At 41.4% G+C, this 112,268-nt stretch overlaps 1 protein-coding gene and 1 non-coding gene across 2 annotated transcripts; one reads left to right on the top strand and one right to left on the bottom strand.

Annotated features, from left to right (window-relative positions):
- Nucleotides 1–7,217: 7,217 nt before the first annotated feature.
- On the top strand, nt 7,218–90,809 carry LOC124596285 (esterase FE4-like). Its single transcript, XM_047135377.1, has 11 exons — nt 7,218–7,310; nt 14,247–14,384; nt 30,679–30,810; nt 30,960–31,110; nt 31,326–31,511; nt 44,212–44,411; nt 47,465–47,630; nt 57,893–58,074; nt 68,528–68,660; nt 79,036–79,159; nt 90,129–90,809. The coding sequence occupies exons 1-11, from the start codon at nt 7,242–7,244 to the stop codon at nt 90,283–90,285; spliced, it is 1,638 nt and encodes a 545-aa protein (XP_046991333.1). The 5' UTR covers nt 7,218–7,241; the 3' UTR covers nt 90,286–90,809.
- On the bottom strand, nt 19,865–19,939 carry Trnal-caa. The gene has a single exon. It is a non-coding gene; the product is annotated as a tRNA-Leu (tRNA).
- Nucleotides 90,810–112,268: the final 21,459 nt, after the last annotated feature.

Here is a 112,268-nt window from a genome sequence, read left to right on the forward strand (position 1 = left end):
GATGTTACTTGGTAAAATAACAGTAAGAGGTCTTATTTCTTATCTGTATATAGAAAAATATGAAATAAATTAGTCTTCTGTTAAAAGAGTACAAAAATTCTGTAACAGTTCCGGTGACAAGTGGGGAAAGAAGTAATCATACATACAAAAGGAAACTACAATATCCATGTATATAATGACACTGTTGGCATTTTGTAGGCATTCCTCTTTTTGAACGGCTTTGGCATGAAATGAACCAGTTTTGTTGTAGACATTGTTTGAAACCAGTCTTTCTTCATTTTTCATGTTTTATGACCATTCTTTCAAGCTTACTCCAAAGATATTGAATGGGCTTAGGTCTGATCTCTGTGCTGAAAATTAAAGAATATGAGCAGTGTAGGAGAACAACCACAGACGAACAATTACCGTTGTACACTAGGGGCAATTGTGTTGTTGAAAGTAGTAATCTCTATCTAAGCCCCAAGCTTTTAACACATGAAAGATTTTACTTTAGAATAGTTAGATACTGATATCTGTCCATGTCACCTTCAACGAAAACAAGTTGTCCAGCACCAGATGTAGTCGAACCGCCCCATACCATAATTCCTTCGTCACCGCGCTATACTTGGCTTGAATGTGTATCTGGTCGTCTCCACACCGAAATTCTGCCATCACACACAAATATATTGAATTTACTTTCATCTGTGATCAGTACCTTGTCCCAGAAACTTGTCTTCTTGTTTATTTGCTCTCGGCAAAATTAAATCACAATTTCATGTTCTTCTTGCTGATGTAAGATTTTCTTCTAGGTTCTCTATCTCCATAACATGCACTACTTAAAATATAGTGAACAGCCCTTGGTGTGGTTTCCTTTCCAAACGGACCGTTAACATGTGCAGACAATGCTGAAGTTGTCATTATAGGATCTTTTTTGACCATTCATATTAACATATTCCTTTACCTTTGCATTAGTTTTATTGGCTGCACAGTTGTTCGGCTTCTTCCACTAACAGCAGCTATTTCTGAAAATGATTTTCCCGTCGACATTATAGGAGATAATTATTTGCTTTTCCTCTACAGCTGTTCCCTTCTCTTTGTATCTCTTTTTGCTGTTGCACGGGCATTCACCGCTTATTAAAACCAACATACGCAAGGTGCGGCCTACCACGCAAGCCGTTCCTTGCTGCAAGTGGTTTGTTAGCAGTTTCTATGTTAACATTTCTAATTGTGTATGAATAGTTTCTTCCCCACTGTGTGAAGCGAAGTGGTACAAAGCTGTTACTTACTTCTTGCAGAAGGCTAATTTAGTTCATTCTTTTATACAGGGTGCGCTAAAATTCCCGTTACAAACTTCTAGGACTTATGGAGAGGATTGAATAGACAATATTTTGAATGGGAACCCAGCCGTTTGAATACATGTTTGCTAGGTAGGTATGAAACAGGGTAGTCATAATTGGTGGGGGGGGGGGGGTGTTTACGTCCGATCGGCTGATGTCATTTGACGTCTATGCTATGCCTCTCAGCTGATTCGAGTCTCATTCACGTGTCTGTGAGAGTTAAAGCATAAAATGAGGACACATTGACAGAACACACCGACATGGCCCCGTACGGCCAAGCTCAAGGTAGTGGAAGAGCTGTTCATCTCTTTTTATCAAGACCGTTCTTCATAAAGTACGGCGGCATCGCGCACCCTATTCGTCACGTTTACCCAACGACCACTACGAAGGGGAACCTTCATCGTCAGCAGGTGTGACTGTGGTTTTCCAGAGAGACGCCTCACAACTAAATTAACTGTAAACAACAGTGTTTGTGAAAAGTGATAAAGTTTCGCTTTCATTTCTTTGGAAATGCTTGTAAAGCAGCTGTTTTACCACCTTGTTTTCACACGGTTGCAGCACGGATGCGGTACGTTTGCGGGCATGGGTTCCAGTTGAAATTATTATCCACTCAACCGCTTCTACAAGTCCTAGAAGGCTGTAAGAAGCATTTTAGAGTGCCCTGTACGTACAGATTTGGAAGGGAACCCCATATTGTTAGTTTACCAAGTAACACTTCAAGTTGTGATATTTAGTGTTAATAAACATAATTATTATTAATGAAAGGCGATGTATGAATACTTTTTTCCATGACTGTATGTGGACATGACTGGATGTGGATGTTGATGTACTTGAAAAAACTAAAGGCAACAGGAGGTGCTCCAAGAACCAGGACGAAAGACGCATCGACGCTGGAAAAGCAGCGATAGCAAACTTCTGTAGTCAGCAAAATAATACATCTCATTATGCAAACAAGATATCTGAAGGACATAAAACCTGAGGTACCGAATATCAGTATTAGTAACACTGCGTCATTCTATGATTAGATTGGTACCAGACTCATATTCTGCGTTTTTGTTCCGGTTTTTAATGTTCCTTGCATATGTTTATGATTTCGAGTCTGTTCGGTCGACTTAAAAATCTACACAGTCATTGCTGCATATTTTGTGCATATCTACATTCCAAACTTGTTTGTATTACTGTAAGGGTTTTGTTTCGTACAGAAAATTGTAGGTTTGGTTGTATTTTGTATGTCACGCGACAAAGTAAAGCTTCAATAGGATCTGAGTAAAAGTGGGCAACATCACTGTCAAAAATGTTGCCCTGCGTGAGGCTGTTAGTAGAACGTTTGCTTTGTGAGTGGAATGCAGTCTTGGAGAGAGAGAGAGAGAGAGAGAGAGAGAGAGAGAGAGAGAAGAGTCGATTTGTTTCTTATAATGGAGTAAGATGTGTTTAGGCCGTGCTGCGCTCTGGCAATAACTTTCTTATATTATTTATGGACAGATATTTTGTAAATTCATTCAGAAGACTTCAAAACGTACTGTAATAGCGCATTTACCGAGACAAGCAAGAGTAGTAATTAATTTGGTCAGGGATTTAGAAACGGAGATTCTTGAGAATTTTACGATAGCATAACAAAATCTGATTTACCAACTTTTCTTCAAAGATGGGTAGCATAGGTCTTTGTATGAAAGTAAAAAAAAGAAATTATTGTTCAGGTTTTTCCACTATTGATGTAATGTGAATTTTTAATATTTCAAGTGTTAAATTACTATATGTTAGTGATGCTAGGTTTTGTTAATACCGTTACCTTATTCTTTTTCCATCAGTCAGCATTCGTCTCTTTATTTCAAGTTTCACATATATACTTTTACTTTGGCGAACTTTTAAGTAACAGAACTTTAATTGACAATGATCATTGCAGTAACGAGATTTATTAGCACAGAAGCTTCGTGAATGTTTCTGTAATTTAAAGCATGAATTGCAGGTCGTGTTGCTAGTAGTTTGAATTTTTATTTTTTAACCTGCGTAGCAGCAGCAGCCGCAGTAGTTTGGAGATAGCATCAGCACAGCATTTATTCATTGCGCAAACAGGTAGGCAATGTGTAATTTACCTGTGACAAAATTAACATTTTAACACTGAAATACTTTTCAGAAGGGCACTTTTGGCAGTTATTTATATTTAACATTTTTCTCGCAGTCATCCATTGCTTGTATAATTGCTAACAGGACAGTTCTCATAAATTTGAAAGAACAGACTGTACTCTAGCCACGAGCGTTGCAGTAAACAGTTTAACGTTGCATTTCCGATTAACTTTAGCATTGCTGATCACTTTTCAAGAACAGACTGTACTCCGACCACGAGCGTTGCAGTACACAGTTTAATGATGCATTTCTGATTAACTTTTGCACTGCTGGCCACTTTTCAAGAATTATGACATTTTTCATGAACTTAAATACGAGCTTAACTGTGCCTGTAATCACGAGTTCAACTTCACCTTACCGAAAAGACAAAATACCAGTAAATGTAACTGTATATTACAACAAAAAGTAATTAGCCACTTTCATTACATTAGATTTTTATCTTTTCAAGTATCTAGATAGCTGATAGCGTTATGTGAAATCAGTGAAGTTAAATACAGTACTGGCCATTATAATTGCTACACCAAGAAGAAATGCAGATGATAAACGGGTATTCCTTGGAATTATATTATACTAGAACTGACATGTGATTACAATTTCACGCAATTTGGGTGCATAGATCCTGAGAAATCAGTGCCCAGAACAACCACCTCTGGCCGTAAAAACGGCCTTGATACGCCTGGGCATTGAGTCAAACAGAGCTTGGATGGCGTGTACAGGTACAGGTGCCCATGCAGCTTCAACACAGTACCACAGTTCATCAAGAGTAGTGACTGGCGTATTGTGACGAGCCATTTGCTCGGCCACCATTGACCAGACGTTTTCAGTTGGTGAGAGATCTGGAGAATGTGCTGGCCAGGGCAGCAGTCGAACATTTTCTGTATCCAGAATGGCCCGTACAGGACCTGCAACATGCAGTTGTGCATTATCCTGCTGAAATGTAGGGTTTCGCAGGGATCGAATGAAGAGTGGAGCCACGGGTTGTAACGCATCTGAAATGTAACGTCCACTGTTCAAAGTGCCGACAATGCGAACAAGAGGTGACCGAGACGTGTAACCAATGGCACCCCACACCATCACGCCGGGTGATACGCCAGTATGGCGATGACGAATACACGCTTCCAATGTGCGTTCACCGCGATGTCGCCAAACACGGATGCGACCATCATGATGCTGTAAACAGAACCTGGATTCATCCGAAAAAATGACGTTTTGCCATTCGTGCACCCAGGTTCGTCGTTGAGTATACTATCGCAGGCGCTCCTGTCTTTGATGCAGCGTCGAGTGTAACCGCAATCATGGTCTCCGAACAGATAGTCGATGGTGCTGCAAACGTCGTCGAACTGTTCGTGCAGATGGTTGTTGTCTTGCAAATGTCCTCATCCGTTGACTCAGGGATCGAGACGTGGCTGCACGATCCGTTACAGCCATGCGGATAAGGTGCCTGTCATCTCGACTGCTAGTGATACGAGGCCGTTGGGATCCAGCACGGCGGTCCGTATTACCCTCCTGAACCCACCGATTCCATATTCTGCTAACAGTCATTGGATCTAGACCAACGCGAGCAGCAGTGTCGCGATACGATAAACCGCAATCGCGATAGGCTACAATCAGATCTTTCAAATGGTTCAAACGGCCCTGAGCACTATGGGACTTAACATCTGTGGTCATCAGTCCCCTAGAACTTAGAACTACTTAAACTTAACTAACCTAAGGACATCACACACATCCATGCCCGAGGCAGGATTCGAACCTGCGACCGTAGCAGTCACGCGGTTCCGGACTGAGCGCCTAGAACCGCTAGACCACCGCGGCCGGCAATCAGATCTTTATCAAAGTCGGAAACGTGATGGTACGCATTTCTTCTCCTTAGACGTGGCATCACAACAACGTTTCACCAGGCAACGCCGGTCAACTGCTGTTTGTGTATCAGAAATCGGTTTGAAACTTTCCTCATGTCAGCACGTTGTAGGTGTCGCCACCGGCGCCAACTTTGTGTGAATGCTCTGAAAAGCTAATCATTTGAATATCACAGCATCCTCTTCTTGTCGGTTAAATTTCGCGTCTGTAGCACCTCATCTTCGTGGTGTAGCAATTTTAATGGCCAGTAGTGTAAATGTTTATTATGAGGCAGTGCATAGGAAGTAGTAGTCTAGTTGAACAAGAGAAACATAATGTGCTCTGTGTCTTTTAACGGAGCTGTTTTTCATCTTATATACACAGCATGTTTAATAAAACGTTGCTCATATTGATAAATGAGGTAGTAATTCTGAAAGGCATAAAAAATTCCATAAACGTGTCGGGAAACAAATTCTAATTGACACGTGAGCTATTCTATTCTACGATGGCTGTCTGTCTTGATGAATAGAGGAGGTGCTGAACATCCGATTTGGCCGCATGAATGGGAGAAACGCTCCTATAACGTGAAATGGATTAAGGTCAGGAGAAAGTAAAGGCCATCCTCCTGTATTCAGCAACAAATCCAGCGCTGCTTGAAAGTCTGTGTATGGTGTCGCGGCAGAAAATAAGGCAGTGAACCATCATTCATCTTTTTTGCCTTTATGGGAGCGAAACATTTTCCGAGAGAGGGGACAATTTATCGCACAAAAGTTGGTGATAAACAGCACTTGTTAATTAGTCTGAGAAAGTTTATGCGCCTATGTTTCTGCCACACACAATTCCTGACCATACAACATTCCTTGGTTCCACGATCGCTCAAAGGACGAGATCAGCCCATACATGGTTATTGCAGTAAATAAGTATTCCACTCAGTGTTAATTTTTTTTAAACTTGAATCAACTTTATTCATTTGAATACGCACCATAAAATTTCAGTAAGATCGTTTTATAACAGCTGCTCGCAGTTTATAGTGTTTCACGTTTTCCAGGCGGCGAAATCGTTTCCTAAATCATCGGGTTACACTGTGGTGGAAATAACTTTTGTTTCACGGATTTCGTAATGAAACGAAAGGCGGAATGCTGACAGTCTACGTCTGGCTGCTAGGTTATCCGTCAGTGTACTGAGACGACTAGAAACGTCTCACTTTCATATTCCCGATATCAACAAATGTATAGGGTTACATGAAACGACATATCAGCACATGTATCCAAAGGACACAATTATATACCTCGAATGTGAAGCTAAGTTGGAAAAGAACAATCACAACAACTTCTACTAGCGTTTCTTCTCGAAAGCGCTGCCTTCACGTTCGCTAACATACTCCACTAAATGAGGTGAGCAGAAGTTTGTTCAGTTGCACGAATATTTCGATTCCTCTGAGCTGCTAGACTTCGTGTAGAGAGAAATCATCAGGCACACTACAAAATGAGACTGAAATACAACAAGTGGCATTTTGCATGGGAAAAACTGATTGACGAGGGACAGTAATATCCTTAATTTCTTAAACTTGTGTTTAGTCACTATTCATTTGAACGTACTTCCCAAACTCATTATTTCAGTCTATAAACAGAACAAAAATTTGTTACATATGAATAACTTTAATGATTGTTTCTCTGTATTTTTCCATGATATTTTCTCAGTTCCTCTTTGTTACATAATGGTTGATAGTTTCTCCCATGTGAATGAAAGAGTCTTAGCTTTTTCTGGTTCTACATAATGCGAAACGGATGAGTAAATCTTTAATTCACAATTCTTGTTACTTTGTACAGCAGTTCGATAAGGCTGAAGATATGGTTGATTGCGCTGTTGAGTATTTGATTCATGATAAGAGTATTTATCTGTAAGCGCTAATGTTAAGCACAGCTGTCCACAGTTAGCGTAGAGCGACAGCAACTCTTGAACAACATGGGTGTTCTCACGGCTCTTCACCTACCAACCATAGTTCAACTATCTTTGTTACCGGTCTTCATATTTGTAAGTAAATAAAATCACGCAAAGCATGGCGCATATTTTGTTTTGTAATACATTTTGTGTGTTAATCTAGGGAACCTATGTGTCTTGCACCGCAGTTTAAGTGCCACAGAAATAGCTGTGATGTTAGCTAATAGTATGAGGTAAAATACTGTTAGGGCATAAATTATATTTGAGGAGTTTTATCTCTGTATGTACTGAGAAGTTAACGTTTGTACAACAGACTCTGAAAATAGCCTCATTACTTAAACTTTTCTAAGAGAGTGAACAAGTGTACCTTCTCTCAGCATTTCAGCCTACATCAGGAACATATTGCCAGTTGGCCAGTGATTAAAGCGTTGTATCATCGCTCTGCCGTGGATCACGCGACCATCGCGAGGCTGCATATTATTTGGTTCACGTTTCAGTTTTGTGATGTTTGTAACGTTTCTTTTTTGGTTGATGATTCCAGATTTTTTATGGATTTTAGGAACATCTATACAAACGCATCAGGATCATTATTACTCTTTTTAGAGAAATTCGGTATGTTTATTGTTGTAATACAAGTCAGGTCAACACTGGAAATCACGTGAATTAGTCCTGAAGACCACACATCGCCGTGTATTGATAAGAGTATTTGTTGGTGCAGTCCACACGCACTCAAAACAATGCAGCATTGAGACAAAGGATTGAAGGCTGCAGTCGGTTCGGTTTCTACTACAGGAGACTGACCAAACTGACTGACATCTTACTGCATGGAGAAATGTGTGGGTGGCTCGGTGGCTAGGCGGGCAGGTACCAGACTACAAATCTAAAGGTTCGGTGAGCACTCCCCAGTCGTTACTAAGACTTTTATTTACCGCTTCTTTGACATCTGAAAGTGTGTCTTCTGTGCAGACCATGCCATATTGCACAGTGCGGTGTTCCTCTTTCATAATTGTTTTTTATGAACTACTTATGTCATAGCTTTGTTAGTCTCGATGTCAAAATTTGAACACATGGTGATGCTTGGGAACTTGGGGCGATGCTTTTCTTTTACTGCTCTTAATATCAGGAGCATCTTCCTTTCCCGTTAGTAGGTCTTGACACTCTCGTTGCATGACACGGAAGCGTTGTTATGTATTTTCGAATGCCTGAGGGTAGATCAGAACAGTTCATTTCCGTCAGAACGTAGCAATACCAACCTCCAAATTTACACTCAAACATCCCAGTTTGCGCTCCACAGTTGGCCAATAAAACAGCATGTCGCATATACTGAGCCATTTCCTGTGTGACTCGAATGGCTAGCCGAGCTGTGCCTCTCCTCACCCTCCCCCCCCCCCAACACCCCAACCCTCCCAACACCACGTTACAGGAAACGAGGGACTGTCCTCAAAGGACACCCAGACGCTAGTTTTTAGACTCACTTTTCCTGCAGCCTCCGATGTGTCAGTATGACTTCCCTAGGAACACGGTTTGGGTATAATTCAGGTTGCTTTGTGTCAATTAGAGTTTCATTATACGAGTATATGTGATAAAAAAGTATTTGCACTTTCATATTCAGTTGATGATTAAAAACGCTTTTTCAATAGTGTTCGCGTTTGGACACCAACAGATTCATGCATAACTTGAGGTTTTGTTGTGTTACATTCAGTAGTATCTATCCATACCGCCATATCGCGCTATCTGGTCATAAGATCCGTGTGATCGATTGTGAGACAATCTACTGGTTCACTTTCTTCATCAATTTCGAGCATCCTGTCCCACGTTTCTTCCGATAGGTGGTCTTGCTGATCCATTGCATCAGTTTCATAAATGTCTTTTCGGGGCTTTTAAGGGACCATAGTACATGGTGATTCTAAATTAGTTACCAGAAAGTAATATGAAATAACGCAGTAGATTTACTTACTTGAAATAATTTATTATTAGTTCAGAATCTCAAAGAACATGAAGTTCGTTTTAGCAATGATACCTGTAGCTTCCTCTTGTCACACGGTACGTATCCCATCAGATGTCTGCCATCGGTCTCTGTAGCCATGAGGGACCTTGATCTTTCCCTCCATGTGCCACACAACCTGTTTCCGTAGCATGCTTTTATAGTCTTTGCCCGACGGAGAGCAATGTGGTACTCCGTTCAGTAACGTCTTCTTACAATAACTGGTGATTTCTTTCTTGGTACCACAAGCAACCCGTTTCACATGTCTCCATTGTTACCGCGGCCACGCACTATTCGCGCATGACGAGCGACTGGAGCGACATTTGGAGGCGTATGATTGAAACTTGTGATCACGGCGTGTGATGCGAGGAGCTCACGGAGATCAATCGGTATGATCAGTCAATGGTTTGGAAATTATTTGTTGTTACTTTCAAGTAACTACGAGGGTAATGTGACAAGTCTGCTAAAAAAGTAATTAAAAATGTTTGTTTCGTAAATAAACGACCTTTCTTCTCGATATAACCTACTTTGAAGGATATACATTTGGTCCAGCTGTACTTCAGCTTTTTCGCCCCATCGGAAAAATAGAATCCGTCGGACCCTACAAAATACTCGTTCACTGCAACTGTAACTTCCTTATTTGATGCAAATTTCTTCCGAGCAAACCGAAGTATCAATTTAAGGGCAGGAAAAAGTCACTTGGGGCTAGTCTGATGCATGGGTTGGATGAGGAACAAATTCCAAACCCAGTTCATGCAGTTTCGCCATAGTGGTCCCTGATAGGTGGGAGTGGTGCATTAGCATCGTTTAACGAGAAGTTTCTTACTTGAAAACCCCTGGTTTTTTTTCAGCCAACGCAAGTTTCAAACGATCCAATAATGAAACATAATAGGGTCCAGTTGATGTTCTGCTTTTTTTCCAAATGATCTACGCGGATTATTTCTTGGGTATTCCAATTAGCAATGGCCATCATGGTACCACCTGACAAAATGATCTTTGACTTCTTCAGTGCTCTTTCATCAGACTTTGTCCGTTTGCTTTGTGCTGAAATGGAATCTTATGTAATGAATAAGTGGATCTATGGGAGCTTATCTCCAGTTTGGTTCACCCCTTACAGTCACCAAAATACAAATGCATACGAGAGATGCCTTAAATTCCGATATGTGTAAAGCGTCTGTGTTATTAAGGAAGCGACTGTTGCAGAACCCAGAAGCAGGAACCACCGGCAGGTTTCCTATCAAACGGTTGCAGGGGCAACAAAAAATTGATTTTCAATACTTCGCCTAACTCCTGACCGAATTTAAAAACTTAAAATGCTGTCCCAATTTTCCCATTATGAGGTTTAATCTTCTCTTAAAATTTTAACACAATAAGATTCGTAATACACCCAGAAATTGTGTTTTCGCCTTGAGGCAGCGTACTTCGCGGAGCGCATATCACTGCACTTTATTCGTCCAGTATTTAAAAATGAAACCACTTGGCGACTTCCACCAAACTTCACACACAATTTAAAACCTTTACGTAATCTTTATCACTGACTCCCTCCACAAAAGGATGGAAGGAAAAATGTTTATCGCCTACTAAATCTTCGCTATTCACATAGTAAAACTACTGCAACAGGAGTGACGTTTCCATTTATTGTTTCATTACTCTGAAGATATTCGCTAAATTCTCAATACAATGTAGGTACATATATTGCTGAATTTACCTACAAAATTATTTCGTGGCACGACATAAAGGCCGACCGCAGTGGCCGAGCGATTCTAGACGCTACAGTCTGGAGACGCGCGACCGCTTCAGTCGCAGGTTAGAATCCTGCCACGGGCATGGATGTGTGTGATGTCCTTAGGTTAGTTAGGTTTAAGTAGTTCTAAGTCCTAGGGGACTGATCACCACAGAAGTTAAGTCACATAGTGCTCAGAGCCATTTGAACCATTTCTGAACGACATAAAGTTCAAGAGATATGCCGACATATCTCTGCTACCTTCCTCAGTACCCTATTATTGGCAACACCTTACCTATACCATCATTACTTACGACTAACTTACTAATTTAAAAAAATCATCAGTGGCATCATTGTTTCTAATTATATGAACTGTTCTGAAAGCGATCTTTCTGTATGCTGCACTGGATATTGGTGTTCCGTCCAGGCCAAGAAGGACGCTTCTCAAAAGCCTACCATTCGTTTTGTGTTGACAGATTCATAGTTTTGGGTAACAGTTAAGTTACTTTGATAGTTACTTACAGCCTGCCCATTGACAATTCTGTTCTTGCGTTCGTCAAATGTTTCTAAATCATATCGACTCTTTCCCAGAGATACTCCTTATCTTTCAGTATTTCACTAATTGAGTGGAACTTTATGTTGCCAAATATAATTACGAGCCAAGGCAGCATGTTGTATATTCAGTCAAATGAAACTATTAATATTTTGCAATGAAAAAATAACTCTTTTTTTACTATACTCAGGGACTGATGTACACTCAGCATCAAGTCACTAGGTATATATTGCTTGAAAATATTGTCTAATCTGTATAAAACTGTTGAACATTATTGTAAATATCTCTCGCCATTTTATTGGGTCAAGGCACTGCGCTAAAGCTCAAAACCACAACTTTCAGTATACATAGGTACTGAATGTACAGTGTGTGACCTATCAATTTTTGTGACGTATTGGATATTTAACTGCTTTATGACACGCCTTAATATCCTGTACTACACAATTAAAGGCACACGTTTTGAAACCCCGCAATTGTCCGCCACTGCGGCGCAAAAGTTTGAAACTTGCCTCAAAGCTGTCTACAACCTTCCTCGGTGACTGTGCAGAAGCGCGACGCCTTGTGACGTCATCCTCGGTCTCGAAGATACCTCAAACATCAAGTCCGCAGCTCGTGGTCTCGCGGTTGCGTTCTCGTTTGTCGAGCATGGGGTCCTGGGTTCCATTCCCGACGGGGTCAGGGATTTTCACCTGCCTCCAGATGACTGGGTGTCTGTGTTGTCCTCATCATTTCATCATCATTCATGACAATGGCGAGATTGGGCTGAGTAAAGGTTGGGAATTTGTACGGGCGCCGATAACTGCGCAGTTGAGCGCCCCACAAACCAAACATCAACATCATAATCATCAAACAGCAAGGTGTCGACACGTGCGAAGAAATGGCCAGAGCTCAGAAGTCCTGGTGATGTGTAACGTGGGTTACTGATGTCAAATTGGCACTAAATTTCATCTCCTTTCTGCCCCTGCCGCCGTGGACCTGTCTCGCGATGGGAAGGTTGTCACATTCCGTCTTATTTACATATCAACCCTTCTTTTGACTTCTCTTCCACTGAGGTCAAATCCCCGACGCTCAGCGTTGAAATAACTCGGTTTCCTTACGAGTGGCCGAGGAAAACATTTCAGACACACCGCCGCTCAGAATTGACACAAAAAGGTCTCAGGGGGTGACACAAAGGTTGTCAATGAAACGACCCCCTTCCCTGGGGCGTTGATTCCCACATATTTCGCGCTCGGAAACGACAGTTGACATTCCGATGAGCGACAAGACGACGTTCCAGCCAAACTTTATCACTGCTGACACCCCCGAATGTTTCAGCTCTTTCTCTAAGGACACTTTGGGGCTGTATCGCCACTCAGCGTCATCGCACCCCTGTGGAGTGGAGCGATCGCAAAATTTGCTCTCGTGTACATGTTGGTAACACTATAGACTGTTCAGAACCTCTTGCCGAAATTTGAACGTGGTCGAAAGCAGCAAAGTGGGCTTACAATTTTTCAGCCTTCCAGTTTCGCGCCCTCCTGTGGCGTTATTACGGGTGGTTGCAATACTGACACATGCATGAATACAACAGCAAAGATTTTCTCTTAGTTTCTCTAAAGCCAAGCAATCCACCACCCCAGTTCGGCAACACTCTCTTGGCACCCGCCCACGTTTACTGAGAACTTTAAAAATTGGAAGGAGAAACAGCATTGGTCGTATTTGTTTGTTTTATTATTCGCAAAATCGACTTTCGGTCACTTAGTGACCATCCTCACTGCTGTAATATACAATTAAAATTGGTAGGCACTGGTATCAACAAGCTTAGAGCGATCACATAAACTCTCTAAAAGCACATTTTTAAAATTATCGGTAAATGTGGGCAGTTGTAACCGAAAGTATTGCCGAACTGGGGGGCAGGGGGGGGGGGGCGGAAAGGAGTCTTAAGAGGACACAGTCCACCACTCCCTTCCCCCGCTTCTGTGATACCCCCATGGGAGGGCGCAAAATAGGAGGGCTCGAAATACATAAGCACCCATTTCCTACTCTGAATCAAGCCAAAATTGGACGAATGGTTTTTTAAACGTCCGGAGGCGCTAGCAGTGTCAAAGGTTGTCGAGAAAGCCATCCAGCTGCTCTTCGGAACGTGAACTGTCGTTTTAGATCGCCCAGGGGAAGAGAGTGGTTCCATTTACGCCCTTTCTGCCAGTCCATGAGGCCTTTTCGTTTCGATTCTGAGCGGCGGTGGGTCTGAAATGCTTTCCTCAGCAACTCATAAGAAAACGGCGTGATTTCAATGTTGCATGTCACGGTTCCGACATCCGCGACAGAAGCGCCAAAAAAGGGTTGAAATTTGGGACATTGCTATTGTGTAACAGGTTCACCGTGGTGCTGGGCCATATTGTGGTGAAATTTGATGGATATGCGACATCATTTATCAACCTTACACATCAACTAAACTTATCTCTGACCGTTTTTTCTCTGTGTCGACACTTTGCTATTCGAAGGGCAGTCGAACCCGGGGGTGACGTAGCAGTGCGCCACATTTTTGCACGTTTACAGAGAAGGGTTATAGGCACCTATGAGCGAAATTTCAGACTTATGAGTGGTAATGAGAAGCAATTATGGCGGTTTCAAAAGAGCGGTCTTTTAATTGTGTTGCACAATACGTTTATATCTGCAAGTGTAATATTAACACGATACATTGATGTCCTCAAATATATTTATTAATTTCAGTTTTCCCCACGTTCACTCTTCCTTGGAGCGCATTTCTTATGTTCTTTCCGTCTGTTGCAGGCCCAAGAGTACGTAACTGTGGAAACGCAAGAAGGAACCCTGAGGGGTCAGATATCTAAAACATACACAAACATTCCCATGTATATGTTCCAAGGCATTCCATATGCGGAGCCACCAGTTGGAGATCTCCGTTTTCAGGCAAGTTAATTATCTGTTCTTTCATCTCCTGCATAAAAAATGTATCAAAATAGAATAGAAGTTACAGTCTGCATGTCTCTTATGAAATGTATTCACTTAACGTTTAAAGAAATGAGATACCGTAATTTATTAGTTATTTTCCTTGAAAGATAAATTTATCAAGTCTGCATGTGTGTATTGCAGAATATTGTCACATAGCGTTTAAATAAGTGAGGTATCACATTTCACTGGCTAATTTTATTTAACCGCACCCCTCACTAAGTGGTTATTTTGGCCTTTATGAAGACCTTTGGTTTGTAAACGAGGCTGTTGAACGTTTGTGGATTAACCACGTCAGGAAACAGTATACGGAGGGATGGATTTTACTGTATACGATCCTTAATAGTCAAAATCACATTACTATGCTTAAGACGGTGTAAAAAAGCCTCCGGCGTTCAAAACAGCTTCCAGTCGTCTCGCAGTGGGTAAATACACAAGACCTGTATTGTTTTCAAGGTAATGTTGTACCAATCTTCCTGAAAAATATTTTTATATGCAGGTAACGATGATGGAGATGAACAGCGATCGCGCACTGTTCTCTCCGAAGTACACCAGAAAGGCTCAGTGATACTGAGATCCACTGACTGTGTAATTCTTGTACTCACAAAACCAATTGTGGACGTTGCAGACTGTGTGAACAGGGGAACACAACATCACCACTGGAGAGTAAACATTGTACCATGGGATGGAACTGATCAGCGAAATGGTAATATAACCCCTGGCAGAAATGCGATCTTGCAGAGTAACCATGGAGTCTCTGGAATACCACGATATGGCTGTCCAAATCATCACCAAACCCCCTCAGTGTTCCACTCTTTGGACGTAAACTCGGCCAGAAGTTAGAAACGATGTGAAACAAGACTCATCTGACCAAATTACAGTCTTCCACTGCTCCGTAGTACAGGTTTTGTGTCTTCGGCAGCCCGTTCTTCTGTTATGTGTATTTGCATCACTAATGAGAGCGTTTGAAACTCCAGCTCGCCCTGCAATTTCCTGTTTATGGAACTTTCTTCATGTTGTTTTGGTGTTGCAAGGGCTCGCGTGTGCAACATTCAGTTCTGCAGTGACTTTTGCAGCAGACGTCTTCTTATTTTTCGTCACAGTCTTTTCAGTGACTGTCGGCCGGCCGAAGTGGCCGAGCGGTTCTAGGCGCTTAAGTCTGTAACTGCGCGACCGATACGGTCGCAGGTTCGAATCCAGCCTCGGGCATGGATGTGTGTGATGTCCTTACGTTAGTTAGGTTTTAGTAGTTCTAAGTTCTAGGGGACTGATGACCTCAGATGTTAAGTCCCTTAGTGCTCAGAGCCATTTGAACCATTTTTTTTTTTTCAGTGACTGCCCACCACGATCATTCCACACCTTATTTCGTCCACTTTGTGACTTTGCAGATAATGTATTCCCTCTTTCCCTGTATGCGATATGAATCTTCGATACCATGCCTCTTGAAAACCGAAACATTTCTTAAACGGCCTGGAACATCGATAGGGAGTGGAGCGCCGGGTTGTTTACGACTGAAGGCGGCAAGGTTCACACACATCTATTTTTTCATCATTTATTTATTTTTTCCAACTCAAATTTCATTAAAAAGAAAATATTGATGTCCGTGGCGTGTGGTGGCCGCCATACATGACGACCTCCAGAGTTTACAGGAAGTATGGGAAACGGGAGAACACTTACTCTGAAACAGAAATCTGAGTAAGCAACTTGGTCTCACTTAAAGCAAGACCACCACTGGCCGGCGACACTTGAAATCACATCAGTACACTCAGTTGAGCATTGTCATCAAGCTTAATCAGAACAGCATTAAATAAAAGTTCTGTTTTCAGTAAACATTAAACGTGATAGCAACGTGCATAATGGTTCAAAAGCTAACAGTGACCATCAATAAGTTATACGTTTAAGATTTTTCCACGTGCTCACTTAGTAATAAAAGTCACTAGATATGGTAGACATAGTAGCGGCCGCTCTGTTAACTACACCCACACCTCCTAACCTAGATCGCTCACTTATTATCTTTACTGAGCTTAATGTTACTAGAAACTATGCCAGCAGGCACTTATGGTAAACTGTGACTAAAGTAATCGGCAGTAGCCGTAGCTTAAACTAGGCTTTCAGTTTAGGAATGGGACATAACCCCCTTAGAAATAAACAGGCACTAGTCTGATCAAGTAACTAAACAAGCTCTAGTTTGATCAACACTAACAGTAAATCTGAGCCTCGTTCTTTAGAACCAGATAGACTTTGGCTACCTTACACGTGGAAGCACATACCACACGAGCACCAACAATTTGTCCACTATGGAATGCACTTACTTTCCTCACAATTACACAGAACACTGTTCTGTCAACGACTGACGCCTATAAAGGATTCTCGACACAGCACAGGTGCCGTGTGTGGTGCAATAAAACGGTCCAACCTGCAGGCATGGCCAGCATCTGCAGCTATGTTAAAGCACACTTTTCGTGCAATGTTTCCAAATTTTCTTCCACCTCTGGTATATGGTCTACTGGACATCCCGCAATGGTTCATAAAGCCAGTATCTCAGCGAGGTAGGGAGTAGTGTATCATGTCATAAAACCGCCCTCAGACAAGATGTGAATCCGTACGTGAACGTGGATAGTGACGAGTAGACTACTACATTTACCTCTCTACCCCGGAAGCCAGTGCACAGTGCACGCAGGGGTACTATTATCAAAATTATTGATTTATTTTGTCGTATTCTATTTGGGTATAGACCAATAGAAAAATGACTATTCGTGCGCGTCTCGTATGCACTCTTATCTTTCAAGTATTGTTCTCACGATCTTTACACGAGATATTCGATGGTAGCAGAATCTTCCCATAATCTTTCTTACAGTCTATGTGCTCTTTATTTATCCAACAAAGTATATGGAGAACAATACTCTCTTCCAATATTTCTCATTTATGTTCCCTGAACACTTCTACTACGCTTTCGTATGGACTGTACCTACCTATAACGGTCATAGGAGTGCCCCTTTCGATTCACTTAGCATCTGTTATCATGTCTACTTGCTAAGGTCTGCAGTACTATATCACTGGTGACGCTGCTCTCTTGTACACAGTTTTCTCTAGGGTGCTTTGCACTCTCCCAGAATCACATGAACGATTACATGGACATGATCTACGCCCGCAGTACTCTCGAACGGCTATTGTCTACTACGTATGACATTTGAACCATACACACATATTAGTATCGAAGGGCCCGAAGTAGGTGCGTTAAATGTATTAGCTCTTGTCGTAGATGTACAGAGGACAATATAGGTATATCAGTTGATTCAAGTGTATTTAATATCTTAAAAAAGATCATTAAAATATTCCATTCTTCCTCATAGAAAATCTCATTGACTATAGATCCAAGCAAGCAAACAAAGTTAACTATATGCGTGACCAAATGTCTAAGACAGATAGTGAAATTTGAAAAGCAACACGCTGCTACTGATCATGTTCCTATCTTTCTTCGTAGATATCCTCAAAGTTATTATTTCAAATTTCTTTGACTCCATACCTTGTAAATTCATTTCTGTGTAATCAAAGTGAAATTTTTGATGATGCATATGTTTTTTTCTAGACATTTTAACCTTAAGATAGAGTAAAATTTAAAACCTCTTGAGTCCCAATAATATATAAAAAATTAATTTTAAAATATTTCACGAAATTGACCTTTATCATAATAGCAAGCAACTGGCAAAAAGTAAGCTATCAATTGTTTTAAGGTGGTTGTTTCACTTTGGAATATAATGTTAAAATTTTTCAGAAAGTTGACATTTATCAATGCAAGCAATGAATACGAGAAGAAGTTGACAGAAAGGAAACAATCAGTTGTTTTAAGAAGGTAATTTCACTTTGGAACCACTGGGATGTACAGTTTTCCTGTAAGTAATTTCGTATTACTTAGATACAATCCAACATCTCGAAACTTCAATGAACTCATAATGCCGAAAACAAATTGTAACGTCAAATAACATGCGGGAATTGGTCTAAAATTTAACAAATTTATATACGTAGTACGTACTGCCCCAATGCTTTCATTTCGTAACCACACATAAAACAAGCACTGGAAACTTAGATTTTCGTTACAATAACCTTAAATATTCTCACTTTCACTGTCAATGATCTCCTCAACAAGATCATAATATAAAAAAAGCGACAATCTCATGGAATCACTAAGCAAAATCTCGGCGGCGACTTTTGATTTAAACTCTGTGAGTGCAATGCTTGCCGATCTCTAAACAAAAGGAATTCATACCAAACCGACACGTTTTTAACACATCTTTAATACGCCGATGCCATGAAACATCATGTTTTTGAATGTTGTCTCGTTTGTTCCTCGGCCTCCATTTTCGTGTTTGTGCATATACAGGTTGTGTAAGTTATCTGCCGTCTTCAGCAACTATAATAGAAGTCTTATAAAGGCCAGACCCATTTCACTTTATTTTAAATCATCTTCAGTGTTCACTGTAACAATATGGTTTTGTTCTCTTACAATTCCGTTTGTTATGATCATTAACAGTTCACATGATTTGCTTATTACTACAACCAGATTTTATTCTTTTCATTAATCACGGTTTGATATTTTTAATTGCATTCTTCTACGTCTTCCAAGAGTATGTCTTTAGTTTCGCCCATAGCACTTTTCCTGCACTTAAAACATTGACTGTTCTGTGTTGGGGAGTATCACTGTTACCACTATCCTCACAGAATTCGTGTGTTTTCTTTTCTTTTTTTTTATGCTGTGGGATGTTTGTCTTTTGGTTGTTTTGATAGTGGCGGAAGCATCTGTTATCTCCCTGTAAGTGTTCATATTCTCTGGCCTGTGTGTGTGTGTGTGTGTTTTAGGGAGGGAGAGAGAGAAAAGAGAGAGATAGAGAGAGAAGTACTTAGCATTTTAGCAAGTGGGGTGATTAATTGTCTGTTTGTGTGCGTGTGTGTGTGTGTGTGTGTGAGGGAGAGAGAAAGAGAGAGAGAGAGAGAGAGAGAGAGAGAGAGAGAGAGAGGAGATGGAACAAGAGAGAGAAAAAGTGGAAGTAATTTTTTTTGTGTGTTTTTGTTTGTGTGTGTGTGTGTGTGTGTGTGTGAAGGGAGCTAATAGGTCCTTGCTACTATGTGTGTAAGTTACTGCTTTACTATGGTCCATTCTCTGCCTCGTGATGACTGGGTGTTGTGTGTTCTTCATCATCATTTCAACATCATAATTGACTCGCAAGTCGCCGAAGTGGCGTCAACTAAAAAGGACTTGCTAATACGGCGGCCGAACTTCAACGCATGGGGCCTCCCGGCCAACAATTCCATACGGTCATTTCATAGTTGTGGATTATCCAGGGTTGGGATGTTACCTACTTCGTGATATTATTTTGTGGTGTCTACGGGTGTTCTTCTTTCTCAACAATATTTTAATAAACTTCCTGGCAGATTAAAACTGTGTGCCGGACCGAGACTCGAACTCGGGACCTTTGCCTTTTGCGGGCAAGTGCTCTACCAACTGAGCTACCCAAGCACGACTCACGACCCGTCCTCACAGCTTTACTTCTGCCGGTACCTCGTCTCCTACCTTCCAAAAAGGCAAAGGTCCCGAGTTCGAGTCTCGGTCCGGCACACAGATTTAACGTGCCAGGAAGTTTCATATCAGCGCACACTCCGCTGCAGAGTGAAAATCTCATTCTGGGAATATTTTAATAGTTTAAATAGCGAATGGCTGCTAATGTTTGCTCCGTTTTATCATGAGTTTCTTTTGTATTATTGGTTTTTGAATTTGGAAGTTTTCTTGTAGATGTAGGAAATGTTTCTTGTTGCTGAATGTGCCTATTTTCTTGTCTTTTCTGTTGTGTTAGAGTGGTATTTTTCTTGCCGGAAGTGTCCTCCACATGTTGAATGGCTGGTGCCATTATTTCCATGCTTTATTGTGTTCGTTAAACATTATTTCGAAAGTTCTGCCTGTCTGTCCTAGTTGTGGAGCATAACAGCTGTTAATCTGGAATTGGTAAACGCCAGATTTTTGGTGAATGTCCATTTGATCCTCCTTTGTTAGACGTCAAGCTTAAACATGAAGAAACACAGCTATTCAGAAAGGCTTAAATCACATGTAAACACAAAAGTAAATGGAAATTTCGTAGAAAATCTGATCATAGAATCTAAGAATATACTGTCTCAAGAACAGAAGAAAGAAACAAGCACCATGAACGTAAGTCCAACAAGAGAATTATAAGGTAAAGAAATTAAAAACATCATAGATACAAAGATGAACACAATAAAACCAGAGAGAAAACGGCAGAAGCTAAAATATGGAAACTCCTAAGGAAAAATTACGCAGAGACAGCCTAATCATAACGAAGTCAGACAATGCGAATACAGTTGTCTTAGTGAATACACAAGAATACAGTAAGAAGTCGCAAGAATTCATTTTACAGCATAAATTCACAAAATTAAAGTCAGACCCAACAAACAGATCCCACACAAAAATCCACTAAAGACAATTAAACACACACTGTGAGACAGCGAAAGGCTTATATGACAGGCATGAATCCCAATGCCCCAAAACTCCGAGGCCAGCCAAAGGTTCATATAGCAAATACGCCAGTGAGACCTGCTATTAACTATAGGAAAGCACCCATATATTCCCTCATCAGACATTTGCTAAACAGGCTCACACAACAGTACACAACAAAATATAATAGAGCAGTTAAAAATACAGAGGAACTAATAAACCTCATAAAAGACTTAGACATTCCAGGTAGAGCTATCTTGGTCTTATTTTATGTAGAAAACGTGTACTCCACGATCCCCGTCAACGAAACAATCAATGTTATATAACAAGAACTAGATACTTGCAATTAGTTACCACAAGAACACATAACAGTGAGCAGAGAACCCCTACACCTCATTATTGACCAAAATTACTTTGAATTCAACAAAGAATTCTTTCCAAAAGAAGGATTGCCAGTGGGATCCCTAATGTTGGGAAAGTTGTAAAATATCTTCATGAACAAAATAAAAGAAAGAACTTCTAGAAAATAGTACCATCATAATACAATATACTGTATTAAAATTATGAAAAGAAAAGTTGCTATTCACCTTATAGCGGAGATACTGGGTCACAGATAGGCACAACAAAAAGACTGTCACAAAATAGCTTTCGGTCAGTAAGGCCTTTTTGAAGAATAGACGATAGACATCTCTCTCCCTCTCCCTCTCTCTCTCTCTCTCTCTCTCTCTCTCTCTCTCTCTCTCCCAGTCGGAAAATATAAACACCCGCAGAACAATAGGAGATGCTTTCACCACTATCAGAACATAAAAGACGAACACATCCCGCAATAGCAGAACAAAACACTCGAAATGGCAAGAGGATAGTGATAATTCCCATCACATAAATTTGAATGTGGTAAGAGCAGGGAAAGTGCTGTGCGTAAAACCCCAACACATACACGCGGGAGACGAAGAAGAATTCAATAAACAACAACAAACATACGGAATAAAAACCGTTTAAGCAATAACTAAAGGATGCGAAGAGATAATGATCATAATGAACAGAATTGTACGAGAACAAACCATTTTGAAGGTGCTTTAAAATAAAGTGGAACACGTCTGTTCTTGGTTGAAATGGCTCTGAGCACTATGGGACTCAACTGCTGAGGTCATTAGTCCCGTAGAACTTAGAACTAGTTAAACCTAACAAACCTAAGGACATCACAAACATCCATGCCCGAGGCAGGATTCGAACCTGCGACCGTAGCGGTCTTGTGGTTCCAGACTGCAGCGCCTTTAACCGCATGGCCACTTCGCCCGGCTACGTCTGTTCTTGATGAGACTTCTGTCAGAGTTGCTAAAGACGTCAATTAACATATACAACTAGCATATTTTTATTAAATACCTGTTCTAATACAAAAATCACTGAATACTGTACTTTGGCTTGCGAAAGTTGTATTTTAAAGTGGCCTCTGATGACTTCGGGGCGTGACGTAGGAAGCAGGCTTGCATCTCATTGGTTCGCATTTATCAGCTTGTTGAGAAACCTACACGTGCTTTTTTCGGCCGTTCATGTGAAACTCCACATTACGACGGACGCCTCTAAACCTCTCAAGCTACACCTCCCTATTCGCATTCACATCGCATCATCTCATGCGAGCCGGCCGAAGTGGCCGTGCGGTTAAAGGCGCTGCAGTCTGGAGCCGCAAGACCGCTACGGTCGCAGGTTCGAATCCTGCCTCGGGCATGGATGTTTGTGATGTCCTTAGGTTAGTTAGGTTTAACTAGTTCTAAGTTCTAGGGGACTAATGACCTCGGCAGTTGAGTCCCATAGTGCTCCGAGCCATTTGAACCATCTCATGCGAAGACAGCGAAAGCACAAGTTCCGTGAGATTTCAGAGAGCGTTATCTGCAACAGGTTATCACATATTTGAGTTAACTCTTGTAGACTATCATATGGGAAGGTATCTGAAACGACAGTCTGCCTGTTACTGGCGTTGTACTGATCAATCAACAGAATGGACCTAGCATCCCAGGCAAATAAAGTGTGTGAAAATACAACACTGTATTTTGGAACGACTTATAAAGAGAACCTTACACCTTATTCTAGATTATATCAGGACCTGAAATAAATCGACACTATTTCATTATAAAGAATATTCGACTTACCATTTGCCCGGAGTGCTACTCCAAAGAACGACACTGAATACTGCTGCCAGTCATACACTTGACTAGATGAAACTGCACCGTTTTCGTTTTATTTTATTATTTATTTATTTATTTATTTCTGAATTATCAGTCTTCTGATTAATTTGACGCTGTCCGGCACGAACTCCTCTTCTGTGCCAACATTTCAGAGTAGTACTTGGAACATAGCCCTCATTTATTTGCTGGATGTATTCCAGTCTCTGTTTTCCTCTACATTTCTACCTTCTACAACGCCCTCTAGTAGCAATTCTGCGATGTCTTAACAGTTGTCCTACCATCCTTCCACTTCCTCTTGTCGATGTTATCCATATACTCTTTCCCTCGCCGATTCTCTGTAGAACCTCCTGATTCCTTACCTTAACAGTCCACCTAATTTTGAACATTCTTTTGTAGCAGAACACCTCAGATGATTCTGTTCTCTTCTTTCCGGTTTTCCTACAGTCCATGTTTCACCACCATACAGTGGTGTGCTCCAAACTACATTCTCATTAATTTATTCCTCAAATTAACGCCTATGTTAGATACTAGTATAATTCTCTTGGCAAGAACGCATTTTTTGCCAATGCTAGTCTGCTTTTTATGTCCTCCTTGCTCCGTCCATTTTCTGTACTCATTACATTGTCCACTACATTCAGAAGCTCCTGCTATTCTTCTTCATTTTCCCTGAGAATGCCAGTGTCATCAGGGAATCTTATCATCGATATCTTTCACCCTGAACTTCAGTTCCATTCTCGAACTTTTGTTTTATTTCTGTGATTGCTTCTTCTATATGCAGATAGAATAGAAGGGGCGAAAGACTACATCCCTCTCTAGCACCCGGTCTAATTCGAGCACCTCGTTCTTGATCCTCTACTCTTATTGATCCGTCTTCGTTCTTGTACATATTGTACACTACCCTCATTTTCCGTAACTTATTCGTGTTTTTCTCAGAATTTCGAAAATATCGCACCATTTGACATTGCCGAACGGTTTTTCCAGGTCGACAGATCCTATGAACTTGTCTTGAATTTCCTTTACTCTTAGTTCCACTATCAACCGAAATGTAAAAGTTACCTCCTCCGGTGTCTTTACCTTTCCTAAAACCAAGCTAGTCGTCATCTACGGCGTCCTCAAGTTTACATTCCTGTCTTCCGCAAATTATTCTTGTCACCACTTGGCTGTAAGAGCTGTTAAGCTGATTCTGCGATACATCCCGCACTTGGAGACTTTTTCAATTTTCGGAATTGTGTGGATGACGTTTTTCCAAAAGTCAGACTGTATATCGCCAGACTTGTACCTTCTACAAACGAACGTGAGTAGTCGTTCTGTTGTAACTTCCTCGAATGATTTTCGAAATTAGCATGGAATATTATCTATCCGTGGGTTATTTTGCTTCCAAAGCAGCAGGATTCCTTAATTTTATGTTCTTCTTGAACATCAATTTTGATGCTAAGTTTCTCGCTACTCTCATGGCTACTGCTTCAGATTACACTGGTCGTTTTCCGATTTACTCTCAGCTGATATTCTGTACTCATTAGATTGTTCATTCTATTCCACAGAGCCTGTAAATCTTCTTCACTTTCACTGAGGACTGCAAGAACATCAGTGAATCTTATCATTGCTATCCTTTCACCCGGAATTTTAATCCCAACCTTGATCTTTTATTCTATTTTCGTTATTGTTTCTTCTATTTAGAGACTGAACAGTGGGGGCGAAAGGATGCACTCCTGTCTTACATCCTTCTTGAGTTCTTCGTCCGTGGCCATCCAAACTTAGTTTTCCTTCTCGGTTCTTGTAAATACTCATATTTTTCGTAGAATGTCGAACATTTATATCATTTTACACTGCCGAAAGTTTTTCCAGGTCGACAAATCCAAAGAGCTTATTTTGGTTTTCCTCCAGTCTTTCTTCCATCATCAAACGCAACGTCAGAATTACATCTTCTGTGCGTTTACTTTTCCTAAGACAAAATTGATCGTCATTTAACAGTTCCCCAGTTTTCTGTTCCATTCTTCACTATAATATTCTTAGAGCATCGAAATCTACGCATTCTCATTGTTGTGGATTCGCAAGACAGCCAACCCACTATGAGAGGAAGCCGAAAGGCACGCGATTTAGCTCACGCAGGCTGGCGTGAGGTCTGGAACAGGTCAAGGAAAAGAGACTAACAAAAAACGTACGTAGCTGCTGGAATACTTAACTTTAACCCATAATTGGTGAACATCGCTCTTGACGGTACATGTTTTGCAGCATCAATAGTAACTGGTAATGGCGCCTTGCTAGGTCGTAGTAAATGACGTAGCTGAAGGCTATGCTAACTGTCGTCTCGGCAAATGAGAGCGTATTTTGTCAGTGAACCATCGCTAGCAAAGTCGGCTGTACAACTGGGGCGAGTGCTAGACCTGCCGTGTGGCGGCGCTCGGTCTGCAATCACTGATAGCACCGACACGCGGGTCCGACGTATACTAACGAACCGCGGCCGATTTAAAGGCTACCACCTAGCAAGTGTGGTGTCTGGCGGTGACACCACACTCATAGTTTCGCGAATACGCTGTTGGCTAGGCGTAACTTGTATACTTGTCTCCGTAAGGAAAAAATTTGGGCATTATCTTCCAAATTAGTTCTTCTAGGATTGCTTTTTGTGAAGAGACACTAACTCTTCATGGGCTTTATTTCACGAGGGTCATCTTCCCTACAGATAACAGATATGAGTACTTTTTTTCTTTTTTTAAGTACTCTTTGTCGTTGCTTATAAGGGCGCTTCTATTTGTTAACCTTGATTTTGTACTGGTCCTTCCGCTGTTTCAGCAACATCTATCAACTGGAAGCAGTGGGCTGTCAGTTCTGTACAGACAATTTCCTGCGTTTCGTCATGAATCTTCTCTGTGTGACTGGATACATACGTATAAGTGAGACACTAATTCTTCAGTTTTGTTTACTTACGAAAGACATTGCTTTTGGTGGTGACCTGGAAAGCATCAACCCTTTAAGCGCGCACAGACCTCACAGTTTTTTTTCCACATCTCAATGCATTTTTGCATTTCGTTTTTAGTGAAGTTCCATAGTGTCTCTACAATTTTTGCCTTGAGGCTGAGAAAAGACATCTTCAGCAACCTACGAGTGTATTGCTACTTAATTTTTTTGACATTACGTGTGACACAGCAAGAATACAATTTAAAGTCAGGTAACAGTCGCACAATAATACACCACCATAAAATGTTCGCTAGTGGTACGAGCAGTTTTGTTTCCCTTTTGTCAATAAATATACAAGGTGGACAATTTCCTCTGTAAGTATAACTACGGCAATTTGCACTAAGTACAAAACAGGGTATACTGTGTTTCCTATTTGCGCCATAGAATGTCCGTTATCATGTTATAAGTCTGACTACGAAGGCTTTCGCGGCGTAATAATTGATAATACTCTTCTCGGGTGTGCAGCCGGTTCATAACGTCATCTTGACACAATATTTCAGCGGTCCATCTGGCCGCCGTCTTCATGTGAGAGTGCTGGAACACGATCTTGCCGGAACTAACGTATCAGCGCAAGCGGCGGCCCCTATATAGGCCGCAGAAGGCCCACGACGCGTGCGCGAGAAGGTGCCGTGATTTTTTGATAGCGATATCTCAATTTCGCCTGTTTCCCCCACTGGGGTGCTGCATGTTTACTTGTTCTAGAGGGCAGTTACGGTACCTTCTCGCGCACGCTTGTGGGCTTTGTGCGGTCTATATAGGGGCCACTGCATGCGGTGAGAAGTCAGTTCCGGCGAGATCATGTACCAGCACTCTCACTTGAAGATGGCGGTCAGATGGACCGCTGAAAATTGTGTCAAGATGACATTATGAACCGGCTGCACACCCGAGAAGAATATTACGGTATAAGTCTCTAAATAAGATTTCCTCCCCCTCACCTCCCTACCTCTCTCTCTCTCTCTCTCTCTCTCTCTCTCTCTCTCTCTCTCTGTCCACGTCTGCGCTTAGTTTTCCATTCAGTTGTGAGTTGAGAGGGAACTGTAGGAAGTTGATCCTTTCATTTACTTCTTCATATAGCGTACTCCACTCATGAAATGACAAGTGTTTATTTACAAGCGTTTCCCAGCTTACTTGTCGTAATCCAGTAGTATTATCTCTACCACTATTTTGATGCTCTATGAAGTTCATTTAAAGAGAAGCTTTAGTGTGTTAAGGCGCTACCTTTCGAAATCGGTGTCCGTAACCTGTGGGCAGGCGAACCGAAAGAATGGCCGCCACATTCCACTGCAAAAGATGGAGAAGTGATAAGCTGACGTGACGGAAACCTCCGGCCCGCCACCGGAGCAAGCTTGGCTTTCACATGCGGCCCCCTACCACTTGCTACAATGGCTCGAATATTGTCCACGTAGCATGTTGCGAGGGAGGGGCTTCTGCACTGTTGACTTGGATTACACCCTGCCGTGGTCTGGCGCTGCGCTATTTCCGTGGTCAATGTGACCAAAAGTGACCTCTTGCCAGAAGAGAGCTGGGTCAAGGGGCCATCAATACCGCCAACCCCAGCCACGCAGTATCGGTCCCCGACTGCAGCGTTTACCGAGAAGTTTACCATGACGTGTTCGACACACAGGCGGGCATCCTCTCTAAGCTTCAGTGCCTCTGCTAGCCGCGGGTCTACGGGTCGCGCCTGGCCTTGATGCTGCCAGGAGCTGGATTGATCCCTTCCAGCTGGGGACCTAATGCTGGTTACCATCAGCCGTCTCCAGAGTACTGTCCACGGTCCCCAGTTCGTAGTTGGCGGCATCCTGCACGGCTAGCCGGTAGCTGCATTTGCACCTGACAGAGTGGCCGGCCTGCACCGGAGATCGCTGTTAGTGGGTGCCTGATGTCACAGCTTGACACAGCTTCGTACTTGACGAGGCACTGCCTTCGTCCCTTCTCTCGCTGCCCCTCTTGCCTAACGTGTTTCCACTGGTGGTCCAAGGTCGACACGCCCCACTGGGTTGTTGACTCCTTCAGCTGTATTAATTTTGCTAAAAAATCGTGTGTGTCCTGACCCCGTTATACATTTTGAAGTAATTTCACATAGGACTCTGTCTTGTCTTTTTTATTATACATACTCTTCAGATAGTTCAAATGGATCTGAGCACTATGGGACTTAACATATGAGGTCATCAGTCCCCTAGAATTTAGAACTACTTAAACCTAACTAACCTAAGGACATCACACACATCCATGCACGAGGCAGGATTCGAACCTGCGACTGTAGCGGCGCGCGGTTCCAGACTGAAGCGCCCTAGAGTCGCCCGGCCACATCGGCCGGCTACACATACTCTCTAGAATTTCTTGTCGGGCAGACTCGTGCACGACAAGATACTAATTTACCCAACTGTACACTTCTCAGTTTCTCTAGTGCTATGAATTATGTGGAAAATCACTGATGAGAGTAATCACAGAGAAGGTCATCATGTTGTGAGCATTAACAGTCGCTTTTTCTTCATGTATCCTGTCACATATTCGGAAATACATATTGCTACTTGCGAGATTCACATAGATGTTTGTTCTAGCATCCACACGTATTAGAATGCTGAAGACTGAGGTGGAAGATTCATATTTGTAATTCAGAGATCATTTTTTAATATTTGTCTTAAAACTCGTATTATCTGGTTTAAATAGACCAGAATGCTTTCCGTGTACTTACTTTATACTTAATATTAGGTTGGTGCATAAGTTTGCAGCGTTTTTCCGTAAATTTAATTAACGTGACAAATACACATAACAGAACTTTAATAATCAAAAATATGTTCTTCTTCACTACTTAGAATATTATGTCAACGCTGGCGTAACAGTTCGATGTTGCGACCGTAGAAATCATGTGGTTTTGAGGCGAAGTACTCGTCAAGCCATGTTTAGAGCGCATTTTCATCCATAAAGGAAGTTCGTTGAACGTTGTTCAATTGAGGCCGCAAGATATTGCGGAATTGCTTCCCAACCCAACTCCAGTACAGTGTTTTTTGTCAGTCTAGCAGAATCTAGGGAGGCGTTATCATGGAGTAGCATCACTTCATACAATCTTCCTCCTCTGTGTGGATTAGATGACGTCTCCGTTAGCCGCGCGGTCTAGGCGTCTTGTCACGGTCCGCGCGGCTCCACCCGTCAGAGGTTCGAGCCCTCTCTCGGGCATGTGTGTGTGTTATCCATGGCGTAAGTGGGTTTAATTACATTAAGTAGTGTGTAAGCTTAGGGACCGATGACCTAAGCAGTTTGGCCCCACAAGATCTTACGACAATGTCTCCGTTATTGACAATAAATATCTAAAATGATGGTTGCATCTCGGGGAAGCAATTCGTAGCACACCAGAGCCGTCGCTGTTCCACCAGATGCATAACATTACCTTTTGTAATGCGCGCACGTCTTTGTACGGGAAGGTGCTGCTTGATTTGGGCTCAGCCATTCTTTCTTTTCCTTACGTTAGCATAAAGACACTCTTTCTCGCACCAGTGACGATAAGGAATGGGCGGTTATTGTTCTGGAGCCAATTTATGACGAGAAAGTGCACATATGACCCTGCGCTGATTTTTATGATTTTGTCTTACAGAATGCTTTACTCAGATACCCGATTTCTGAACCCTCCCCGTTGCAAGCAAATGTCACATGATAGTGGAACGAACTACCATTGTTCATCACATTTGCCTGTTCTAGAGTACACTCACCTGAATCGTTGTGGATTAATGAGCTTATACGATCTTCATCAAAATGTGAAGGTCTTCCTGCTTTACATGCAGAGTCGCTAACGCCAAAACAATTCTCCTTGAAAAGAGTAAAATATGTTTTTCCGTGGCCTATCCATTAGCATTATCCCCATACACGACGCAAATGTTTCTCGCTGTGCTCACACCCCTGTACTGAACCTGAGCATAAGAGTGTGTCAGGAATATTCAGATTTCTCCACTTGCCACTCTATTTTCTAGCGTCCACAGCTCAACTCATTATCTCCAAATGACAATATATAAACTCAAGTAGCAACAGTGAACTACAAATAAAAATTACATTCGATTAGTACACCCATGGCAACCGGAATACCGACATGCAAAACATAAACGCTACGAACTTATGCACAAAGCTAATAACTGGGCAAATTTAACACCTTCAGTCTTGATAAGGAGTTTTCCACACGCACCAGTGTGTGTGTACGAGTCGTAATCTTGAAAAATTATCGTAATAAGTTAACCTTACAGAGATTTTGCACAAAGTAACTATTATTTCAAACCAAACCTCTGAGAGCCATTTCGTAAGGCGTAAACGTGTAGCAGTTCAAAGAATATTTTTTTAGAGAGCTTGGACGATAATTTCATACTTTAAACCAAGAACAAAATCTTGCCACTTTGCACTTTTATTGATTTGTTTCAGTGTTCAGAATCGTCATAGATACGATCGTCTAGCAAGGACTTTGCTGCCTCGAACATACAAGTGACGATGTAAACGTACTCTTCTGCATTCAACAATTTCATTCCAAGTTTATGTATTCTGTTCACTTATTTTCATTTTCACTGTCTTTATTTAGAAGCTCTTTGTACCGCTTTTAATTCTGGCGCCTTGTGAAAACTTAGTTTCTTCTCAGCCTCCAGTAACCAAAGCAGCTTGGTCCGGTGTTAGAGACGCCCTGGCGGTCGGCTCGCAGTGTCCTCAGATCAGCGGCAGTGGAACGGCTGGGAATGAGGACTGCCTCTTCCTCAATGTTTTTGGCCCACAGGTAGGCAAACTCAGCATAAATAACAAATCTCAGAAACAAATTGAACCTTTAAGAACAATCTCTAAACTAAATGGGATTGAATAAATATTTTTAAGACTTTATTTGCCTTTTCGTCTGACACACTGAAGTGGGTTTATATGGTTTTACAGACGGCCTTACAGCAGGGAACACAGAAAGCTGTTATGGTATTTATCCATGGTGGATGTTTCACATCAGGCTATGGCCAGGGCGCGACACCAAATTACTTCGTGGATGAAGATGTCATACTCGTCAGCATAAACTACCGTCTCGGACTCCTAGGTAAGAAATTGTGTTATCAACAAAGTTACTCGTTGTATAAAGTATCCTGTATACAGTAACTATGTGCTGAAATCTATGTCTGCACCATACAACTGAAAACGCAATATTTACCTGTACGTAGTATGCCTGTAAATACTGCTCTAGTATCATGGTGTTACGTACGCTTGTTCTTAAGACTAGAGTCCACTAATAAGAAAAAAACGAACATTCTTTAGGTTTCCTGAGCACTAGTGATGAAGTCGTCCCCGGAAATATGGGTCTGAAAGATCAGACAGAGGCTCTTCGCTGGGTGCAGAGGAACATTGCAGCATTTGGTGGTGATCCACAAAAAGTGACCATCTTTGGACAAAGCGCTGGCGGTGCATCCATTCATTATCACGTCGTATCGCCACTGAGCACAGGCAAGTCAAACATTTTCAAGTAATCTGCGGGGATAAAACCTGTTAACTGCGGAGGTATCGAACTAACTATTAAGCATTTTACAATAATTAAGAGCACTTAGGAACCAACCATTACAGTTTGTATTTATTAGTCACAGCATGTTTCTGAGTCTTCACGCTCATCCATAGCCAAAAAAACTTGAACATTAACTTGTCAAAATAGATCGCATAAGCAGAACACCGTTCGATGTCCAAAAAGTGTGAAAATTCTCGTGTAGTGGCACAGAATAACATTTACCTCTCATAGAAATTTGTGTCTTTTGAGGTATAATAGCATACATGTGTGCTGATATGTTCCATTTCAGCTGCATATTATATCTGTATCTTACCACTGCGGTTGAATTATAGCCCTATCAACACACACTTAACAGTGCCAAATTTAACAGTCTTTTAGAGTCTAACATATTGTGAAACGAGAACAGATCTTAAATGATGTTAACCATATAATAAGAAAAACAATCTACAGCAGGAAATTAACAATACACAAGTTTTCACCCCCCCCCCTTCCCCATGCACCATTGACCTTGGCGTTACTGGAGGGGGGGGGGGGGGGGAGGGAGGCGGGGGAGCTTGCGTGCCTCAGCGATACAGAAAGCCGTACCGTAGGTGCAACCACAACCGAGGGGTATCTGTTGAGAAGTTGCTGAAGATGGGCAGCAGCCTTTTCAGTAGTTGTAGGGGCACCTACACGGATGCTTGACTGATCTGGCCTTGTAACATTAACCAAAACGGCTTTGCTGTGCTGGTACTGCGAACGGCTGAAAGCAAGCGGAAACTTCAGCCACAATTTTTCCCGAGGGCATGCAGCTTTACTGTATGGTTAGATGATAATAGCGCCCTCTTGCGTAAAATATTCCGGAGGTAAAATAGTCCACCATTAGGATCTCCGAGCGGGTACTAATCAGGAGGACGTCGTTATCAGGAGAAATAAAACTGGCGTTCTACGGATCGGAGCGTGGAATGTCAGATCTCTTAATCGCGTAGGTAGGTTAGAAAATCTAAAAAGAAAAATGGATGGATTAAAGTTAGATATAGTGGGAACAAGACTTCTGGTCAGTTGAATACAGATTTGTAAATACAAAATCAAATAGGGGCAATGCAGGAGTAGGTTTAATAATGAATAAAAAATAGGAGCGCGGCTAAGCTACTACGAACAGCATAGTGAACGCATTACTGTAGCCAAGATAGACACGAAGCCCACGACTACCACAGCAGTACAAGTTTATATGCCAACTAGCTCCGCAGATGACGAAGAAATTGAAGAATTGTATGATGAGATAAAAGAAATTATTCAGATAGTGAAGGGAGACGAAAATTTAATAGTCATGGGGGACTGGAATTCAATAGCAGGAAAAGGAAGAGAAGGAAAAGTAATAGGTGAATATGGAATCGGGGTAAGGAATGAAAGAGGAAGCCGCCTGGTAGAATTTTGCACAGAGCATAACTTCGTTTAACAATCATGAAAGAAGGTTGTATAAGTGGAAGAGGCCTGGAGACACTGGCAGGTTTCAGATAGATTATATAATGGTAAGAGAGATAATTAGGAACTAGTTATTAAATTGTAAGACATTTCCATGGCAGAAGAGGACTCCGACCACAATCTATTGGTTATGAAGAAACGGCAAGAAGGTGAGAATTTAAGGAGATGGGACCTGGATGAACTGAAGAACCAGAGGTAGTAGAGAGTTTCTGTAAGAGCATTAAGGAACGACTAACAAGAACGGGGAAAAGAAATACAGTAGAAGAAGAATGGGTATCTTTGAGAAATGAAATAGTGAAGGCAGCAGAGGATAAAGGGGGGATAAAAAGACGAGGGCTAGTAGAAATCTTTGGATAACAGAAGAGATGTTGAATTTATTTGATGAAAGGAGAAAATATAAAAATGAAGTAAATGAAGCAGGCAAAAAGGAATACAAACGTCTCAAAAATGAGATCGACAGGAAGTGCAAAATGGCTCAGCAGGGATGGCTAGAGGACAAATGTATGGATGTAGAGGCATGTATCACTATGGGCAAGACAGATACCGCCTACAGGAAAATCAAAGAGACCATTGGAGAAAAGAGAACCACTTCTATGAATATCAAGAGCTCAGATGGAAACCCAGTTCTAAGCAAAGAAGGGAAAGCAGAAAGGTGGAAGAAGTATAAAGAGGGTCTATACAAGGGCGATGCACTTGAGGGCAATATTATGGAAATCGAAGAGGACGTAGATGAATATGAAATGTGAGATATGATACTGCGTGAAGAATTTGATAGAGCACTGAAAGGCCTAAGTCGAAACAAGGCCCCGGGAGTAGACAAAATTCCATTAGAACTACTGATAGCCATGGGAGAGCCACCCCTGACAAAACTCTACCATCTGGTAAGCAAGATGTATAAGACAGGCGAAATATCCTCAGACTTCAAGAAGAATATAGTAATTCGAATCCCAAAGAAAGCAGATGTTGAAATATGTGATAATTAGCAAACTATCAGTTTAATAAGTCACGGTTGAAAAATTCTAACACAATTTTTTTTTACAGTAGAATGGGAAAACCGGTAGAAGCCGACCACGGGCAAGATCAGTTTGGATTCTATGGAAATGTTGGAACACGTGAGGCAATACTTACCCTACGACTTATCTTAGAAGATAGATTAAGGAAAGGCAAACCTACGTTTCTAGCACTTCTAGACTTAGTGAAATCTTTTGACACTGTTGCCTGGAATACTCTCTTTCAAATTCTGAAGGTGGCAGGGGAAGAATATATGGAGTGAAAGGCTATTTACAATTTTGACAGAAACCAGATGGCAGTTATAAGAGTCGAGGGCCATGAAAGGGAAGCAGCGGTTGGGAATGGAGTGATACAGGGTTGTGAACTATCGCCGATGCTATACAATCTGTATATTAAGCAAGCAGTAAAGGAAACAAAAGAAAAGTTAGGAGTAGGAATTAAAATCCATGGTGAAGAAATAAAAACTATGAAGTTTGTCGTTGACATTGTAATTATGTCAGAGACAGCAAAGGACCTGGAAGATCAGTTGAACGGAATGGACAGTGTCTTGAAAGGAGGATATAAGATGAACATCAACAAAAGCAAAACGAGGATAATGGAATGTAGTCAAATTAAATCGGGCGATGCTGAGGGGATTAGATTAGGAAATGAGACACTTAAAGTAGTAAAGGAGTTTTGCTATTTGGGGAGCAAAATAACTGATGATGGTCGAAGTAGAAGGGACATAAAATGTGGACTGGCAATGGCAAGGAAAGAGTTTCTGAAGAAGACAAATTAGTTAACATCGAGTATAGATTTAAGTGTCAGAAAGTCTTTTCTGAAGGCATTTGTATGGACTGTAGCCATGTGAGGAAGGGAAACATGGACGATAAATACACTCCTGGAAATGGAAAAAAGAACACATTGACACCGGTGTGTCAGACCCACCATACTTGCTCCGGACACTGCGAGAGGGCTGTACAAGCAATGATCACACGCACGGCACAGCGGACACACCAGGAACCGCGGTGTTGGCCGTCGAATGGCGCTAGCTGCGCAGCATTTGTGCACCGCCGCCGTCAGTGTCAGCCAGTTTGCCGTGGCATACGGAGCTCCATCGCAGTCTTTAACACTGGTAGCATGCCGCGACAGCGTGGACGTGAACCGTATGTGCAGTTGACGGACTTTGAGCGAGGGCGTATAGTGGGCATGCGGGAGGCCGGGTGGACGTACCGCCGAATTGCTCAACACGTGGGGCGTGAGGTCTCCACAGTACATCGATGTTGTCGCCAGTGGTCGGCGGAAGGTGCACGTGCCCGTCGACCTGGGACCGGACCGCAGCGACGCACGGATGCACGCCAAGACCGTAGGATCCTACGCAGTGCCGTAGGGGACCGCACCGCCACTTCCCAGCAAATTAGGGACACTGTTGCTCCTGGGGTATCGGCGAGGACCATTCGCAACCGTCTCCATGAAGCTGGGCTACGGTCCCGCACACCGTTAGGCCGTCTTCCGCTCACGCCCCAACATCGTGCAGCCCGCCTCCAGTGGTGTCGCGACAGGCGTGAATGGAGGGACGAATGGAGACGTGTCGTCTTCAGCGATGAGAGTCGCTTCTGCCTTGGTGCCAATGATGGTCGTATGCGTGTTTGGCGCCGTGCAGGTGAGCGCCACAATCAGGACTGCATACGACCGAGGCACACAGGGCCAACACCCGGCATCATGGTGTGGGGAGCGATCTCCTACACTGGCCGTACGCCACTGGTGATCGTCGAGGGGACACTGAATAGTGCACGGTACATCCAAACCGTCATCGAACCCATCGTTCTACCATTCCTAGACCGGCAAGGGAACTTGCTGTTCCAACAGGACAAAGCACGTCCGCATGTATCCCGTGCCACCCAACGTGCTCTAGAAGGTGTAAGTCAACTACCCTGGCCAGCAAGATCTCCGGATCTGTCCCCCATTGAGCATGTTTGGGACTGGATGAAGCGTCGTCTCACGCGGTCTGCACGTCCAGCACGAACGCTGGTCCAACTGAGGCGCCAGGTGGAAATGGCATGGCAAGCCGTTCCACAGGACTACATCCAGCATCTCTACGATCGTCTCCATGGGAGAATAGCAGCCTGCATTGCTGCGAAAGGTGGATATACACTGTACTAGTGCCGACATTGTGCATGCTCTGTTGCCTGTGTCTATGTGCCTGTGGTTCTGTCAGTGTGATCACGTGATGTATCTGACCCCAGGAATGTGTCAATAAAATTTCCCCTTCCTGGGACAATGAATTCACGGTGTTCTTATTTCAATTTCCAGGAGTGTAGTTTAGACAAGAAGATAATATAAGCTTTCTAATCGTGGTGTTACAGAAGAATGCTGAAGGTTAGATGGTTAGATCATGTGACTAATGAGGACGTACTGAATAGAATTTGGGAGAAGAGGAATTTGTGGCACAACTTGACTATAAGAAGAAATCGGTTGGTAGGACACATTCTGAGACATCAAGGGATCACCAATTTAGTATTGGAGGGCAGCGTGGGGGGTAAAAATCGTAGAGGGAGACCTAGAGATGAATAGACTAAACAGATTCAGAAGGATGTAGGTTGCAGTAGTTTCTTGGAAATAAAGAAGGTTACACAGGATAGAGTAGCATGGAGAGCTGCGTCAAACCAGTCTCTGGACTGAAGACCACAACAACAGTTTTCACACAATGCTTACGACAGTGTATTGCTTGAAACGTATGTAGCTACGAATATATTCATTATCTTTCATGAATTTTTATCATTTTTGTAAATTACATGAGATATGCAGGAACGGGAAATGTGTTTATTAATTAAATTCAGATTCTAATCTGGTCCAACTGTGTGATATTGGTTTAACAAACTCTTGATGAAATTCAGAATGTTTTCTCAGAACTTATTTTTTAAATTTTGTGAGTAGTATAATTAATTTGTAGTTTGAGTTGGCTTAATATTTTAGGGAACTCCCGAGATATTTAATTGAAACGATTTCAGTTGAGTACGCTGAATGGTATGTGTAATAACAATGATTCCTATATATGTCCCCTTTCATTGTTTAAGTGAAGTGCACAGACCTACACACCACATTTTTGGTGAATCCCGTTCCTGTCCGTTTTGTGTAATAATCGTCTAGAAATGCATACATACACTGATGGGCCAAAACATTACGACCGTATATGGTAGTAATGTAATTCATACATAACTACATTTCAGTTTGAATACAAATTCTCCACTTACGCCAGCAACTGAAAAATCTCAGCTCTACCAGTTTGGTTTCAGTAGACATAGATGAAGCTTACAATCACCGTCGGAGTTCTGCTCAGTTGTTTGAACTGCAAACCTACGCGCTTCGAATCACTTCCATCTACTTCCGAGCTTCTTTTTATTTAGCTCAACACCTCTAATGTTGTAGTCAACCATGTACATATGGTAGTAAATTCTATCCGCTGCAGAGTGCTTCAAGGTTTCGAACGTCGTTACCTACTCCTCACCTACCCCTCCTCCCTTCTCTTCAACATGGCTACCGCACCGCCGGAAACAATTAGCATTCACGAAACTTACTTTACAGAACCGTAAGGCGTCCCTAATCCTCACTGATCCTGAACCACTGCGATATCTCTACTAACATACACTGAAGCGCCAAAAGTCATGTGACACCCCTAATATCGTGTCGGACCTCCTTTTGCCCGGCATAGTGCGACAACTCGACGAGGCATGGGATCAACAAGTCGCTGAAAGTCACCTGCAGAAATATTGAGCCATGCTGCCTCTGTAGTCATCCATTATTATGAAAACATTGCCAGTGTAGGATTTTGTGCACGAACTGACCTTACGACTATGTCCCATACATTTTCGGTGGGATGTATGTCGGATGAGCCCGGTGGACAAATCATTCGTTCGAATTGAGCAGAAGGTTCTTGAAATCAGTAGCAAACAGCTGTGACCCGGTGACATGGCGCATTTTCATCCATAAATTCCATTGTTGTTTGGGAACATGAAATCAGCGAATGGCTGTGAATGGTCTCCAAGTAGCACAACATAACAATTTGCAGTCAATGATCGGTTCAGATGATAGGCTAGGGGACCCAGTGCATTCCAAATAAACACATCCTACACCATTACGGAGCCACCACGAGCTTGCAGATTGCCTTGTTGACAGCTTGACACTAACCCTACCCTATATCACATCTCCCTTTTCACTCATATCACATGATCTTCATCAGGGTTCCGATACCAACACTGCTCTTCTTTTCTCCTAATCATTCATAGACCGAGGTGCCTCTACAAGAAGCAATTACCCTGTATTCGTACCATAACAGTTACTGCCATTCTGTTTACTTGATCAAACGCTATAGCCTGTATCCTGATCCACACCTGGGCCTTGCACTGCTGTAAGTATAAACGTACCTCAATTGGTACTATGGATTCATTGTTAATCTTCAGAAGAGAATTCGTAACGGATTTATGTTATATGTTAACAAATCCCTCTTCTTCAGAAAAGCTTTCCTTTCTATAGCGAGTCTGCAATTTGCGTCCTGTCCACTTCGGGTATTTTGAGTTATTTTGCTGCCCAAACAGCAAAACTCATGTACTTCTTTTAGTGTCTCATTTACTAATCTGATTCCTTCAGCATCACTTGATTTAATTCGGCTACATTCTATTATAATTCCATTACTTTTGTTGATTTTCATCTTATAATCTCTTTTCAAAGAACTGTCCATTTCGTTCAACTGCTCTTCCAACTCCTCTGTGGTCCATGACTGAATTACAATGTCGTCGGCAAACAAGTTTCTGTTTTTTGTCCCTGAAATTAGTTCTCTTTCCAAAAACTCTTCTTCACTAATTATTTGTGCTTTCCGACTACCAGTCACACATTTTTATTTAATGTTAATCCTAACATTAACTGCAAAGCATTTTGAGCATGATTTCGTCATCATGGCGCTTTTATACATACAAATGTTCTTAAGGATAAAATGTCTTAGTTTAAATTAACCCTAGAAATGCCAACCACCGGAAAAATTGACCATACACTTTTCTTTTCTTCGAAAATGATACCAAATATCCTAAATTTACGGGCCTTCTTGTATTTGTCTTTCAGCTTCACTATACTGGATATTTATACGGTTTAAAACCTGCAAATAAAAAAATTGCCCTTGGTTGGTACTACTTGTAACCATAATTCAGATTGGAATTACAGTGAAATCTAGACCATTAGCTGCTTACAGGCGTTGATAAATATCAACAGGAACACTTGAAAATATGTGCTCTGACCGGGACCCGAACCCAGGATCTTCTGCTTACATGGCAGACACTCAATCTTTTTTTTTTTTATTCACCAAAAACAGTAACAAAAATGGCTACAATGAAATTATCCGACTGACCATGGCGGACACAGAAGATAATGCGACTGCACGGACTTATCTCTGGTACGCTCCCCGTGAGACCCACATCTCCAACTTACTGTCGACACACTACATTTGTAGTGCCCCTGCCCACTATACTCATTACTCGCGGCAGTCAATCTACCGATTCCCGTAAGAGTTTGAGCAATTTGAGTGCATCCGTACTGAAGAAGATCATTGGCCGGTAAGCTTTATCTATATGAAGATGGTATCTGTTCTTTCGAACATGTCTGAAAGAACAGATACCATCTTCATATATAATTCAGATTGTGTCCACATTTCCTTCGGCGACCTTGGCGTGCAGTAACTTCAGCAATCTGTTCAGAACGGCGTTTCTTCAACTAAACATATTTCTGCTTCTTTATTACTTTTATGTTCTATCTCCACTTGTTTATTCAAATACTCAAACTCCTCCGGATTTCGAGTTTGTCTTCGTCTACGTAAGAGCCATTCAGAATCAATCATTTTCTGTGCAGGAGGTAAATGTCATCCAGAAATGACGCTACGCTCGCCAATACAATCGTGTTTCTTAAAAGTTCTCAGCCTATCATAACATATCTGTACAAAATCTGAGGATTTTCTTAAAGGACAAAAAAGTATTATTCAGTTCTTAGATCAAAGAGTCAAAAGAAATTTTGGATAGCCTGTAAATCCAAGTGCGACTTAATTGTTTCTAGTTCATGCGAACTAAGTTTTGAGCACTGTTGCTTGTTGTACTTTTTATCAGAGAAAAATAGAGAACTATATTAACTTATAAATTTGTTGACACCATATATGTTCCAAACATTACTTTCTTAGTTATAATGTCACTGAGCAGTTTTAAAATGATCTCACTTTGGAAAAACAACACTAACAATAAATACGTATTACAATAGTTATAGCATATTGTAACACTGACGTATTTTGCGTTTAGTTGGTGCTGCAAATAACCTAAAATAACTTGATGCAGCATTCGAAGGAGGGGGGCAGTGTATGGCAAGATATCAATGTCTACTTTTGTCTTCTGCTGGAATGGAGCTGTGCCTCGTTATTGTGATAGATACCACAGCGATTCTGAGAACCCAAGGCTTCGTCTCCATCACTGGTGCACTGGCGGAGCTAATCGCTATGGCAAAGATCACAACAAAGAGGCACAGCTTCACACCAGCAGAAGATTGGCCAAAGATTTCTGGCCACCCACTGCCCTTCTACTCCCCTCAAATTCTCTACTAACCACTCCAGCAGCAGAACAAACGAACAAGATAATTCTACTTGAATTTAGACTAAGACATTTTAGCTATAAGTAACATCTGTATGCATATACACAGTAAAATTCATGTTGAGATCATTTTTTTATCATTGGATCCTGTTCTTTTAAAATTTCGGAGCATTTACAAAGAACTTCTACAATCAAACCATAAGCATTTTCTGTTTATCATATCGATTATTCCACAGCCTCTTTGACTTTTGTCCTCTTCGGGTTTATATTTTAGTGAAGAATCTTTCTTCACTATACCGTTAATGTATTCTATCCATTTTGACCGTTTTCCTGGCTTTTGTTTCCTAACTTATCTTTTGATCACCAGTAACAACATAACATCGTTTCCTTTGTGATTTAAAAGATAATTATTATGTGTCTACAGACAACAATGAGAATGAAGAAATGGTGAGCAACAATAACTAATGAAACAAAGTGACTAACAAGAATTTACTTTTTTTTATATAATCCACTTCTGTAGGTTAGTATATCTTTCCGCCACGTGGAAGGTCTAAGGCCAATCCATGAAAGGATCAAGACATGTCCCCTAAGAAGAGAACTAGGAAGGCACAGGTTCATGAGACAAACAATACAGGGAGCTACTTGGTGACGTGGTGGCACCAAATTCTGCAAGGTGGCTTTAACAGCCAGGAAAGAGATATATCAGATACACGCTCCGTGGTACTGAACGTATAGCGAGGATTCTATCATGTTTCCTGCATTTCAACATCCTTTATACTTCTCTTCTGTATGGCGGTATTTATTCCATTTTATCAAAATGGCACTGATCTTTTTTGTATTTATTCATGTTGGGACATACATTTGATTTTAATTTGATCAACAACCTTCGTTTATTCTTGCGACATGTCTGGACAACAGTAACTGCCTTTGTTCTAATCTTTTAGTTGCATTTTCTTTCACTTCTATAATATTTCTTACTTCTTCGTTTATTTCTTATTTTGACACCTTACGATCTCGTCTAGTATATTTCTAGTGCTTGTAGGGATTTTTTTCAGTACTGTCCAGTCTCCATAATGAGTTCCATATCGATGTTTTTTCTGCACTTCGGAATTAACGGAGAATTTTGTTGGGTCTCCTTTGTTCTATGTCTTTCACGTTCTGCATGTTTTACGACAAAAAATCGAAAGCATTTAAATTTCTTATTTCCTTTAACCTCTGCAACACCAATGGGAAGGGAGGAACGGTACTTTATGCTCACATCTGAAAGTATTGTAATCTACTCAATTATTTTATACTTTAATATATAAATATAAATTTTTAATGAATTCTTCTAGTAGGTTCCATGCATGTTTTAAATTTGTAAGTAAAATGTAACCTTGGAGTTGTCACTTTCCCCAGTGAAGAAAGGATGTCAAATTAAATACCTTTCATCTGCCAAATTTCCACCCTTATTTTATTTGGCAACCAGTTTCAGCGTTTTACTACTCCATCTTCAGGCCCCTGGCCGATGGGTAGGAAGAATCTACCTCGGTTGTGATCAAAACAGGAGCCAGCAATACTGGTATTAGTAGATTTTTGCTACAGTTATCACTTCAACCATCACCGCCGACTTGATCACAACCGAAGAAGATTCTTCCTCTACGTCGGCCAGGGGTCTGAAGATGGCTTAGCAAAACGCTGAAACTTGTTGCACAAATAAAATAAGATTGGAAATTTGACTGTTGAAAGGTGTTTAATTTGACGTCCTCTATCGAACAGCCGAGTCCCGCAACCATCTCTAAAATGATGGAAATACAGAGTTCCCCAATGAATGTTTTATTCAATATTAGCAGGTTCATGGCCGTCCTTATGCATCTCGAACTTCTTCAAAAATATTTTGAGAGTAAATGTGAAAAATAATGAATAAAATTTGCATTTTTAAACTTATTTGTGGTTTTCATAAAGACGGTAGTACGCGTTATTGGACAAGCATTGACACTGCTAGGAGTGTAGTAAAAGTTATTTTTAGGTAGTGGGCCTAATTACACTTCTCTAAAATGTATGTTGTTAATATAATTCAAGAAGAAATAATGAATATGGTTTCTTTTAATGTTACAGAATGGTCATAAAATTTTCGTTCCAGATAAACAGTCTTGCCATAAACACTGTCGTTTTTAACATCTCAGTTTGTGTGGTTTTCGTGAGCAATAAAAAGGGCGTAAAAGATGTTTATGTTGATCTCTATTCCAATTTTATGTACAAGTTCCGGAACTCTCGGAACCGAGTGATGCAAAACTTTTTTTATGTGTGTATTACACAGCACTTAAATTTGTAGAACGCGAATTATTTACAAATACTGCGCAAAATAAAACCTCATGTCTAACAAGAACAAAAACGGTTGAAAAAGGAGTAAACTGTCGGTATCTAGTGCATGTGATTCTAAAATCAGTCTCCAGTCTGAAGTACCGACCAAAAGATTTCCTGCGTCCGTAGGTACACTATCCTACAGACATAAGACTCGCTCCTACAGAAAAATAGTAAAAAAACGGTAGTGTAAGTAATTATCTTTTCAGGTGAACTCCATCACCTCCGTATTGCCTCATCAGTTGAAGCTTCTTTGCTTAAGCTTCTTGTTCGCCCTTCGCACATCTAGAGTGAAATTAAAAAAGATACTCGTACATCCGGACAAGCTTTAAGAAGCAGTCTGTGTTATTATACTAGAGAATATGAAAGTCTTTTTTACAACACAAGTCAGACCTCATCAGGATTACGAGAAATGAAGGACTGAAAGAGGAGTCAGAAAGAACTTTCTGTGTCTTCAAAAACCTTGCAACCGCCCTCGAGGCCTCTTTTTATTACGCAACCAGGGAAACAAAGGCGGAAAATCTAATCTCAACCAACCTTATTTTGCTGATGAGAATGTATTTTTTGCTTCTAAAACAGATAAAAATGCTACCAGGAATAGAAGCATTAATTGGAGCAGTTTTGAAAGTAGGCTTTTACAATAAACCGGTAACAATGTAATCAAAACTGAAAAGCGAGAACTACAAATTAACAGTGAAGTCATACAAACTGTTGATGCGTTTTTCTGTTTAGCGAAGGTGACGACGATAACGCAATAAAAAGTGAAATGAATAATAGAGAGCTTAAAATGTCGTGTGCATTGCTGGTTAAACTGAAGCAAACTTCCGATTCGTCTGGAAAAGGAAGCTCACACTCAGTGTGTATTATCAGTTTCGGCTTATGGCAGTGAGACATCGACATTTAAAGGTGATACCTTCTGTTTTACCTGCTTTGACAGCATTACTTCTCAGAGAGAGGAGCCTGGAAGCGTGTATTAAACTAGTATTTATTTTATACACATAATATTATGTCTATGCCTATATACTACTAGCATTGTTATTATGCGCCAAACAGTATTAAATATTGACTCTGGCGTCTTACAGCTCACATTAGCTATGCACGTACGTTATAAAAATAGAAATGCGGTTTGAAACAGTTTATATACAAACTTTATTAAATGGAAAAGTGTTGTTTTCATGTCTGCCTACTACTTAAATGCATCTACTTATCAGAAAACTTCGTTCCTCGTCAGGTCTATTCAAAAACGCCATAGCAATGAGCGGATCGACATTAAACCCTTGGGCATTCTCTAGAAATGCAACAGACAGGGCGATAAGGTTTGCCCAACACTTGGGATACACAGGGAAAACTTCAAACGATCTCGTAAATTTTCTGAAAAATATAGATCCGTCTACGCTAGTGATGGACCCGTATGTTGCTCTATCGGAAGAGGTATGTATATGTCACTCATTATTTTCTTTAATTCAATGAAAAACTTTTAGTTATATCGCTGCGTTTTACAACACATGAAAAATGTCTTGACAAACCAAAAGCAAATAACAATAATTGTAAGTTACAGAATGCCATAGAATGCCATAATATCCATTTAATAATTTTCATGGAAAATATAGTGCTGTAACTTACTTTCACGTCAGTTACCTGTGATGTATCCCTTAGGTATAATTGTCTGCCTTACTACTGTCATAGTCTCGCCTAATTGTCTTACATCGCATATCCAATAAAAAACTTGTTTTTGTGAATGAACCGAGAGTTCAACAGATTAAAATAGAAAGAACATTCTGAATAGACTAGTAAATAGGCTTTAATAGACACTGGGTTTTGCAGGGGTGTTAACATGTATGTCAGTGATACGTACATTCCTAGAGAAGTAGTGATTTAATTTTTGAACCCAACGCTTCTTTATCCATTGCATCCTGCAGATTTTTTTAATCAACAGGCTTGCCTGTTCCTTAGCACTTACGTTATGTTTCAGAGGAGAAAACTTTCATCCGTTATGTTGTTCTCGGAATGGCATATAAGTTTCTCAGTTCATAAAGTGCAATTTTCATAAACTTCATAACACACAATCATCTGTCAGAGTCATACCAAGTTTCCCCTACGAGTGACAAAAGCGCTGTCCGCAGAGTTACTTCCCTCTGCGATTTAATTAACAAACCCGGCATTTGACGTGAAAACAGCAGTTGCCAGCTTTTATTTCCAATTGTCACGACGTTAGCTACCTCTGGCGCTGGTGGGACGCAGAAATGACGAAAACCATACAGTCATAACTTCTAAAGACTGGGTATTATGTCGCTAATGTGATTTTTGATATTGGTGATATTGAGAAGGGGGATAACATTGGGTGTGTACAGATCACACACTCATAATGCGTTGAGATGGGAGACCATGGCACACAACATGGGTAAACGTATCCATCCTGTCCACTGAGTGCCCTGTACCCAGTGTCATGCCATGTATCCCAGACAATACTTCTGCTGACATAACTACATATTGTGCTGGCCTTCACAACGAATCAACGGAGAGAAATGAGAGACTTGGCACGAATGAAGGAACTCAAAGTGTCTAGCTCGTTGCCTGAATGTTTTCACGTGAGTTTACATATGCACTAGTACACTACTGGCCATTAAAATTGCTACACCAAGAAGAAATGAAGATGATAAACGGGTATTCATTGGACAAATACGTGTGATTACATTTCACGCAAGTTGGGTGCATACATCCTCAGAAATCAGTACCCGGAACAATCACCTCTGGCCGTAAAAACGGCCTTGATACGCCTGGGCATTGAGTCAGACAGAGCTTGGATGGCGCGTACAGGTACAGCTGCCTATGCAGCTTCAACACGATACCATAGTTCATCAAGAGTAGTGACTGGCGTACTGTGACGAGCCAGTTGCTCGGCCACCATTGACCAGACGTTTTCAATTGGTGAGAGATCTGGAGAATGTGCTGGCCAGGGCAGCAGTCGAACATTTTTTGTATCCAGAAAGGCCCGTACAGGACCTGCTACATGCGGTCGTGCATTATCCTGCTGAAATGTAGGGTTTCGCAGGGATCGAATGAGGGGTAGCGCCACGAGTCGTAACACGTCTGAAATGTAACGTCCACTGTTCAAAGTGCCGTCAATGCGAACAAGAAGTGAACGAGACGTGTGACCAATGGCTTCTCATACCATCAATCCGGGTAATATGCCAGTATGGCGATGACGAATAGACGCTTCCAATGTGCGTTCACCGCGATGTCGCCAAACACGTATGGACGATCATCATGCTGTAAACAGAACCTGGATTCATTCTAAAAAATGACGTTTTGCCATTAGTGCACCCAGGTTCGTCGTTGAGTACACCATCGCAGACGCTCCTGTCTGTGATGCAGCGTCAACGGTAACCGCAACCATGGTCTCCGAGCTGATAGTCCATGATGCTGCAAACGTCGTCGAACTGTTCGTGCAGAGGGTTGTTGTCTTGCAAACGTCCCCATCTGTTGACTCAGGGATCGTGACGTGGCTGCACGATCCGTTACAGCCATGCGGATAAGATGCCTGTCATCTCGACTGCTAGTGATACGAGGCCTTTGGGCTCCAGTACGGCCTTCCGTATTACCCTCCTGGACCCACCGATTCCATATTCTGTTAACAGTCATTGGATCTCGACCAACGCGAACAACAATGTCGCGATACAATAAACCGCAATCGCGATAGGCTACAATCCGATCTGTATCTAAGTCGGAAACGTGATGGTACGCATTTCTCCTCCTTACTCTTTCTTCATGTCAGCACGTTGTAGGTGTCGCCACCGGCGCCAACCTTGTGTGAATTCTCTGAAAAGCTAATCATTTTCATATCACAGCATCTTCTTCGTGTCGGTTAAATTTCGTGTCTGTAGCACGTCATCTTCGTGGTGTAACAGTTTCAATGGCCAGTAGTGTAATATTGGTGATATGCTGTGAAAAGGAAACTTCGGAGAAGCACTGAAACCATGCAACAGTGGCCGCCTAACAGGTACCAAGCTGAAAATGATGAATAGCATTTCCAAGTCAGCAGAACTATCTGACGGTTTAAAGAAATATTTCTCTTTTTCGATGACAATGGAAGATAAGTACAGGGTAATAGGGTCTAATGTAAGTAGTGCAGCATCTATCACTATCATAAAAATAAACTTAGGCAAAACACTGTAAACTCAACACATAAAGGATTACGCCATGATTTTGCGATCATTATTCGCATAAACGCTATATGTTGTTCATCAAATGCTACAACCGTAGAATTTAAACGAAATAATGTATTGCTATGTAACTTAGTAAGCTTCATTATTGGTTGGATAACTGCTGATTTCGCTGTATGTAGGAAAAGCGTTCAATATAATTTAAAGAAAAAGCATTAACTTTACTTTATATATTCTTTAGTTGAAGGGAACTTCACACTGAATAGGCTGTCCTTGCTGGAAGTAACAGTAGTAAGTATGTACGAAAATTTTCTGTGGCAGGACAGCATGACGTCGTTCACGTGTATCTGGGTGCCGAGCGCTGAACCGGCGCTCGACGGGGCGTTCTTAGCAGAAGAGCCGTGGACGCTTTTGTCTGAAGGCCGCTTCAATCTGGTTCCTTTCATGGCTGGCAATACTGACCTCGAATTAGTTAGCTACACACAGCGTACGTATAATAAATGTTTTCATTTCTGTTTAATAATTATGGTGTAAAAGCATTTGTATAGTAATCGTCTGCGCTAACTATTGTTTCTCTAGTCTCTCAGAATTCAAAAACTGTACGTTTTATTAATATACAGATAATATCAAACAAATTCTGCTTGCATGTTAGCTGTGATTCGGTATGTACTTTGCATGTTGGTCTAGTAACTTGGAAAGCATTTAACAACACACATGGAGACGCAATATTTACGTGGATCTAGCTGAATGTATAAGTATTACGTGGATTATTGTTATTGCGAGTACTCGTTATATACTGCAAAGCCGACAAATTCTAAAGATGACAGAAAATTACGTCTATGTAGGGTTTAATATCACCTCGACAAGGTCATGATAAACTGTGCGACGTGAATATTATTGTTGTAATAACGAGTGCTACTAGTTTCTTTTACAATACGTAATATACGAGAAAATGAGGTATCTAGTTTACATATACTGAAGAACATTAAGCCTGATCGGGTCAACGAGCAACTGTCCCATTGCCACATATAGGATCTGGGCTGAGTTTTCAGCAGTGACAAGGTATTTCCTATCTGCGAGGCCTCGAAATTAGAGAAGCGAATAATTATGAATTTTCAGTGAATTTGATTCACTTATATATACCTGCATTTGCGATAAACATTAAGTGGAAACAATCATATATTATATCGTTGCTAATCACCATTAATGTCCTACTGCACAGTATGCATTCTGTTAAGTTCACAAACATTTTGCCCTTGTACATATCGTCTCCAAAATGTTCTGAACATTTCACTCTACAGACCTTACAAGGTTATGTATTTATGCTGTGTACGTACAGCCACACCTGTGGACAACACGGTCGCGATTTGTCTCAGAATGAGACTATGGAGAGCATTCAAGGAATTTTAACGGTGTATGATAGTTCCCTCAGAGACTGTTACAGTGGTTTATGTGAAATTTTAGTTCACTATCAGTACGGGCTGTATGTCTCCTTCCCAGTAACCAACAATGAAAGTAGTATTTACATCCGATCTTAGCTCTGTAATTATCAAATTAATATTGTTACTCAAACGTGGTACTTACTGGAAATACAGAGAACGTGGAAGAGAGGACGCACCAATATAACTGTCTTTCCACAGGACTTGTTTATTTAACAACATAGAAACTGTGTTATCAGATAATCGAAACATTTAACGATAAAATGTTCTTTGACAAAATGAACAAATTTGTAAAATTCTTTTGATATTAAACCTCAAGTTGCAAGAGGTTTTATCTTGCAAAACAAATCTGAAGTGCTGTATAGCACAACATGACAATGATTACAAGACGGCTGGACCTGCAGCCCGCCCGTTATCGGGTGAAACGCAGTGTTTGCTACCGCGCTGGACACTGTCTGTCTTATTAAATTCCCTTCTGCAACACATGAAAACGATATAAGCACCATTGATGACATGAGTATTCAATTACTCAAAACAAATGATTAAGCTTTTAATTTGAAATCTGTATGTCGAAAGGTTTGGAGTTAATGTGCTTAAAGGTTAAACAGATTTGCAAACAATATGACAATGATAAGGCTTACTTCAAAGCAACCAACCACTTAATTCCAATCGACAACCAAGGTGCGACTTGTTCCCAACCCGTCCCTTCTGACAATTGACTAAAGCCCTGGTGACAATTGGCTGTTAATATTTCCAAGGTTAAACTGATTGTCAGTTATTAAGACGGCTCTGAAGGATCGTCTTAAAACATCACTTGTGAATATTTACTACAAGAGAACTCACTCGACGGAATCACAAGATCAAGCTAAAATACACCAATAATGACCAGGTCTTTCAAACAACGAACGAACAGCGTAATACAAAAGGTTGTTCAGATTATAACTAATGACTGAGAAATGCAACTACAATCAAAGAACTGTACCGGTTAACAGCTAAATCTAACCACAAGGTCCCTCAATTGTTTAACGACAACCTGTGTCTTAGTACAATTGTTCCGGTTGTATTTACTACAAAGAGCTGATTATTTAGAACATTAATGATCAGGTACAAGCCAGAAAGGAAAGGCCACATAATAGCGGGACAAATTTTCAAACAACTAGTGTCTTAGTAAAATACTACTGCCTATATCTAGGACCAAAGAGCCGACCGAGTAAAACTCTGAGGGGCGGGTACAAACCAGAAAATAATAAGGAGGGCAGGTAGATAATGAAACAAATCACCACGAGGATTACAAAATGTTACTCCCATTTATCACCAAGCAGTTCCATGGATCCATGGTGCGTCGCAGCGGTTTCTGAGTGGTGCCGATAAAGGCAGGTAGAAGAGGGCAGCCAGGACACGAGCGGTCGTCCGACACGAATGTTGCCAACCAACCGACGGAGTGTCGGCCTGCTGCTTGTAGGCAACGCTGACCCCGGTGAAGTACTCCGGTATCTTCGCTCTGCGCACGCCCTCCTTGTGCAGCTCGTGGTTTCGGCCGCTCGGACCTCGTGGCCGCCTCTGTTCGCGACGCTACCGCCAATCCCCAAACTTGGTGCCTCCCTCTTCGGGCCAGCAAACCCCGTATATATATCGGCAAAAGAAAGACCTTTTAAGGATACAACCCACAGATACCAACTCTTCCTCATAGATATTGGCAATGGGGCCGCAAGAGGGATAGTCCATACTACACCTGAGGCAGTGGCGCCAGACAGAACAGTCTGCTAATTCAATGGCACCAAGGCTCAGTTACCAGTTCTTCTTATGTAGCCAATTCGACACAAATAAATCAACGCTACCGTAATCGTTTCATGATCAGTTTGGTCAATTTTATTTTTATAATTTTACAATTGTTTAATTGCAAAGTAAGGTCACGCTACGAATGAATAATTTCTACTGTAACGTATTTGTTTTCATTTGGCGTCTAGAAAACTCTTTGGAGAAAAGTGTTTGGTAGGCTAATCAAAAAGAAGTACAACATCTGTTACAAAATTCGGAGGACTTACTCTCGTTACGATAACATGTAAGAAACATATTTTTTTCTTAAAACAGAGAAAGAACCTGCTTGGTAATTCGTGGAACAAAAAGTACATCGTTAATCTATACTGTCAGCTAAAAGTGCTTTCGAGGTTTACAGACTTTTGTATAACAGAGATAGTAGTTCATAGTACTGGTAAAGAGATGAGTTATTATTGCTAGGGAAGGAGAAAGTGAGCATTACTAATACGCTTACCGGCACTTCATCTACAATTAAATTAATGTTGCACGGTGACAGCCATGCAAACATTTACCAGTATGCTACAATGTGGTGGCCTATAGCCTTTTGGCTTCCAACGGTAGTAACGTTGGAGATTTCAGGACCGTTTTCAGTACAATATTGTTAAGGTTTTCGTGGCCGCCTGTTGACGAACTGCCTGTTGGCTCCTGTCTCGGGTTCTTCGGTCGACGTTCGTCTGATGATTTTCCTGACGATTCGCCAGCACGAGTTGCTGGCCTTGTAACGAAGTTTCACCCTCCATTGCTGCTGCTGGACTTGAGCTGAGCTCGGGGCCGCAGACTATATGTACCTGGCACGCCAACGTCCGAGGGCTTCTCCGCGGTCATTTTCGGTGCGGCTCTCCTCTTGCTACCTGCGACGGTCGTTCGCTGCAGCACGGGAAGCCAGGATCCGTTTACCTTGAGGCTTTCCTCTTTCTTGTCGAATCTGTTCGCGTGTTTTGTATTTCTACAGATTCTCTGAACAAGTGGGTGCGATAGTTCTTCTCAACAGCCATAACTTCCGTGTCGGCGAATTTTACTACGTGGTCAGCCTCACAACAACGCGTGGTCTGCCACAGCCAATTTCTCCACCTGCCACAACCTGCAATGTCGCTTATGTTCTGTGATCCTGGTGCTGATCGATCGTCCAGTCATTCCAACATAAACTTTTCCGCATGAGCATGGTATGCGGTATATTCTTTCCATTGCAAGTGAGTCCCTTTTCTCCTTTGCAAATCTGAGACACTCTCTGATTTTCTTTGTCGATTTGTAAATAGTCTTTACGCCGTGTTTGCACAATATACGGCCGATTCTGTGCGTCAATCTGGGAATGTGTGGCAGAGAGGCCGTACCCGACATTTCTTTTTCTGATTTCTCACTTCGCCGACGTTTTGGCTCTTTCATGCTTCTAATATCACTTGTGGAGCTCCCGTTGCTCCTCAGAACACTCTCCAAGTGTTGTATTTCGCTCCTGAGGTGCTGCGGCTCACTTATTCGTCTTTCCTGCGTTACGAGCGTCTTAATCATGCCTCTTTTATGGCTCGGGTGATGATTTGATAGTTTGTGCAGGTATCGGTCCGTCTGTGTCGGTTTTCGATATACGCTGTGTCCCAGGTTTTCACCATCCCTTGTGAGCAGCACATCTAGAAATGGAAGTTTTTTGTCCTCTACTTCTATATTAAATTTTATGTTGGCATGGAGACTGTTCAGGTGTCTTAGGAAGTCACCGAGCTGTTCTCCACCATGGCTCCACACAATGAAGGTATTATCGACGTATCTGTACCATTCATTAGGTTTACAAGGTGCCAAATCCAGTGCCTCTACTTCGAAGTGCTCCATGAAGAAGTTCGTCACCACTGGAATAAGAGGACTACCCATGATGACGCCTCCCAGCTGTTTGTAGAAGTTGCCATTCAACGTGAAATAGCTCCTGGTGAGACATACATGAAAGATCTTTGTGATGTCTTGCGGGAAGATGGAACAAAAGTGCCACTCAGGGACTCTCTGCAGCACGTCGGTTTCACCTTCCCGCAAGACATCACAAAGCTCTTTCATGCCCCCCAACCCACCGCCACCCCACACCGAATCCAGGGCTATAGTGCGGTTCGGCCCCCAGTGGACCCCCCATCCTCCTCTCCCCCGGGAACATCTCATACCGGACGAGTGTAACCCCAAATGATTGCCTGGTAGAGTAATTGTGGTGTAGACGTACGTGGAGACAGTGTTTGCGCAGCAATCGCCGACATAGTGTAACTGAGGCGGAATAAGGAAAACCACCCCGCATTCGCCGAGGCAGATGGAAAACCGCCTTCAAAACGTGCCAGGAACCGGCACGCCTTCCCGCTCGGGAAGCAGCGCGTTAGACTGCACGGCTAACAGGGCGGGCTGTTATTAGTCTTTACTAAGTTTTTATTATGTTTGCGTTCAGCTAACCAAATCTTTCTGCCAGGCTGTGTTGGATAATATTTTTCAATTTAACCTGGCAACCTTAGTGCAGTAGAATAACAAACTGTGTTATTCTTTATCGCTTCAATCGCATTTTCCATTGCCTCAGGACCCAATGTTTGTTGCTCTAATGTATGAACATATTCTCTAACTTTCTAGGCACCTTGATGTCCTAGTATCTGAAAGAAGAGATGGGGTTAATTCATTCCGAGCCATCACAAATGGATAGAATGGTGGATGACAGCTTTGTATTTAAATAGATTTACAAGTCCATCTGTACTATTATGTGTGATACCAGGTGTTGAAGTATGAAACAGAAATTACACGTCTGTTGTATGAAACTGATAAAAAATATTTTATCCAAAATTATCTCCATTGCTGTTTATACATTTCTTCCACCTCTCCGGCAGGCTACGAATGTCATGCCAAAAACATTTCTTTTGAAGCGAACCCGTCAGCGAACCATTTTGGTACACTTTCATACGAATAAAGCGTTTTTCAGCTAGAGCGTGTCCCATTGTCGTAAACAGATGATAATCGAAAGGAACCAAGTCTAGAGAATAAGCCGCATGCCCTACCATTTCCCAACTGAACGTCTCGATCGTTTCCCTGACCCGTGTTGCTGTGTGTGATGGGGCGTTATCATAGAGAAATATGACTTCGTGTTGCCTTTTTCCATATTCCGGTCATTTTTCGCGTAATGCTCGATTTAAATTGATCATTTGCTGTTGGTACTGATCAGTGTTAACGGTTTCACCAGGTTCTAGAGGCTCATAACAGATGACACCCTACTGATCACACCACACACAGAACATTGTCTTCTTTCCAAAGCGATTTGGTCTTGCAATTGACGTCGATGGTTTGCCTAGACTCACACATGATTTACGATGCTTAAGATCCATTCTCCATCACCTGTCAGTACTTTCTTTTGTATCTGGCGAGCAGCATTTCTCGAGTGGCCTTTCGAGTTGCTTGCTGCCTTTCATTCAGTACATGCGGAACTCACTTTCCCACTATCTGCGCCTTTCCCACAGCTTACAAACGAAGAGATACGGCTTTCTACTTCACATTCAGTTGTTCCTCGAGTTCATGTTGAGTTTGAGTATAATCTTCATCCAATAAGGCCTGTGATTCGTTGCCTCCGAACCTTTTCTGTGGTGTCCCGCGCTCGTCATTTCTCAGGTCAAAATCACCACATTTTAATTTTTTTGAATCACTCGAAACCCTGATTTCGCAAGAGGATGTTCGCCGAAAGTTTCGACAAACATTCGATGTGGTTCTGCAGCAGTTTTCTTCAAATGAACCAAGAAAACCAATGCCGTCCGCAAATCGTAGTTCGTAGGCACAAAACTCAACATGTTTACAGGTTTCAAACAAATATCAGCGTATGGAACTTGAGTTAACGTGTGCTGACATTCTTCGTCAGCCGTTGCAGAAAGCGCATGGAGCTGCGGACGCAGTCCCACGGGCCCTACACTGACGCCTAGCACCATGTAGAGAGAAATTCCGGCTTCATTCTTCTACACCTGGTATATGGAAGTAACTAACTGTCTGTGGTGAAAACAGATCAAAAATGACCTGAAAAAAAACAGTTAGCTCGGCTGCTTTTTCCGATCATTAGTGCCGCTACTTTTCCCGATTGGACGCTATTTCACAGTGAAATTATCAAACCGAAAGAAACAACACGCAACCACATTCATAAGCTATTTAGACATTTATATTGTAAAAGTGTATTACCCTATGTTTAAGTGAGGTAATAAGGTAAATATATATAACATACCTTACATTAGGCAGCTGAAAGTTGCGATTTAGAAAAGCTTTTAATAAAAAACAACGGACTAGGCCTCCTCTGGAAAACTGACTGGCAGCAGCATTGTCCAGGGGCAAAATTATGTATTGGCCACTTTTCCAGCCGTGACCACCTTACCCCATATTCCGCTACTTACAATAATTTTGTAATTCCACCATACAAGTAATATGGAATTTTAGAAAAAAAATATTGATAAGTCTTGTTAATAATAGTTATAATAAAGTTAGGACGCTTTCAGTGGGTTTTAATGTCTTTTTTCTTACACTAGGATTGGTCAAATAATGTGAAAAACCTGTTATTAGCAATTTGTTATCGAAGTATCCTATCAAACTCAACTGTACATCCACTAAAATTTTGTTTTCCTCTAGTACCACAACGTTCACCAGGTGCCCTGTGCTGCCAGTATGTTTATGACGACGGCAGTGCATTTCTCTAATTATGAAGCAAGATGGCGGTGTTCTACTACTTTGGATGATCATATCTTATTTCTAAATAGACATGCGGTTACTTGAACTGGAGCATTAGTTGGTATGGGTCAGACAAACAGTTCTGTTTAGTCTGTCATTGGTGTAGCACGGAGTAGCGGAGTCCAAGGTGGTAACACTCATCGTTATAACGCTGGAAATATTCAACATACACTGATCAGCCAGAACATTATGAGCACTTACCTACTATCGATATAAACCGGTCAAGGCGATAGCGGAGTCACCTGGCGAGGAACGACTGCTAGTCAGACACACGCACGGTGCGTACCAGTGAGCGTGCTGTCCGTGTCTTGAGTGGGGAAGGCGCATGATGTATCTTAGTTTGACGGAGGGCACGTTGTGAGGGCGCGGAGGCTCCGTTGGAGCATTTCGGAAACTGCACGAATTGTATGCTATTTGAGGAATGCTGTGGCGAGTGTCCTCACCATGTGGCGAAATCAAGGTGAAATCATGACCAGAAGTCGTAGGGTTGGGTGGCCGCCCCTCGTTACAGATGTCGGACGTCGTGGGCTGGGCAGACTGGTAAAACACGATAGGCGGCGAACTGTGGCGGAGATGAAATCAGACTTTGATGGTACAGGTGCGTCTGAACACACAGTGCACTGAACACTCCTAACTGTGGGCCTTCCCTGCCAACGACCCAATTTTAACACCACGACATCAGCAAAAGCGCAGGTGACTCCAGTATGCAAGAGAGGTAAAAGAATGGACCCGCAAAATTAGAGACCAATATCCCTAACGTCCGTTTCCTGCAGAATCCTTGAACATATTCTCATTTGGAATATAATAAACTTTCTTGAGATAAGAAGCTTATGTGCAAGAATCAGCATGGTTTTAGAAATCACCGCTCTTGTGAAACTCAGCTTGCCCTTGTCTCACGTGACACAGTGAGAACTACGAATGAACGGCAACAGACAGATTCATATTTCTAAAATTCCGGAAAGCATTCGACACGGGTCTCCACTGCAGGGTGTTAACGAAGGTACGAGCATACGGAATATGTTCAGATATGTGAGTGGCTCGAAGACTCCTTAAATAATAGAAGCCAGTATGTTATTCTCGACGGCGAGTGTTCATCAGAGACAAGGTTATCCTTAGAAGTGTCCGAGCGAAGTGCGGTGGGACCGTTGTTGTTCTCTTTATACATAAGAGTAGCGGACAGGGTGGGATGCAATCCGCAGTTATTTGCTCATGATGCCGTCTTGTGCGATAAGGTGTCGAAGTAGAGTGACTGTAGGAAGATACAACACGACTTAGACAAAATTTGCAGTTGGTGTGATGAATGGCAGCTAGCCCTAAATGTAGAAAAATGTAAATAACATATATGAGTAGGAATAACAGACCTGTAATGTTCGGATATAGTATTACTAGTGTCCTGCTTGACACAGTCAAGACGTTTAAATATCTGGGCGTAACGTTGCAAAGTGATACGCCGTGGTACGAGCATGTGAAAACTGCGGTAGGGAAGGCAGATGGTGGATCCTGGTTTATTGGGAGAATTTTAGGAAAGAATAGTTAACATGTAAAGGAGAACGCATACAGTATGCTGGTGCTATCTATTCTTGAGTATTGCTCGAGTGTTTGGGATCCCTACCAGGTCGGATTGAAGAAAGACATCGAAGCAGTTAAGAGGCGGGCTGCTAGATTTGTTACTGGTAGATTCGAACAACACGTAACTATTACGGGGATGTTTCGGAACTCAAATGGGAACTCTTGGAGGGAACGCGACGCTCTTTTCGAGTAATATTAGTGAGAAAATTTAGAGAAACGGCATTTAAAGGTGACTGCCGAAATATTCTACTGCCGCCAACATACACCGCTCGTAAGGACCACGAAGGTAAGATACGAGACATTAGAGTTCTTACGGAAGCGTACAGATAGCCTGTTTTCTCTAGCTCTATTTGCGACTGGAACAGGAGGAGAAATGGCTCTGAGCACTATGGGACTCAACGTCTGAGGTCATCAGTCCGCTAGAACTTAGAACTACTTAAACCTAACTAACCTAAGGACATCACACACATCCATGCCCGAGGCAGGATTCGAACCTGCGACCGTAGCGGTCGCGCGGTTCCAGACTGTAGCGCCTAGAACCGCTTGGCCACCCAGGCCGGCAACAGGAGGAGAAATGACAAATAGTGGTACAAGGTACTCTTCGCCAAGCACCATACGGTGACTTGCGGAGTATCTAGTAGATGTAGACGAAACCAATCCCGACTGTCGCTAGCCGTATCTCCACAATATCCTTTCTTCCAGGAGTGTTACCCCCGCACGCTACACAGGAGAACTTCTGTTAGGTACTAGCGCAAGTAAATCTGTGAGAACGGATCGTTAATCGATCTCGGGTAGTTCAGTATGTAGCACTTGACTTGGAAAGGCAAAGGTTCCTGGATCGAGTCCCCGTCAAGCACGCGGTTTTAATCTGCCAGGAAGTTTCATACCAGTGCACGTTCCTCTAGAGAGTGAAAATTCATTCTGGAAGGTAGAACTGGAGAATGCCATTTAATTGTTTCTTATGTATTTGGATAATAAGCCGGCCGCGGTGGCCGAGCGGTTCTAGGCGCTTCAGTCTGGAGCCGCGCGACTGCTACGGTCGCAGGTTCGAATCCTGCCTCGGGCATGGATGTGTGTGATGTCCTTAGGTTAGTTCGGTTTAATTAGTTCTGAGTTCTAGGCGACTGATGACCTCAGAAGTTAAGTCGCATAGTGCTCGGAGCCATTTGAATTTTTTTATTTGGATAATAAATGTAAGAAATTTTCTATTTTCTGACGACAGCTGGCGGTGGATTTTCAACAGAGGACAAAATAGAGTACCTGAATAATTATTTCGACGAAATAGTAGGCTGTGACTTACGTCTACCGACGAAGGAGGAACGGCTACAAGGCGCTGAGTCTGTCAAGCAATTCTACTACAACGGCAACGACATCACGCTGAAGGACAACTACACCACTGCTCTGGTGAGTCACAGGCACGTGTATATGAAAAGAAAACTGCTCTGACTTCTCCACTCTGTCGAGCTTCATATTCGATTCCGTTGAATATTGAACTTTGGGCTGAGGGTTCTACCGGGTGCGATGGACACTGTTTTCACATTCTGTAAAATGGCTGCTTTGCAACTCATAATAATTTCTGTATACTAAATAGTTGTCTTTTCAGATAATAGGGTTATAAACTCTACATTAGTCGGAAAATGAACACCTCCAGGGATATAATGTGGAAATACTGTGTTACCTTGCAGCAATGATAAACTAAGCCCCGTCCGAACAGGCCTCGGAAGGCCCAACGGTACCGACCGACTGCCGTGTCATCCTCAGAAGAGAGACGTCACTGGATGCGTATATGGTTAGCAAGTGATCAGTACGCCGCTCTCCCGGCCGTTTTCAGTTTTCGTGACCGGAGCCGCTACTTCACAGTCAACTAGCATTTTACTTGCTCTCTGAAGCGCTGAGTACACCCACCTAGCCAATAGCCCTCTGCAGACCCTGACAGTCCACCATCCTAGTGCTAGCAAAGTCCGACAGCGCTTAACTTCGGTGATCTGACGGGAACCGGTATTGCCACTGCGGTGCGGCAAGACTGTTGACTGCAGCTCTGATAAACTGTGATAAAATCAAAGATCTGCTCTTAAAATTAATATTCCTCGCTATATCTACCTGTTGCCACATTTCGTTAAGGAATCTTGCTCGTAATGACGAGCAAAACAATTGTTGAATCTTCATCTGCTGTAAATGCTACATGCAGATATATCTAATGACCCTTCTGACTATGGGACTTGATGACTATCTACATATCCATCTGCATCTACGTCTTTATCTGTACTCGGAAAGCCACCTACTGATATGCAGTGGAAGGTAAATATGGTACCAATCGCCTTTGAAACGCAGATCATCATACGTAACGCGAGACATACTCAGTTTCCTCCTTGATCATCATATGAGCCTGACATTGAAGTAATGCCTTTACATTTGGTAGGGTCGTTTTCTCAATATACACTGGCGGAATAATAAATCCCATCACCAAGAAGTTCGTAGGGGTATTTCTACATCTATTCCGATTTCACGCCAGTCGCATTCCTCCACTATGAAGATGCAAATCTGGTTTGCTTTAAAATCACGCTGTAATCCTCGTGAGCGCCAGTTAACTTTGAGATTGGACGTGGTGAGCTGATGTTAGTAATGCCTTTAATGCAAGAAAGACGTCATTATCAACACTTCACTGAGTTTGAACGAGGGCGTGTAATAGGGCTACGAGAAGTTGGATGTTCCTTCTGCGATGTTGCGGAACGACTTGGCAGGAATGTAGCTAGCCACTGTTCATGATTACTGGCAGCTGTGGTCACGGGAATGTACACCCGCAAACGGACCGGGCTCCGCTCGGCCACTAGGTACTACAGGAAGGGAAGACCATGGTGTTCGGTGTATGGCTGTGGTGCAGCGGCTGAATCTGCACCTGCAATTTGAGCACCAGCTGGCACCACAGTAACACAGCGAACTATTGCAAATCTTGGTTCGTACTACACTGTCGACTTTCCTATCAACATTTTCACAATCATTTCTTGTAACATTCTCATCTACATCTGGTATATCAACAGCCCTTTAGTTCCTTGAGAACATGGTTTCTGTAACTGTTTGCAGCTGAATTTTACATCTCTGTATATATATACATGCCCAGTCCCACGAAAATTAAACGTAAAACTACGTTTGAAGAAATGAGGTCTTTTTGAAAATTTGGTGATATTTGGAACAGAGTGGCATACTTAGATTACCAGGCGTACCCAAAAATGGAAAAGTCTGATGCTAAATCTCCAAAAGGATATATCTGCAGTCATCAGAACAAAACACATGCCTTTTGGAGATTTAGCATCAGATTTTTCCATTTTTGGGTGCACCTGGTAATCTAAATATGCCATTCTATTCCAATCATCACCAAATTTTCAAAACGACCTTATTTCTTCAAACGTAGTTTTTCGTTAAACTTTCGAGGGACCACTTCGATTCAGAGTTTGTTGCGGCCACAACAGCTTTATTGCTCGATGCTTTTGGTAGGTATTCAGCAGAGCAGAGTCAAGAACTTCCATCTCATTAACTATTCAGTTTTGCCGTTCAGCAACTCCATTCTGCTGAGGAGTGTATTGGGCAATAAGCGAATTTTTCGCTCCAGACTTACGGACATCGTTATTACGGAACTTCAAATGGTTGAAATGGCTCTAAGCACTATGGGACTTAACATCTGAGGTCATCAGTTCCCTAGACTTAGAACTACTTAAACATAACTAACCTAAGCACATCGCGCATATCCATGCTCAGGGCAGGATTCTAACCTGCGACCGTAGCAGGCGCGTGGTTCCGAACTACATCTACATCTACATTTGTACTCCGCAAGCCACCCAACGGTGTGTGGCGGAGGGCACTTTGCGTGCCACTGTCATTACCTCCCTTTTCTGTTCCAGTCGCGTATGGTTCGCGGGAAGAACGACTGTCTGAAAGCCTCCGTGCTCGCTCTAATCTCTCTAATTTTACATTCGTGATCTCTCCGGGAGGCATAAGTAGGGGGAAAAATATATTCGATACCTCATCCAGAAACGCACCCTTTCGAAACCTGGCGAGCAAGCTACACCGCGATGCAGAGCGCCTCTCTTGCAGAGTCTGCCACTTGAGTTTGCTAAACATCTCCGTAACGCTATCACGGTTACCAAGCAACCCTGTGACGAAACGCGCCGCTATTCTTTGGATCTTCTCTATCTCCTCCGTCAACCCGATCTGGTACGGATCCCACACTGATGAGCAATACTCAAGTATAGGTCGAATGAGTGTTTTGTAAGCCACCTCCTTTGTTGATGGACTACATTTTCTAAGGACTCTCCCAATGAATCTCAACCTGGTACCCGCCTTACCAAAAATTAATTTTATATGATCATTCCACTTCAAATCGTTCCGCACGCATACTCCCGGATATTTTACAGAAGTAACTGCTACCAGTGTTTGTTCCGCTATCATATAATCATACAATAAAGGATCCTTCTTTCAATGTATTTGCAATACATTACATTTGTCTACGTTAAGGGTCAGTTGCCACTCCCTGCACCAAGTGCCTATCCGCTACACATCTTCCTGCATTTCGCTACAATTTTCTAATGCTGCAACTTGTCTGTATACTACAGCATCATCCGCGAAAAGCCGCATGGCAGCGCTTAGAAACGCTTAGCCACAGAGGCTGGCTATTACGGAACTCTGTGTCATCCTCTGAACGTAATTCTTTCACAGCAACAGCAACATGAGTTTTTATCATTTTAATGAATGGTGGTTATTTTACTTAAATGTTATCTTTGCAACGTAAAATTTTCGTTATTCTAAAACAGGATAAATCATCCTTAAAAACAGCGAAGTATCTATGACCCTGCAAACCATTTTCTTTCATATGTCCGCAAAAATCTGCATAAACTTATCATCCGGGTTTAGTGGATTTACACACTCTTTCACCAAACGCCAGCCGATGAGGTTTACCATAGACACAGCCCTCACAAGAACTGCTATCAATCTTTGTCTCTATATAACGATCCTTCAAAAACTGCTTCGCATCGCGTTTATTTTGATGAATCATGTTTTCATTCCATTTCTATATGTGTTGTTAGTCTCAGCAACGACACAAGATATGTGTTGACGAACAACCTTCGCAGCTGAACTATGAAGCTAATTTTCACCACTGGATTTCCTTTAGAAAAAAATCACTATATGCCACCTACGAAGTTGGCTCGAAGAGAGGCATCTGACTTACACAGGCAGAGCTGTTCTGTTTAATTAGACCAAGCAAGCTTCAAATATTTCCGAAAATCGGAGAAATCTGTGACATTGTTGAGGCTAATACAAATGAAATGTCCTCCATATATTTTTGTTTGTACCCAGTTTCACTTCTAAAGGAGCAGAAAAAACCCAAAAGGTAATTTGGTGTATTAGCTTTGGCAAGAATATCTTTGAAAATGTGGAATCAAATTTTACAATAATTTAAAATTTTTTCAGAACAGCCCACCACATTTAAATATTTTTGAAAAATAATATCGTTTCTTATAACATAAATTAGGGATACTTTAAAGCTACATACATCCATGTGTAATGAAGCTGGTTTCTGCTATACAATTTTTTGAAAATAAGCTGTGCACATTGTATTTACTGAGTATTTTCAACATACCTAATTAAAATATCTAAACATTCATTATTAGTATAGTTATTTATTTAACATATGTGTTTTAGCTTTACAATTTTTATTTTACAAAAAAAAAAGTTCAAATGGCTCTGAGCACTATGGGATTTAACTGCTGTGGCCATCAGTCCCCTAGAACTTAGAACTACTTAAACCTAACTAACCTAAGGACATCACACACATCCATGCCCGAGGCAGAATTCGAACCTGTGACCGTAGCGGTCGCGCGGTTCCAGACTGTAGCGCCTAGAACCACTTGGCCACTTCGGCCGGCTATGTTACATGATACATATTTTTTGTTTTTCTGTTTACCCCCCATGAACCATGGACCTTGCCGTTGGTGGGGAGGCTTGCGTGCCTCAGCGATACAGATGGCCGTACCGTAGGTGCAACCACAACGGAGGGGTATCTGTTGAGAGGCCAGACAAACATGTGGTTCCTGAAGAGGGGCAGCAGCCTTTTCACTAGTTGCAGGGGCAACAGTCTGGATGATTGACTGATTTGATCTTGTAACATTAACCAAAACGGCCTTGCTGTGCTGGTACTGCGAACGGCTGAAAGCAAGGGGAAACTACAGCCGTAATTTTTCCCGAGGACATGCAGCTTTACTGTATGGTTAAATGATGATGGCGTCCTCTTGGGTAAAATATTCCGGAGGTAAAACAGTCCCCCATTCGGATCTCCGGGCGAGGACTACTCAAGAGGACGTCGTTATCAAGAGAGAGAAAACTGGCATTCTACGGATCGGAGCGTGGAATGTCAGATCCCTTAATCGGGCAGTTAGGTTAGAAAATTTAAAAAGGGAAATGGATATCTTAAAGTTAGATATAGTGGGAATTAGTGAAGTTCGGTGGCAGGAGGAACAAGACTTTTGGTCAGGTGATTACAGGGTTATAAATACAAAATCAAATAGGGGTAATGCAGGAGTAGGTTTAATAATGAATAAAAAAATAGGAGTGCAGGTTAGCTACTACAAACAGCATAGTGAACGCATTATTGTGGCCAAGATAGACACAAAGCCCATGCCTACTACAGTAGTACAAGTTTATATGCCAACTAGCTCTGCAGATGATGAAGAAATTGATGAAATGTATGGCGAGATAAAAGAAATTATTCAGGTAGTGAAGGGAGACGAAAATTTAATAGTCATGGGTGACTGGAATTCGTCAGTAGGAAAAGGGAGAGAAGGAAACATAATAGGTGAATATGGATTGGGGGGGAAGAAATGAAAGAGGAAGCCGCCTTGTAGAATTTTGCACAGAGCATAACTTAATCATAGCTAACATTTAGTTCAAGAATCATGAAAGAAGGTTGTATACCTGGAAGAATCCTGGAGATACTAAAAGGTATCAGATAGATTATATAATGGTAAGACAGAGATTTAGGAACCAGGTTTTAAATTGTAAGACATTTCCAGGGGCAGATGTGGATTCTGACCACAATCTATTAGTTATGAACTGCAGATTGAAACTGAAGAAACTGCAAATAGGTGGGAATTTAAGGAGATGGGACCTGGATAAACTGAAAGAACCAGAGGTTGTACAGAGTTTCAGGGAGAGCATAAGGGAACAATTGACAGGAATTGCGGAAAGAAATACAGTAGAAGAAGAATGGGTAGCTCTGAGGGATGAAGTAGTGAAGGCAGCAGAGGATCAAGTAGGTAAAAAGACGAGGGCTAATAGAAATCCTTGGGTAAAAGAAGAAATATTGAATGTAATTGATGACAGGAGAAAATATAAAAATGCAGTAAATGAAGCAGGCAAAAAGGAATACAAACGTCTCAAAAATGAGATCGACAGGAAGTGCAAAATGGCTAAGCAAGGATGGCTAGAGGACAAATGTAAGGATGTAGAGGCTTGTCTCACTAGGGGTAAGATAGATACTGCCTACAGGAAAATTAAAGAGACCTTTGGAGAGAAGAGAACCACTTGTACGAATATCAAGAGCTCAGATGGAAACCCAGTTCTAAGCAAAGAAGGGAAGGCAGAAAGGTGGAAGGAGTATATAGAGGGTTTATACAAAGGCGATGTACTTGAGGACAATATTATGGAAATGGAAGAGGATGTAGATGAAGATGAAATGGGAGATAAGATACTGCGTGAAGAGTTTGACAGAGCACTGAAAGACCTGAGTCGAAACAAGGCCCCAGGATTAGACAACATTCCATTAGAACAACTGATGGCCTTGGGAGAGCCAGTCATGACAAAACTCTACCATCTGGTGAGCAAGATGTATGAGACAGGCGAAATACCCACAGACTTCAAGAAGAATATAATAATTCCAATCCCAAAGAAAGCAGGTGTTGACAGATGTGAAAATTACCGAACTATCAGTTTAATAAGTCACAGCTGAAAATACTAACGCGAATTCTTCACAGACGAATGGAAAAACTGGTAGAAGCGGACCTCGGGGAAGATCAGTTTGGATTCCGTATAAATGTTGGAACACGTGAGGCAATACTAACCTTACGACTTATCTTAGAAGAAGGATTAAGAAAAGGCAAACCTACGTTCCTCGCATTTGTAGACTTAGAGAAAACTTTTGACAACGTTAACTGGAATACTCTCTTTCAAATTCTGAAGGTGGCAGGGGTAAAATACAGGGAGCGAAAGGCTATTTACAATTTGTACAGAAACCAGATGGCAGTTATAAGAGTCGAGGGGCATGAAAGGGAAGCAGTGGTTGGTAAGGGAGTGAGACAATGTTGTAGCCTCTCCCTGATGTTATTCAACCTGTATATTGAGCAAGCAGTAAAGGAAACAAAAGAAAAATTCGGAGTAGGTATTAAAATTCTTGGAGAAGAAGTAAAAACTTTGAGGTTCGCCGATGACATTGTAATTCTGTCAGAGACAGCAAAGGACGTGGAAGAGCCGTTGAACGGAATGGACAGTGTCTTGAAAGGAGGATATAAGATGTACATCAACAAAAGCAAAATGAGGATAATGGAATGTAGTCAAATTAAATCGGGCGATGCTGAGGGAATTAGATTAGGAATGGACAGTGTCTTGAAAGGAGGATATAAGATGTACATCAACAAAAGCAAAATGAGGATAATGGAATGTAGTCAAATTAAATCGGGCGATGCTGAGGGAATTAGATTAGGAAATGAGACACTTAAAGTAGTAAAGGAGTTTTGCTATTTAGGGAGTACAATAACTGATGATGGTCGAAGTAGAGAGGATATAAAATGTAGACTGGTAATGGCAAGGAAATCGTTTCTGAAGAAGAGAAATTTGTTAACATCGAGTATAGATTTAAGTGTCAGGAAGTCGTTTCTCAAAGTATTTGTATGGAGTGTAGCCATGTATGGAAGTGAAACATGGACGATAACCAGTTTGGACAAGAAGAGAATAGAAGCTTTCGAAATGTGGTGCTGCAGAAGAATGCTGAAGATAAGGTGGGTAGATCACGTAACTGATGAGGAGGTATTGAATAGGATTGGGGAGAAGAGAAGTTTGTGGCACAACTTGACTAGAAGAAGGGATCGGTTGGTAGGACATGTTTTGAGGCATCAAGGGATCACAAATTTAGCATTGGAGGGCAGCGTGGAGGGTAAAAATCGTAGAGGGAGACCAAGAAATCAATACACTAAGCAGATTCATAAGGATGTAGGTTGCAGTAGGTACTGGGAGATGAAGAAGCTTGCACAGGATAGAGTAGCACGGAGAGTTGCATCAAACCAGTCTCAGGACTGAAGACCACAACAACAACTGTTTACCATTTCGTTTGCTTGCATTTTGCTAATTTAAAATAACATGTAACTCATTATTATGATACAAAATCATTATAATAATGATAACCTGTAAATAAATGCTTAAATCTTACGCCATCTACATAAACTCAACGAAATTTTTTCACGTAATATACACGACAGAGAAGACAATATATAACAAAATTCAACAGGTTTTCAAACCGTCGAGATTGACTCTCTAAGTATCTTGATTTGTATCAAGAATATTTCAGCACATTGGTAAGCCTTGGCTAACAGAACTGTTTGTGAACTGGTGACTGCACCTTGGTTATATTGTTTATCAAGCGGAGATTAATATCATAGTCATTTAACAGAACTATATCTGAAAATCTTCTCAGAAAGATCTTTCAGTATCAGAAACCACATATAGCTCACGACTGCACGTGTGCCATCAAGCCGTTTGAGGCTACCAAATAAACAAATTCCTTGTCCTCAGGCATGAAGCTCTATAGAGTTCTTTTACATTGACATCTTCATGAATCTCAAAATAATAGAGATTTTTCCCCCTCAGTGGGAAAGGTAACATTTTCAAATACCTTTTGACCAGTTCAGACGTTTGTTTATCAGATTTCAATTCCGCCACCAGGACATTTGAGCCTTCAAAAAGAGCTTCTCAAATTCTCGGTTCAAACTCACCATTAGTTTCTATTAAAGTTATAAAAAGGCGACTGGCTATTCTGAAAAAAAAAATACGTGTGGACCATTGTATGTCACTCTGACAGCACATTTTGTACAGCTTGTTCTCCAAAAATGGTATTTCAGAAACAAGTCTATTGCTTGAAAGCATTCTTAATTTATGTATTAAGAAAAGTTTACATTTTTCATAGTTATTTAATGGTGGTGGGATATTTTGTTAAATTTCAAATTATAATAGTAATCGATTAAAGGGTTTTCAATAACGTTAATTATATATCAACTTTGACCAGAGAAATATTTTTTTTTTTTTTTTGTGTCATCAGTTCGACGATATTCCCTTTAAACCTAATACGCCAGATTATCTTACTGGATGTGTATTACTCGTAAAAGTGAAATTGTGTACAAACCAAAACATGCGTAATGCATTATTTTGCTCCTTCTAGACACCCGCAGAGTTTCATAAAGATCGTTTAAAGGCACTTGGTAATGTTCCTTTGTTAGTTGTAATATTTCGAATTCTGATAGAAGGTAAACATTTTGTCGCGAATATTTGGGCGGCAGCGGAGAAAAGACGACAACCTAGAACTCCTGGTCATCAGATCTTGCGACAATGTCACGAGTTTATTTCAGAACACCTTCGCAGCAACTCGTTGAGTAAAGAAATTTGACACTGTTTGAGGTGATTCTTAAGCTGGCTTCCCGTCTTGGGGCTTTACAAAACTAGTGGGCTACCGAACAGCTCCGGTTTCATAACTCCTGTCATCTGTAACACAAATCGACACGTGTTTGCAAAATGAGGACAGTGTATTACGAGTAAATTCAAAGGGCTGAAGGAGCCGTTGTGTTGTACGTAACATGAGAAATTATATCACAGTCGCGGAAAAGTATCCTGCAAGCAAACGAAACCTACTTTAAAGGATCTACACTCATTCACCACCGAGCGTGGTGGCGCAGTGGTTAGACACTGGACTCGCATTCGGGAGGACGACGGTTCAATCCCGCGTCCGGCCATCCTGATTTGGGTTTTCCGTGATTTCCCTAAATCACTCCAGGCAAATGCCGGGATGGTTCCTCTGAAAGGGCACGGCCGACTTCCTTCCCCATCTTTCCCAAATCCGATGAGACCGATGACCACGCTGTCTGGTCTCCTTCCCCAAAACCAACCAACTCATTCACCAAGTGTGATTATAAGAATCAGTTCTTTTGAGTCAGCATATATGCCACTATGAAAAGCTTACATTCATTGTCGATCTCTTACCCTTCACCCTGTTTTATCCGGCGTCGAAAGAACGAAGTTGCTACTGACGAGTATAGCGGAGATGCTGAGTGGTAGATAGACACAACAAAAAGACTCACAGCTTTCGTCCATTACGGCCTTCGTCAACTATAGACGCACATATGCACACGCACACACAGTCACTCAAACGTTGTCTTTGTGTGAGTGCGTGTGCATGTGCTTATGTGTGTCTATTGTTGAGGAAGGCCTTATAGGCAAAAGCTATTAACTATGAGTTTTTTTGTTGTGCCTACCTGCGACTCAGAATTTCTGCTGTATGGTGAGTAGCAACTTTCCTTCTCATAATATTGTTACATTCCATCCTGGATTTCCGGTTGTTTGAACATTTAACAAAGCGTTTTCTGCTGTTGAGTAATCACCAAAATTCGTTACTTTAGTATTACCTCCGTGAAGAACTGATTCCAAATTCGTATCTCATTCATGTCTTTGTCCTTTAGATCGTTCAACGAACTTTAAGGCAACTAAGATTGTATTCATATGTATTCTGTGCAGTTTGCAATTTTTTACAACCTTTAATTACATTTTGCAGTTCGACTCGCACCTCTGCTTCGTGGAGGGACTGGACGCCGCCATCAGGAGCATGTCCCGCTTTTCCTCGCAGCCTGTCTACTACTACCAGTTTTCGTTCGTCGGTCCCCTCAGCGCATATCCTGGTGGCCCAGGTACGAGAAATAATCAATATAACAGCATACTCAGTAACTCTCCATCTATCTTTAACCGCTCATTGACAATAATGTACATGGTCACAATTATTGACCTACATGAAACAAACTTAAATTGGTTACAAACTATGGCATGTACACACTCTAATCAATATGTATATGTCACAACAGATATTCGGATTTAGGTTATGACTCGTTCGATATGCCTGCCATCAATGGCGATCATGTGATGCTGACAATGTCCTCCTGAATTGGTGTTTGCAGCTCAGCAATGGTTTTGGGGTTATTGCTGTACACCTTGTCTTTAACAGCCCCCCACGAAAAGGAGTCTCATGTGTTTAGATCCGGCTAAATGGCGGCCAATGGAGGCCCATGCCAGGGGCCTCTTGGTTCCACAGAGACAGTCGGTGAACCCCAAAGTACTACTCCAGGATATCACTCTCCTGCTTCGATGGGGTCGAGATCCGTCTTGCATGAACCACATCTTGTCGAAATCAGGGGCACTTTGGATAATGGAGATGAAATCATCTTCCAAAACCATCCTGTACCGTTCGGTAGTCACAGAGCCATCTAGGAATATTGCACCGATTATTCCGTGACTGGATACCACTCACCACACAGTCACCCGTTAAGAGAGAAGAGATCTCTCGATCGCGGAATGCGAATTCTCAGTCCTCCAAATGCGCAGTTGTTGCTTCTTGACGAACCCATCCAAATGAAAGTGGGCTTCCTCGCTAAACCAAACCATACAGCGCATTCTATTTCCCATCGTACCCCGCAGCCAACCATGCAGTTCGAACTTCCTAACGCAAACCGTTCAGAAGATATTGCGGTTATATTCCTTATACACACATCAAAAAACGTTTGACATCACCTCGGTTCCGAGAGTTCTGTAACCTGTACAAAAAATGGAATAGAGATCAGTATAAATATCATTTCTGCCCTTTTCATTGCTCATGAAAACCACAAATTGCATGTTGTACCATCATACAGCGGGACCTTCAGAGGTTGCTGTACACACCGGTACCTCTTATACCCAATAGTACGCCATCTTGCACTGATGCATGCCTTTATTCGTCGTGGCGTACTACCCACAACTTCATCATGGCACCGTTGGTCCAGATCGCCCCACTCCTCAAGGGCGATTTGGCGTAGATCCGTCAGAGTGGTTGTTGGGTCACGTCGTCCATAAACAGCCCTTTTCAATGTATCCCAGGCATGTGTGATACGGTTCATGTCTGGAGAACATGCTGGCCACTCTAGTCGGGCAATGTCATTGTCCTGAAGGAAGTCTTTCATAAGATGTGCACGATGGGGTCGCCAATTGTCATCCATGAAGACGAGTGTCTCGCCAATAAGCCATCGACAGACAGCGTGACGCCAATCCTGAGCTATCCATTCGGCATGTTGTCGGGCCCAACTTTACCGCGCTGCATGGTGTCGTGGTTGCAAAGATGGACCTCCCCATGGACGTCAGGAGTGAAGTTGCGCATCATGCAGCCTATTGCGCACATTATGAGTCGTAATACGACGTCCTGTAGCTGCACGAAAAGCATTATTCAACATGGTGGCGTTGCTGTCAGGGTTCCTCCGAGCCATAATCCGTAGGTAGCGGTAATCTACTGCAGTAGTAGCCCGTGGGCAGCCTGAGCGAGGCATGTCATCGACAGTTCCTGTCTCTCTGTATCTCCTCCATGTCCGAGCAACATTGCTTTGGTTCACTCCGAGACGTCTGGACACTTTCCTTGTTGAGAGCCCTTCCTGGCACAATGTAAAAATGCCGACGCGATCGAACCGCGGTACGGACCGTCTAGGTATGGTTGAACTGCCGACAACAGGAGCTGTGTACTTCCTGCCTGGTGAAATGACTGGAACTGATCGGCTGTCGGACCCTCTCCGTCTAATAGGCGCTGCTCATGCATGGCTGATTACATCTTTGGGCACGTTAGTGACACCTCTCTAAACAGTCAAAGGGACTGTGTCTGTTATACAGTATCCACAGTCAACATCTAGTTTCAGGAGTTCTGGGAACTGGGGTGATGCAAAACTTTTTTGATGTGTGAAGTTCAATAATTGTCACCCAGTACATAATATTTTAACTTAGTTTGTCACGTAAATGAAATTCTTTGCTTCCTATATAGTTATATGGTACTCCTAAAACCATAGATAAGTACGAGTAGTAACACGAAACTACAGAGATAGAAGACCCAAAGTATTTTTATTGGCCTTGAAAGTCATCTCCACTCATTAGTTAATTAGTGTGGTAGAATTAGGTACAAATCTTACACGTATTCTAACATTTGTGAGTTGTAACGCTTATACTGTCTTTACTTAAACCCAGTTTCTCCGATTTCAGTATCAGCTTCAATCGCCGACTTTGTGACATAAACTTCAGTACAATTGCGTTGTTATTTGTTGGTACGCTTGTAGCGATCGATTCATGCATGACGTATCATCAAAATTTACTTTCATCCCAGAACCCTTCTAAGCAGTGTGAACACGATTTCCACTCTTCTTTTGTGTACCGTACAGGTGAATTAATGTCACACCAGTTTCTGCAGCAGTTTTATCTACAGCTATGTGTTGCTGCATTGCGTCGTATCAACGTGCCCGTGGACTCAAATTCAAATGGTTCAAATGGCTCTGAGCACTATGCGACTTAACTTCTGAGGTCATCAGTTGCCTAGAACCTAGCACTAATTAAACCTAACTAACCTAAGGATATCACACACATCCATGTCCGAGGCAGGATTCGAACCTGCGACCGTAGCGGTCGCTCGGTTCCAGACTGTAGCGCCCAGAACCGCACGGCCACTCCGGCCGGCCCCGTAGACTCACTACTTGTCGCTTGCAGTGGTAGACAAACATATCTTCTCTTCGATATATGTGGTATCCGTTCATTCGGACATGTCTGAAAGAACTGACACCATGTATATAATTAAAGCGAGACGGGCCAATGATTCCTTATTTGCAGATGCTCACCAGGCTCAAGCTCCTTAAAGGAATCCGTGAAACGCCATGAGTAATGAGGATAATGGGCAATGGGCGCTATGTAATTATAGTGTACATAAGTTGATAATTCGGGTCTCGTGGGAAGCTTGCTAGGATAGTTCGTGGAGCTACGATGACCACTGCGTCTGAATGGCTTAATTATGAAAGCCGCCTGCAGCCACTGTTTGGAATTCCTTTGGGTCTTAAACGTTTCTTCGGCTTATGGTAACCGACGCCATGTGGCACATCCACTCATAGTTCTTGGCGCACCTATGCTTATTTAGCGCTTGCTGGCGTTAGGATACAGCTTCGTCTACTAAAAGTCCGCACCCGGCAGCTGAGTGGTCAGTACGACAGAATATCAATCCTAAGGGCATGGGTTCGATTCCCGGCTGGGTTGGAGATTTTCTCTGTTCAGGAACTGAGTGTTGTGTTGTCCTCATCATCATCATTTCATCCCCATCGACACGAAAGTCGCCGAAGTGGCGTCAAATCGAAAGACTTGCACCCGGCGGTCTGCCCTACGGGAGGCCCTAGTCACATGACATCTATCTATCTATTAAAAGTTTCAGCATACTTTATGTGTTGTCTTTATAGTAACACCTTATATCTGCCCATGAAACTAAAATTTTATGGTTAACCTTACTCAACAGTAAGTAGCTTAGCTAGGCGACATAGCTACTGGAAAATACTGAAGAATACTTGTTACGAAACCAATGATTTGCTGTAACCCAATAGTTTTCTCCCAAGGTAAGTGACATGGATTCCAAACACGTTATGTACTCGAAACTCAACTTACGGTCGACCTATCTAGTTATGTAAATAGAAAGAATCACTGTTACAAGTTAACTGCCTTATCTCCATGTCCATCGCTTTAATGCTCGACCTAAAGATCACTGATTGAATACACATGATGGAAGAAATTTTCATTAGTATAATTTGGCGAGCCCTCGATCTTGTCGCTGTAGCAACACAGTTTCTCATCAGATCACTGAAGTCAGGCGCTCTCGGGCTTGGCTGACAGATCTTGGTCTGCCCAACACTGTTGGCAAGCGGGATCCATTCAGGCCTTATGAGGCCAATTCCGATGTGCTTGATTACCTAAAATAAGTAATGTTTCTGGTCACGAAAAGTGACAGAGGGCCAGGAGAGTGGTGTGTTGACCAAATGCATCTCCATGACCACATCGAGTGACGCATATCGGCTGAGGACGGGTCAGTCGGCACCTGTGGGCTTTCTGAGGCCTACCACTACCACTGTAGTCCATAAATCATATTTTGGAAGCACAACAGCGCTTTGCCTGCCTGAGTACTAAAATGAATTTGGGGATATCAGGATTTGGGATCTGGATTTTCCTCTGGTAAACTGAAGTTCACTTTTTCCAAAACTTGTTAGACAGATCTGGAATATAGAGACATCGATAGTTGGATGGTGAAAGGCCAGTAATGACGGCTGTACTGATCCTCAAAATATGGAAAATCTACTGCTCAGTGTCGTTTAGGATGTCTGTAGTCTTTGAATGTTTGACATAGTGCCCCAGCAAGTGCACAGTTACGGCACCAGTCATCTGTAGAGATGGGCTGGGACTATCTTCACTGTGGTCCGTGCTGAAGTGCACCACATTGGGCATCCCCCACTCCCACTCTCACTGGGTGGTGAAGGGCTGGCTCAAATGGCTCTGAGCACTATAGGACTTAACATCTACGGTCATCAGTCCCCTAGAACTTACAACTACTTAAACCTAACTAACCTAAGGACATCACACAACACCCAGCCATCACGAGGCAGAGAAAATCCCTGACCCCGCCAGGAATCGAACCCGGGAACCCGGGCGTGGGAAGCGAGAACGCTACCGCACGACCACGAGATGCGGGCAGGTGGTGGTGAAGGGGGCGGGGGACCTATGGAGGGGGGGGGAGGCATTCGCGCCGCGCTAGTACCCACGTGTGTCTTCTTTCCATTCGGTGCAGCCGTTTGTTTTGAGGCGTCTTTTGGCGCCTTTCTATACCCTGACGGCCCTACCTCTTCTCATCTGCGGCCCTCGTGTGCCCTAAGAAGGCCGGGCAGCCGCGCCAGTCTCCGACATGCGACCCACCGCAGCGGAGGCGTGTCGATTTCTCTTTTTTTTTCTCCATTCACGGGTGCGGCTGTCATTCCGTGCGGCGACTTGACGCACCCAAGAGCGTTGCGGCTGTGTTTCACTACGTGCTCCATTATCTGGCACTTAAAGCACTGGGGCTTGTTATCCAGATGGGGAGGGAAAGCTTCCACTTTCATTGGGAAGCCAAGGAACTTTCGTAGCTGGAATGTCGCCACTCTCCGCTGCTGCTTGCATGGAAACGATGAACAGTGGCTGTTCCTTCCTACTCGTCTGGTTGTGGAATTAGACTGCCACGTCCTGGTAACTTGTACATCGAAGCCCTTCTCGGACTGCTGCTTCATCACAGATCCAAGGGAGCCCACGGACGAGAACCTTTGTTGTCTTCTCGCTCTGTTTTGGCAGCGCCTTCTTCTGCTCTGAAATTTGCGCGGTGAGATCGGCCAAAGTGCTCTTCACGGCACTACGGTTGTCCATGTTCGCTACTTGCGGAACGATCTTGGCGTCAGAGTCAAAGAATTCAATGCCAAATTCTACCTTGCACCAGGCTACGATCTAATCGTGTATTTCTGTCCACCCTCTACCTCTGCAACCGATGTAAAGTGCAGAGACAGTTGTACGATTTTCTTCAGTCCTCCGAGCTGAAACTTCGATGAGTTCTACGACCGATGGCCCCTTCACGGTCGTAACTTTCTTCTTGTAGCCTATTATACCCATGCTGTGGTGCGAAAATCACTTAAAATTTGTTTTCTGTCGTTATAATGACACACGAAAATTGCTGTAGTTTTAGCCACAGCACAAGCACGTCGTCATAGCTCTTAAGCAGCCTCAGTAGCGTAGCGCACAACATCGGCAATGTACACGGCACGCTCGCTCAGGCCGCTCTGGATGATACCGGTCTCTGAGGCCTGTTCGCACGGAGTTTATAATTTGGCCAGCAGAAGAACGAGATGGCATCGTTTCCGACCCTAATTTAGTCCAATACCATAATGGATTCTTCAAAATGGACATGGCTCGTAAGCGTATTGGTCTAAACCCCAAATCACCTCGCTATGACATGTGGTGTGATGGTTTAACAGACAGTACGCCCCAACACACTTGCTTATACCAAACATGGTGAGGCGCAAGTCATGTGGCATCATCTGTTCCATCACTTCCAGTCCACACTGCGACACATTCCAGTCCACACTGCGACACATCAATGTAATTACCACGTCACGTTGACCCAGGCTAGAGTCCTGGCACTCGACTGCCAGATCAGAAGAACTGAACATCAGACTACCTGGAATGAAGTATGATGATGAGGGTGCCATAACGTTATCCACTATCAATCGTTTTGGGACAATTACTTGAAATAGCACAGCTACCCACATTTCGACTTATGCTGAAAAATTCTTCACAAATAAAGCTTACATATCAACGGTCTAAGGAGAGTCAGCAACGTACATAAACATAATCTACTTAATAGATTCTTTAATATTGAAAAATTCACATATACAAATCACTTTTATGTAATGAACTAGGAACATTATATAGAAGTAGTGTATTTTACTGGTATCGAAAGATTCACCAAAAGTTTTTCTTTTGTAACGATAAATAAATGACAACTTGTTGAAAACTGTAAATTTGTGTAAGTCACTAATATGTACAGCAAGTTGATCGAGTAATGATCCATGTAGAGTCAAGGACTCTTCAGTCAAATACCAAGTGTGCTGGTATCGGCACCTTGGGAATCCCAGTCTGGAAAATTTTCAAATGAATTTCCAGTTCCACGGTTTGTCCTACGGCCAAACCAAACCTCGAAAAACCTTGGCCAGAATCGATGCTTATGAAACTGTTTTTAATTTAATTCCGGGTGAAAATTTCGCAGACAAAACATGAAAGAGTAACGAATGTGAAAGTATATTTCTAAATCAGTACACTTGTACACAGTAGAGTCAATACGCGTGTAGTTTATCTGTGTCTCTATAGATCGCAATTCACTCATTCGATACTGAGTACCAGATCAATGAATCAACTATTTCACGCAACGTGGCCGTTGTGGTCAAACAGGTAGGGCACTAGAATTGAGTTTGTAGGTTCCGAGTTCAGTTCAATATGGAGGCTGAGATTTTCTTTCGTTCCAATCCTTCCAGCGTGTTCCCAGGTCCACTCAGCCTGGTATCAGATGAGCACCTGCGGTAGAAGGCCACCAGTGCGCTAGGCTCACCACCTGCTGCCGCCTAGTGCTCCCGTGAAGAAAACCCAGTCACGGGCTAGTGTCAGAAAATTTTTTTACTGCATGGAACAGTTCTTGAAAGTATGGTGTTAAAGGATCATTTGGATGAGTTGAGGACACCACGATCTACTGTTTAAAGTTTACTGGGAGATTGTTGGATAACTACAATTCATTTATGAAATATGTACGAAAGGAAATTTACATTTATCATCCCGTCGACGACGAAATCATTGAAGATGGAAACACGCTCGGATTCGACAAGTAACACTAAGGAAACCGATCGATTCCTCCTGTTAGTTTTTTTCTTTAAACTACTTACGGAAAACGCAGTAAACATTAAACTGGATAGTTGGACGGAGATTTGAAGCCCACTCCTCCCGGGAGTGGGTACACTTTTCCTTTCACCAGTGCACCACATTGTTAGCCCTCCTACTAATGCGTTTGCTAATTCTTCTGCCAATTGAGGGGCAAAGAGAATAGAGACCAGGTGCTTGAAAAGCACGCAAACCAAAGTATTCTTCCTCTGGAGATAAGTAGGTCATTACAACACTTTATGAAACTTCATGATTGGCACTGTAATTACACAAGTCCGCATTTAGTCTGAGTGCAGTAACGGCGAAACAATCGAATTTTCGTATTCACTCAGACGTTGAACAAAATAATGTAGTTAAGATCAAAGCCCGATATCAAGTTCCTGGTCGTCTCTTATACAAAGGCTAAGTCCTGGTGATAGAGAAGGCAGATGGAGAACTATTGTGATTTATTTGCAAATTGTCTCATGAAGGCAAGATTGATTTGCCGAAAGCGGTCATAAAGAAAACAAAAACAGAAAAATTAGAATTATCAATATTCGCTGTTGAAGCTTTCATTCTGCATTTCACATTGCTATACATCTGAGGTTCACAAACTTTTCCTATAATGAAACGTTCTGAGAATCCTGGAATTCTGATGGAACGCCTTGTTTATTTTGAAGGTTAATAAGATTATTTGAAAAAACGAGAAAAACTTATTTTATTCAGTGATTAATTCAATTTTAAGCCGTAACTAATGACACAGAAATCATAACATAATTTTTCGAAAACAATTAGTGTTCTGAAATTGTCGGAAAAAGCTCTTAATCACTTCTCGCGGGTACTTAGTGTTCGTCGGATCACAATTTGAAGAAGCCTGGTCTCGACCACCCCACACCTGAACGATGTCAGGCATATATTAGAAAAGCATGTATGCTCACTGGACAGCTGACGACATCTTATTTGCCAAGACTAAAAACTGCTGCAAGTAAAATGTACCTTTCTGCTTCAGTTACCTCTTCTGCTGCGGACAAGAAGATCTCTAGCATTTCTTTTACAATCGGGAATATCATTTCTCAAGGTACCACGCTAAACTTTAATACATATCCTTCAGCATACTCCCTAATCTTTCGTTATTTACTTTTTTCAGTTCTTTGTGAAATTCTTTCGGAGCGAACTTATTTCTTTTGAACTGGGCAGGAACTACAATATTTTGCGCAATACCACCCATACAGACTACAACATATTGCGCAATATACTCAGCGAGTGTCAGTATTTTAAAAGAACTTGCGGTCTCCTTCAATATATGATGCAAACCGTCAATACCGCTGCCAGATAGTTAATATTACTACGTAATACTCAGTACTGCACAATAAACATTGAGCGTGTGAGTGGTCCTTGATGGACCTCGCCGCAACCCTAGGCTCGTGGCTGCCGAAGGTTACGTATTAGCTGTGTAAATAACACCTTCTTCATATCACTGAAGTGTTGCAATATTACAATTACGGCATTCCTATCCGTGCATATAACTACCATAATTATCATTGGTTGTATCTTGTGACAAGTGCGTGGCGTTTATAGACGTCTGTTTCTTACAAACTCAAAAATTTTGACACCACGCTGGCGAAGAAGTTCACGTGCCCAGTCGGAGGTGTTTGCGATTTTTCTCGGTGGTATCGCTTGCAACAGCAATCTTGCCACCAGTCAGAACGCAGGAGACAGAGAAGAACGGTCACCTCAGACAATCCACACGAGTTTCAGTGCTCCAACATCGTCACAAGACTGGAAGAAGCTCTAAGGTGTTTTACGGCTACGTGTGCCAGATGGTCGCCATTTGGGACTGTGTTGCGTTATGTGGTCCAGCATCCAACAGTCACCGTTTATGACCGTCTTCTAACATTCATTCCACATGCTCTTATATGTAGTACCTATACGCCCTGTATGGTCCAAAATACCACAAGTGACAAACTCATATCCCGGAGTCAGATAATTATGCCCTGCGATATCTCACGCTGATACTGAAGCTTTTGCCGACCTCTGTGGCCGAGCGGTCCTAGGCGCTTCAGTCCGATCTCAGATGTTAATTCCTATAGTGCTTAGAGCCATTTGAATTGAAGTTTTTACCGTTAAGAAAACTAAAATAATCTTTCTTTCCCACGTTAACGGGTTTAATGGCCCTTACTTGGCGACTTTGACATAAGAAACCTTTAAATAATGCTAGAAATGGTGCAGCTGTATCTATGAACATTTTATCTCTTTGCAGTCTTAGGAACTAAATCCTAAAATCATATTCTACATAATTTGGTATCTTCTACTAATTATGGTTAATTTTTCTTTATTTTACAACTTTCAAAAACGTTAGATTATCGACAGAAGACAGCTATCGTTCAGAATGCTAAGGCGAAAACGAGTTCGTACATTCTTCCTTTGTACTCCATTTCTAACTGTATTATTTCTGTCCTCAGTGTTATCCAGTTGTGCCCTTCTTTTTTGATTCATAGCAAAATCGTTCAAAATTGCAGGTATCTCTGCAGAACCTGTTCATGCTTCGGTGTAATGACAGAAAAATTTTCAAAACTTGATGTGTATTGAAAAAAAAAGTTCCATTACACTTTAGGTTTTAATAAATTAGTGCTCGGCTTATTAAAACATCTTCTACAGCTGAAACGACATCTTTCTCCTAGTGTAACCTTTCTAAAACAAATAAGTAATTAGAGTTTTAGTCCAACGAGGCCTACAACAGGCTGATTACATATGTTCTCTTTCTGTTATGTTCAGGGGCGGCACACGCCGACGATGTACATTACATGTTCACGTCGCCCACTAATCTCGATCCTAATTCGGATGGAGGCATTATCAGAGCGCAGATGATAGAAATGTGGGCCAATTTCGCCAAATATGAGTAAGTAGTTTTCTTATCAATTTGCTATTTATAACTGACTACGAAGTTTACTTGTAAAATCGCAAATTGAGGTGGTATGGCGCTATGTCACATAAATTAAAGTGATCGCTAATGCCACAACTTTTATAAGAAAGGCATAAATTTTCTCTGAGACGGTGAAATTTTCAGTGAGCTACCTTTCACACTGGCAGTGTATTCAGTAATTAAGGATGCAAAATCTATATTAGCAATATAAGTAGAAACCCGTCTTGTCTGTCTGTTTCAGCACATTAATCCCAAAATAACAACACAAATCTTTAGGGGTTTTTACAGTTAACTTGAGCGTAGGTTGGGACAACGTATAGGTTTTAATTCACCAAAATCTGATCAAGGAAAAAATATATCGTAATTTAAAATTATGTCTAAAGCTGTAGTATGTGTCTGTTTGTCTGTTTGAGCACACTTATCTCCAAACCAAATAAATGAAATTTAATGGGGTTTTCACATATAGCTTCAGAATAGCTTGGGGCAACGTACAGCTTTTATTTTTATCAAAATCGGATCATTAAAAAAAAGACACCGAAATTTAAAGATTTATCCAAAAACGTTTACGCAGCTTACAAGGGAACTGTCCAGTTCCACATGTTGCAACATACCCTGATATTTCTTATACAGGACAAATACACTGAAAGAATACCATCGTCAAAGTTTTAGCTGCTAAGCTACTCTGAAAGTAATTTGCAAAAAAAAAGTCATGTTTGCCTATTCCGTAGCTCGCCAGGTAACTGGAGTACGCCCCTGGCCCTGGCATAGGTGTAGCAGACAGTGCATGCGCAACATGGCGGGCACACATTCTTGGTTGGTGGCACATCGGTAAATACATAACACATCACAACACGATAGTAATTTGTAAAGCGAATTTCAGTTTCCGTTGAATTTTCTCTTATACAGCTTTCTACAGTTACTATTCACTCGAATTTGCAACTCAGTAATTAGCAGTTGTCTTTGCAGTATTGCTGCGTGTTAACAATGGAGATGAAATTGAATTAATCTTTTTTGTGGTTTCTTCGTATATGCTTGCTAATAGCATCTTGCTTCGTGCAGGTTTCAGAGATTCACATTAATGTGGAATCGAATTAACGTTTTCATCTAAGCAAAGAAGCAATATGAAGAACGTGGTACGAAAACGAAATCATCTACTTCTCCTGAAGACCTACATATGTGTTATTTATTAGTTAATTTGATGGACATTCATTCGAACGATGTCGACATTTCGTTACAAATTTTGGAAAAATTAGAGCTGATAAGAAATAACTTGGACTATTCTGTGAACTGTGATTCGAACAATGATTGTCATGCTAATTCAAGTCCAGAACCAAAACAGAATACGTTCCAAGTCCTAAGAAAACATATATTGTAACAGCTTTCAGTGAGACAGAAAAGGCTGTAAGTTTTATAGCTGAACGCAGAAGGAAGAAAACGCTTATATACAATCAGTACGCAAAACCAGCTTGGTTTGGCAAAATTTGAACGTGAATTGTATAAATGGAAGAACTACTTACGTGAAGAATGAAATAAGCACCAAATTAAAGCTAGCAATAGCGTGAAAGAGAAACTATTCGAAAGGTATTTTATTAGAATTGAGGGCACGTTTGTGAAACACCACATAAGTATTACCCCCGTTAACGCTACAAACTAACTGTACAATTACACAATAGACCAAAATAATTGCATGAAATTCAATCAGTGGCACTGCCATCCATAAGAATCATATACACATATAAGTGATTTCTGGTACTAGCCTCTTGAAGGAGTTGGTACTATTTTTAAAGAATTCAATTTACTCTGAAAAAAAAGAAGGCACATTGAACACGTTAATTGTTTGACACCTGTTTATAAAGATAGGGAAAAGCAATGAAGTGACCAAACAATTTTCCTACTGCTCACTCACGAAAAGTATGCCCTGCTGAATCAGCAATGTTTATTTATTATAAGATTGAAATTGGGATGGAAGTCTAAGGGTCAGCTGAATCATGACCATAGCTGAGTAAAAATTGAGATACCCTAAACTACCGGAGCTCAGCTACAGTTTACTGTAGTGAACATGTGTGCTGCGTCGTTGTGGCTGCGTTGGCTGGTGCGATGGCACGGCCCATGTGCTGCATGACGGGTCTGTTTGTGCAGACGTGTCTATTGGCGAAAATGCGACTAATTCTTACTTACACCGAAATGAATACCTGTTCAAATTTACGTTAATGAGGACAATGGGGAAATTGCGTGAAGGAGGTGCAAGAGCAGTTAGATGCATGGGAGGCAACGGCAGCACAATATGGAATGCATTTCTCTGCAAAGAAAAGTGAAATAATCGTCACAACAAGGAAGAAGAATAGGCCAAATGTGGATATAACTTGTGGAGGGGAAAAACTACAAGTGGTAGAGAACTTCAAGTACCTGGGAAGCGTGATTGAAAGTAAGGGGGGAAACGCAATGGAAATAAATGAAAGGTGCAGAAAAGCAGGGCAGTTCTACAAATGCATTAGGGGGGTTATTTGGAGCAAGGAGGTGCCACAGAAATCCAAGGGAATTATATACCGAACCTACTTTGTCCCCATATTGACATACGGAAGTGAGACATGGGTAATGCACAAAAGCGACAAAAGTAGAATACAGGCTAGTGAAATGAAGTTCCAGAGGAGCAGGTTGGGTGTAACAAGACGAGACAGATTGCGAAATTTGTATGTGAGGGAAAGACTAAAGGAGGAACCAGTACAGGACAGGATAGAAAAATCAAGACTGCAGTGGTATGGACACATGAAGAGAATGGATGAGGGAATAATTCCAAAGAGGATGTTTGATCTGCAACTGGAGGGGAAGAGGCCCAGAGGAAGACCAAGAGATAGATGGGTGAAGGGAGTGAAGGAATGTGTGATGAGAAGAGGAGAGAACTGGACGAAGGTGGAAGAGGGGGAATGGTGGAAAGACAGAACACGATGGAGAGGCTTGTGTTCCCGACAGACCCAGCCAGTGGCTGGAAACTGTCCAAGATGATGATGATGAGGACGATGGTATGCATCCATACCAGTACAAAACCAGTGCAATGTTAAACATTTTAATAATCAAGCCAAAATTCCAAGAAATATTGTATAGGCGTGAATAAAGTGATCCTGAGCGATGCTCAAATCGAACACACTGTAAGTAAGCTGTTTAGGTTTTTATATTGCTAACGCCACCGCTACGTAGCGCTCTGTATGAAAATCACTGGCTGTGCTGTGTGCAGTCTGTGGCTGGGTGGAATTGTTGGAATTTGCTATTGTAGTGTTGGGCAGTTGGCTGTTAACAGCGCGTAGCGTTGCGCAGTTGGAGGTGAGCCGCCAGCAGTGGTGGCTGTGGGGAGAGAGATGGCGGAGTTTTGAGAGCGGATGATCTGGACATATGTCCATCAGAGACAGTAAATTTGTAAGACTGGATGTCATGAACTGATATATATATATATATATATATATATATATATATATATATATATATATATATATATATAATGACTTTTGAACACTATTAAGGTAAATACATTGTTTGTTCTCTATCAAAATGTTTCATTTGCTGACTATGCCTATCAGTAGTTAGTGCCTTCAGTAGTTAGAACTTTCTATTCAGCTGGCAGTAGTGGCGCTCGCTGTATTGCAGTAGTTCGAGTAACGAAGATTTTTGTGAGGTAAGTGATTTGTGAAAGGTATAGGTTAATGTTAGTCAGGGCCATTCTTTTGTAGGGATTACTGAAAGTCAGATTGCGAAGCGCTAAAAAATATTGTGTGTCAGTTTAGTGTTGATCAGCATAGGTAAAGAGCGAAATGTCTGAGTACGTTCAATTCTGCTCAGCTGTTTGGAAATCAAATAATGTAAGAGGTTTATCAGCACAGTAGTTCATTAATTTTTCTAAGGGGACTTCGCAACACACATAGAATGTAGCTCTCCTACTTCGATCGAAAAATGCTAAGTACTCAACACCTTCAGAAATCTGAACCATGTCTAATGAAAAATTTTAATCTCACAAAGCAAGAGGCTAAACATAAAGCTATCAACTTGGCTGAACACTACAGCAAGAGGTCATTCTACAAATGCATAGTATCAAATAAAAGATCCATGACCACACGCCAATGCAGAGGTTTTCCTGCAATCACATAGGATCAATCAGACAACTGTTTGATCTGGTGAATTTGAAAACCATGTGACCTGCCCATCTGGAGTCAAAGTATAGAGAGTGAAGAAGTGATTTCTCCCGTACGTCTCCTCGTGGCACTTATGAAACCTCGTACCCTCACTATAATTCTATCTTTTCCACTTGTCTTTACCATTCACAGACCTTAGCATAGCAACAGTTTGTTTACAACAAAAAGAAAAAGAGCTTTATCCAGTTAAACGCTTATTTTCAGTCTTACAGTACTGGTAGTGCCCAACGCAGCGCCCCTCTCATTTCACAACATTTTCACCAGTAGGAACAACGCTCTCTGAATGCTACAATATTCCCACGCTACGATTTGGGGTTAAGAAAGAAACACTATTTACAATTGATTGGTGGCTCGTATTTTTGGGTCCCGTGTCCGTATTTTGGAGATTCCAATCTGCCGACAGAGTTATCTTCCCTGCGGGAAGAGAGGGGAACCATTTTCTAACACAACGGAGGCAGCCAAACGGAAAATAGAGGCACGTTTTTCTATTTTTCGAGCTCTGAAGACAATTGTTAGTTAGGCAGCACCCCTGTGGGCGGTTGGCAGCGCCATGTCGTAAACGTATCACTCTGGAGTCATCAGAAAAGTGTCCCCAGCTCACTCTGTCCCTTGTAAAGACTGCTTGTCTCGTTCATTTACTTCCCGGCTCTGACGAACTTCTACTCTCATAAGCTAACCTCAGGTACACCGTAATGACAGGCTACAATTGTAATATATATTTGACGTAGATTCAGAATACCCCAAAAAATTATATGGTGAACATCATAACGTAATAACTTACCATCTGAAAATAATATTGTGCCTGGGACAAAGAGAAAGGTTAGTAAGAACATTGAATGAGAAATATATTTATGTATTTCTTTGCAAGCCGTATTCCCAACCATCATCTTTAAATTCATAACATCAACGAAATCCAAAAAATTCTCTTATCATAGTTCTCAATGTACAATACATATATGATAATTAACAGTTTTGTCGATTTATCAAATAAAACTTTAGATGTTTCCTTTCAAAATAGCGAATAGTAAAGTTTCTAAATCTTCCAAAAATTTTAAAGACCTATTTGTATTGCCAAATTATTTTTGTATAAATTTTAAGGACATAAATAAATAAAAGAAATGGAAAAATATTTCTTATTTGAATGAGTTTTTCCATTTTCTTATTCACATTTTCAAGAAAAGAATGGTGGAGATAGCAAGGAGATTAGAAAATTTTAAATCTAACAATAATTTTTAGGTTTTGCTTGAAATTTTACGATTTTCCCTTGAAATCTTTGAAACGTGTTTGGACAAACGAAATATACATTAGAAATTTCTGAAAAATAGTAAGAATGCCTGAAAAATGATGAAAATGCTTCAAGATTTTCGAAAAAAATTTAAAATGTTTGAAAAACTACGATTGCTTTACGTTCATATCGATTTGTCTTTTGCTGTTGTTGAAGTCTGACTTTTGACAGAATCATTTCTAATAAATTTCATGTGAAAGTTTTCGATTTTTGTGGTTTTCGTTGATTTTTAGAAAGAATTCCAAAATTGTGCTATAAACTGTAATACGTACATACCCCCACCGCCATGGTGGAGCGCTGTCTTCTACAACGATATGTATGACTGCAGTGTCCTTGTTTAAAATTACACATCTGATGGGCCGGCAGACTCCTTGCCTAGAGACAGCTGCATACAGTCTGCAGTATCACAGACCTGAGAAGCTGTCCAGTGTTCTGCTCTATCGTATTCAGAATATCTAAGAACATTAATTTCTAGGAAGTGTTCGTCAGCTGTGATTGAGACATACGGGACCTTCAATTATTTCTTTCTCATAACAGCTGTTCAATCTTTTATTGACTTCACTGCAGTGTACATCAATTTGGTGGGCAATTTCCCGTGACGCCGCCATTTCATGTGCACTGGACTACCTTGAAGTAAGTCCTTGGGGAATTTTAGCAGACTGAATACATTATACTGTCAACAATTGCATACACTGTGCACTTTAATGAACTCTACAGAGAATCTCATTTACATAAATTACTGTGTGTAACTATATTCCGTTGCCTAGAGAGTGTTCAAAAAAAGGTTTCTACTGAAAGAAACGATTACTTTGTTTCAGTCATTTATTTGGTGCTTATTTGACATGTATTGAGGAAATACACTTTGCAGCAAAATGTCTGTGCATATCACTCTGAAATGTGAAATGTCCCTGCATAATGACAGGCTCTGTGTCCAGTCGCATCTTAGTGCAATATTATGCACCTTTTTTTTCCTCAGGGGCAATGAAGACACCAAGTGACCGTCGACTGAATACGATTGCTGATGTTTTCACCATATCACAACAGACACTTCCCACACCCAACTATAAAGTTTGATGGAGCTCATGAGACGTCCTGGGAAGGCTTTTTCCTGCTTTTAACGAGCACTAATGATGGTACATGACTATAAGATATATCACTCCACTAATAGAGATGCATTACTTTGGAGCTGTGAAACTGTACATCACAAAACATGGACCAGATCACTGAAGTTATACTTAAAGCTGCTGTATTGGGCTCTTCAAACACTCATCTCCAATATCGGAAAACATGAGTGTGGGATGAACTGAACATCAAAAACATGTCGCAGTACTCGGCTCAAAATCTGGCCACATCTATTTATCATCCTTCAGGAGGCATTGAAACTTTTTTCCGACAAAAAAATTTACGGGGAATATGTGCGGAAATATACCATATGGCCGTGGGAATGTGGGCCCAAAAAGAGTGCAGCAACTTTCGTGTGGAATTCAAATTGGATTAAATACAATTGCTGATATTGCTTGAGGAAAATGTAATAAGTTTCATGGTATATCAGAAAGAAGACGAGAAAACCATTTGGCGTTCTCGTGATGCATGAATTTCGCACGTTGAGGAATTTGGAACTGAGTGGATCACATTTAATTCAGTGTTCAAGCACGACCATGTTGTAACTTAAGTTTGGTGGATACCGCTATGCCATGCAAAGAACAGAACTGATCATTCTGTACCTGTAGCAAAAACTTTACTTCCCATGTTACTGGATTTCAAACTCGACTCCATGGCTACTGCTAATTTTACTGTTGAACTTGCTAGATAAAGTCATGCAGGGTCTTGCGGTATTATATAAATACTGAGCATGTCTGACGACAGCTTTCTGGTTGATAACAACAACCTTCTTGTGGTTAAAACGTTTTTCCAAACATGTCCAGAGGTACAGCATCAATGGAGTATTGGAGTAGATAGCTCACTATATGTGTGATATCTGTCTCTGATCAGTGGTACAGAGTGGCCGTGCGGTTCTAGGCGCTACAGTATGGGGCCGAGCGACCGCTCCGGTCGCAGGTTCGAATCCTGCCTTGGGCATGGATGTGTGCGATGTCCTTAGGTTAGTTAGGTTTAATTAGTTCTAAGTTCTAGGCGACTGATGACCTCAGAAGTTAAGTCGCATAGTGCTCAGAGCCATTTGAACCATTTGAACCATCAGTGGTACGATACATGTCACATGACACAATATCCTGTATTAAGTTCTTTTGCCTAATATTCTGATTATGGGCTATTCACGACACGAGGGAATAAAAATATTTTAACAATAACTGGACCTATTCGCAACCAAACATCGGTGATTAAGGTGTGAAAGATAATTTCATCGTAAATCCTGGTTAGTCAGATAAGCAGTTCTATTCTGATCTCTAATAAGAATCACTCTGCAGGTCATCCGCTCATAAATCAGCGAACGTTAACTGGGAAAACTTCAATCGGTCATTTTAGAAACAATGTAACTCCAAATTTTATACAAAATGAAATCTACATGCAGGCATTCTTTAAGGGTAGCCGCAGGCTTCTCTATAGAAATGACGTATTTTCCGTTAATCTGTGTATGTTTATTTGTGTGTGGTAAGTTTGTGTTAGTTTTAGAAACAACACGAGTCCTGCAGTTCTGGTGTTTCTAATCTCAGTGTGGCACCACCGTTGAGTCTGTTGGAAGTGCTGTGTGATCTGATCATTCGTGTGATAAAATTTGTTATTGTTGAAGAGTTGGTTGTCTTTTAGACAGAACATAACATTACTTTCTTGGTTATCTTATGTGATTAAGAGGTGCAGGTTGATAGTTGTTTTATTTTAAAGTTCTCTGACAATGGAATGTCCATAAAATAAAACAGGTGTATGAGGAATGAAGCTGAATACAAGGGTGAGGTAATTAAGAGAGCAATGTTCATGGAAGTGAATATATGAACTATGCAGAAAAAACAATTCCAGAAAGAAAAACAGGTGAGTGATGAAACTGTAAGAAAGCATGTTTTGCTAACGTTGACACATTTCATCAGACACTTCATCACTCTCAGTGATGAAAGGGAGGAGGTTTGTCAGTAGACATTTATAGCTTTCATGGTCTTAAGGGTGACAGTAGACTCCGTCATCTAAGAGAATTGTTGAAAAGTTGATTTAAGAAGAATTCACTGGAAAACGAACACCGTTCAAGAGACGAACGATGTCAACATTAACACAGTTCAAGTACTGATTTTGGCATCCAGGGACAGGAGCTGCATCGCCATTCATCAACACAGCACTTTTACATACATTCATGCTGTGGGGTACCAGGAAGCGATATGTGTGTTTACAATGAACAAGTGCATACAACGGACAAAATTTTGCACAAACATTGATAATTTGAAATAACTGATTTCAGTCACACATTAACATTGAAAAGTCATAACACTGTAAGATTATTTTTGTTGTGTGATTTAAAAAACCAGTATGATGCCTCAAATTAATGTTAATGTTAAAGGCAATATATTACTGATGTCATATGTTTGTGTAAGTTTGCTATATAAGTCAGCATTTACATATTTTATAGCTTTTGAACTTAAAGTTATCATTAAGTTGATTACAAGAGCATGTTAAGGTGATAAAGTTTCACAAGCATTTGAGTTAATTTTAGAAAAAAATACAACTATAATCACATTGATCACCATTTTGGCTGGATCTGCTAGGATCTTGAGATTATACTGACTGTTAAGTGATTCTCTTAACTAAACTCTTTAAAAAAGGATAAAGCTACTTTTGATCTGTATTGACCTTTCTTTCAAAAAATAGTTTCTTGTGTTTCCTGAAAAATATGCATTTATGAAGTTATGCTGTTTCTGAAAGGACTGATTACTTCCCGTTTGGTAAGAAAAGTATCTAGATGTAATTTAAGATACTGCTGTTGGATGTTTCTTGAAGTAGTTCTTATGAATCATGCCAGCAATCAACAGGATACAAAGGTTATCCTTTCTATATGTGAGCCTATCTGAGATGAAAATTTGCATCTAATTACAGTATCTCCATCTGGACAGGATGCTATTCTAAACGTTCTTCTGTCTTTAAATATATAATAATAAATGGAATCTTGGTCGATTAGTTACTGGTTATTCATACACACATTGTTTACAAAGTAGATAGGTCATGTTTACTGAGGTAAACAGATTTTAAAAAGTTAACTGATTAATGCAACCTGTGATATTCTCTCGAGTATGTCTAGAATAACATGTTGTATTGTTGTGTTGATATGTGGTGTGCAATGTTTTTTTCATATTGGGAAACAAGTTAATAATTAATGTACAGAAATGCTTGTACACTATTCACCTGCACCACAGCACTGGTCAATGCCCACACTATACACACACTACACAACAACAACAACTACTACTACTACTACTACTACTACTACTACACAACAACAACAACACACTGTAAACTAGCATACACAGACACACACACACACGCACACTTTCAGCTGGCATCAGGATTCTGATGATACCTCCACTGTTCTGTTGAGCTTTTTGTGGCGTCCCTTTTGCTACCTGAGGTAGCTGCATCAGCACCTTACCACAATGTACGCTATTTTGAGCTCGAAAAATATAATAAATATCCATCAGCAATTATGGGGAAAGCATTTTGCAACGGGATTTATTAAACTTTGACTGTTTACTGCAAAATGGCGTTCCCTATTCTGCGTTATTCAAATAATCCTTGACTTTGTATAAATATTATTTGAGGCTTATACCTTGGATATCAACAGTTTCTTTAAGCAACTTAGACAATTTATTGTGCTTTGTAGTCTACCACAGAAAACGTTTGTTTATTCTCAATAAATTCAAGTATAGTTTGCCTCTTGTTCCATGATCCTGAATGCTACTGTTTCTGAAAACATAATTGTTGAAGTTCTTGAAGTGCATAACAGATTAGTAAATGTATGGACGTAGTGCAATTAAAAATCCGTAACTGTTTAACAAGGATCTCAGTTACTATTTTCAGATATTAACGACGGATATTTCTAAAGTAAACACAATGCAAATAAAACAGAAATGTTATTGATTTACACGTCTGTAAATAATAAGACCTTGTTGTGATAGTCCAAAATTTTCTAACTTACTTTCATAGATAACTACCCAAACCTAATAAGCTGCAGATATGGTCAGACTAGTTGCGTTTCTACTTCCATTTGATGCTGGTAAAATGCCAACCAGCTTTTGTTAATTATTTATAAGTTGAATAACTCTGAAATAATATTATATGCAAGGTGAATAAATCACACAACAGCAATGAAATGTTGTAAAATAATGTATGATATAGTGCAAGTATGAATTGTTGCAATTAATCTGAGATGTACATAAATAATTGTCATGTTACAATGTAGAACATAAATTGATTTTAAAAGTAATATAAATGGATCTTAATGATGTGTGAAATAATAACTTATGACTCATTGTTATAATTTCAGTAATCCAACGCCAGAACAGACTTCCCTGCTGACGGAAACGTGGAAGGAGTACGACGAATCGTCCCCATATTATTTGGAGATAACGAGACCTCTACGACTGGCAACTAACTTGTTTGAGCCAGATATGACCTTCTGGCAAAACCTGCTGCCGTCGTAAATACAGTTCATCAGCATGAGAGCATGGTGATTGGACGTGTGTTGATGGTATTTTATATCCCACTCTACCATATTCAGTCATTGAACTTGGCACGAACGTAGTATAGTGAACTATGTGTATCCTAATGGTATACTTTTGATTATGAAAAACATATATCCTGCTTCTCCATTATCAGGTTTGTAATGAATGGAAAACAATGTTTCTCTCTTCTTGCATCTTTCCACTATTGGTACATGTAGATGATACAATAGACAGCAGAAATGCTTCCTGCTAATTCTTGTAAAGAGTATTTGTAGTTTTTGTTACTGTTCGTAGTATCTGCCTTACTTTGAGAATATACCCTGGACATGGCGAGTACTAGGAAGCTACATGTGACAACATACACAACTTTACAGTGTGAAGTATTTTTATGTTTCCTGTATTTTTCTGTAATGTATATAATAACATGTCTAATCATTTTCCATGTAACAACCTACATGCATTAGTGAATAGTAAAACGATTAAAAACGTTCATATGTTTTGACAAAATAAAAAATGTGCATCTCAACACAATTTCCATTTAGTTCTCAGATTTTCCATTATTCTATTTGTTCAGAAAATAAATTTTCTTCGTCCAAAGAGATAGTAGCAATGATAAGAAGAAAGACAGTACCAGTTTAGTAAAATCGACTTTCTTTTCTCTACTTAGGGTGCCAAATCTCGAAAGAATGTCTGTGGATCACTCCTCATGCTTCAGGCCTTTGTGGCAAACAAGATCACATTCGTGTCATTACAGCACCGCTGCTGGTAAAGGGACTGGAATAAACTAGTGAAAAGTTTTTTTTTTATAAGGAGCCCTTGCCGTAAGTTTACTACTGAGAGAAGTTTGGCAAGTTACATTTCTGATAACGTTGACCACTGATCTTGCAGCAATCTGTTTACTCTAAGAGAAATACCACGACTTAACAATTTACTGTGAACATACAGCAGTAAATGTTCCTGTTCACCTAACGCATCTCCTTGTAACTATCTTGAAACTTTCAGCCATACAATATGAGTTCCAAGAGATACAGACTAGGAACCTCACCAAAACAGAACTTTTCAGCTCCATAATAAGAATGCCGTTTACACTGACATCCACAAACCACTGCCCCAGCAAAGTTCCTGTTAGCTCTATGATCTAAAGAAGTCTGCCACTAATTGATAGCTTATGCAAACATTAAGTAACCCTAATGAAACCGCCCGGTGAGCCCTCTGGGAAGAACAGGTAATAGGATTGTGGAAAGGGCCAAAGGTTGAGGTCAGTTTCTCCTAATTGTCAATTATTGTAATTTAATAACCCTTATATCCAAGGCGACACATAGCTGGACCTTTACTGAATACAACTCTTTCATGGCTGAAGGCCTCCAAACAAGAAATCTTAGCAAATCTACAAGGTAAATCCAATTAAGATAGCAATAAAATAATTAAAGAAAACAGCAAACATACGCAAAGCGCAATAGAAATGGCTGAGGACCACATTAAAATTCAAAATTTGGAATATATGACCATAGACTTTTAAAGGCAGAAGGCCAGAAAGCTTAAAAACAAGAAATCTTAAAAATCAACAAGATTAAAATGCAATTAAAGAGGCAAATGAAATAAATAAAGAAATGTATCACAGCTGCGTGGAAAGCCTTAAGGCTAAGCACATAGAACATACATATGCAAGGTGCAATACCAACGGCTGAAGGCCATAATTAAGTTTCAAAATTTTAAAATGTATTACCATAATCTTTTAAAGGCAGAAGGCCGCTATGTTTAAGCTTGAAAGAATAATTTAAAAATCAATTTGCAAAAAAAAAAAATTTAAGAAAATTATAAAATAACCACAAGACTTGAATTTAAAGTAGCTGACAAAAGATAATTAAACACCGGTAACACTCAGAAGCCTCCAGGGAGATCGGTCTGCCCTCGTTCACTTACGCAAGACAGGTGGTGAGCTCAACTATACTTTATCCATTGGAACCCAACCAGGGGACAGCCACGGACCGACAGACACAAAGACTTGCTTCCCGTCAATCAATACATGAGAACTCAAACTGGAAAGGTTACAAACGTGATAATCCATAATGGAGTATGTATTAGCTGTCAAAATTACACACAATGTTGGACACTGACAACAGGTGAAGAAAGGATGCTGCCTGAAATTACGTCAGTGCCCAGTAGGTATCCAGAACACTAACGGCCACAAGACACAAAATTCCACTGGTGCACTCAAATTGTAGTCGTCCAAAATAGTTAATTGCACCGCATGGCGGCTAAATTTCAGCAGTGGAAACGCTCGGTGTAGCTCACAGGAAAACCTCCCCAACAGCAAACTACCGAAACGAACCACCACAACGTGAATGGACGTGGCTTGGGTAGTTGAAATCACTACTCAACTTTGGCGTCCTGGGTCGGTGAACCACGAAGCTCGTAGCGATCGGACAGCTCCACACACGCTCCCACACTGCGCAGGGGCTGCCAGCGGTCCCAGCCGACTGCACCGCGCGGAGATAACTTCACTCGTCCGCAACAACCGACCGATTGCCCACTGGTCCGTCTGCGACTGCTGCTCGGTCGCGACTGCAAAAAAAATGGTTCAAATGGCTCTGAGCACTATGGGACTTAACTGCAGTGGTCATCAGTCCCCTAGAACTTAGAACTACTTAAACCCAACTAACCTAAGGACATAACACACATCCATGCCCGAGGCAGGATTCGAACCTGCGACCGTAGCGGTCTCGTGGCTCCAGACTGTAGCGCCTAGAACCGCTCGGCCACTCCGGCCGGTTCGCGACTGCACCGCGGGTGCATCTACCACTCAGTTCCAGGAACATGACGGCGGAAATACCGGCTCGGACCCAACCGTGCAGAGGAAACACGCCCACTGGCTAAAAGACATCCCTGCACAAGGAAAGGACCGACCCAAGTTCCACAAGATGGTAACTGAAGGGGGCCAGAAGCACTCGGAGAACCAGTTACATGTCGCCAGATAAGACGACCGACCTCTCAGAGGCAGTACGCCGACAACATTTAAAATAATCGTCAGTGGAACTAACAGCAACTACACACAGAACCTGAAAACCACTTGCACGAAGACCTGAACGATACCCAACAGTAACTAAACACGCACGAAGACAAATACAGCCGACTCATGAACAATCGGCGAGCCAAGACACGTCGTCCGGTAGGACGACTGACCGACGATCCACGAAGACCGTGGCCCGGCTCAAGTGATGCATGGCGGCAATGGTCGAGCGAACCATATCGATGCAGACTTCACTTCTGCTCCAACCTGACTGCACTAGTACCGCATTGCATCTCCCCGACTGGCAGGTCAGGACTGAACTCCAGATGCGTTCCAACTGAATGGCAGACGCGAACACGCTCTCCGAACTGGCTTATGACAGACAACAAGTGGGAAGTAATAGCAGTAGATCAAAGACACTACGAAAGGGTATATATCGATATGTGCTGCTAACGCCGCTCACGGTCAGGCAAAGCAGCAACTCAGTGACAGCAGTAATTTAAATTAACGTAGTGAGATGGAAGTACGTCAAAAACAGGGTGTAAAATAGATGATGGCAGGAACACGAGCCACGCACGGCTCACCTAACATTGATAACTATCATTTTTCTAGTTAACTACTCAAGCCTGACTTTGATTAGCGACCATCACTTGGTATTGTCCCTGATACCATGTCACAAACTTTTTTTATGGTTTGGTGTGTAAAGGCTTTACTTCATTGCCCAGTGTCCTACAATATACTGTGATGATTTCCCTGCGAATAATTTCTGCCATTCCAAGGCTTTGGTATTTTCTCTCTGCTTGTGCCTCTATATCTCCTGTAGTGTGATGGCAAAACTGCTAACCAGCTCTCTGACCATACCCATTTGAGTCTCATCATATCTAACGAATGGTGAAGGCATATTCCTCCGACACTCCACATCATAAGGGATAATCCATTATTAGCGTGAACTTTGAAGTTGTAATTTGCTATTGAAAATGAAAAGTATGTATTCCAATCATTGCGCTGAGAATTTACATAGTAACGCAGCATCTATGTCACACACGCACCATCCAACCTTCAAATTGTGTGTGCACTGGAGTATTTCTTAATTTCCAAAACCATAGCAAATGACATACATAGGTGTTTCATCATGTTCTACATGAATTTATCCCTTAGTGTGTGATTACGGTTTCGAGTATACCAAACCTAAGCAATCAGCTGTTGACCATGGTTTGTGCCGCTGTAGTTGCTTGCTGATTCAGAACTAATGCTAGTTCCACAGACAGTGAGAAGTGATTAATAATCGTTGAAACGAAATGTTTCCCACTTTAAGCCAGCTGAATGGACCTGTAATTTAAAATGATTCAGTTGCCTCTGTAACTGTGTAGTAGTTCTTGTTTATGGTTCATATCTGCTGACTGCGCACTGTACATAATTCTGTGCATATTGGTCATCGTATTCCTTCGTCACATTCCATCAATACCATTCATCTACTCTCCAGCTCGTTGCCCTCCACCCTCCATGTCCAGACTCAGTATGGTCTTGTGTTTCCCTTATCACTTCTTTCTTGAGCTCAACTGACATATCAACTGCAATCTCAAACAGCTTACACAACAATTTCTGGCACATGCTCCACTGTCACTGCAGCATGTAAATCTTGCATTCTGTGTCGGTGGCTTGCACTGCTTGCCAATCAGCAAGGTCATGAACAATTGTCAATGCTACCTTCCTCCTCAATCCATCTGCGTTTCCATGCTTCTTGCCTGGCTTATACACAACTTCATAACCAAATTCTGTTTACCTCAACTCATACCTTGTGAGCCTGAAAGAAGGATAGTTCAACCCTAATAAGCGTTTTACACCTACATGATAAGCCACAACTTTTTTCCGCAAATAGTTCCAAAAATATTTAATTCTGTATATACCACTGAGAAATCTTGCCGTTCCAATAGCAGCTTCTCCATCTCTAATTTTTCAATTTTCTCATGCTCTTTTATTGGTGGCCTGCAACTGACTATGGTTCTTGTCTGACATCCCCAGTCATCCAGTTCTAGGATATTTGCTATTAATATACCTTTTTTATCTTTGTTTCATATGTGACAAAACAACACACAATACGTCAACAAGCAGCTCAGATTCTGCACTCTCACAAAGCAACATTACGGGGGCCGTGGCACAATACCATGCAAATCAAGCCGTACTGTTTTTGTCCACAATTCAATTGATTTATCCCTAAAGTGGACAAGCCTTGTGACATTACTTCAATGGCGACAGTTTGAACTAGCTCGAATGTCGTCCCATTAATTTCCACTTTACTGACCAAAGGTAAATTAAGACATGATGTTCTTACAGAAAGTCTAACCCCACTATCATACAGTAACCTTTGCTTACACGAGACACTACTTCCACAAACTGCTTAAGGGGTTCTATCCCTACCTGAGAAGTTAATATCTCTGTCCTAATAACTTCACCTCATTGTCTCCGACCCCACACAACCAATAGTGGGGTTGGTTCAATCAGTTCCAATCACCAAGATCCCAAGTTGCCGCTGACACATGTGCCGCTATGTCCAGCAAAACTTACGTGTCCTGCTTCTCACAGTGCCTATCATTCCACAGTCTGCCTTTCCATACGTATCTGTAGCATCAAAAATTCATGGGAACATCGATCGGAGGACTTGGGATTCTCTTCTGCTTTTAACGCATGTCCCCATCCCTCTTTCCTAGTCCTGCCGTCGTTACTACCACCCGATTATTGATATCCACACTAGTTCTACCCCATTAAGGGTGCCTACACTTCCCCGAGCGCCATCACCCGTAATATTTCACGTTAGTTGAAAGCAGCCCTCGCTTCTCACATACCCCTGTTGCTATACCAAAATTTTCCAATTTCATAGCCAACCTGTCTGAATCAGACTAGACATATCTGGTGACAGACTCCTCAGGAAGGCATCTAGTGCAAGATGCACAGCATCTTGGGGTATAATTTTATTCACCTCGTCACTCCTTCGTCACATTACTTAATTGCTAAATATAGGCAGTCGTTTTTCCATCGCTATATTTGCGAGTGGAACAGGGAAGAAAATGACTAGTAGTAGTATAGGGTGCCCTCAGCCACGCACGGAACGGTGGCTTTCGGAGTATCTATGTAGATGTAAATGTAGATGTTCTCATCAGGAAAAACAAACCTGAATTCCCATGGATCGGAGCAAGGAACCACGTTAGAGAATTTGAAAGGAAGACTGCCTGGATTGAAGTATGTGCAGGGATAAATAGTGAATTCCATGAATAGGGCTTACGGTCATGTGAGTACAAGATTCTAAGTAGAGAATTTGATAGATCTAATGGAAGAACAGGAACAGTAACGTATATGAAAACAAGGATGTTGGCAAGCTACTATTAACAACATAGTGAATGCATCATCGTGAATAACATAAATGTAAATCCAAAACCCACAAAAATATTAGCTGTTTATATGCCTACCAGCTCTGCAGATGCAAAAAGATTGAAAAACTGTTCTACCCTCGCCGCCTACACCTTTATACAAGTACCTGTATGTGTGTGGACATACCCAGTGAAGACTGTAAATTGTTGGTTGTTATTCAAGGATATTTAATTAACGCTACAGACTTCAAAAGGGTGAATGACGATGGACGAACACTAAATTTAGATTTGTGACCACGAAAGATATTTATGTTAACGAAAGACAAAAATACCATAAATTCTATGGTTTTTTACAAAACTTGATATAAACACGTCAGTAGTTGCGCTGAAGTAGAATATAAACCAATTTAATTATACTATTCGTTGACAAATGTTTTGCCAAGTAAGTGAAAATTACAAGGAACGATGATTGGTAGATAGTCAACACAAGGAACTCATTGGTAAAATTGTTATATTCTTAGCACGATTGATCTGTTTCTGTGATGTGACAACAGTGACTTCCAAACAGCGTGAGATTCAAACGCTATGCGTAACAGAAGGTCATATTCCCCTTGCTCATGAAAACTGTAATGGTCACTGGCCACCTTGTGACCTACACATGCTGAAGTTCATTGTAGGTCTTACCATTTTTAACTGCATCGTAGTAATGATAATGTCCACCATTACTGCTCTAGTCTCATTAAGTGCCCTTGCATAAGCACATCCACAGTAGCGTTGGAGATCTGTTCCAGGGAGAGGCCTTCGAGAATTTCTCCATCTCCTGTCGGATCGTGCTGAGGGCTGTGCTATTGCCATTCACATTATCTCGGCTCTCGACAGGTGCCTGCTTAACTTCTCCACTGCACACAGTAGCCGTTGGCGAATACTGTTCTACCTATACCATGTTAACAGTGGCTTTCTATCCGCTTCGCTCTCTGTCTGTTGGTGAAGTTGTAAGCACATCCAAACACAATTTGCAAAGAAATAGAATTGCTAGTAGTACTTAAGGTGTTGGCAATCACTGTTGTTAAAACAATTAAGTGAAGTGAACATGTGAGAAAGCTATAATAAAATAAAGGAGTATATTACTTACAAATCAACTTCATAAGATTTACATATCTCAACTTCATAAGATTTACATATCTCAGTAATTTGCGTATCAGATGTGGATAAGATGAAAGTCGATAAAACCATCCGGCTTGCATTTCCATTTTAATGAGATCTGTGACAGACTTCTGTGTGTTACACAGTGAAAGAAAATTTGAGTATCCCCACCCATTGGGTAACTGGAAAGGAAATTGATTCGGACTACTGAGAAGGGATGAATTGCCAGCCCATAATCATTATTTGGGAATCAAATTAATTTGATTTACAAATCTTGGTACATAATTTGCATATTAAATGGGGATAGTGTTAAATTCGACAAAACTGTCCCATTTGCTTTCAGGTTTGGTGAGGTCTATGGCAAACTTGAGTGTGTTATAGACTGAAAGAAAATTTGAGTTTCCCGAACAGTTGGATAATGGGGAAGAAAATTGATTGCAACTATTGGGAATGGCTTCGTTGCCAACCTATACATGAATGTATAATATTCCCTGTCACACTCATACTAATGGGCACAATTCTCATTCAAACTTACTTGCTGTCTGATGTGCAGATGGCACTTATGTATGCAACATATAATTCAATTTTCGAATAATTATAATTACAAAAATTAGAACAATCAGAAAAACAAAATCGTTTCAGCTCTTTCAAACAAAAAAAACAAATAACCGCAATCACACTTTATTCAGGACAGAATGTAAAATTGATGACACAAGATGTTCACTCCTCTCTGTCAACATAGTGGTACCCTCTTAGTGTTATTTTACAAAGCAAGCACGATTTGACATAAGGTACACATGCAAACCTACCATTTAAATTAAACACTACTACTTGAACAAAAATTTAAAAAAATGGGGGATATAATCAACTGCACAATAACTATACATTATAAACCATAAAATAATTTTGTTTTTTGTTTAAGAAGGTAAAATCACAAGTAAATTCAAACACTAATATTTAAAAATAAAAGATTTAAAAATGTAATAAGTTAAGTTTCCCACCTCTACAACAATTGAAACATACAAACAACAATTCAAACAATTAAAGTACACAGTGTTAACATATAAATGACACAGGCATAAAATATTAGCTTTACAAAATTCAGTAACAATCTTGCCGAAAGGAAGTAAAATAATTAAATGTCTGACTTATTATTAGCACCTTCACCCTTTTTTCAATGCTGAATAAATGATTGTACACAACACACAGGACCTTTGCAGACAGGGTTAACATACTTATTATGGGGATGACGATAATTTCCTGCTCATCTGTGGAGAGCAAAGCACTAGTTACTTGGCGAAAAGACGTGAAATTGTCCTTGCTTGTTGGCCAGAACAAAAGAACCATCAATGATGTGGTGCACTGTTGTATCTCTCCCATTCATGAAACTAGTGTGGGCATACTGAACGGTCATCATGGAAGTTGTGACGATAAACTTAAATTCAGACTGAAATTTTAAAGAAAATTATTTACTTACATGGTATTGAAAGCCAACCAACTGACTAAAATTATCGATATTACACTAAAATTTAGTTTTCAGGAAACCTCTATAACTATGTCAAGATATAAAAGTGTTATTTCTGTAATAAACGTTCGTCGGAAAAAGAGGGTCTTATGTGAAAACATTAATAATTTTATGGAAAATAAAATATAGAAAGGAATGTAAGTTATAGTGTACTGACTGTAACATTCTACTGGTATTAGAACATGTAACTCATTTTAAAAAACTGAAATCATAAAGGTAGGAAATTAACCATAGGTTTTCTACTGCCACTCTTTTGGTCACAGTTAACTAATTTTGGTATTATGACAATCTTTCAGCGTCATATAAAAGTAACCTCCAAGAATAATAATTTATTTTCATTTTGAAGAGACAAATTGTGGCAACTTTGGTATGTCACTGTAAATTTCAATTTTATGATATTTCCTACTTTTAAATTTGTTTTACCAAAATAGTAACTTAATGCAATTATTCAAAGTGAAGCTGTCAGCCATTATGCTGTATAAGAATGTCTGAGTCTTCCTCCATCTTGTTTCCAAGTAAAATTGTTGCTACAAAAGTCATTAATGTAAAATTTATTTCTGGGACCTTTAAAAATATAAACTGAAAGTAATTATTGAAATTGCTCTTTCAGAGCTGGTAAGCAAACCAATCTTCGTAGGTATAGTTTTCTTTCACTGGATCTATCACAAGGTAAGGTTACTTAGCTGTAAGCTGTTTGCTACAGGGGTGCAGACAAGACCAGATCCGTTTAGGCCATATAAAGTGTTTTGTGTGTTATAATTTCTGTGGTGCACCAGTTCTGAAAATCTGGCCTCATTATTCACACCTCGCTTTCGAGGGAAGTTTAAATCTTAAATAGGTGCCTTGATAATAATGTTATTCTGTTAGGCAACGGATGTCCAAATTTGTATTAGAGATTTCTGTTAATGTTAGTAAAACCTGTGTAATGTTGTGGGGTTTTAATGAAAGTTTTTTTTTTTTTTTTTTTTTTTTTTTTTTACGCTTTCCCGACAGATAGCGGCACATGCGCACGGGATGTCTAAACACAACCGCCAAATGGTGGATTCCCTTTCCATAGCACTGCCAACACCAAGTATCGGGCAGATTTTAAATATTGCTAAGTTCGCAGTTAAAAAACATTCTTTTCCCTACTACGTGAAGTTAGAAAACTGTTCGATTACATGTGATTGGGATGTTTAGAGTACAAAGGTGAATCGATCACACGTGGAATCGGCGGGTTCAGTTGCTAGATGTCAAGTTCTCATCATGACAATGCATTGGCGTCTTCGTACGCCTTCTTCGTCGACTGGGCTACAGGACTCAACTCTGAGATTTTTGTGCCTATTCGGTGGTATTGCTTTTAATCTATTCATCAAGATGTTGGATAGGTCTGCCTCTCCCATGCCCAATAGCTTTGGTATGTGGTGTTGGGTAGGTTAACCAGATATACCATTTTTATCCCATTTTCACGATATGGGACAAGGGATCAGGCCGACATAATTTTTGGGTTGTGGGTTATCTTATCTCGATTTCAAGTGTTGCCAACCCGTGTCGTCGCTTGAAATCCGCTGCCATTTGCAGAGTTGTCTTTATTCCGCCATCAACATCTGCTCCTTACTGTTAGCTTTCCAGTCCCCCACCGTCACCTAGCCGCGAGGACAGGACCTATGGGCATTCTGGCTGACCTGGCCAGACAGGGCAATGGACCAGACGTATTGTGTCTCGACTCTCACCTCGAACCAAAAAGAACTGGGCCAGGAGGCTCTCGCTTTCACTCACAGCAGCGGCCGTTAGCCTTGCCGTGGTCTCCTTCTGTCTCACCAGTGTAAGTGAAATCCTCTCGGCACTCTTTCTTTATAAACCATTACCTTCCGTAAAAAATTCCTCTTCTGTCATCTGGTTTATTCTCCAAGGGTATTTCTTTCCCATCTTATTCCTTTTCTTTGGTCTTATACCAGGGGCATCGTACTTACCTACCTAATAATATAAAAGTACATTAAGGGTATATGGAACGCCCTACGCTTACGCTGTTACATTGAGCCAAAAGTTAGGAACATTTCTCATAAATGATAATTAATTGAAACCCTCAGCTGCCGACAGGTGTTGTTGACATACCTTGATGGGGACAGCTGAAAATGTGTGCCCCGACCGGGACTCGAACCCGGGATCTCCTGTTAACATGGCAGACGCTCTACCCATCTGAGCCACCGAGAACACAGATGAATAGCGCGACTACAGGACTTACCCCTTGCACGCTTCCCGTGAGACCCACATTCCCAACTGTCCTCAGTCTAAATACGTAATGTTCCTAATAGATACTTTGCCCATCCACTCGTTACTCGCGCCCACTTAAGTTGACGATATCACTGCCAGTACCTTCAATTCTGACAAGGAGTAGTTCCGTTCACATTTACGTAACACTCCACTATCGAATGCTACTCCTTTCCTAACCACATTGCCATCCTCTTCGTACTCTTGAATGATATCTGCACCAAGACCTGTCATTCCTGAGTCTGTAATCATGCAGAAACCTTGCGACAGATTAAGATGGAGCAGAATCGGTGCATTAATCAGAGCTGACCTTAAAGCTTGCTTTAAGGTATCACACAGTAAGCTATACAAGTAACGGGTAAAAGCAGCTGATGATACATTCCATCCAAACGGCAGACGTTTCAATTGGTAGCATCTTCCGGAAGCAAGCAATGCAGTATATTTCCGCCAGCATGGGTGGAGCTGTATCTGCCAGAAAGTTGCTCGTAAAGTTATCATCGTAAATGACGACATACCATGTAACTTTTGTAATAATATCTCCAGAGTCTCTGGCCTGTCTGTCTCTGGCGCAATTATTAAGCTGACCTGCCGAAATTCCTGTACAAGTCGAATTGATTTGTAGCGGCACCACCGTTTAAGACAGGAAAACGTTAGATCCGGTGCAGTATTTCTGTGCGCACAAGTTACATTCAGGAGCGGGCCAGTAGACAGTAAGTTACGCTTACCAGCGTTTGCGAAGTACACTACTGGCCATTAAAATTGCTACACCAAAAAGAATTGCCGATGATAAACGGGTATTTATTGGAAAAATATATTATACTGCAACTGACATGTGATTACATTTTCACGCAATTTGGGTGCGTAGATCCTGAGAACAACCACCGCTGGCCGTAATAACGGCCTTGATACGCCTGGGCATTGAGTCAAATAGAGCTTGGATGGCGTTTACAGGTACAACTGCCCATGCAGCTTCAACACGATACCACAGTTCATCAAGAGTAGTGACTGGCGTATTGTGGCGAGCCAGTTGCTCGGACACCATTGACGAGACGTTTTCAATTAGTGAGAGATCTGGAGAATGTGCTGGCCAGGGCAGCAGTCGAACATTTTCTGTACCCAATAAGGTCCGTACAGGACCTGCAACATGCTGTCGTGCGTTATCCTGCTGAAATGTAGGGTTTCGCAGTGAAAGAATGAAGGGTAGAGTCACGGACCGTAACACATCTGAAATGGAACGTCCACCGTTCAAAGTGCCGTCAATGCTAACAAGAGGTGACCGAGACGTGTAACCAGTGGCACCCCATACCATCACGCGATGACGAATACACGCTTCCAATGTGCGTTCACCGCGATGTCGCCAAACACGAATGCGACCATCATGGTGCTGTAAACAGAACCTGGATTCATCCGACAAAATGACGTTTTGCCATTCGTGCACCCAGGTTCGTCGTTGAGTACACCACTGCAGACGCTTCTGTCTGTGATGCAGCGCCAAGGGTGACCGCAGCCATGGTCTCTGAGCTGATAGTCCATGCTGCTGCAAACGTCATCGAACTCTTCGTGCAGATGGTTGTTGTCTTGCAAACGTCCCCATCTGTTGACTCAGGGATCGAGACGTGGCTGCACGATCCGCTACAGCCATGGGGATAAGATGCCTGTCATCTCGACTGCTAGTGATACGAGGCCGTTGGGATCCAGCAAGGCGTTCCGTATTACCCTCCTGAACCCACGGATTCCATATTATGCTAACAGACATTGGATCTCGACTAACGCGAGCAGCAATGTCGCGATAACGTAAACCGCAATCGCGGTAGCCTGCAATCCTACCCTTATCAAAGTCGGAAACGTGATGGTACGCATTTCTCCTCCTTACACGAGGCTTCACAACAACGTTTCACCAGGCAACGTCGATCAACTGCTGTTTGTGTATGAGAAATCGGTTGGAAACTTTCGTCAAATCTGCACATTGTAGATGTCGCCACCGGCGCCAGCCTTGTGTGAATGCTCTGAAAAGCTAATCATTTGCATATCGCAGCATCTTCTTCCTGTCGGTTAAATTTTGCGTCATCTTCGTGTTGTAGCAATTTTAATGGCCAGTAGTGTAGAATGGAGGCCACAGGGCCGTAGAACCGCTGAAAAGAGTAAACGCAGCGGTTTGCATGGCGCAAGTTACAGGCAGAAGGGATCCACTGGCCTACCTCGGTGTTACGAGTGGCACGTTATCAAAACGGAGGCGCAAAGTCTTGTATAATTAGGTGCCGATTTTCTAATGAGGTAATTCAAGTGTGGCAGCTCTCCTGGATGGCGGGGTTTGTCACACCACTGGCCACACGCCAGTGTTCCAGTCCACGGCGGGTCAGTGGTTCGACCCTCTGAGACCAACGGGGGTCCGTAGACAGCCAGCGGCGGGCCACTCGACGGCTCGCTACTGGAGGCAGACTTGTTGGCTCCCAACACACACCAGAGACATCCCGAGGCGAAGGCTGCCGGCGCATCCTGACGTCGTCAAAACCCCGTGGCTGTACACGGCCGGCACGCTGCAGTACACTGCACGGGTCGCTGAAGTAGCCTTCCGCGCCAAGTTGTTTTGCAGGCAGCGAAGTGGCGTCCTCGGCATCGCGAGACCCTGTGACGCAGACAGAGAGGAACGCAGCACTGTAGCTGGTAACAATAAAGCACTTGAAGATCACGGCCGATTTTTAATACGGTGCATCCTGACACTTCCCATCTACGTCCAACATTCCTCCACCGGACGCCAACATCTACATTTGGCAGTGACAACTACAGGTTGATCGTTCTTTACCACTGCATGCGGGGGCTGCTGAAGGAGATATTGTGTGCTCGCTTATTCCCTCATTCAGCATCTTGCTCAGTTCTCCACAAACCTTCTTTCTATGTGCAAGTGGTATAGCATATGGTTGTTGCACAAAACGCCTTATGGACACTGACTTCCAATTTGTGTTGGAGATTTCGTACTGCACCTGTCCTGGGTAAGCAAATATTCCCATTACTATGCTAAATACCATTGAATTCTTGCTTTTGTTGATCCTCCACGTCATGTTTTCTCGCCATTCTCCCATTAATCTGCTGCTCCATCTTACGCTGCATCTGTGCCTCCTCTTGTCCGAATTGCCGTACCTAGTTCTGATAAAATTCTTCGTTCGGTTATACTTTCATCTCTGGTTCCATGAACAATCTCAGACAATTCACTGGGACTTGTACCGTAATAGCTTGTTCCCCTAAACGTACTTACACTTCTTTTTCTCTCAGAAGCGTAATCAGCAGCAGTAATGTAAAATAAATAACGAGGCAGCTGACAAAAAAAAATACAATCATTGTAAGAAAAGACCCAGATTACGAGTTAGCAGCACAATCTGACAATTAGGCAGCTGTCCATGAGATAATAAGTAATCGAATAAACAGTTGGTTTGGATCTGCTGCAACTACGCTGTTTAATGTTTCGAGTGGTTTATTATGTACGGTAACACCTGTATGCGGCAGCAGAGTGATACAATGAAAGTTCATTTCGTTATTTTTTAATTAAACCGTGCTTTAGCTCATAAATTCGTTCCGTGTCCAGTATCGAATTAGGCAAGCCATGATCGACTTCTGCTGCCTTTTTAACGTGTGTGTAAATTGTGGATTACTTTAAACTACGATTAAAATGATGTATGTGAAAGAATACTAGAAAAGTCGCTTTATTTTGAAATCAAAAGAATATGGAATGTTTCATGCACAATCAATAGGCAAATTCAGTTTTGAATGGAGAAATCTGTTGTAGTGTTATATTTACTGACAGTGCCTGCAGAACAACCTTTATATTTTGGACGGGGCTGAAATGTTAACGAGCTAGAATATGTGAGTGGTAAGGTAAAGTGTATTAAGAAAATAGTCTTTAAACATATTTATTTACTAGCTTAGAGCCCGCTGCTTCGCTCGCCTAACTGTATGGTCTGCATAGATTGTCGTTTTTTTTTGTTTTTTTCTCTATGTCGAATTTGGTGTTCACAGGTTGCAACGTCGTCTAAATTTTTCACACTAATTAAGGCCATAGAAGTGTGGTATTTCGGAATATACTTCGGACAAAAAAGCGAATCTGGTAGCTGCAGTCTGAGGTCTTTGATAATCCTGCCTTTTGAGTTCCTGTGGTGATATTTCCACAAACACTTTCATCCCCTAACACAAACATTTTCACCCCTATTTCAGCCCTTAGAAATGGAATTTCCAACAATGGATTCTTAAACGACGCCTACAGTAGAAGATCAACAAACACTGCAAATTTCAAGTTTCTATCCTTATCGGTTTGGGCTGGGCGATGATGAGTCAGTGAGTGAGACAGTCGGTCGGTACATTGCCTTTTAAATATTTTTTCCACTGAGGTCGAATTTTTAAGTATAGAGACCATGTTAAAGACAACGTCTGCCAACCATTAAGCTCACAGTAATGTCCCAAATAATTTATCCAATTTTAAATAACAGCTTCTATAATAGCACGGAGCTCATTTCATAAAACCAAACAACACTGTTTTTATCTCATAAATATTAGAAAATAGCCCCAAAGATATTTAGTAAATTAAACAACTGTTATATTAATTCAGTAAAGTGTCAATGGACACGAGATAATAGAATATGTGACTTCTAAAATTACGAGAGGTATCACTGAAAAATCGTCAGGCGCTACTAATTATTTACAGAAGGAACAAAATTCAGTGCAGGAATCGGGCTGAAGCAAATAAATTAAGCAAAACATGTTAACTGGCTCGAGCTCGGCCGAAGCCCCAGACGGTTGTTCGATGCAGTACATATTCTGAAACATGTACACAGAAAAATTTAAATAATTTGCAATACATAAATGACAAATAACATATCGGTACCACATTGACAGATGATAAGAGGGCAGGCAACTGAGATCCATTGACTCGAAACTAATTTACATAACGACATAAATTACAACACAGACATGGACCTCTTTTTAACATTAACTAGCAACGAAATATAATAATAAAAATTTAAACCAGGAAACTGTAAGCACGAGTAGTGTGGATAAAGATAAAGGTTGAAAGCGAACAGAAAAAATTAAAAAATTAAAGCCAGAATAACACACAGCCGTGGTGCAGCTAAACATCAAAGATTTAAACAAACTGTTTTACAGTCGAGTAATTGCTTATTCGGATCACGCCCTTATTACAGGGACGCTAATCCGCTTTATGGGCTTCGGCCAAACAAGGGCAAGCAGTGTAAGCCATGTCAGCTAACGACAAGAGCTTGAAACGAAATTCGGTAGCAAAGCACCGGTAGCAAAGCACAAGGGATTTGACGAAGCGTGGCGGACATGTAGCTGTATGGTGCACACCGCTGTTCCTGCGCCGGGCCCAAGAAAATGAAGGGCGGTGTAAGTGGCCACGTCCACCACTCAGTGCAGCAGGAAACAGGGCCAGTCGAACTCCAGGGTGTAGCTGGGCGCCGCACCGACTGAGGGAAGTGCCGACTCTAACACGCTACCCAAAGTAATCGGTCGCCACGACGTTCTAGCCAGCTGACGTCCACGGCTAGCAAGCCCAGGCCGCCGTCCAGCAACGCTCTGTCCACCTTAGTTAATCCACAGCCGACAGACCTCAGTGTGCGCTGTGTGCAAATTCGCGACAGAATCCGTAGCGAAGCAACGAAAAACACGGAGATTCCACAGACAGATATTTACAGGATCTCTCTCCTAAGATTTGTCAGGCGCATTTTCTTTGAGGTTTCACCAGATACCTCGAATCCGTTTTTGCATCGTGTAGCTGGAGTTAGCCCAAACAAATAGTATTCATCACGTCTTTCATGCAACGCCCGCTGTTGACGGAAAGCATGTATTTGTTTGCCGTTACATACAAAAACGGTTTTTAAATAGGAATTCAACGTACCCATTCGATATGGCTATCCCATAGTACTCTAATGCGATATCTGTTTCACCGTCATGTGTTAACAGGTGCAGAAAAACTCTAGGACTAACGAGTACTCCAGCAGCGACTGTAGTACTCTGACCAACACTGGCCGCTATCCAAAACCATGCTGCGCTACTGAGTCCCAACTAGATAGCAGTCTATTTCTGTTTTGCTGTCACTGTTAATACATATCGATAAAACAAATATCGCACAACCATTCTTTCGAATGGTCGCGCTAAATTCCAATTTAAAAACCGTTTTGTTTGTAACGGGAAACAAACCGACGCTCTCTTTTGACACATGAAAGACTTGACGTACAATAATTGTTTGGGCTGACTCCAACTACACAGTGCTAAAATGAAACTGCAGATGTATGCTGACACCCCAAAGAAAATGCATCTGACGTCTCTCAGGAGAGTGACCTTGTATATGCACGGGGGCACGTCCGTATGAAACAACGAAGGGGGAATACATACACGATATGCAAGGAATATCAAACAATGCACCGAACCGATTCTAAAAGTGATTTACGATTTTTGGTTGAAACCAATATTACAGACCTATTTCTAATTTTCTGTTTCTCACAAACAACAGGTCGACGCAACATAAAACTAACTATGATGATGAAGCTGCGTAGCCTAAATGAAGCTCACTTGTTGGAAAATACCAGGGAACCTAAGGAGGGTCGTAGTTTCGAGACGTCATCCTCCTACGGGTTTAGCTGGTGGTGCGACTCGTCAAGTGTCGACGATCGAATGTGGTTCGATTTTCCCTTTACTATAAAAAGATGTGGGGTGAAGTTCAGTGAAACCTCCAGTCAGTCTCTTTTCTTTGCGATGATTTGTCCCGCTCATTAGCAGTGTAGCATATAAATGTAGATTCTCCAGTGTGTGGCTCTTGGTTGTCATAACGAGAAATTTGAACAACTAAAGTTCTGTGAATTATATTTCCCTCTCTCCTGTTTTCCTAATATCTCTGGGTAGCCTACATATGGCTCAAGGTTTTAAATGCGCCACTGGCTTCACGGTGATAACGGTATCTCAGATGCCTTTACCGTGTTTTTCCACATATGCTGATGACATGGGGTTCAAGGCTCAGATTAAAAGCATTGCACTATTGCTTTTGATACTCACGTCTGTTATCAGCAGATACATAAATACCCAGAAGCTATTCATATCTCGCGTTGATTGTAGTTCATATTATAAGACACTGATTGAGAGCTCACTCTAGCAGTTTTTGTACTTTCGTATAGCTGAACAGGTTTTTAACAGCTAACCATATCAATGTAAATAATGACGGAAAGGACTAGCAGTCATAATGCTAGAAGTAAAGGGAGCAAGAGCAGCAACTGAGAGTGGGAAAGCAATAGGTACAGATACAATACCAGGAGAAATACTAAAATGTTTGAAACGAAAGGAGTGAGAGAAACATTGAGGTTATGTAACTAAATATATGACATTGGTGAATGGTCACAGGGCTTCCTGACAACAGTAGTGATTCCAGGACCAAAGAAACCACGTATGAACAAATGATGTGAACACTGGACAATTAGCTTCATTTCTCATGCAGTCAATGTTATGTTAACAATCATTAATAAAAGGCTGGAAAACGTAATGGAGCAGTTTCGTTTTGGACGGAATGCAGGCTCAACAGGTACAGTAGGACCCTAGCGAATTTTGGGAGAGAGTTTTATTGAAAATGAAAGAGATTTATATAATGTGTTTTAAACACCCGGAGAAGGTCTTTGAGAGTATGGCTTTGGTTAAGTTTGCAACTATTATTGAGGCGAAGATAATGGACTGGAAATTCAGACGATTTATAAACTGGTTATATTTCAATCGAAAAGCGTCAGTGAAAGTAGCAGCTACAAAGAACTACGAAAAGGCAGTTGTCTTTCTCCTATCATTTTGAATCTACGGGGTTAGTCACTAACTATTGCCACCTAGTATAACTCCAAGAGCATTATAGTAGCTGAAACGTTTGTGGGACAAATGTTGCGTGGAACAACGGGGGCCTTAATATGACGTTGGTTTTTTGTTGCTAGGTGGGGTCTCGTCAGAGATATGAAGTTCTCAACTTTGTTCTTTTAAATGGGATGCTATACTTTGGTACTTATTTTCTGATAGTGGCTATCGAGACGAATCCAGAGATGTGTAACAGTAAGGTCTTTGAAGGTCAGCGAAGGTCAAAAAGGTAGCATGAACGTCTATTTACAGAAGGTGTTAGAAGTGATGACCACTGGTATCAATGCAGTGCTGCAATCTTTTTATCATGGATTATCTCATCGGCACTTATCGAAGCACATGCTCTGACAATTCTCTCTCGCATATCTTCAGGTGTAGTTAGAATGTCATTATAACCAATGTCTTTTGCGAATCCCCACAAGAAAAAATCCAGAGGCATCGAGTTTGGCGAACGAGCCGGTCACGATACATCTTCTTCGCGTCCAATCCAACGGTTTGGGAATTGTCTCTGCAATCCATTTCTAGCCATCAGCGAAAAATGTGCCGGACACCCATCGTGTTGATACCACATTCTGTTCCTTGTTCAGCTACTATCATAATTTCGGTGTTATTCTTGGTGGTAATAGTTAGTGACTAAGCCTGTATATTTAAACATATGATTGTCCATAGTCAACTAATTGGTAATGGGGATAAAAATTGGAGAAAGAATAATATGGTGTTTGAAGTTTTCAGACGTCATGGACCTCATAGCAACAGCTGAAAAAGAACTACAGCGTTTAGTATATACCACTGATGCTAAGGAAAGATATGTGGAATGAAAGTGAATGCAAAGAAAACAAAAGTAATTGCACTAGGAGGGGGCAAGAAGGTAAAGATAATTCTGTGTGGAGCAGTACTACAACATACACGAAGAGATTACACAGACATTAAAACCAGATTGGCGATGGCGAAAGAGGCATTTTAAAAGAAAAGAGAATTTTCTGCAGCATTATGGAGAAAGATATGAGGAATACACTAGTAAAATATTTTGTGTAGTGTGTCCTGTATGGCGCTCAAACGTGGACAATGAGGAAGAAAGAGAGAACGAGGATGGATACTTTTGAAATGTGGACATGGTGGATGATGGAAAGAATAAGTTCGAAACAAGGAAAGGAAACTGGACTGGGCATACGTTAAGAAAGAAGGAGGAGCTTACAAAAACAGCCTTAGAAGTGTATATGGAAGGAAAGAGGATGCGAGGGAGGCAAGAGATTTCAGACCCTGAATGGTGTGTTGGATGGCAGCACCTACAGTAACATTAAGATGTAAGCAGTGGATGTCAGGAAATGGAGACGCAAAGCAATTGTTAATATTCCTATGTTACACCAAAACGTCCTGTTGATGATCTTGCTGGCTTGCTTCTGACTTTAATGATCAACTCACATGCTCGACTGATAAAGAATACCTAGCAGTACTTGAGACAGATCATCTCTCTTTTACATAGTACTTTGTATGAAATATGTGAGTTGCAAATTTAGATGAATGTACGAATAAATATTCATTTAAAAAAACTGTTTTTGAATCATGGACAATGAAATTTCATACCCTGAGATCCTTATTCCGGTGTTCTAGTATCTACTGCATCTAAAGGTGGCTTTTTGCACTACTTCTTCCGTCTGCCGTTAATGAAGTGGTTTATTAAAGAATATAATTACACAGAAAATAAGATTGAGTTAGGTAACTGGAAGACGGACACATTTCTCATCTATGAAGCAACGTATGGGCAAGCAGCAGCATGGTGTCCAGGTTTCTTAGCTATGTAATATATTTTTATGTCTATCGCATCAGGAACACGTGCCTTGCCAACCTAGGCGCACAGCCCGGGAACAGGGCTCTTTCTAAAGCTTCCCTTATGGTGGACTGTAAGTGTACAGTTTCCCAAATTAAGTTTAAAATTTCGAGAACGACTGCTCTAGCATTCTCAGCAAAGCACTGCGACATGCCGCAATCAGTTTTGTCGTAACTTAGCCCGAAGTCATGCGCTACTGTCAATGCTGAATCCCGCTTTCACATAAATAACAGTTAGATTTAAACTTCATCATTGGTGAAACCGAAGACTCAACTATCCCTCTCAACAGAAACGCGGTAGGGACCCAAAGCCAGGTCCTGTCTGCCGGTGATGGCGATTTGAGCGCAGTTCTCCTTCATAGACCGGACAACACCTCCCTTGTTGGTCAGGTGATTCCCGTTCTCCATTACAACTTCAGCATGGTACCTACCACATTTCCCTTTAATCCTCCTATTTGTTTTCCATACAATGTGAACTCAAAGTTTTGTCCTCTTCTTTATAAGGAACTCCCTTATTGAATTTGATGTATTGCACCTTCTTTTCTTCCAGCCTTCGAGTGTAGTTTTATGTAGTCTAATAGTAGTCCCGTTCCGTAGCGTCACGCTGAATTACTACAGTCTAGATAAAATTTTCGTACGTCTGATTCCGAAGTCTGATTACGTGGCCAGTTTCTTACAGTTACTTCATAATTTGTGTGATTTTTTTTTATCCTAACACTTCGACCAAACTAAGACCACAAACATTTGAAAATGGCTTCAGAACAGAAGATGTGCAGTAATGAAAACAATTTAAGCGAATATCTGACTTCAAGCAAAGACCGCCAATGTGGTAAAATGTTGTCTTTTAGACTAATCGATTTATCTCTTGTTTGATATGCATACACGGTCACTAGTGCTGTTATTTCCCACAGTTATTTTATAAAATACATCTTGAAGCATAGTCAAACAAATTGTT

Source organism: Schistocerca americana, chromosome 2 (assembly GCF_021461395.2).
Source record: "Schistocerca americana isolate TAMUIC-IGC-003095 chromosome 2, iqSchAmer2.1, whole genome shotgun sequence".
NCBI classification, from domain to species: Eukaryota; Metazoa; Arthropoda; class Insecta; order Orthoptera; family Acrididae; genus Schistocerca; species Schistocerca americana.

What these genes read in the sequence shown, in the direction of transcription:
- LOC124596285 (XM_047135377.1), top strand. Translation starts at nt 7,242, where the DNA reads ATGGGTGTTCTCACGGCTCTTCACCTACCAACCATAGTTCAACTATCT. An exon ending in ATTAGTTAGCTACACACAGC is followed by an intron (nt 47,631 to 57,892) that starts GTACGTATAATA and finishes TTCTGACGACAG; the next exon opens with CTGGCGGTGGATTTTCAACA. An exon ending in GCCAATTTCGCCAAATATGA is followed by an intron (nt 79,160 to 90,128) that starts GTAAGTAGTTTT and finishes TTATAATTTCAG; the next exon opens with TAATCCAACGCCAGAACAGA.